At 42.0% G+C, this 144,179-nt stretch overlaps 2 protein-coding genes across 2 annotated transcripts in view; one reads left to right on the forward strand and one right to left on the reverse strand.

Moving 5' to 3' along the window:
* The window catches only part of LOC145394002 (protein amalgam-like), a 240,833-nt gene extending 229,174 nt beyond the window's left edge, over positions 1–11,659 (reverse strand). Inside the window, exon 1 of the mRNA XM_080267973.1 lies at positions 11,572–11,659. Coding sequence (XP_080124099.1) covers positions 11,572–11,659 — 88 coding nt within the window. The remainder of the gene's footprint in view (positions 1–11,571) is intronic.
* A 26,983-nt stretch (positions 11,660–38,642) lies between these two features.
* Positions 38,643–102,784, forward strand: LOC145394003 (uncharacterized). The gene is made up of 11 exons (XM_080267974.1): positions 38,643–38,903; positions 42,218–42,319; positions 46,043–46,157; positions 52,874–53,041; positions 53,775–53,849; positions 60,061–60,283; positions 67,344–67,549; positions 76,940–77,112; positions 80,543–80,679; positions 99,575–99,694; positions 102,736–102,784. The coding sequence occupies exons 2-11, from the start codon at positions 42,254–42,256 to the stop codon at positions 102,782–102,784; spliced, it is 1,332 nt and encodes a 443-aa protein (XP_080124100.1). The 5' UTR covers positions 38,643–38,903; positions 42,218–42,253.
* Positions 102,785–144,179: the final 41,395 nt, after the last annotated feature.

Raw genomic sequence — 144,179 nt, forward strand, 5'->3', positions numbered from 1 at the left:
AATGTATGCATAAATCTGTGTGAAAAGGTCATGTTGATGATGATGATGATGATAATGTATGTGCGTGTATATATATAGATAGATATTCATAGCTATATCAATGCTTTATGAGATCATAGCTCTTCAGTTTTTGTCATTCATATCCATGTCGACCTCGAAATGTATGCAAAAGTTGTGATACAGAGAAGTGAAAAACAACATTAACCGGGGTCCAGGCGCTGTCTGATATTAATTCATTACCATCATCCCAACTCTTAATCATATTTTAAAAACTTATTATTATTGTTATTATTATGATGATGATGGTGATGATGATGATGACAGGAACACACGAGCTTAGCTAAAATCATGCATACTTTAACATGGCGAAAATAATTTGGGAGAAAAAAAAAAAACATGGGCAAAGCTACGCTGTTGCAACTCTCCAGCTGACCAAGCACATAACCCTCCCCCGCATCCCTGCACACCTAACCAAGCGCATAACGATCCTCCCCCCCCCCACCAGTCTTTCCTTTTAAAGGTGGGCGTAAGGAGAACCCTTGAGGACACATAATCTGGGCCCTTCACATTCTTGTGCGGGTCGCATTGAAATCTCCGGATTTTTTTTTTCTACTTTTTCATTGTTTTGAGAAAAGTTCCTTAAGACATTGCATTGTACCTATCAAAGGGCACCAGTTCACTGTAAATCACATAACTACGTGAAATTTCATAATGCTGTCGTAAATACTTTCTGAGTTTTGGGCCGGAAACGAAATTTCTACGCCCAACCCCTCCCTGCCACCCAACTCTATGGACGGACACCTATTGATCCCAGTGATAACAACACCCTTCTCTGACTTTGTCAGGTGGATGGGAAAACATACAGATTATCACGCACAAGACTATCACGCACTCTCTCTCTCTCTGTTTCATCGTCACAGCGCCTCTCAGTTTATGTCTACACTGTTTTATTTTGTATTTTTAAAACTTTTCTCGTGTCCGCGTTTTGTTACAGCCTTCCATTTTTTTTAGGTATTGTGTGTCGTGTTGTATTAAAGTTTGGGTCAGTTTTATGTTTAATTTTGCATAATATTGCCAGAGGGATACGATAATGATGATGATAATGAATGGTGATAATGATGTGATGATTATAATGACTAATGTGAAGGTGATGATGGCTGATGAGAGCAGTGATAATGATGAAAACATGAATGATGATTGTGATAATTTCCGGGTGTTAATTATACCACCTGTGCTTACCACAATAATAATCACGGTCAATGATACTACTGATGCTTTAACTATTACAGGGATAATGTTACCAACAGAAATATTACATACACATTCATTAGTGAGAAATAGAGTTGGGATGATGAATTTTTTTATAATGTTGGTATTATTATTAACTTTACTACTTCTACTACTACTACTACTACTACTACTGCTGCTGCTGCTGCTGCTGCTGCTATACTTCTACTGCTACTACTACTACTACTACTACCGCCACCACCACCACCACTATTATTATTATTATTATTATTATTATTATTATTACTATTATTATTATTGTTATTGTTATTATTATTATTCTTTCTTACGAAGAAGTAATTGCTTGTATTCGCTCAATTTCCAAGCTACCCCATAATACTTGGCCACCGGAGTTCTCCAGCTGGCGGCCTCATATGACCCAGTATCATCCAGTTCCCAGTACTGATTTTCCAGTTTCATCGAAAAAGGTATACAAATTGTCTATTCGCCGATTCTTAGAAACGCTAAAGGTATAAACTTGAAATTATTATAGGACATAGCCAAGATCGGGGCGCAGATTTGAAGTGACAGTGTGCCCATTAGGACCAGTAGTTTCTGAGATAACTCAAGGGTCAATGGAAAGTAGTTTGAGGTCATTAGGTGTACAATTAAAATAAATGATAGAATTGGGCTACAGTCACCAAACTTGGCACATTAATAGAACTTGATATGCTGTGCATGGCAAACAAGTATGAATTACCTTGACCCAAAACTCAAGGTCACAGCCAAGGTCAAAATTCAGATTTTGCTTATTTTTTATGCACTGACGTAACATGCACAAGACGGATGACTTTGTCATGTGGTGAGTTATTGAAATTGCTAATGGCAATTTCCGTTTTCTAGTTATTATAATCATTATTACCATTATGAAAGTAAACAGTAATGATACCATTCTGTTAAAAGCAACGAATATTATTATAAATCCAGACTTAATAGGGAGTGTGATGGTGAATAATCTTACCAGAAGTGTCCAGTATTAGCGATACAAATAGGTGCAGGGGAGAGAGAGAGAGAGAGAGAGAGAGAGAGAGAGAGAGAGAGAGAGAGAGAGAGGACTGGGGAGGGGGAAACAGAGACAGACGGAGAAGAATAAACTGTGTGTGTGTGTGTGTGTGTGTGTGTGTGTGTGTGTGTGTGTGTGTGTGTGTGTGTGTGTGTGTGTGTGTGTGTGTGTGTGTCCTGTGGCCTCGTTGGTATGTTGTAATGATCCCACAAGGATACAATTACCATCTCTCCCAGAACACACACACACACACACACACACACACACACACACACACACACACACACACACACACACACACACACACACACACACACACATACTCTCTCTCTCTCTCTCACCCACCCACCCCAACCTCATTTTTACACTCCTTTCCTTTACGTATTCCAACCCTACCTAAAACTTTCCGCCTGACTCCCCAGAAACTCACACACACAAGGGAAGTGAAGGAGACAAACGAGGTCTTAATTTACACAGACATAAATTCCAGGGGTCAGACGCTGGGGGATCCTTTGCACACGGTGACGCATTTCATTTCTGTGGTGTGGCGTTACTCTCTTGGCCTGCCTGCGTCTGACCATGATAGGTTTGGCGTATGGTTGTAATGCATAAAGAAAAGGAAGATATGAACGAGGTGAGGGTGAGAGTGATGCAACTTTTTTGTTTTTGGTCTTGTTTCCAGACGAGTTTTTTTTTAAGTTTAAGAGAGATTTAGTGACTTGGGTTTAAATATAGCCTTCATTAATCCGTTCATTACATAAGCATTCTCCTACAATGAGTAAAACTTCTGGTTGTAGCAAGAATAAAATATAAAATTACGTTATCGTATCGAAGGACATAATTTACGCTAACGTTAATTCCAGAGACCGGACGGGGGGAAACCTTTGCACACGTTGACACATTTCGTCGGTGTGCTGTGGCGAGATGGCGCGTCAGTGTCAGACAGCTTGAATACATCCCGTCCTGGCCATGACATGGTCGAGGGTCAGGGTCACAATATTGGGTCAGGCATCAGGGACGGGTAACCAGGTTTTACATTTTATGCATTGCTTGTGCTGCATATATGAATCCCCGAAATGCATTATTCATCGGCGTTCATTATCATACTGATCTAGTTTCCCGTAATCTTATATTTTGGACAGATCAGGAACAAGGCTCTGAACTCTCTCGTTGGATATGAATCAGATGAAAAAGGAAGCCCTACCTACGATCCCCTCACCCACCCCCACCTGCTTGCATCACAAGTGCAGGGTGATGAAATCGTCACACCCGGGTATCAGTAAAAAGTTATGGATATGTTATCAGAGAAATTACCAATATGCCGGGAATCGAACCCGGGACTCTCATGTGAGAGCCAGGCAGCATACCACTACACCACGACCAGGTAAAAGTTAACTCACGTTGTCACAATCTTGTAACCAACGTCCCTCCGCCCCCACTGTGGGCATGAAGAGGATGAGTTAACCCCTTGGCACTCGGGCAAGTAGATGCTTTTAATCTTTCCCAAGCACTTACGGCAAGTCAGAATGAAGAGAGAACCTGTATTTTTTTTACACAGGAAAAATCATCAGAGAAATTACCAATATGCCGGGAATCGAACCCAGGACTCTCAGGTGAGAGCCTGGCAGCATACCACTACACCACGACCAGGTTAAAGTTAACTCACATTGTCACAATCTTGTAACCAACGTCCCTCCGCCCCCCACTGTGGGCCTGAAGAGGGTGAGTTAACCCCCTGGCACTGTGTAAAAAATACAGGTTCTCCCTTCATTCTGACTTGCCGTAAGTGCTTGGGATAGATTAAAAGCATCTACTTGCCCGAGTGCCAGGGGGTTAACTCACCTTCTTCAGGCCCACAGTGGGGGACGGTGGGACGTTGGTTACAAGATTGTGACAACGTGAGTTAACTTTTACCTGGTCGTGGTGTAGTGGTATGCTGCCTGGCTCTCACCTGAGAGTCCCGGGTTCGATTCCCGGCATATTGGTAATTTCCCTGATGATTTTTCCTGTGTAAAAAATACAGGTTCTCTCTTCATATGGATATGTTAGTTGTCTCACTCACCAGCCACTTTTAGTCGTCCCATACTACGCGCAGCGAACACGTTGGAGTTACTCTCATCTTCCCGGGGATAATCACGTTGTTAAAGATTTGGGGCCTGAGTCACTGCCATCCTGCAAACTTTTCGGGATATTTTCGTAGACCTGGGGTGAAATTTGGCCTACCATTATTGCTGTAGGATGCCCTGTGACGTGACATGTAGCCCAGGATTCCGTATTACGGGGCATATTTTTCACGTACAGTACTGGTGAGCTGCGTAGTGGTTGGTCTGTCGTCCTTCACAAATCAAAAATACAAGACGCACTTAAAAGTATCGTAAGCATGCTCAGTATGGTTTCTGATCTACTATATTCTTTTTACTTCAAATTGGTCCAGGTTTTTCGTCGTTTTGCTTCTTATTTCACGTACAGTAGCTCAGTGGCAGAAAATTATGCTACTGACACTGCATCCTCTCCGTAGTAGGCTACTTATTCGTGACTAGCATCACACTCTGCTGTTCATCTGTTGTTACAACTGCCCAGTAAAGATGAAGAGATTGCAGTTTTGTGCCAGGTTTGATTTTAAAGATAATAATATTAAGGTGTTTTCGATATAGATTCATTTTAATTAACCGGCAGTTAGTTATTCACAGGAATTTTTTTTCAACCTGACCGTCACTTCTTCAGGAATTTCCCAGTTTTTGATAAATTACCGGGAAATTACTACCCAAACAGTGCCTAACTAAACAATGAGGTCACGTCCTTCTGGCCTTGGGCTGTATTCTACTTGGCATTGAAGTCCGCGCAGTACCCCTTCTTTGGCGATTTATTTTCCATCCTACACCTTACTTATTTTTTATGTTATGTATATTTATTAATTACCGGCACTGACACAGTAGTAATAACATATTAGAGGATCATTAACGGGTGATGTACAAAATAAATCACTAAAGAGAATCCGAGATCCCAAGTAGATATACAGCCTCAGATCTTTACCATCCTTTTGTGCTAACCTTGGCATCTTTCAGACCTACATGTATATCCTGTAAACCTACCTTTACATATTATATTTCCGTTACGTGATATAAAAAACATGACTTTCTTGGAATGCTCAAGGTTAAAGGTAGAGACTCTATAGAAAGAGAGACTGGACAGCCAGCTTTTTGGTGCAGCGAATGGATGTTTGCTGGACATCCCTCAAGTAGGTATAAAGATCAGTGATCACTGCTAGACAACACCAAGTCACTTAACTGCTTTTCATATTTTATGTCGCGTTTTTGAACATCTGTTATGCTATATTTACACAAGTGGTGCGTTCTTAATACTTAAAGCTGTATAAAAATGAGGTTTTCCTGTATGTGTCAGCTAGACAAATTTTGGAGCATATAAAGATCTGGGACGTGTTGCCAGAGGACGCTACATCGATTAACATCAGCAGTGTTTACTTACTTTCCCCGGAGTTTTTAAGTTTGATGGAGTTTTGGTTGATTTTGAAGATTGTTGTTGTTCTTGATATCCATAATTGTGGTAAAGTGGTTTCCATGGAAATATTATCTAGGCTTACCTTTCTATGTGGATGTGAGTCAAAAACATGTAAAATAATTAAAAATTGCATAGCAAAGCCGATGACACTCACTCGCAGACCAGCTAACTCTCTTCACCTTCATATCACATAATTCCTTCTTGGTGGATCACAAGGGAGTCGAAAAAGTCGCATAGAAGGTCCATGAGAGTTACAGCACCCTAATGCAGCACAATCAAACTATTAATAAGGGTAAAAAAGCACCATTAAAAGAACACAGTGCTGCCTACTTTGCGACTACCAACAGTTTGTTTGTCAGCATTATAATTCGGCGATTTTGTCGGTGTTTACGTGTTCTTTGAAGTAAAATCCATGTGTAGAGGTGAAGATTGATCTTCAGTAGCACAAATTAACAAAGTATACTACAGTTATAGCAACATTTTATTCATCAACCAAGCATGTATCACAGCAGATGACGAGATGTATTTTTAGACTAATCTGCAGTCAGACAACACCCTGGCTCTGAGGCGTTTGCACCAAAATTACGCCGTGTCGGCTGACCAGTTAACGAGCACCAGAAAATATTGGCCGTCCAGACTCTTTTTGTAGGGTCTCTGGTTGGTACACATATCAACATTTAAAACATAAATTAAAATTGACCTAAGTCGTCAAAACGAATCGTAGACGATTTTAAATAATGTAGATGGTTATGTATATCTATAAATACTTCCACGCGTACTGTCATCAGAATCAATATCGTTACTGACTGGAACACCATTTTCGTGTATTTGTCTACCTAAATATCACCTATCACCATCCTTATCATTACTGTTGCTACCATCGTTGTCACTATCGTCACCTATCACCACATCCAGCATCATCACCACCATCATTAAAACACACACACACACACACACACACACACACACACACACACACACACACACACACACACACACACACACACACACACACACACATCACCACTACCATCATCATCATCATCATTCATAATGTTAATCGCCATAATCACTCATTACTGGTGTCATTGTCACTACTACTACTACTACTACTACTAGTATTTATCGTTGTTATTGTTATTTTCATCATGTCTGTCATCATTCATCATCACTTCTATCAACTTTATCCCTACCATGTCAGCCATTATTACCACTGTCATCACCACCATTGTCTGATATTATTACTATAGCCACGACCATCCCCATCATCATAACCACCATCATCACCTATCACTGCATCTCATATTACATCTACAGGTACTACCATCACCATCGTTTTCGTTTTCGTTTTTAAAGGCTCCAACATGCTTGCATGTGTCGGCCTATCATCATCATCATCACATCAACATTCACTCCTTACCATTACTCTGAAAGCTACAGTATTTCATCACCACCACCACCACAACAACAACAACAGTAATAACATCTTACCATTTCTCTAGCAACTACAGTATATCATCATCATCATCATCATTCCGGGGCCCATCCACCACTACCCTACCCTTTTACTGCCTCGCCTACAACCATTAATTTTCTTATCACCACCATCAACCACTATTACAGCAGGTCTAGACACGTTTTTGCTTCTGTATCTACCAACTACCAACATTTCTCCACCAACCACTATCTTCTCTACTAACATTCCTCTACCAACCTCAGTCTTCTACAATTACCAGCATTTCTATACCAACCACTATCTTATCTACCAGCATTCTATACCAGGCACTATCTTCTGTTACTACCAACATTCTTCTGCCCACCACTATCTTCTCCAGCTACCAACATTTTTATCCCAACCACTATCCACTCAATAAACAACTAACATTTCCATAACTATTCATTACGACTATATTTTTTACTGTCTTCTTGCTGCCAACAGAAGATTTTATTCACCTTCAGGAAACCCTTAGGTACGGTACTCACGGGCTTAACGAAGGTAATATCTAACCCCTCAAGTTTGAACAAAATGCCTCTTCTAGCCTTACGGTACTAAAATCGTCTAGTATTAGGACGAATAAAATAAACTCGTCCTGGTAGTAAAGATACAGTACCATTCCTTCCTTGTATCCACCAACATCTGAATTCTCTTTATATTTACCACAATATGTATAAAACTACCAACATTTGACGCCACTCGTAAAAACCGCAGTAACCACAACTACCAACATTTCACCTCTTGTCCATATTATCCCCATTCCCTATACAACTACCAGCATTTCTCTCCTTTCATAATAACCACAACTGCTTCATATAACTACCAGTATTTCCATTCCCTCCCATAGCAACTGCGTTTTCTTTATGGAACCATCAACATTTAACCTCTCATTCATATGAACCACTATCTCTTCACAGCCCCAACAATTGACCTCTCTCTCTCTCTCTCTCTCTCTCTCTCTCTCTCTCTCTCTCTCTCTCTCTCTCGATAAATAGATAGATAGATATTAGGGTGACCTCTATTTCTCGCTGTTACCAATCATGGTGGCTAGGGGGAGGCGGTGGCTCAATCGGTAGAGAGGTGGCCTGCAGTCCTAACGGACCCAGGTTCGAATCCCGGCTGGGGCAGGGAACAGTTTAAGGATTTGAATTTCATTAAATCAGGCTTTACTGATCTACCAGAAGACCCGCCGACATGTCGTAAAAATACCCCCGCTAATACCAATACACCAGTCCTGTATGAGACAGCCCTAGCATGTATTCAATATGGACGGTGGGTGTTAGCGCCGAAGTGGTGACATGTGGAGGTGTATGGTATGTAGGAGGACTGCTGGGTCTTGATAGCAGGCTGTGAAGCCTATGCCCAGAGTCGGACACATAAAAAAAAAAAAAAATCACGTCTCTCAGTTACTTAGTTACCGGAATTCTGCTAATATTAACATATTCATAACCACTAAACTACCACTGTCCATTCCTACCACAGCCTGCCATCACTCCAACCACATCCTATTATCATTCCTACCACAGCCAACCATCGCTTCTACAATAATCTATCACTATTCCTACCACAGGTTATTACTGTTCGGACCACATTCCTTTTTAAAATCTACCATTCCAACCACAATCCACCACATTTCCAACTGAACCTCCATTCCTACCACATTATAATATTACTCTTATTAGAAGCAACTGCCATTCCTACCACAATCATTCATACCACAACATATGTCCATTCCTACCGCATCCTAGCACCATTCCTACCAGCATTCCTACCACAGATTACCTACCAGAATCAGCAAAATCACTTACAACGACTATCGCCACCTACCACCATCACTGTTACCATATGTATTCCTCGCTTCATCACCTACCACCATCCCAACCACAAATATTACAAGCTACCACCAGCCATACCGTAATTATCAACACCACTACCTGCATCCCGATCACCACCATTTGTACCACAGTTCTCTTTCTTCCTACCATCGCCACTCATCATTCCTACCACAGCTTACCATCATCTCATTATACCACACGCATCCACAACTACCATTCTCACTTCTGTTATCCTGTGTCGCCCTTTACACAATTTTTCATTCTAGTACTATCACATTTCTACCACTGTTAACCACCACCTCACCACAGTACCATCATCATTCTTTTTCTGTTCCACCCACAACAACCTTCTACCACAATTAGTACTACCATTCATCTGTCACCACCAGCTACCACTACATCTTTCCTCCTACCACAGTCTAGTACCACGATCAACTACCACCATTACCACTTCATTTTTAACCAAGACAGACTATTACAAATATGATCCCTACCACTATTTCTACCACAACCACTACAGTCTGCAACACGTACTGCCCCATAACTACCACAAGCACCACATTAATACCACAACAACCATCACTTTTTGTCTATACCACCACTACCACAGACACCATAAACATAACAGTTAACCTCATCGTTCGACCTACCAAAACATACCACACCTGATACCACTACCACTTACCACAATCCTCTACTACAGCCATCGCCTACCACTTGCTAACACTATCCACCACCACCGTCTACCACAATCTCCTATCTCATCAACCAACATCCAATTACCGTCACCTACCATAATCCAAAACTATCACGTACCGTCATCTCCACCAATATCTAACCCTGCCCAACACCAATATACTTTCTCCTGCTATCAACTGCCATTATGTAACAACCATTCCTACTACCATGATCTACAGCTGTTCACTACCATCTATTATTATCTATCCATAACTACCATATTTTTTTCATCTACCACCTTTACCCACCCAATAACCACCCCTGCTAGTATCTACCACTCAGCTACCTCGTTCTGTATCTACTACTGCCACTTCCAGCAGTCAGTGGACACTATCAAGTCTATTTCGAGAGCCGGATACACACACACACACACACACACACACACACAACCACCATTTATTCAAGTGCCGTTATTCATTCACTAACCGATAATATTTATCATCATCATCATCATCATCAGTATCTGTCACCACCATTATCTCCTACTAGCATTTTTCCCATCACTGCCATTTACAAATCATTGACCATTACATCTACCACCATGATTTACCATTACCATCTCCTACCACTATCTACCACCTACAACCGCAAACAGCCATGACTTATCACTAGCATGTATCACACACTACCATCACTTTCTACCATCAGCCACTATCTTTAATCATATTCTACCATTTACCACTTACAGCCATCCATAACCATCACCTGCCACCATTTGCCATTTTTCTTGAGTGTTATATGCCACTAACTACCACCATCACATAACAGTCCCTTTCAGTTATTTTTTATTTCTTAGCACTGTTTGCCAGGATGCATAAATATTTCCTTACCTTATTTACCACTAATTAAGGTCACTCCAAATACTCCCTTCCTTTACTACACTCTGAGGTCACTCCAAATTTTCCCTTCCTTTATTCACTATTACCTATTGCCGTACCTACCAACATGACCCACAGTTGCGGACAGAAATACGGGTAGCGTTACAGTGAACACTAACTTTTGAAACTCAGAACATTGATATTCGAAGTCCAACAGTCTTTTCAGAATATTATGTTTGAGTTTTATATTTGTTCGACGAAAAAGTGGAGAGATATTTGTATTCCCAGCTGAACCATTATCTACTGCTGTTACGATAATCTCCCTACCATTACTACCATCCATCGCCTACCATAATTCCCCTGTACCATAAATCATCTACAGACTGCTGTGTGTACCATCGTCTGCCACATATCCCTTACTGTTACCCCTCACCATAAAGTTTATAGTCACAATTTCCTTTCTAATATAGGTTCATTACTGATACATTTCCCATACCAGTGTCCATGACCTACCACAGTTTTCTTACTAGTATTTACAACCACCATTCTACTACCACAACGGGTCCTTACCACCTACCATAATTTCCATACCATAACCCATCATCACTATTTCCTTACTACCATTACTAAAACATATACCTTAGCACTATCAATGACCTACCATAATTTTCACCTACTATAATTTCCTTACTTTAGCCCACCACTACCATTTCCTTGCTACCATCACTAAAAACAATTTTCTCAGTACCATTTATCACGAACCATAATTTCTTACCACAGCCCATGACTGCCATATCTTCACTACCATAATTTCCCTGCCATCACTACCCATCATCCACCATAATTCCCCGATTCCTGTCATTCACCCACACTCACCTGAATTTTTGCCATAGGCCGGGGTAGGCGGGGTGACAGCAGCCGCCCAACAAAGGTACACAAACACCACGTGACAGGCGGGCAGCATGGTAAACAAACAGACGACACCGACAACACGCGCAGGCAGGTACAGTCGTAAATCCGGGATGGTTCACATACTTCTAAGGGGAGAAGGATTTTCCGGGAGAGGGAGAAAAGAGGGGGGGATTACAAGGAGTTTATTCTGTGGCAGGGGGGATTAGGGTTTTTATTTCGTGTGTTTGAGGATTTAGTGGTTCTTATTTTTCTGTTTTCCGTCAGTTCTGTTTCCTGGTCATTTGGTTTTCTAACTTTATTTTATTAGCGTACTATTCGTTTAATCCTCCTGCTTCTCTACAGTAATGGGAAGAATTGATAAAAAAGGGGGGACAAAGAACGTGTAAAAGAAACAGAAAGGAAGAGAAGGGAGCGTGCAAATCGGTCGCAGTTGGAGAAAAGTTTCCGTCTCCGATCTCGAAAAGGAAGGGTTGAACGTAAACTGCGGGTGAGATAGACTGGAGAGGGAGGAGGGGGACGCGTGACTGGAGCAGCGGAACGTAACAAACCTTCTCGGACTCCCAGGGGCAACTGAAGCAACAGGCTGAGGGGGGACGCTTTATATAGGGTCGTGGCGGGGTTGGTGCGCATGCGATGTCGGCCGTGTTTATGTTTGCCCAGATGTTTTACAAATTCCGTCCCGGATTAATTTCGGGATGTGTGTAGAAGGTGCCGCCGCTGAGCGCAAAATAGAGTCACAGGGGTTAGTTGGAAATTTAGGGAAAACAGAAATTAATTTACAGAGAGGTTATGAAGTTTCACAGAATTCCGAAAAATCTTTAACCCTTTGACTGCTGGGAAGAGAAAAATGGTGAAATGGAGTCCAGTGCGCCCTTATCCCTTTGGCTGCTAGTGACAGAAAATTGATTAAATTAAAAGTTCAGAATACCAGTAAAACTTTAACCATAAAATTGCCAAGGGAAATGAAAGGCTTTATTTATTATTTTTACAATAATTTCTGAACCACATGCCAAAGGTAAAACGTGTCAGACGTCTCATACATCGTTGGTAATTACTGTCTACTGTGTGAGGTGCAGACTGATTAATATAACCAAAGGCGTCCTATAAATAACCATCAATAATTAGGGGCTTGTTTTCCATTACGCCATTTACTCATCATCAACATCATCATCATCATAATCATCCAGGCATCTTTTCCTACCTAAGTATGGGGTGAGGTAGGGTGCAAGAGCAAAGAGAAACCTGACAACTTAACCAGATTCTGAACAACTAAATGGGCCACATTCTCGTCCTCTCACCTTTCAGCCCTCCGGAATCCTGCCTCCATCTAACAGGCTTACCTTCCACGTATGTACTTTTCTTAACTACCTGGTGCGGCAAGTCCTAGTGCAACATTCCGTTCTGAATGTTTCCAGATAGCTCGATCCACAGTCAGTTCTCCACCCTTCAACCTCCGCTAAATACTAAGGCGTCTCTCGGCTGATCAGATTCGCCGACAACACGCGCGAATAATAAAAAGGAGCATTAGAGACTGTTTTGAAACCTCGATTGCTTAAACATCTCATATTAAGCAAATCTGCCTTGTTTTGACCTGGATAAATAAGTTCTCTCATTTGCCACCTTCAGCTTGCACATATAGGGTAGGGATTAAAAACATGTTCTGCTTTTTCACTACGATGATGTCGATTTATATTTCATTTTTGCTGTCACCATAGGCTTTGCTACTCAGCACAGAAGAGACCGCTGACAATAAAGAGCTTTGATATTATCCCTTTAAACCCCTCAATACTTAGACATCATGAAACCGACAATAGGCCTACTGCTTTTACTGTAACATGGCCCAGATTTTTTTTTCCTTTTGCAGCTTATATCACAGAGCTTTGTGGCAGAAAAATACAATACTACAGCTCTCCAGCCTTTCCACAGCACTGCATCTTGACTAGCATCATATTCTAATGTTACTTTACTGTTGCACCTGAGCATTCAAGGTGGTGGGATGACAAATTTAGGCAAAGTTAGAGGAAAAGGGGCATTGTGGGCAGTAATTTCCCTAACAAAACAGAATCGCTTGGCTGTTAGGAGAAAACCATATCTACGTGGTTCCCTGCACCATGAAGAGTAAATTAATTTTTCCTACCGCCACACGATTTTCTTCAGCTTCATGGAGACGATTTTATTCAGCATGTTCGAGATCAGTGACAGTAAAAGGATTAAAAACCGTCTTTACACCTCTTTCTGTGCGGTGACATGTTTTACGTATTCTTGTTACAGCTACATTATTTTGTTCGGGAAAAAATCTCGTTTTGAAGGGGTTAATTTCTTCGATACGAGAGTCTCTAAGTCAGAAACAAACCGTCTGGTTGGTAGCAAGTAAAAAACAATAGAATAAACGTCGTCCTCCTGAATGAGTTGGAAGTGATAGATTAGAGAGAGAGAGAGAGAGAGAGAGAGAGACGAGGAATGAAGAAAGAAACAAGAGAGAAATAGACAGACAGAGAGACAGACAAAAGCAGTTCTGAGAGACCGGGAATGGCGTGTATTATATTCTGGGGACCACCGACCCAAGTTAGAGGATGTCCCTCGTAGAAAAGGTCAGAAAACGACGGATTGATATATAGAACTGGAGAGAGAGAGAGAGAGAGAGAGAGAGAGAGAGAGAGAGAGAGAGAGAGAGAGAGAGAGAGAGAGAGAGAGAGAGAGAGAGAGAGAGACCTTATGTACAAAAATTATGAGAGACATATAACTGAGTATGGGAAGGAGGTAGTCACAATATAGACGTGTCAGTAGTCAGAGAGAGAGAGAGAAAAAAAAAAAGAGAGAGAGAGAGAGAGAGGTGGATATCCTGTGAAATAGAATTGTGAGAGTAAAGGGGGGATGGCCAGGATTAAATCTGTGCTAGTGGAACAGAAATATGTGTGTGAGAGAGAGAGAGAGAGAGAGAGAGAGAGAGAGAGAGAGAGAGAGCCAGATTACTAGAAAGGGAGTGAGAGCAAGAGGTGAAAGTCCGAGAGAGAGAGAGAGAGAGAGAGAGAGAAAGAGAGAGAGAAAGGTACTGTGTGAGGGTAGATTGTTCTATTGATAGAATACTTAATTGGTTAAATGATTTGTTGGGTTAATTGAAGGCAAGAGAGGAGGTGTCAGAGGAAAAAAAAAACAGACGGAGAGAGAGAGAGAGAGAGAGAGAGACAGACAGACAGACAGATACACAGATTGACAGAATGATTTGGACTTGTAAGAAAGAAAAAACTTCCGGGAGAGAGAGAGAGAGAGAGAGAGAGAGGGGGGGGAGGGGGGAGGGGAGAGGGGGAGGGAGGCGAGGACGGAGGAAGGGGAAGTGACAGCAGGAGAAAAGTTTGAGAAAGCTTATCCAGGGACACCCAAGTAAAGCTCTCTCTCTCTCTCTCTCTCTCTCTCTCTCTCTCTCTCTACAGTATATATATATATGTGTGTGTGTGTGTGTGTGTGTGTGTCTGTCTTTCCGTGTACCTTTCGTCACTTCCTTCTTGACCAAGTTATTACCCTCGTATGTATCTGTCTCTTTCAATCTCCCAGTCTGTCTGTCTGTAAGTTAATATGTCTTTCTATTTATCTGCCTGTCTAATTTTCTTTTTTATTTGTTCTTTCTTTCCATCTGAATAATTGCCGTAAACATCTTTTTGCCCCTGAAGCATCTTCCTCTGGCTATCTCCCCTCTCCTTCGCTCTTTATCCATCTATCTTCTTACTAATCTGTCTATATCTATTTATCTGACTGTCTTTCTGTCTATCTTTCGGCCTATCTGTCCGCGTTTGTCAGACTATCTTTCTATCTGTCTGTATTTATATCTAGCTATCTATCAGTCTATTTATTTATTTATTTAATTTATTTCTGTTTATCTGTCTTTCTGCATTCAACATTTCAGCGGTGTATACTTCTTTTGTTTATTCGTTTTCTCCTCTCTGTATCTCAACACGTACCATCTTTACTGTACTCGATATAATTTCTTTAAAGATCTCCCCCCCGATGTCTGTTATCACAGTCTTTTTTTCCATGCCTTAATCTGTCTCCGCATTTATGTACATATTTAAGTATCTTGTATACTGTGTGGTTTATATGTCTATCTATCTATCTATCTATCTGTCTGTCTGTCTGCCAGTCTGTCAGTCTCTGTCTGTGTCTGTCTGTCTGTCTGTCTGCCTTTCTATCTGTCTGTCTGTCTAGTTATTTGTCAGTTTTACCTATCTATATTTTTGCGTCATATATACAGTATATATATATATATATATATATATATATATATATATATATATATATATATATATATATATATATATAGATATATATACGGTACTGTAGAGAGACAGAGAGAGAGAGATTATGAACCGATGCAGATTTCCTCATTGTGCCAGGGGTACGTTTTAGGCTTAGAATGGTTTCAAGCTTTCCTCTCATAATTTAATGTACTTTCTGACGGAACACTTTATCAATACCGTCCCTCGATTCTTCTCTTGTCATTATATGCCTTATCTGTATGTCTGTCTGTCTTCCTTCATTGTCCATCCTTTCACGTATGAATCTGTTCATACACATTTAGATATAAGCATATATATATATATATATATATATATATATATATATATATATATATATATATATATATATATATATATATATATATATATATATATATATATATATATATATATATATATATATATATATATATATATATATATATATATATATATATATATATATATATATATATATATATATATATATATATATATATATATATAATATCCCACCTCGGTTTTTGAAGGTGGACCACCCCACATTCGCAATGACCAAAACTCTTGGCAAAATCCGCATCAAGGCAACTTTGGCCCGACAGTGAAAAAGAAAAAAAAAATGATGTGATGGCGAAGGTAGAGAGGACTCAGGCTGCTTAGGTAGTCTCTCTCTCTCTCTCTCTCTCTCTCTCTCTATCTCTATCTATCTATCTATCTATCTGTCTATCTATCTATCTGTCTCTTTACAAAATGTGTGAAAGTTATGTACAGCTACACAAAGGAAATTTCCTGATAAAATTCTGGCATATTCCTAAGGCATGACCTTCTCACATCCCCGCCGTCAACCTCTAATCAGGTAATGTTTTCGTGGCTGTAAACTATTGTATCCCTTACTTATACCAGAGCTTTCGCAGCTGGGAACTGTGAAGTCTGAGTGATAGATCTTGTTATTTGGGGGGCCAATTTACGATTGCTGTGAATATTAGGGCGACATTTAACAACTTCAGAAGCAGTAGTATATCTCCTTTACTAAGTTATACACTGTTGAAGTGTGATAACTGCCCTAGGTATCAGTTATATCAACCTGTATATCTATCCTATCCTATCTTTATCTATCTATCTATCTATATCTATATCTATCTATCTATCTATCTATCTATCTATCTATCTATATATATATATATATATATATATTTTCCAATTTAGTAGTGACTATTTTTGGCTACCACCAGAAAGTTGTAAGCCTTAGGTCTACCACAGATCCAGCAACATACGTACAGTACATGTGGGTTAGAGTAATGGGTCTGTTATTTTCAAGTTTCTTAATGGTCGACTTTTTTTAAACAGTGGCGTGATATTTACCAACACCTAATTTTACAGAACTCCCCAACTGAATGATAGATATGCGTCAGGAAGGTGAATTTCTATTATTCTTGCACCTAGAAAAGTTCTTTTTTTTTTTTTGTTTCAGTTTAAGATAACCTTGAAGGAATGATGGTGTTTGCCAGAGTTCTTCTCGGAGTCCACTCCTACGGCATTTCTCCACTGAATGTTGTAGGATGAGTAGGCTTGGGTAACGTAACAGTTCCGCATTATTCCCTTTTATTCTTGCTACCTCCAGGCGATATTGCTCAGCTTAGGGTAGCCTTCTCCTCCACTGAACTAGTCGAGTATCAGAGAGATGGGATAAATAAACTAGGTACCGTGACAGTGACGTTAATCCCATTTATTCTTGCTGCCTTGAGACGATTTACTCAGTTTCGGGTAACCTTGAAGGACTGAAGATGTATGCCCATTTACAGCCCAAAAGCACACCTTCTCCATTGAATGATGTCTTGTACATGTGGGATCAGTAGGTTAAGTTTGTCTTCTTATCCTCATTATGATGACATTTTTTTTTTCTTGATAACCTCAGACAGTTTTTATTCAGCTTATAAAAGATCACGCTGAGTGAAGGGCCTAAAACGGTTTCCTTTAATATCTATACTGCGGTGTTATGGTGTCTTTATTATTCTTGCCTACGCCAGACATTTTTTTTTTTTTCACCCCCTAGAGAGCAGTCCCTTGTAGTCGCCTTTCTTTAGCTATTTCGAAAACCAAAGAATTGTTTTATTCAACTTTCAAAAGACTTCCCTGAAAGAAGAGCTAAACTCTGCAACGATGACAGCATTTCTATTTTTATTCCTGTCAACACCACCATCAGATGAATTATCTCGCACCCAGTGAGTGGCCAAATCCTGCAGTGGATGTACTTAACTGTGTCGCTTACTGGGTCACTGTGACTTTTTCAAAGAAAATCTGGGAAGTTGCAACCGTAGATTTTTACGAGCGTTACAGTTTCACTTCCATCGATTTTTGCCGCATCCACAGGATCGTATCTAGGATGTGCTTGAGGTGTGGCTAAGATGTGTCTGAGGGGTGTATCCAGAGACAAAGGACACTTTGAATGTGTTGGGGTGGGTGCGGCTCTCAAAGCTTTGTTTGTTTGTTTGTTTGTTTTTTACATCTGAGGACCTCTCGCAGTGAAAGCCTTAGAATCAGCAGCCGTGGCTCAGTGGGTTAGAGCGCTCCGCTCTGATCGAAGGGTCGGAGGATCGAATCCACCCAAGGGTCATTGGTAGACATCAGGAAGGGCATCCGGTCATAAAATGCTACACGCTCCAAACCAAAGTCCTCTACCCAGGGGCAACGCCTTAGCCCTTATCCAAAAAAGGGGTACCTGGCGTAAAACTCACTTTAAAACTCACACTCTGATGGTAATGTTTCTTTTGCAATCCTGTCACCCTCAGACGATTTTCTTAAAGGGTACGAAATGCCGCTAGTATTAATGGAGTAAGCTCCTTCAGGCCAGGGTCGTCTTTTATATTTTATTCTTGTTTCCTCCAGATTATTATGTTCGGATTAGGAGAGACTTTCGACTTATAGCTGGATTGTGGCCTTCATTGACAATTTCACAATTAGGGCTCCATCCTTGACTGAATAAAATTGTCTGGCAGCAGCATAAGTTAAAAATGACGTCGTCGGGCAGGTTAAGGGGGGTGAAATTACAGCACCGTCTGTTCCTACGTCATCGTCATCAAGAAGTAATGGAACAATTTTTTTTTTTTTTTTTTACAGTGCTGTTGAGTGTTGGGGGATTGCTAGTGCTGTTTTGCTGTTTTATGCTGAAGTGGAGAGAGAGAGAGAGAGAGAGAGAATAATGAGCTTAGGTAAGAAAAATACCAAGCGAGAATTCACGTTATTAGCAAAATTGTTTGTAATTTAAACACACACACACACACACACACACACACACACACACACACACACACACACACACACACACACACACCAACTTCCCTCCGTTATATGCTTATTTCATCGAGATCAGGCCATTCTTTTCACCCAGTATCACAATTGTACGTTTTTTTTTTGTATTTTTTGATTGTATATATTAAGATACACGTTACTTCTCATTACAATTTTAGATTAAGATTTCTTTTAACTCATGATCTCAGATTTATGGTATATACTGAGTAATATTTTTTGCGCGACCATAAATTTACATATATTTTACGTATGATCACAGTTATGTATAATTGTTAGATTATATTGTATCTTCGTTCAGAAAATAATGTAGATAATTATTATATATATCAACATTAATATAATTTCATATTTTTTTCAGTCAGTTTTTTTTTTTTTCTTTTTTCACTTAAAACACACTGTACACTACCGCAACTGCCACCACAGCAACCTCAGCAGTAAAACTAACCACCAGAACTCCAAATCTCCCACAACCACAACAACGACCGTTACCACCGTAGCTGCCACATCTAACAAACTTTCCACAACTATTATAAATATCGGACTTACTACCACAGCTGCAACAATTATCACAACTTCCATCACTGCCACAACAACTACCACCACAGCTACCACACCAGATAAACATACCACAAATGACTGGCATACTCTAGCTACTACTACTACTACTACTACTACCACACGTAACCACCATAACTACCAAAACTCCCGATCTGCTACACGAACGACTGCTACCATGACTACCACACCGACCATAGCACCAAAATGCTGGTTAAATTCCCTCAGCACAGGCTTAGAGAGAGAGAGAAAGAGAGAGAGAGAGAGGGCGTTAGACCATAGCAAAAGGAAAAGTAAATTGATAGGAAGAGGGTTAGTGTGGCAGGAGGAAGAGGAAGGAATGAAAGAGAGAGAGAGAGAGGGTAAATTGAAAGAAGGAGGGTTAGTGGAGCAAGCGAAGAGGAAGGCGTTCAGGAAGGGATTGTGTGAAGGATTACGGATGGAGAGGATGGACAGGGAGGTGAGGCTTGGGGGAGAGAGAGAGAGAGAGAGAGACAGACAAACAGACAGACAGACAGAGACAGAGACAGACAGGCAGACAGACAGACAGACAGAGAGGGGGGAAAGAGGTAGAAAACTTGGAAGAGTATAAAGCAGGAAGAGAGGAGAAGGAAAGAAAAGGAAGACAGATTTACAGTAGAGGAGGAAGAGAAAGATATAAAGAAAAGGCAAAAGAGAAGAAGAGACGGAGGAGGAGGGCAGGTTCTAAAGGGAAGAGACACAGTGAGGAAGATTGAACAAAACTTGGAAGAGACGACAGGGAGAAAGAGAAAGATTGGGCCAGGATGTGAAGGAAACCTTCACACAGATATATATATATATATATATATATATATATATATATATATATATATATATATATATATATATATATATATATGTGTGTGTGTGTGTGTGTGTGTGTGTGTAGCAGCCGTGGCTCAGTGGGTTAGAGCGCTCCGTTCTGACCGAAGGGTCGGAGAATCGAATCCACCCAAGGGTCATTGGTAGACATCAGGAAGGGCATCCGGTCATAAAATGTTACACGCTTCAGTCCAAAGTCCTCTTCCCAGGGGCAACGCCTTAGCCCTTCGGGGATACCTGGCGTAAAACCAAATTATATATATATATATACATATATATATATATATATATATATATATATATATATATATATATATATATATATATATATATATATATATATTATAGAGATAGATAGATATAGATATATATATAGAGTGTGAGAGAGAGAGACAGACAGACAGACAGAGTCGTGAATCTAGCAACAGAAAGATGGAGAGAAAGAGTAATGATTGAAACAGGGCGAGAGTGAGAAAGACATGGCCGGATCAGCTTAACCCCATGAGTACGAGAGACCTTTCCGTATCTAAATAAGATTGTCTGGAGATGCAAGACAATAAATAAATTTATATAATTGATTAATTAATAAATAAAATAAAAAGTAAACGTACTGATAGGGTTACTTGAATCTATTTAACCCCTTCAGTTCGAGGAGTCTTTTTTTTTTTCAGGTGAATAAAACAGCGTAATGGTAGCAAGAGTTAAATTATATAGACGTCATTGTAATAAAGGGCAAATATATACACACCATTTTAAGAATAACGCCTTTAATCCACTCCAGGTCAGAAGACTTATTCTCTCTCTCTCTCTCTCTCTCTCTCCCAACATTCCGAGACAATGTGCTTCATGGTACTTCCCTGTCTGGAGGTTGCAAGACTAAATCAACAGAGCAAGTCATCTGATGCAAGGAGTCTTAAAGTTATATGACCAACCTCTTCTTCCGAATGGCATTACGTCATCGAGAAACCTTCCGTGATCTGGTCCATCCCACAAAATTCCTTCCTTCCTTCCTTCCTTACCAACCAACTTACAGCACCTACCTTTCGTCCATCCATTCATCCTTCCTGCTATCTTTCTTACATCCTTCCTTTCTTCATTCTTTCCTTCAGGTCTTCATCTGTCCTTCCTTTTCCTGGCTACCCTCCTTCCTTCCGTCCCTCTCTCCTACTCCTTCCATCTTCGTGCTGAAAGTATAAATTGAATAATGGTTATTTCTTCCTTCCTTCCTTCCTTTTGTCCCTCCTTCGCACGTACCTACTTATCTCCCTACTTACGGTATATACTGAATTCCTTCCTTTCCCGTCCATCCATCCATCCATCCATCTGTCCATCTGCCTATCTCTGTCTGTCTATCTATCCATTTAACCAACCAACCAACCAACGAAAAACCAAACAGTTCATCCATCCATCGACCCTCTCTTCCTTCTTCCTCCTCTCCCTCCTCCCTCCTTCACCTCCATCGTAGCACCGGCAAGAATAAACTGGATAATGGTCGTCCCCGTCTTAAGATTTATCACCGGCCAACACACGATGCATCACTCACACTAATTCTCTGATTTAGGAAAGGGAAATTATAACTCCAACCAGGAAAAGAGCTGGGAAGGAGAAGAGAGGGAGGAGGGAGAGGGGTGAAGGAAGGATATAGAGAAGGGAGAGAGGAGAGGGGATGGGGAGGCAGAGTGAGATGGAGTGAGGGGGGGTGGAAGGAGGGAGGAATGAGGACAAAAGAGAGGGAGGGTGTGAGGGAGGGCGGTGTTGTGTGTGTGTGTGTGTGTGTGTGTGGCGGGGGGTAGGGTGCCAGGTGTGAATAATGGGATGTGGATGAGGACGCTTATATGTGTTTACTTTCTCTTGTTGTGTTGATTACTGAAGGAGTGCACGTGTTGGATATTTTTTTATCGTATGAATGATACGTGTTTCTGATGAGAGAGAGAGAGAGAGAGAGAGAAATTTGATCCACATTCACTTGTTTTATCAGTACAATATTTAATCCCTTCAGCTTTATGACGTCTTTTTTATACCTTACCCCAGACGATTTTGTTTGCTTATCAGAGACCATTATGACAGATGGGGTTAACTGTGATCTGTATATCTATCAGTTTATGTATCTGTCTGTCCTGTCTCTCTGCCAGTCTGTCTGTCTGTTTGTCTGTCTGTCAGTTTATATGTACTTCATTTATGTATGTCTTTCTGTCTGTCCGCATGCTTGTCTATTTTTCCATCTACCCATTGGCCTGTTTGTCCATCTGTCTATCAGTCTCCATTATTTATTTATTTATTCTTTATCTAATAATCTTAACAGCTTCTTACTTTGTTATTAAAAGTTATTAACAGGTACAGAGATAAAGTATGGCACATTTTCCACTATAAGCAATTATAATCCACTGTCGCCAAACATAATCCCAGTTGATTTCGTTCCTACTGTGTACTCTTATGTCTTCCTTTCCCCCCCATTTTCTTTGAGTTACACTTGTTCCTCTTTCCTCTCGTACATCTTCTAGCCCTGTCTTATTTTGTTTTCTTCTTCGTCTTCTGCCCTCTCTCTTCCTCCTCCTGCCCTCTCTTTATCCTCCTCCCTCCCTCACTCTTCCTCCTTTTGTCCTCAGTCTTCTTCCTCCTGACCTTTCATTTCCTGTTCCTGCCCTTTCTCTTTCTCCTGCCCTCTTTCTTACTCCTCCTTCTCCTCTTCCTCCTGCATTCTCCCTTCCTTCTTACAATTCCTCTTCCTGCTGTCTTCTTCCTTTTACCATCTCTCTCCCTCTCTTTCTTATCAAGCTCTTATCTCTCCCTCTGGCTCTCTTCCTCTCGCCTCCCAACCCAACCATCATCCGCAGAACTTCATGTCCCATCTTTGCCGAATCGAACAGCGCTACGAATGACCCGTAAAAATGGCCAGAGCCGAGAAGCGTCCTCTCTCTCCCCCTTCCACCTTCCCCCATCCCTCTTGCATCCCTTCCTCACCTCTCCTCCACCCCATCCTCTTCCCTCCCCTGCCACCTCCCTTTCTTCCTCTTCCCTTTCCCTCCTTCCTTCTCCTCGTCCCTCTGCCTCTTCTTCTTCCTTCCTTCTGAGAGCCGAACTATCCCAACTTTCGTCGTCATCTGTGTATCTTGTATTGATAACCTGTACTCCCGTCCCCATGTTTAGGGCACATTTCTGGCTGTTTCGGCTCTACAAAAGCTCTCGGTTCTGGGACAGTAAATTCACCCGTACGAGAATGTGAGGGGAGCTGCCGGGGGGGGGGTGGAGATAGGTTAGGTTAGGTCAGGATTGGAATGGGATAGACTGGAGGAAGGAGGTTGTATGTGAATCCCCGCGCTGAGGCGAAGTTGTTGAAATGGCTGAAGTGCGGGGTGGGTGGGAGTAAACTGAAGAAAGGTCGGTGGAAGAAGGGAGAAGAAAGATTGATGAATGGAAGAGGAAATGAAGAATGTGGATGGAAGAAAAATGGTGTGGATAATGGAAGGAATGTGAAGAGAAATGAAGAATGTGGATGGAAGAAAAATGGTGTGGATAATGGAAGGAATGTGAAGAAAGATTAATGAATGCAAGAGAAAATGAAGAAAATGTGGATGGAAGACAAATAGTGCGGATGTTGGATGGAAGGTGAAGAAAGATTGATGAAGAGAAAAGAAAAGGCGGGTGGAAGAAAATAGTGTGGATGATGGGAGGAATGTAAAGAAAGGCTGGTGAGTTTGGAAGAGATTTAATGAGATGGTTGTTGGAAGAAAAAAAAAAGTGGAAGGAAGGTGTAGAAGAATTGGTGGAAACGATTTAAAGAAGGGTGAATGTAAGCAGAATAGTGTAGTTGAATAAAAAAGAAAAAAAGAAGTCAGGAAAATTATATAGAAGAAAATATATAACTAGGTAAAAGCGCTGAAGAGATGTGAGTGGAAGAAAAACGAAGATGGGTGAAAAGGAAGTAGGAAAAAATATATGTAAGGGGAAATTAAGTAGGAGTGGATGGAAGAGAAATGAAAAACTGTCGACGAAAGGAGAAGGACGATGTGTGGGTGAAGGAAAGTTGAGGAAAATTTGGTGAAAGGGAGTTGAAAGTGAGTGGATGGACGACAGAAAATGTGGATGAAGGGGTGGAAAAGAACCCACTGTGTGCTAGAGAAAGTTGAAGAAGTGTGAGTGGAAGAGAGTTGAAGAAGAGTTGACTTAAGAAAAGAGTGGATGGCTTGAAGAGAGTTTAATAAGAAAAGTGGATGGTGAGAAAGTGAAAAACATGTTGACGGAGAAGTTAGAGAAACGTGGGCGAAGGAAAATTAAAAAATGGCCTGTGGAAGCGAGATGAAAGAAGATTGGTGATATGAAGTTGAAGAAAAATGAATGGGAGAAAAATGTAAAAGATAAGATGAAGGAGTTTGGATGGATAGGAACGGAAACTGAAGAAACTTGGAAGAAAATAAAGAGGTTGGGGCTGGGATAAAGATAGTTGAAGAAACGTGGGTGGAACGAAGTTAAAGAAAGGTGTGTGAAAGAGAAAGTTAGAGGTCTGTGAGCGATAGAAAGTTGGGGAAGTGTGGATGAAAGTTCAGGAAGAGAATTGGAGAAGTGTGAGTGAGAGAAAGTTTAAAATGATGAGTGAGAGAAAGTGAGCAGAAGAAAGATGGTATGAGAAAGCTAGAGAAGTGTAGGTGGAAGAAAAGTTGATAGAAGAAAAATAAAGTCTGGACAGATGGAACAGGGTTAACAAAAATACAGGCAGAGAGAACTGAAGGAGTGTAGATGGGTGGTGAAGAACGGAGGATGGAAGGAATGAAGAAGATGGGTGGAAGGAAGGTCAAGACAGGGAATGGACGTGTATGCGAGAAATTTAAGGTAGTGTGAATGAAACAGTTGAAGAAAAGCGGACGAAAACAGATGAAGAAGAGAGAGGGGGGGGCGGGGGAGGGGGGATGAAAAAAGTTACAGAAATGTGGGTGAAGTTGTATTAAGAAGTGTTGCCCCCCCAAAAAAAAAAAGTGGGTGAGGGGGTAAAGAAGGATGAAGAAAAATGAAAAAAAAGAAAAGAAATATAGACTAAATCGAGATCAACCAATAGAATAGAATGGAAACAAACTGCAAAGAGAAATACTGTGCTCGATTATCAGAAACGAGCACTCAAAAGTACACATATATACAATTTCGCCTCATGGGATGCCTGCCGAACCGATTCTTATCTTAACTCGGTTGATGATGCTGTTCCGAATTGTTTAAGATTCTGTTATACTGGCGAATCGTGAATATCGATTCCCAGTGTGGCTGTCCCCTGCTGAATGCAATATGAATCTTCTGGATCCAGCATTTAGTCGGGCTTTACTTTTTACTTCTTGATCTGAATCTGAATCTCGAGCATCGCTTACTTGTTGCATCTTTAAGCCCTTTAGCCGGAGGACTTCATATTTACTGTATTTTATTCTTGCAGTTTTTTTAATTAGTTTATTCAGTATAGGATGTCTTATTAGTAAAGAGGGTGGTGAAGGCTTTATCCAGACCCGTCCAGTTTGAAAAATCTCTCATAAACTGAGTAAAATGGCTTTGATAAAAGAAATATGTCATCTGATTGACGAGGTATGCTTTACTGTGCTAGCTATTCATCACCGCTGACAGTCAGTTCCAGTGTAACCCTCCTGGACTGCATTGCCCTGCTTGCTTGACCATGTATTAACTCTTGAACTAAGCTCTCCCAGGCACCTAAGGCTCACCCTCAACTGCATAATGCCGCATGGTGTTGTCCAGAACAAACACGAGAGTTGACGCGACCATGATAAGTTAATGGAAGCAGAAATGGCTCTCTCAGGCACTTATGACTCACCTTCAGCTTAATTAAATCACCTGGGGTTCGATCAGAATCCTTGAGTTGATGCGACCATGAAGGTGTTTATAATTTGACGTATTTTCCTCTTTACCGTAATAACTCACCGTACTGTGCCGGACCGAACTTGTCTGTCTTCACAATAAACACAATTTCAGAAAGTGAGGATATTAAAAATGAGTTTACAAATTAACTTGTCAAGGAAGAGGTGTAACGAAATCATGTGAGCGCCAGCAATACGCCACAATTGGGAAAGCAAAAATTTCTGTGGTGCTTAAACCCTCCTCTTAGGCTATGTGGTTTTAGTGTTTTGAAAGATGGAGTTGGGCATTTTTAAAGCTGACTATGGGGGAACCGTACAGCTTGGGCCTATGGTTTTCGCGATAATATGCAGGCAGGCAGAGGACGTTACGCTAAGTATGCTTTCAGCAAAATTCCACACACATCAACCTTGGACAGTAATGGATTAACTCGGCTTGCTTGGTGGTTGTTTTTCCGTTTTCTTCTGTCACCCGAAATTTTTTGGATATAATAACTTGATTTTCGCTGAGGCTTACCCCTAGCTTATCACAATGATAGAATTTTTTAAAAGTTGTCGAAATAGAAAATAGCTACGAAGTTTGAATAAGTGAAAGACGTATAAGCAGTATTTGTTTTAAAACCAGTGGAAAACGATGTAACAGTACATGTAACGTATATCAGTATGGTATCATTCTCTTATGTACGTACAGTAAGTTAGATATTTTCCCTGTTAACTAGTATATTCTTATTATTAGTATGATATGTTATCATATAATTTTATCATTCACTTATAATATCAATGTTGTTTTACTGTTTAAGTTGCCGTATATTAATCTCACGTACATTAATACCGATGACTCAGAATAAATGAAATAAGTATGAGCAACAACTGTGATAAAAACAAGATAAGGCAAAGTAACAGCAATCGCATTAGCTGGAAAATAAAATGTGATGGAACCAAGAGAAAACGAAGTAAAAATAATACACGAAGAATCAGAATATGCAGAATTATAAACATCCTTTGTGATAACACCGAAAAGAAAACGAAATAGCCGTTTTGAGAGTCGAAATAATTGGGCTAAAGATGAAAAGTAGTAATTGCGCTTAAACCGAGGGAAAAGGAAATCAAAATGATCGCGAGGCAGCCGAGTAAGTGAAGGAAAATTGCCGAACGCTCTTGCCCATCATTAATCCACGAGCGCGGGAGCCGAAAACGTACAGGCGAACCGGAATCTCTCAGCGTCTCACACCTCAGCAAGCAACACTATTAAAACTTTGCCGAGGCCGAGATGGACTTAGGGAGGAATGTTGTGGTTGGAGGAGAATTAAGGAAGGAAAAGGGGAAGGAGCGAGGGAGGAAGTGGCGAAACTGGAATGAAGGAGTATTAGAGAAAGAGAAAGGGTGAAGGCAGGAAGTGGAGAGAGAACAAGGCTGAGATGAAAGACGAAGGAGGGGAAGAGAAAAATGAACGAACATGAAACTGGAGGAAAATCTGACGAGAAGAAATGAAAGCAGGGAGGACGGAAGGAAAATGGAAGAACAAGTTTGAATTGAAAACAAATCTGACGTGAAGGAACAAAAGGAGAAAATGAAGAGGTGGAAACAAGAAATGGAGTTTTAGTTGGAAGAAATATTAACAATGAGACATTAACAATGAAGCATGAACAAAGAAAATGAAAAGGGGGCGTGAAGAGAAATGAACGGAGATTGAAAATAAAGGAGGCGATAGGAAAATACTGGGAAAATAAAAGGGAAGGGAGGAAAAAAGAAGGAAAGAGGGAAGAAAAAGCTTGGATTGGAGGGAAAACTGGGTAGGAAGGAAGGAAGAAGAGGAAGGAAAGAAGATTGAAGTTTAAATTCCCGAGAGAAGGAAAGAGAGAAAGAAAGAAGGGAAAAAACAAAGAAAAGGAGGGAAGGAAGGAAAGAAAGACGATTGTGAAATGGACGAAGGACAAAAGAATGTAAAAAGGAAGAAATGGGGAAGGAAAGGAAGGAAGGAAGGAAGGACAAAGTTGAAGTTGCCAAGAGAATGGAAGAAAGAAGAAATGAAATACAGGAAGTAGAATGTGAAATTACACAAAAATTGACACAAAAGAAGGAAGATAAGGGAAAGAAGGGGAAAACAAAGGAAAGAGGGAATAACAAAGCTAAAAGTTCCATACAGACAAAGAAGGAAGAAGGAAAACTAAACAAGAAGACGATTGTGAAGAGGAAGGAGGTTTGACAGGAAGGGAGGAGGGAAAAGATAAAGAAAGAGATACGTGTGGGGACCGAAAATGGAAGAAGCTTTATTGGAAAATGGAGAGAAAGTGAAAGAGAAGGACGACAGGAAGGTAAGGAAAATAAAAGGAGGACAAGCCTGACCTGGAGTGAGAGCTGCTGGGAAGGAAGGAAAATAAAGAGGAAAGAGGGAAGGACAAAGTTACAATTTCAGAGAGGGGAGGAAGGAAGAAGGAAAGGAAAACAAGAGGACGATTGTGAAATGGAAAGAGAATTGACTATATGGAAGGAGGAAAAGGAGAAGAAAATGGAAGAGATTGAAGACAAATTTGAAATTGTCAAATAGGAAAGATTAAACACACACACACACACACACACACACACACACACACACACACACACACACACACACACACACACACACACACACACACACACACACACACACAAGCAAAACGGACGGATGGAAACTTGTGAAATGAAAGGAGAAGTGAAAAGCAGGAAATAATGGGAAGGAAAGTCGAGAGGAAAGGACGGAACAGAATAGGAAGGAAACTTGTAGGAGGAGGGAAGAAGCGGAAAAAATGAACAGAGGAGGACGGGTTTAAAACAGAGGAAGAACTGACGAGAATGAAACAAAAAAAGAAAGTAAAGAGAGAGAATGAAGTAAAGAAAAGGAAGTAAAGAGAACAGGACTTAGGCTAAAACGAATAAAAATTGAAATGAGAGAAGACCGTAAATAAAACAGGAGAAAAGTTTTAATACGTAAGAAGAGAGAGGGACGAAAGAGAAACAAAAGAAAGGAAGGATGGAGGAAGAGGAAGACGGAAGAAAAAAATGGAAGGCTGAGAAAGGAAAAGGGGGGAAGAAGAAAGGCTGGAGGAAGCAAATGATAGAGGGGGGAAAGCAGTGAAAAAATTACGAAACGGAGGGAGGAAAGGAAAGATGTAACGAGGAAAGAATAGAGTAAGTAATGGAGAGAGGAAATGATGGGGGAAGAAGAGAAAAGAATGGATGGAGGTACTTAATGAAATGAGGGAAAAAGAAGGGTTGATGGACGAAGGAAAGAAGAGAAGAAAGAAAAAGTTTGAACCGTACTGAGCATTGACGAGGAAGAGAAGGAAGGGCGAGTTTTAAATGAATGGGTTAAAGTGGAGGAAGATTTGACAAGAAGGAATGAGAGAGAGAGAGGGGGGGGGGGACTTGAAATGAAGGAATAACTGATGGAAGAAAAGACATAGAGATGGAAGAGAGAGATGGAATTGAAACAGAAGGCTGGAAAGAAATGATGAAGGGAAAAATAGAAAGCCAGAAGAACGGGCTTTACACCAAGGAATAATTCATAGGAGATAAAACAAGAAGAAAGACAGAGAGAATGATTGGAAAGAAATAGAAAGAATGATAGGAAAAAAAAAGAGAACTAGGACGAGAAAACAAAGACGATAGAGAGGAACTTAAGGATACATAGAGAAATAAGAACGAAAGATAGGGGAATTGAAAAAAAAAAAAGGGGGGGGGAAACAGGGGAAAAAATAACAAAACAAAGGAAAAAGAGATGAGGGAAAGGGAAAGTGGCAGAAAATGATTGAGTAAAAGAAAGACAAGATGGAAGGAAATGAAAGATGGACGACAAAGAAATATGGAATGAAAGGAAAGCAGGTTGAAGATGAAGAAAACTTTATATGAAAAAAGGAAACCAAAGCAAAGAAGAAGGAAGAGGCGGTATGGAACTGGAAGGAGAGAGAGAGAGAGAGGTGGAGGAGGGGGGGGGTCATGCAACACAAATGAACAAGAGAAATACTGACATTTTTTGTTTTTCCCAGGTAGAACGACAAAGCCTCTCGGAAAAATAAACAAAAACAACAAAAAATCTATCACTTCGGCAATGTTGACAGTTTCGGTTCAGCGTGGCAGTTTCGGCTCAACATTCCTTTTCACGTCTAGAACGTAATATAAAAATCATCTGACGGTAACAACATGACAAAATATATTATCACACAATAGGGTTTAATGCACAGTGTTTTTTTTTTTACCTCCTCTTTACGAAATTTCTCCCATAAACAGAATATAATGGGCTGAACCAAGAGGGATGTTTATATGTCATCGTATTAAAAGAACTGAATGATATTGTTACTAACCTATTGTAGTACAGGAAATTTCCCTCTTTGTAGCTGAATTAAATGGTGTACAGACAGCAATAAATAAATAAATAGATAAATAAATCGTCAGGGTATAGAAATGGTAAAGAAGAATTATTTTCAGACTTTTTCTTAATAACAATTTGGTGAGTATTAAGGGCGCGTAATTGGATGTATTGATTAGACGTTCTTGTGTTCCTTAACCAGCCGATAATTGATGGAAAGAGAGAGAGAGAGAGAGAGAGAGAGAGGGAGGGGAAGTTTGTGTGTGTGTGTGTGTGTGTGTGTGTGTGTGTGTGTGTGTGTGTGTGAGAGAGAGAGAGAGAGAGAGAGAGAGAGAGAGAGAAAGTGAGAGAGTGAAAGTCAGAGAAGGAACAAGAAAAATGAATGTACTCCTCGGATGGGGAATTAATGGCGTGCATGGAATTGTTGGAGGGAGTTAGCGAGAGTGATGAGGTGGCTGCCGTGGAGAGAGAGAGAGAGAGAGAGAGAGAGAGAAGCGGACAGAAGAGTAAGAGGGGCTAGGTTTGGAAAGGAAAGTGACCAACAGAGTGAGAGACATGAATATTTGAGGTACAGTTGTGGACACGAAATATTACGTCGATTATTATACTCTTTTTACCCGAACTTGACCTAAAATGGCCGTCTCTCCGTCTTGGTTGCTGCGTTGTAGCAATAGAAAAACACTCGAATATGATGCTAATCATGAAGAAGTGCTATGGAAAGGATGAAGAGCCTTACTATTGACTTATTCTGCCACTGAAATTCGTGAAATGAACTGCAGAAGGACGAAAATCTGAGCCAAGTCAAAGTGGAAAAACAGTAGTAGATTAATTATGCAACTCTTCTAAATGACGGAAAATCGTCCCTTGAAGTTCAGTACATGATATTGGGCGTTGCTCGCAAATAACCTTTCTTGAAGAGCCTCCTCGAATTGGGCTGATTTGACTTGAATCGTCTACAGTAGAATCTTTTGCCATCTACACTCAAAATTTCAGAATGATAGGTCAACTCTGGGTAAGTTTCAGAAAAAGTTGGTGCCAACATTTTTTATTTTACCCGCCTTGTGATATGGAAACTTTGACCTGACTAATCTCAATAATGTTTTGAAAAGTGTGTTGGGTTCTGATGTTGACGTCATTGATTTTCGAAAGTAAATGTTCATTGTCTCCTTATTTATCGTGAAGAAGTGGATAGTTATTTATGTCTGCAGCCTTATATGACTCTAAATTAAAACGTCATAAACTGGATATGAGTCATAAAACAATTCAGCAAGTGTACATGTCACTCCAAAAATTAAATGTCTGCAACTGTTCATGCGAGTCCAAAGTAAAATGTCTAGAACTGTAAATACGAATAAATTGCCCACAACTGTATACATGAGTCCTTATTCTCGTAAGGGGTGGCCACAAACAAATCCCCTCCATGTCGCTCTGTCCCCCGCCATTTCACATTGCTTGATCCCAACTCGCATACCTCTCTCTCATAAATACCTCTCCACTCCATCCCTCCATCGCATCCTTGGCCTCCCCCTCCCTCTACCCCCTTCCAGTTCACTCACATACACACTCTTGTTTAGTCTCTCGCTCTCCATTCTCTCCACATGTATAAATGAATCCCAAAAAAAAAAAAAAAAATGCCTAGAACTCAAAATATGAGTCCAAAATAAAATGTCCGCAACTTCATATGAGTCCAAAATAAACTGCGGAAGTGACTCAATGCCAGTGTATGGTGTGTACAGTTGATCCATTTATTCATGGCTTCGGTCAGTGTACACTCCGACAATGGACTTTCTGTACACAAAAGCAAGTTCTCTCTCTCTCTCTCTCTCTCTCTCTCTCTCTCTCTCTCTCTCTCTCTCTCTCGCTAACACACACACACACACACACACACACACACACACACACACACACACACACACACACACACACTGGCTGACTGACTGACTGACTGACTGACTGACTGACTGACCTCTGAAAACCACACGGGAGCTCTTGTTGGAAAATCAGCTCTCAGAAACACCAAATTGCACGAGACAGACAGACAGGGAGACAGATATACGGAAGCGCTTGTTACTCCTTCCAGTTCAATGACACATTTTCTTTGACCCCTTCTAACCCCAGATTATAGTTTATTCACCTTGGAGCAAACTTCGAAAACCCAAGAGGTTAACAATGGCAGTTTCTAGCTCTGCTGGTTCGATGAGAGTTTCCAAAGGTTGATATAATCGTCTGGTAAAAGGGAGAATAAAAAATAAACATGATACTAAGTGCCTGCTTCCGCTTCCTGACTAGAGCACTGGGTTGTATGTTCCTTTTACATTCAGTGCAGAGTACGATTTTCTGTGTGCTTTGTCTGTATTGCCATGCGTCAGAGCTGAACTTGTATAATATAATGTACACCATTCACGCTTCACAGCTATACATCTAAGTTCAGGTACTACATTTTCCTAACACTGCGGGTGATCCACATTTCCCTGCTATCCGTATGACTTGTACTATCATATTTTTTCTTCATTGTACAGTATCCATGCTTCACTACCGTCCATCAGATCTGAATTAGTGTAATTTTCTTGATCTGCAAATCAACTACGCTTGCACTATCGTACGCCGAGGTGACTCCATCTTTTATTATTCACTGCACATCATCCACGTTTCACTGTTGTTCGTCAGAGTTAAGATGGTGTATTTTTCTTATACTTCATATTATCCACGGCTCGCTACTCTACCTCAAGGCTGAATAGTGCCGCATATTTTCACAGTACACCAAGTAAATCGCACTTAATTGCTGTACGTCAGAGTTAAGGTAACGGTAGTAGATATTTCTTCACACACACACACACACACACACACACACACATTTTTTACTCCTGTCGTTGCCCCTGCCACTCTTCTTCTATTGCCGCTTCCTTTCACACACACACACACACACACACACAGAATTTTCTTTCCGCACATCCCTGCCTAAACCCATCCAGCCTGAGGACGCTTTTTGTTTTATTTTTGTTCCCACCAGACCATTTTGTTCAACCGAGGATGGACTGTTGGCGAAGGAGTTAATGTAGGCTATAATGAACCCCCACGGTACAAAAAGTCTTCCCGAAAATGAATATAATAGTCTGGTGATGGCAAGACTAATACAAAAACTGTTTTCACTGGGTGAATGGGTTGATATTGGTATACTATCGTTTTCATCATTTCTCACAGCACAGTTCGTTTCTCTGCCTGTTTCAAATCCTATCTTTTCTCCATCCTACATTCACTCTTCAGGTAAAATGCAAGTTAAAAAAAAAAGTTACATTGCTTCGACACAGAAGTGTTGATATGGTATTGAGAGCTTATAAACAATTCAAAAAGGCCCTCTCACTTGTATATGGAATAGCAATTTTCATATTTTATCCTAAGGCTGTTTAAAACTAAGAGTTACTGATCTGCAGATTTGGAATTTTAATTTCATAAAGTAAAATTACAGAGGATGTCCAGTAGTTTCAGTTGCATCGCTAGAAAAACAACACTAAGATAATGTATTCACCAAAGCCAATACTAGACAACTCAGATCACCACCAAAATTTTATCAACTCTTTCTTGGCCCATGACCCACATATTCACAAAATGTCATTGAAATCCATCAGTAACTTTGTGGAGAGTCAAAAAATAAACAAGTCCTGAACCATGACTTGAACTAATATTATCATCAAAATATAATAATCTCTTATTCGTGTCATGACCCACATATCCACAAAATTTCATCGAAATCCATCAAGAACTTTTTTATCTATCTTGTGGACAAACAAGCAAACAAACTGAGGTGCATACATAACCTCCTCCAGCATCCGTTGCCGGAGGTAATAAAACATATGCATCGTACAGTAAAGGTAAAAGTAAAGGTGGGGGGCAGACGCCATGACGCTCATATCCACAGTGTTCAGCTCCGTAACTTAGACCTTTGATCTTGTGACTGGATTTTCACTCAGTTTCCTGGGACACAAGGTCATTGTATCATATATATATATATATATATATATATATATATATATATATATATATATATATATATATATATATATATATATATACTGTATGTAAAATGTATATTTATTTATCTATTTACATTTTTATTTATATATACATATATACAGTACATAGATAAGTAGATAGAGAGATTGATAGATAGATTCAGAATATGACCTTAAATAGAATACAGTGGGAGTAACCCAGAATTCGTCGTTCCGGTACTTGAGAAGGTGACTTTTGACGCTTTGCAGCACTGCAATAAAAAAAGAATAGGGGAGTAGGCTTTGGCGCCTGGGAGCTCGCTAACAGGGCCGGCACTTCACCTTAACAGAGTGCTGGGGGACGATAGGCCATTGAACCCGACATACATATCACCTCACCTCACCTCACGTCACATTTACCTCCCTCCTCTTCATCGGTACATCACCTTGCCTCACCTTACTTCGCTCCTATCTTGCTATAGTTCACCTGGCCTCATTCTTACTTCACCTCACCTTACCTTAATGTTACCTCATTCTTACCTCACCTCAGTTTACCTCAGTACTACCTCACCCAACCTCACCATCTCATTCTCCTACCTCTTATTTACCTTACATCACCTCTCCTCACTTACTGTTACTAATCTTTACCTCATTCCTCATTGTTACTAGTGTTCTTCTTTCTTCGCCTCATATCGCTTCTCCGTTCACCACACTTTGGCCTCTTTTTGCTTTATAACGCCTAACATCACCTCACTTCACATTTGCTGCGTCTTATATCACATCACCCTCACCCCACCTTCGTTTTTAATGATTTTGCTCGACTCTCACCTCACCTTCATTTTAAATAATTTTGCTCGAAACATGCCTCTTCTTACCTACCTCATACGCCCTACCTCACCCTATTACTTTACCTTCCATATCTCACCCCTCACCTTCCCGACCTTACCTTACCTGTCTCACTGTACCTACCTTACTTTCCCTAATCTACACCTCACCTACCTACCTACCTACCTACCTAGCCTAATCTCAATCTGCCCTTCAGTTCTTGATCTTCCAGCACTTCATTTCTCACCTCATCTACTCTTCTCACTTCTTAAGAACCTCATCTCTACCCACCGTATCCCACTCTTACCTCTCATGTTATAAAGCCTCATCTCCTCTCACTTTCGTATTTCAGTTCACCCTCACATCACCTGATCCATCCACACCTTATCCAACCCACCCAGTCTCATTCTAATTTATCATTTCATATCATTCTCGTTTTTCACTTCATCCCGCATACCCTCACACTACCTCACATCACCCTGCCTCTCCTCACCCCCCTCCCCTCCAGTCCTATGTCCTCTCTCTTATAATACTTTTTTTTCCTTCCCTTCAACTTCATCTACGTCACTACCTCCCTTTACCTCACCTCGCCTCATTGCAACACACCTCACGTCACTTCACATCACCCTACTTCGCTCTCGTTTTACTTCTCGTCACGTCATCCCGTTTCACCTCATCTTGCCCATTCCTCACTTCACATCACACTTTGCTTCACCTCACCTCACTTGTGCTCTTCCTTTACCTCTCCTCATGTTACCTCACCTCACCACACCACAGCTCATTTCTACCCAACTAAGTAAGGTCATGGCTCCTTTCTGCTCTGACATTCCTCGACTTAACCAAACCAAACCAAACCAACTAAAAAAAAACTAAATCACGTTCGTTTTTTGTTCACCCCACCTACCTCATCTCATCGCAGTCCACCTTACCTTACCCCAACTCATCTCACCTCACCTCACTTCACTCCTACCCATGTATGAGGTCGCCAGGTCATCATCCCTCCCTGACCTGCCCTAACCTAACCTGACCTAACAATGGGGGTGTCAAGTGGCTCCCGACTGTGGCTCTCTTACGGAGCAACGTGAGACCGGGAGAGGGAATGTGAGGATGGTTATTGGAGAGAGAGAGAGAGAGAGAGAGAGAGAGAGAGAGAGAGGGGGGGGGCATGCATGTGGTCGTTCTCACACTTTTGTACATTGTCTTTCCGTGTTTCTGGATCCTGTTTCATTTCGTCTTTAAGTGGAATAAAGTTAATGAGGATGAGAGGGATGGAGATGATGATGGCGATTATGATAATGATGATGAAATAAGGTAGAACTTCATGGTGGTGGTGGTGATAACATGAGGCAGTTGGTAATCCGCTAGACAGCAGACAGTAAGGTATAGAAGGTTATGATGATGGTAAAACAGTATTCATTCTTTACCAGTCTCTCCTCAGTCAGATAAAGGCCGGTTAAGGAATTTCCCTAACACCTCTTCCTAAGCGATTTGTTTTGCTTATTACACTTTACCATCCTCTTCTGTGTTACTTAATTCCAATATCGCCATACTCTGCATAAATAACGTACAAAACGATATTAGCCAGTGGTATGCCAAAATAAATCGGTAAGGAAGAAGTGTTAGGGAGCTTCCTTAACTACCGAGAATACGTACCAAAGTCGTGTGGCGTTAGAATAATTCCAAAGCATATCCTCAGGCTGAAGAGGCCAGTGGAGACTTTCTGGTACCTTCAGCCTAACGGGTCTCTCCTGAGCAGAATAAAATTGTCTGGCAATAACCCTGAAATAAATACAAAGGAGCAAATACTTCCTAAGGTACAGACAGACAAAAATGTCTGCCCAGGGTCTCACAGATACATAAATGAAAAATCGAAACTGTCTGAAACACGCACTAATAATAGGGTTTTGGTTGTATTTTGCCATTTGTAAATTTTCTTCGCACTGAACTGGAAGACACTATCTATTTCTCGGACTGTACAACAGTGCCTTGAACACAGTTTCAGTAACGATATTGAATGGGCTTAGTCCTTGATAGTTCCCCACGAAAATTAATGATTACGGTATTTCTTGATTAATAATAGGTATGTTAATTAAACGACAGAGAATCCTCCAAGATGCGAATTGTTGTGACAGGGAATCGTCCATGTTTGGACGGGGAATTGATTGGATGGGGAATTGTCCATGTTTTGACGGCGAAATGTTTTGAGGGGGAAGTGTCCGTATTCTGAAGGCGATTTGTTTTGAAGGGGAGGGGGATTTGTCCTGGAATCATGGGGACCCTTGGTTGCGGCATCGCGTTGTGCGGTAAAAGTCTGACTTCATTCGTAAATTAAGGCAGGTCTCCCGTATTTAACAGAAGGCCCTAATCAATTTGCATTGGAAGGGCATAGAGAGCCGAAGTGATCATGTCACGTTACCATGGCAACTGTCTGCTGGTTTTAAATACCCAATATTGCGGCGTTTACATTATATATTTTTTTCCTCTGGGAGGAAGGAAATCTGTATGTAGGTGCAAAACCGTATTTATGTATCAACCTTCACCAACCCTAATGGTGTGATACTAAGTAAAAGTAAAGCCAGTCTCAAAGAAAGTCTACAAAACTAAGGTGTCTGGATTGTTTCAGGTTTGGCTGCAAACTTTTTCTCAATATATGCCATTTCATTATGGTAATATTTAAATTATCTTTGCAGACAAAAGTAAAGTTTCTTTATGCAGAGGTTTCATTTTATCAAATATTTTGTTTTTTCTTAATTTGAAATCATACTTGAAAGGGTCTGTAAAATTGTTTGTGCGTTCCACAGTAAAGAACAGCATAGTGTCAATGGAATGAAAATGACAAAAAGAATTCGAGGGTGCAGAAAGCATACTCCCATAGAGCCTTAAATTTTCTTTTTCATGTGATTTTGTGTGATTTATTTTAATTCTGATATCTGTTTTTGTTGGACATCACTCATTTTTTTAGTTATCCCCCTTCCTCTCCATTGATAATGGGAGGCTGGTGAGAAACTGGGGTTTGTGAGGGGGAAACACAAACACAAGTGATTATGATAGAAATGGGTATAGAAATCCAATTAATCACACTTAAAATGAGCAGGAAAACCTGAGGTTCAATAACTGGGGGGTTTGCCACCCTGGACCATACATTATATTAACCATCCAGACTTCCACTACACCTAAGCATGAGAACTGCCTATCCAGTCTAGACCTAAGTGTTTATTTACCATTTACTTTGAATAAAGTTCAGTGTCTTCATTAGAAGAGTTGTTGCTAGCTGTGGTGGGAAACAGTTGCGGCCATTGCATATGGTTACCTTGAGGTGGGTATAGCTGTCGTGCTTGAATGAAGAAGTAGCCTAGTGTAGCAACTCCATGCATTGGTGAGCCTGGATGAAGAGGTGGGTCTTTTGACCCACTCCTTCAGATCACACCACAAATGTTGGATATTCTAATTTTCATGAGCAGCAGACTTTTTTGTATGGTTTATCTTGAAGTGTTTATAACCAAGTGTCTCTAATCACCAGTCAGCACCCCAGGAATCACTGATAATTATTTTGCTTGTACTAGCATACCGTATGAGTGGAAACTAAGTTCTTTTGTCTTTAGTGCCCCTCCCTGTAAAACAAGTAACTCGAAGTCAAATGGCCACCCCTTACGGGGTTATGGCATCTGGCAATAGATAGATAGATAAATAGATATTTCTTCTCCCCCACCAGTCTGTAAAGTGGGAAAAAAAGACATTTTTGGGACGGGTGTTCAGTACCACCAAAAACCCAATTCTGTGATGTCTTCCGGTGCCATAATTCCTGTGCACAATGATAGCCTTACCATTGCCATAACTAAAATCTCAACATTTCTTCATGCAAATACCTGTAATTGAAAACTATCCATATTTTCATTAGTAGCTTACATTCTCCTCCAGTTTATCTTGTTCATGTACTTCTCAGGTGATAATCCATACTGGATTACTTTTCCCACATCTCCTCTCTCATAGCCTACTGTAATTCCAATTGGTTGTTCATTATCATCTGTGTTACAGTACATAACATTTATTTACATTGCCCCATCTTCTGTTGTTGACTTCAGTGAGCCTGTTTAAGTTCTTCTGTAATCCTCTACAGCTGGAATCATTCAGTGTAATACAGAGAATGAAAGTAAAACTAGTTTAAGTGGCTGGGGAGTGGCTGAGAGAAGGAGGTAGATGAGAAGGGAGGAAGAAATAGTATAATGGAAATAGTGGAAGCAATGAAGAAAGACAAAATGGGGTAAACCCCAGGAGTTGACGGAGTGTGTGGTGAAATGCTGAAGCATGGGGGACATAGTAGTAGAATGGATTTGGAAGATGTGCATGGGTGAGGACAGCAGAATGTGCTGGGGCAGGGAACAGTTTAAGGATTTGAATCTCATTAAAGCAGACTTTACTTATCTACCAGATGACCTGCCGACATGTCGTAAAAATACCACCACTAATACCAATACACCAGTCCTGTATGGGACAGCCCTAGCATGTATTCAATATGGACGGTGGATGTTAGCGCCGAAGTGGTGACATGTAGAGGTGTATGGAATGTAGGAGGACTACTTGGCCTTGGGAGCAGGCTGTGAAGCCTATGCCCAAAGTTGGATTAAAAAAAAAAAAAAAAAAGGCCTGGGAGGAAGGTAAGAGTCCAGGAGGATTGGCAGTCAGGTGTAATTATTCCCCTGAACAAGGAAAAGGGGAAAAGGAAGTGTGTGGTAATCATAGGGGCATATGTCTTCTTAGTGTAATAGGCAAGGAATGTGAAAAATATTAAAAATATAACTATGGACTAAATGTTGTTGAATGTTATGAAGAGTATATATAAGGATGCTAGGGTTACAGTTCATGTGGATGGTGAACTAAGTGAATTTTTCTTTCTGAATGTTGGATTGAAACAGGGATGTGTCATGTCTCCATGAGTTATAAATGAGATAGAGATACAAGGTAGGCCAGTGGATGTTGAGTGGCCCAGTGAGAAAGGGCACCATTTTGAAACATCCTGTTCTCCTGTTTACAGATGATACTTCATTGTTAAGTGAAGACAGAGGGGAACTGCAAGGCTTGGAGGATGAGTTTGAGAGAGAATGTAAGAACAGAATTTAAAAGTGAATGTAGGGAAGAGTAAAGTTGTGATATTCGAGAGAAATGAAATCACTGAATGCACAGAGAGGCTGGATAATGAGGAAATGGAAAATGTGAGTGCATTTAAGTTCTGTACTTGGGTAATATGATGAGTAAGAATGGAAGTTTGGAGGATGAAATGCTTGAAAGGGTACAGCAGAGAAGAAATTTTGCTGCTTCATTGAAAGCAGTGATATAAAATAGGGAAGTGAACATGGAAGTAAAAAAATTGCAGCATCACAGTATTATAATTCCCACCCTAACATAGGGAAGTGAAGCATGAACCTTGTTGGAAGGACTCAAGTCAAGAGTGAGGGCAGTGAAACTGAGTTATTTGAGAGGAGCATATGGAGTTACGTCAGAGACAGACCAACAAATGAGGGAAGCGTTGTGGTGTGAATGTGGATGTGGTGGAAAGCATTAGGAGAAAAACGTTGAGGTGGCTTGGCCATGTGGAGAGGATGAAGAATGAGAGACTGACTAGGAGAGTGTGAGTGAGGTGGAAGGGGGGGGGGAGAGGGTGAGACTGAGGATGAGATGAAGTGATGGAGTGGAGAGGTATTTGAGGGAGGGGGGATGTAAGTTAGGGGGAGGACAGCAAAATGGCTTGGGACTGGGCAACATGGAAACAGTTTGTTTGTGGCTGCCTCTTACAGGAGTAAGGCATCTGGTTATAGATAAATAGATTTTGGAATCACCTGCAAACAAATTCATGTAGGCATTTACCCCCTCAGGCATGTCATGTGTGTATGTGTTTATATCAAGGCTGTATTGGGGGGTAAGAGTGCTTGGTTTAACCAGGATGGGTAGAGTTTGGGATAGTTACTGTGGTAGAAGCTTCTGATATTGGTAGGTGGTTCACTGTGTTTTACTGTATATTATGTGCATAAACAAATGTCAATGGAAATCATGTCCAGTTGTGAGTTGCGCTTTGCAAATAACATATTTTCTTTGCATAATTTTGAAGTTGTGTTTACATGTATTCTCAGTTGCTATCTTACTGCAAATATTTAAAGGACACTTTTTTTGCAAAACTCTGAAGTTGTTTTTACATTCATTCATTACAGTAGTCCTACTGCAATTATTTATAGGACACATCCTGGTTCCCCACTTGCCATATTTTTATATCTATATTAGCGACCTTCTCAATCACTACCATATTCTTCCATACAGTACACCTTACTAATAGCTCATTAAAATTTGTTTCAGAACTGTTCCTTAACTGGTCATTTGAACTTATCATTGTACTACAGAATACTCATTACTTTCTTCCATGCCATTATAATGGTACACCTCCACTCATCCAGGCATTGTGACATAATTTACTTATACAGTTCAGTATACTCTATTAACTGTGGTACACTTCATCTTTCTGCCTCTCACTAATCTTATCAGATACAGTAAGCCATTGTCATCACACGAAGGTACCCTTTATCAGTGACAGTGTATATCATTTTACCTGCAGCATCTTCATCAGTTCCTGTCACTTTACAGTTGAGAAAGTAACTGTATGCTGAGTGGAGAGGCAGCATGGAAATTAACCCACGAGGCCTCCAGGACTTTGGAAAAGAGCATGCAAATTACACCTTCAGAGATGTAAGTATTTTTTGTCCTGGATGGCCACAGTGTGCTGCTTTATGTTGCAGTCTCTTTTTAGCTCTATTTTACTACAGCGCAGTACTGAACACAGTGTAGTACATTAGAGTACAATATACTGTATGGATAACAAACTGTTTTTAAGCTGTTTCATATGATTAACCTCTTGCAATAAGACATTTTGGGTAATACCTGATGATACCATTGAATTCTGAACCATGCTTTCGCTGAAAAGGATGACAGTTGGGTGTGGAAGGTGGGAAGTGTGAACTTCAGGGGTAGAGTTGTGAGAGGCAGACCAAAAAAGACCTGGGACGAGGTCATAGAGTGTGACCTCAGGGATATGGGACTGAGTAAGGAGGCTGCCAGAGATTGAACAGCATGGAGAGTCATTGTTAGGTGTCCAAGGTCGACACATGCAAGCAGGTTGGAGCCTTTATAAATGAAACAAGATGTAATGAATGTCAGTAACCCCTTCATCCTAGCTAACACAAGATGATTTTATGCTGTTCAGTAGAGACCCTTAGACTGAAAGGAATAAGCATCAGTAAGAAGAAAAGATATGAAACTTGAATGGTTAAAGATTAGTGCAGTATTGACATTATTATTATTATTTTTTTTTTTATACAGAAGATGAACTAAGGAAGGGGAAAAAAAATAATCCATACACCAGATTACAGTTTCATCCATTCATAAAAAGAAGGGGAGATGAAAACAGAAGGTGTGATATCTGATGTTCATGAAGTGTGGTGCAGACAGTTGGAGGCAGAGGCTTATGAGAGTATGCTGGCCTACTGGCTGTGTTTATTAAAACACTGAAAAGGTTCAGCAAAGGGAGATGATCAGGAAGAGGTCATGAGGGCTGGTGAAACAGGATCTCGAGCTCTCCCTGTCACCAGCTTGCCATCCACCTTGGGGGTACTGTCCTGTTCAGCTGATGCTACTGAGTTTGTGTTACCAGTGCTGTAAATATTCAGTATAGTAGTACTAGCAAAAAATTCGCCATGTTGTGATTTAGTTCTTGATTTACATGGTATCTTATTGAGTGTCTCAACTTTTTTTATCTCAGCATTCCCTATGCATTCTCTCACATTATTAATTCTTTTGTCTTGCCCTCTTTTCCCTGCTCCATTCGTATTCACCTTCAGCTTTTATAATCTCTCTTGTTCTTTCTTGTCTGCCTCATATGATACTTGTCCTTCATGCTACTCTTTTTTAGTACAGAGCCTGTGTTTTCAAAAATATTGCAGCACATGATTGATATGTAATAAGTAATGCTCAGTGGTAGTGGAAGATGGATAGTAATGGAAGATGTCATCATATTAAAAAATATTGAAATGAAGTTGTGAGATGGACATGTAATGCTGCAGTGAGAGATTGAACACAGTGTGCAGTTGAGAAAGGCTTGTGCACTGAGTGTGATAGAGACAGCTTTACCTTGCACTTATGGATTCAGGTCTCCATGAGTTGATTGGAGGTTATTCATTCACATAATGGGTCTGCATGAGATACTTTATTTTAGACAGTAATGCAGTGGAGAGAAATTTCACTTTTTTGCCTCCCACTTATACCAGTAATTAATTTTGTATTGTAACTGTTGTCTTTTTTTTTTTTTTTTAATTGAGTTTGTTTTGTTTTTTATTTAACCATTTATTCAAGTTCATTTTCTGCTGGCTTTTGGTAGGAGAGGTTTGCTACCCTAATATTGTTTATATCAACAGTTGCATTAGGATCTCTCCTCTCCTTTATCATTCAGGATACCGTAAAAATATGTAAAGCATTATGACTTGCCTTACCATTGAAATATTCTGTCTCAGACATATACTGTACTTGGTCTTCTGGCTTCTTAAGCACTTTTACATCCCCATAAAAATATATATTCATCCTCATTGGATGTAGGTAGAGTACAGTATATACATTCATTATTTTTTATTTATCTCGTCCAGGTAAGAAATTAAAACTGCTACCTGCTCAATTATGCTGACAATTTTTGTGGTATGATCCGGTAGGATGATTGTGATTTAAGAAGTGAAACAATTTTACTTTGTTAGTGTAGCACAGTGTGCAGCTATCATTACCAATATGAGTGCCTCACTCAGGTGTTCTTAGTACCTGTGATACCCCACTTCTCATCTTTCAGTTGTAAAACTTCCATTTTATTGGAACAGCTGTATTACTGTTCTTGATTGGTTTTTCAAACAAATGTTTGATAGTTTTATGCAGCTGTGAATGAGTCATAATAACCATTGAGTGTTAATACAGTACTTTCACCACTGATGTTTCTATGAGTGGGACAGTTGTAGCACAGTACTGTATAGCATTATGTTCCAGCAGATGCCAAATTATTTTCTTGTTCTGAAAGTGAGTATAGATGGTTTAGCATTAAAATAAACATGATAGCATTATGGCTGGTCAGTACATTGTGCATTCCATGGTTCATTTTTCAAAGACAGGGTGATTTTACCTAATGATTCCTAACATTCCTTGCTGTGGATCAGTTCAGACCACCATTCAGATCACTTACTTGATCATTGCATAGAACTGGGTCATTTGCTCACTGGAAAAGATTTCATGATCCCTCTTTAGCAGTTTATTTCCCATAGTAGTTTGTCTTCCTTCTTGCACCCTATGTACTTTTTTATTTGGATGATGGATGGATGGATGGGTATTATGTATCCATCCATCCATCCATCATCCGGTCCTGTTACCCCAAGAGAAGCATATGAGCCCAGGGTTAAGCAAGTTGGTCCTAACATTTAAGATGAGAATGACCAGCCTGACCCATCTCTTTTCTCATTACATGAGCAATAAACCCCAACCACCCCATAGATATAAACCTACACAGGTTCAATCCGATTGGAGCACCTTAATTACCCACTAAACTACCAGGGGCCATAATTTGGTTATATGGTTGCTGCCCAGCATAGTAAATGGTTTCCTGGTGTACAGGCTAAATCATTTTAAAATGGTGGATGAAGAAGTGATGTGTGTGTGTGTGTGTGTGTGTGTGTGTGTGTGTGTAATCATAAGGCAGTCCTTATATCTTCTGTATGTTTTCACTTTGCTGTTCAGTATCTTTGGCCATGATTATCAGTACACCTCATAATAACCTGATGTGCACACCTACATATCAGTCTTGGTAGTCCAATTATAAAATACCAGTACAGTACTGTACTTGAGTTGGAGGCAACTGTGCCTCATCTAGTGATTTGAATCCTGTTGGTAACTGGGTGTTTTTATCATGAAAAGTGCCACTAGGGGCATACGTCATCAGTCTCCTACCCCCAAATATTCTGGGCTATGTTAGTCTTACTGTAGGACTTGATGCCTAAAGAGGATAGTATGAGGTTGGCTGACTTTATTACTATTGTTGTTGTTGTTGTTGTTGTTGTTGTTGTTATTATTATTATTATTATTATTATTATTATTATTATTATTATTATACAGTATTATTATTATTATTAATACAGTACTGTGATGGAAAAAATTTAAGACTGCCAATCTACCTTTAACCTTTTGGACACAAAAGGGTCTGGAGATTGGAAGAGCCTCCGGCTAATCAACTTAAGCACAGACAGTTTAAACTGAACAAGATCACCCCACATTCCTGACAGTATTTTCTATGACGGTACATTGAAACCTCCAGCAGTCTCTTTTCTTTGAATTTTGGCACATTGTCACATGGCCTCAAACTCCAGACTACCACTGCAAGTTTTATTTCAGAACTGGGACTGGCTGTTCCATGTCAATGACCCATGGGAAGTGTTCAAGGCCCAACCCACTTACTTCCTCTCAGAATGCAGCTTCGTCTTCATTGGCCTTATCACCCTCATTCATGGTTAGTATCTTTCATATTGTCCTTTTTACACTTTGCACAACAGTATGTTGCATCTTTCTGTCATACTTTGTCTTTTGAATGGATTGCTTTATTTTTTTTTTCTTCCCCCCCTTCCCCCCCCACATCCATTTCAGCAGGGTTAGCATCATGGTGTTGGATAAGACAGAAGACATTCCTGTTCACTCTGCTCTACTCTTCACTTGCCAGACTTAGACTTTCACATGTTTGCCTGATTGGATACATTGGACTGTGACAGTTTCATTGCACACTTGTAGTGATTTAGTTCATTGGCATTAAACTCCCAAAAGCAGTACTAAAATACATCAATTTCTTTGGTTATGTTCTTTACATTCCTTCCTTCTCCAAGGATATTCATGCCTTTTATTTAGAAAGCACCGTACCTAGAATGTCATGTCCACGTAGGCATGTGGTGCCATTTGTTGGATGTAGAACTGATGGGCCTCGTGGTATAGACTCTAGTCTGTGCTTAGAGTTGGGTAAAGATAAATAAAAGAAAAAGAAAAAAAATAATAAAGTGAAAGACTTGCCCAGACACCTGATTTTATATAACACCAAGCAATCAAAGTGTTGCAGTACAATACAGGTAACTCGCACGGAACACAATCTCACGGAACGCGCTCGCAATTATACACGGTAAGGGCTGGGATACATATAAGACAACGTAAGATTAAAGAACCATTATGAAAACTACAAATTAACGCAGGAGAGGCCTTTGAAAGATCAAATCCTCGAACGTCACCGCAGCGCACGGTTTGTTTTGATTATGTGACGATCTAGGCGGGAAATTATTCAGTGAGTGAGACATTCCCGAGTACAGTAGCACAGTATTTGTAAGTTAAATATTTACAGTACTGTACTGTTCTGGTAAGTTTATGTGCAACGTAAAGTACTATTAAATAACGTTAAAGCAAGAAATAAAGTCTTATAACCAGTTTACTTGATAGGCGTCAGAATATTGCCTTTCTTATTTGTTCGTTTTTTCCACAGTACTGTACAGTATTTGTAAGTTAAATATTTACTGTTCTCGTATGTACTGTACTTGTAAGCACTTAAATCAAATTAAATAATTAAATAAAGCCTTGCAACCAGTTAACCTGAATTATATGATTACCCATGATCGGCGTCGGAATATTGCCTTTTTTGTTTGTTCGTTAAACTCTTACTGTACTGCTTTTCTGCAGTACTGTATTTGTAAGTTAAATATTTACTGTTCTGGTATGTACTTGTAAGCAATTAAAGCATTAAATAAAGCCTTGTAACCAGTTAACCTGATTTACATGATTACCCATGATCGGCGTCGGAATATTGCCTTTTTTGTTTGTTTGTTAAAGACTTATAATAAGAGAAAAATACATTTTTGTCTTGCTATCTTTACCTATTTGCTCAGGTTTGCTGTAATGGTTTGGATCATTTGATGCAATGCAACGTGTAGAAAACTGTGAAAACTTTCGGGAAGTGAACGAAAATCTGGGACATGAGACTGACCTTGACATCACCCTCTCATGTATCATCTGTCAGTTCGCCATCTGCTATCGTGATGAGTGGATGTACGATTTTTTCGCTCGTGGCCAAGCCTAACCACACATAGTTACACCCATTATCTCGACCCAGACAGAATATACAATCTTTTTCCTCCCTTGCAAAACACAAACAACCACCCTGTTTACGAGACAGCAATATATATTGCGAAAATAACAAGGTAAAATGATAAAGATGAACATAAAATGATAGAGAAAGATGAACATGTTATGACGGAAGAAGTACGTTTTCCCCGTCTGTAAACGTATTTATTTCTGCTTTGTATCTGTATTCGTAATAATTAGACTTAATGTTAGTTCTGAAACTGCATTACAATTCTATTTTTAGCCATTCTCGTGGTGTGGGAGCTGGAAGTTGTGACACAACTTCCTTATTGCTAATCGGACTGACCCTCCACTTTATTCTCCCGTGGCAGAGTCTAGCCTTGGAGGACGTGCAGTTTTCTCATTTAGGACTGAAAATTCAACTCTTTCGCTCCCTTTTCCAAGCATGGGCACAACGATAACGTAAAAAATAACTCGAATCTACCATAAACGTATATAAAAAAGGTGAAAATGTATTCATAACATTTTTTTTTTCCAGCCATTCCTAACAGATTATGTACTGAAATCATTCGATATCACAGTACTGCATTTGTAAGTTAAATATGTACTGTTCTGGTAAGTTAAAGCAATGGTACCAGTTAACCTGATTTATATGATTAACTATGATCGGCGTCGGAATGTTTCCTTATGTTTACATACAGTATTTGTGTGTTGAAGTTTTGCTGTGGAGTACTGTATTTCTGAGTTATAACATTACATAAACCTTCTAACCACTTAAAGTGCTTTCTAGTGATTACCAGTGACAGATAACAGCAAAACAACACATTTGGGGGGTCTAGGGAGCAAAATACGGAGTAGTTTAAATATACGCGATTTCGCACCTAACACGGCACGGTAGGAACGAAACCCACGTGTTCCGTACGAGTTACCTGTACTAGTGATGTAGTCTTACCTTACAGTAAAAGAAGCTGAGCAGAGCATGTTTAACCACCTGCCTGTATCTAGTTATCAGTATCTGTCTATCTGTCTCTATATCTATCTGCATCTACTGTATTTATCTTTCTGTGTTATCAAATGCTTCATTCTGTGGGAAGGTTTTCTACAGGAAGTCTCCAGATGGTGTATGTTTCTCCAGTCTCATACACTGACAGATCACCTTCCTTCGTGTACTCACCAATTACATCCCTCATTATTCTTGTTGTGCCTCTCCTTTCTCTTCTAGCTTAACTCCCCAGCTTACACTGTCTCACTCTTTATTTACCTCATAACTGAATGCTGAGATTTCTCTTGTTTCTTCTTCTATCAAAATTTTATGCCATCTTGTCCACAAGTCCATTCCATTGTCCTATTCAGGAAATTATAGTGTATGGTTATTAGCTTAACTACTCAACTCATAGTATCTCACTCTCCATTTACCCAGCGTAGTTGAACCACTTCATTGTATTTTATGTCTCCATGCCACATCGGTTTCAAAGCCATGTTTTCCACAAAGCCATCTGCATGTTCTTTCCAACAAATTTAGTAGTGTGTGTTTAACATGTCAATCATAGACACTTTTCAGCATAACTAGGAGGGTGAATATCCTTCCTCAAGAAGTAGGTTAGATTATTTGGTGATAGTGTTATCTTGTTGTGTCTACCTTACAACTTTAATGTGTGGGGTGGATGGGACATCTGATAAGCCTTCACGTTATCTGAATCATCAGGGACAAGTGTTGACCTTGACTCTGTACTTTCATCTTGTTACTCTGTCCTTATATGATAGAGTAGGTCTGTGTCTTAGATATTCATTTCTGTTATATATCTTATATAAGTACATAGGTTTTAGATTTTTTTTTTTTTTAGCAGGTGCTAATGTGACATGGAAAGTTCAGTACTTTAAAATATGTCAGTTAGCAGTGGTAAACCTTTATGATGTGAAATTTCAACAGTTGTAAATATGTAAGTGGTTTTGCCTTGCAAAAATGAGATAGATGAAGGAAATATACATCCATTATGTAGTTAGCATGGCAGGCTGTCTCCATATTAAGGAATATTTGTATACAGCATGTGTTAGAAAAGTAATGCTGTATGGTAGTGAGACCTGGGCAGTAAAGGAAGAGGATTTTTGTAGGCTCAAACATATAGAAATGACATTGATTAGATGGATGTGTAGTGCCTCCTTGAATGTGAGGCCTGGGGGGACTAGGATTATGATTAAAGAGTTGGGAGGAAGGATGGGACTAGAGTATTGGTGTTGTGATGAGAAGTGATAGATTGAGATGGTTTGGGCATTTTGAGAGAATGGAGAATGACAGCTGGGTGTGGAAGGTGAGAAGTGTGAATGTCAGGGGTGGGGTTGTGAGAGACAGAAAGAAAAAGATCTGAGACTAGGTCACACAGTGCGACGTCAGAGATAAGGGACTAAATAGGGAGGCTGCCAGAGATAGAACAGCATGGAGAGTTGCTATTAGATGGCCAAGGCCGACACATGCAAGCATGTTGGAGCCTTTATAAATTATCCAATATGATACAATATATAGTGTTTGATAGAATCATGGGGGCATTGTTTTATTGCATTAATTAAATGGTGACTATTTGTGTTCTGACTTCAGGACATAATGCCATGGTTGTGTAATGCATTATGATGTCACATTCCCTTCTCGTTTGTTTTGCATGCTCCCCTCCAATGACCAGTCTTATTTACCTGAATCCATTTATCCAAACCCTTTCAGAAATTCAGTGTGTGTGTGTATGTGTGCTTCACCTCACTTACACCTGTTAATTTTGTACTTAGTTCTGTACACAGTCATACTATTTCCCATTTCAGTATACTCAAATGTGTGAACATCTTCCATAACTTTCCATGTACAGTAAACTCTCAGTTATGCATTGTTGCAATATCCAGCCCAGTGCAGTATCAGGTGCTTGTGGCCTGGCAGTAGCAATATCCAGCTCCAAAATGGGACATAATCAGCGGTTCTGTGCAATATCTGGTGTCAAGGTGTATTACCCAGCTTGTCAATGATAGCCAGCCAGTGCTATATTACTGTATTGCTTTATTTTATTATTACTTTATTGCATTTTATGCTTAAGTTTAATCTTTTACTCATGGGAAAAGTTTTTAAGATAGAGGGTTGAGACAGATAATAATGCAGTACCTAGCTGAGCTCCGAATATTTTTTTTTTTTTTTTTTTTTTTTTTTTTTTGTTACTCAACTCTGGGCATAGGCTTCTCAGCTTGCTCCCAAGGTCCAGCAGTCCTCCTACATATCGTACACCATGCAATATCCGGCATAGAGCTCGGCTGAATTACGCCGGATTATTGAGAGTTTAGTGTATGTCTCACCACCATAAACATTACATTTCTTATACAAGAAGTTTGTAACTTCCTTTGTCTGCAGAGAACAAAATCTTCCATTGTAGGTGTTTTTTTTTTTTTTTTTTTTTTTTTTAATGTGGCAGTTAGCTTCCGCACCATCCCTTCCACTTACTGTCACCCAAGTAGCAACATTCACCAACACACTTGAGCCACAACCCTTTTGGCAATCTCCTGTTGCCTTATTATTGGCTGGCACATGGTCACACTTTAACGTATGGCATAGTTGTTGGTTAATCTTTTAGTTTACCTATCTTATGTGCCTGCCATCTTTATCTTTCTTTGGCCAAGCTTCGTGGTCCTCAGATTCTCTTTCTCATTCCCTCATCCACTTTCTCATTCTCTCAGTTTGTATGCAACAAGCACCTTCTTTTCCAGTTTTTATTGTCAGAGGTTTATAAAATTATTGTTGAGATGACATTGTGGCTGTGTAACATAATGAAATCATTTTACTCATTAGAGCCACATCCCTGTCCCTCCTATCTGCAGCCCTCAAATGTTGTCCATCCCAACTGATACATTTCAGTCATTGTAGTCAGATCCCTCTCTCTCATATCAGTACTCCTCACCTTTCTCAAGTCGTATCCCTCTTTGACTAGATTTCATGGATCTCTCTTCTTTCCTCATTCACTCTGCTCGTTCCCTTCACGTCTGTCCACGGAGCACCTTCCTTTCCAGCTTTTACTGTGGGAGATTGATAGGAGCACCAAGGTGATGATGCTCTTCTGCCTTCCCAAAATAGATATATTCCTCTCATAGATGCATCCTTCTCTAAATTCCCCTTGTCATAGCAGCATCTGTCTCTAAATTCCTTTCATCACAGCTACATCCTTCTCTTCTAATTTACCTTATAGCCCCATCAAGTTTTATCCATCATTAGCCATGTTTCATGGTTGTCTATCCTTTCATTATTCCCCTTGTTCTCTCCCCTCATTTCCTCACATCACATCCATATGCTTCTCTTCTTATTTGCACTGCCCACCTTTGTCTTATTTTTATGCTTCATTGCTCACATTTCATAGTAGTTGATACTTCCATTACTTCTCATGTTCTCTCTTGTCTTCTCTGTCATAGCCAGATCTGTCTGTTATTGTTTTGCACACCTCACTTTTGCCAAATTTTATCCCTAATTAACCATATTTAATTTTAAATCCTTTTATTACCCCTTTTGTTAAGGTGGTAGGTGGGGCACTCAGAATCCACTCACTTGATGTAATGCTGTTCTCGGGTATCTACCCTTTCCTCTCCTCCATCCTTCTTTCCTTCCATCCTCTTCTATCTTTCTTTCCTTCATTCTTTCCTCCTCCTTCTGCCTGCGGGTGAGTTTACACTCGCTCTTCTGTCTTTCTTTCCTTCATTCTTTCTTCTTCCTTCTTCCTGTGGGTGACTGTACACTGGGTGACAAGCCAAATGGTTTCCTGTACACCAGAAAAACATTAACAACTCTGGGTGGTAACCATATAACCAAGTTTTGGTGCCTGGTGGTCTAGTGGGCAATTACGTTGCTCAAGTCGGATTGAGCCAGTGAAAGTTTATATCCAAGGGATGGTTGAGGTTTATTGCTCACGTAATGCCACTCAGGGATGAGTGAGGCTGGTCACTATCATCTTCAGTGTCAGGACCAACTTGCCTAGCCTTGAGCTCCTATGCTTCTCGTGGGGCAATGTAGGATTGGATGATGGATGGATGGATGGAGACTCCCATTGTTAACCCTCATTCCTTCCAAATATATCTAACCAGTACCTTCTTTTCCAGCATTTGTTGTGGGAGGTAGATGGAAGTACCATTGGCTGGGCTGCTACCTTCATGGCTGGACCACTGAGATGATGTCCTTCTTCCTTCCTGACATAGACAACTACTGGCACTCACAGACCACAGTCATGATGCTTGGCCGTCGCCTTCCTTTCCACATACCTCTTATTTGTGAGTACAGTAATAACAAGAGTACATTTGTTTTACTTATATGTTAGTCTTATTACAAGGTTCCATTTGTTCTACCCATCATCAGTGAATCTTATTACAAGGGTGCATTTGTTCTACTCTTATCTTCAAGCACTTTTATAAGGGTGTCCTGTTCTCCTGTTTATATGGTGTGCAAGGGAATTACATGATGAATGCACTTGTTTAACCCCATATTTTTGAGTTTTGTTAATAAGGTGAATGTATTCTATCCTTTATCTGTGAAAATTATAACAAGGGCACATTTGTTGTGTGGCAGCAAAGATTAAATAAGATTCCTTATCTACTGGCATCTTTCATCGTACTGTTGCTCCTGCTGTTGTGGCCTTAGGGTCATCAGGAGATGAAACTGGTGTATTGCAGACTGAAGTACACTTTTCCAGCAGTCAGCCATCCTTTTTTCATAGACTAGGGAGGGAGTTGAGGGACACTTGCTAAAACTTAAGCTCATTAATAACATATGGTCACACACCTGTTCTCTCCTGCAGCCTGTGATGTCATATTTACCTCATGAGTGCTGTGACCACTCAGCCACACCAGCTCTATCATAACTTTGTTTTTACCTGCTTCATTCAGATGGTACCCTAAAGACCTGCTTCATTCAGATGGTACCCTAAAGCAGAAGCAGCCTTTTTCACATACACTCTCTCAGCTGTTAACTATATTTTCATCAGCACTTTTTGCTTTTCCCAACCAGACCCAACCTTCATGTACATGGCAGGTTATGCTGTTGCACATGCTCGCCTTCCATGCCGCATTGAGCCACTTGCAGGTAAGATCACAGCACAAGTCATCCTTTTTCTGCTTTTAACTGCTTCAGTTGGACAGCGTATTTTTCTTTCTGTTTGTCTCCCACCTCACTGCTTTATTTAGCTTTGAGAGTAGGTGGAGGTTTTCCTGTACCCTTAATTACAAGAGGATTCCCAGGATTAAAATAAGATAAGATAGTGTGATTGTAACAAGAGTAAAATATTAGTGACATTCAGCCTGAAGATGGCATTACAAACACACTGAACTCTCTCACTATATCAGACCTCATTAAACCAAATGCCAACTATATCGACCACCTTTACCTTACCGAACAACTTCATTATATTAACCAAGGATTGATATACTGTACTGAAGGAACATGGCGGAAACACTGAATGAAAGGTAACTGCAGAGTAAATTTTGTTGCTTTTTCAGTTGATGTTTTTACTTATTGAAAATACACAGTCCAGCATTGTTATACGATTGCTTTGTGATCATTCACCTATATGATCCTTGAGAAGCTGTACCCCTTCCACATTTAACAGTCATGAATCATTGCTTATATGATCTGAGTAATTCCCCCCCTCCCCAGCAGACTTCCATGCATTCTTGAGGTGACATGCAAGCCACCAGTCATTCATTTAAACCAAGGAAGCTGCCAATTGTTTATGTGCGCAGTACCCAGTTTTGAGTCAGCTACGCATGGTCGCTTCTTCCTGCCACCCCCTTGAAGTCCCCGTGCCACTTGCCCACCCTTTCACGTGTCACTGCAATGTATAGACAGGTATACCCCGGTTTAACGATATAATTGGTTAGGTAAAACCCCATCGTTAGGCGGTGTAATGTATATCGGGGGTACTTTAACACGTAAAGTAATGGGAAGCGTTTATCAGCCTTGGGTTTCCCCCCAAACCAAGTCCGAAACCTACCCAATTGATCCCAAAAACAAGTTTAAAGCCAATCTAAATGGCCTAATTGCTGTAAAGGAAGCTAACCTAAGCCTAACACCTGTAAATAACACACTGAAACCAAAAGTAAAATATGAAAATCATCAAATATACAGTGCTCGTCAGAAGTATCGAACGCCCTGCATCCCTCCTACGAAACAAACCTTTCAACATTGAAAAAACATATAAATAATGCATTTTATTTACCTTTAGTGCTTCGTAGGGTATCCTTTACGCTTCTTCACGGATCTGAGACGCCTTGGAAGTGAAAGAGCGAGGTTCCTGAGGTGCTGGAGGGGTATTTTGTCCCAGGAGTCACGAATGGCAGCTTTCAGCTTAGGCAGAGAGCTCACGTCCTTCCCTTGGAGATTCTTCTTGACGAGGTACCAGAGGTTTTCTATTGGGTTGAGGTCTGGGCTATTGCCTGGCCAGTCTTTCACGAATGATACCTTGCAGTCACGAACCCAATTGGTGACCGATTTGGCCTTATGAGCAGGTGCACCATCCAGCTGAAACACTCGTGAACCTGTGAGCTTGAAGGACTCTGGTAAATGATCACAAAGAAGCTCCAGATAAACGTCCTGATTCACTTTGCAGTTCTTGGGAAGCACAACAAGCTTCCCCAAACCTTTACCAGGAAAACAACCCCATACCATGAGTGAATCAGGGTGTTTAACTATGCTTTCCGCGTAACGTGGGTCAAGCGGGTCACTACCTTTGCACCGGTACACCCATGCTCCTCGATTACAGGTAACACTAAACGTTGCCTCATCAGACCACAACACTGACAACCATTGCTCCTCACCCCAGTTAAGGTATTTGTTAGCAAAGGCAAAGCCTACGAAGTCACTGGTAACATGTAAGAAGAGGCTTTCTCACAGGCTTGTGACTTGTGTAACCAAGTTCATGGACTCTTTGAGACACTGTGCGCACAGAAACCTCACCAGACACTTCCAGGTTGCTCTCCTTTATTTTCCTTGCACTCACACGAGGATTAGACTCTACTGCACGTTTTAAAACATTAACAGACCTCGGGGAAGTTTTCCTGGGCCTACCAGACCGCGGTTTCTTTGTGGGAACGTCACCACTGTTTTCCACTCGAAAACGGGCACACCACCTACGCACTCTCGATTGAGCCACACCAACCAATTCACTAATTTCCTTCGTGGGGTGGCCTGCCTCCTTTAGAGCAATGATCTGGGATATGATTTCACTCAATAGTTCACGGGTAGGTGCCATAACAAAGTGGCGAAAGCCAAAACACTGCAGGACACTCAGTAAAAAAATGGCGCAATAAGAGAAGGAGACGTGGCGGAGTTCCTCTCTCTCACGCTGCCCTTAAGCAACTGAGGCGGGAACCAACCAGAGCGCAGTAAGGCCTCAAGCTCTCGTGACATCATGTTCGCGCCCCAAACATCTGGCACAAGTTTTTGTACCAAAAACGGGTGATTCTTTTTTGGCCATAAGTATTGCGTGCCCTGCCATAGGCGCTTGATACTTCTGACGAGCACTGTAAGTCTGGAAGAAATCAGGCTTACTAAACCATACCCCAAAATGACATTATTCTCCCCACCGATGACTGAAACACATTAATCCAAGTCAAAAAACAGTTTATAAATCATCCTGACACACAATTTTAGTCTAAAATATCATCAGAATCAGTAAAAAATATCAAAACCCATAGTTAAACTGGGGTTTGGCCATCGTTAGGTGGGGTATGGTGGTATTTCTCTTCCATCGCTAGGCCGGGGTATCATATCTAGGGTTATCACATTTAGGGGTATTGTATATCAGGGTATTACTGTGTGTGTGTGTGTGTGTGTGTGTATATATATATATATATATATATATATATATATATATGCATAGATCATCATCATCATCATCCGAACCTCCTTTCCCACCCTAAGGCAGGGTGAGGAATAACAATGTCCAGACAGCCCAAATTTGCCCAATCCAGTGAGCCACACACCCATTCAATCACCATTTAAGCCCCCAAAATTCTGGCTCTATCTGATGCACCAAAAAACATTCACCACATTCTGTAGCTTCACATGAAACTATCCGATAGAGTCAGTCCGGACACTGTCACATTAAGAGGAGTGCCAAATCCCTGATCATGTGCTTCTTCATGCAGTATTCATCCAGCCAGCTTGATCACTTGTCAGTCCCCTAGCCTCACTGACTTCCAAACCTCTCCTCCTCACACACTCATCCACCATATCCCTCCACCTTCTCCTTGGCCTATGTCACCTCCTCCATCCTGCAAATTCGCTAAGATATACCTTTTTTTACCATCCATTCTCTCTACATGACCATACCATCTCAATACACTCTCTTCGATTCTGGCGTCCACTGACGTCCTTGCTCCACATCTTTCACGAATCACATTATTTCATATCCTATCCACCTCTGTACTTCACATACATTCCTCAGTAGTCCCGTCTCTACTGCTCTCACTCGTGACTTCATTTTAATGCCGCACCATAGTCTCACATCCATGTTAAAGTTGGCACTAGCACTCCTCCATGTAAGCTTCATGCAGCTGCAACACTCAAGCCTCTGCTTCTTATCAAGGCCTTCATTGCACCAGCTACTTTCCTTCCTTGTATCACTCTACTTTCCACTTCTTTTGCACATTTTCCTCTCCTTTCTATTACTGTACCCAGGTATTTGAACTCTCTCACTAATTCCAGTCTCTCTCCATTCACTGTAACATCACACTGGGAGTCACCTTCTCTCTCAGTAACCATCACTTTACTCTTTTCTACATTTACTCTCAAGACGCTATGCTCACAGACATCAGCAAAACTCTGCACTCATCTACCAAGTTCTTGCCTGGTATTCACAAGTAGTGCTGCATCACCATTCATTACCAACGCCATCGCCCTCTCCATTTCTCATGTTTTTACTTCTTGCATCACCCTGTCCATATCTGTATTGAACATCCATGGGGACATCACACAACCTTGTCACACGCCCACACTGATTGTGAACCATTCACTTAGATGCCCATTTACCCTTACACATGCTTCACTACCATCATAAAAACCCTTGACGGCATCTAGCAGCATACCATCTACACCGTACATATGCAAAACCTTCCACAATCTTTCTCTGTCTACTTTGTCGTATGGGTTTTCCTGATCCACGGATGCCGTAAACACCTTATAGTCCTTCTCGCAAGCCATCTCCATACTCTGTATTCCTGCAAATATTTGATTCACATATCCTCTGCCACTCTTAAAGCTACCCTGTTCATCACTCACTGGGACTTCTGATATCTCTCTTACTTTATAATTCTTCCATATACCTTCCCTACCACACTCAATAATCTTATACCACGATAATTTTTGCACTCGCTTCGCTTACCATTATTTTTGTACAGGGGTACAGTCACAGCCTTTTTTCCACTCTACTGGCATAGTTTCACTCATCCAGGCCTTCTTACCTATCAGCAAGCACTCCTGCTCTCTCCACTACCCTTAATCATCTCTGCCTACACCTCATCAAACGTAGCTGCATTCCCATTTTTCAGCCATTTCACAGCGTTTTTCACCTGTGCAAGTGTCATGTTTCCTGTCATTGCATTCCTTCTTTGCACCCCCCCAAAACCAATCATGTTAACAACAGCTCTGCTCTCTCTATTCCCATTTATCAGGCTTTCAAAATATTCTTTCCGTTTGGTCCTTACTTCATCCTCGTGGGTTAGTAATCTACCACTTAATCCTTCACACTTTCACATTTCTTTCCGCTGTCACCTCTACATTTCTGCACCTCTTTCCAGAATAACTTCCTATATTCAGAGTAATTTGCATTCATTTTTCTTCCTAGATCATTATTTACCTCCTTCCATGTCCTCTTCACTAGTCTCTTAATGTGCTTCTTGCTCTCAATATCTTCAGTTCTTATTTCAGATGAACCCATTCTCAGCATCGACCTCTCCATGAGCACATAATCAATCAGGCTTCTTTCAACAAGATCCCCGTTCCCTCTATACCAAGTATATTTATGTGCATCTTTGTGTTTGAAATACTAGTTACATGTGCACAACTTCCTCTCCTGACACACGCACGCATGCACGCACGCACGCACTTGCATTTTCGTACATGGGAGAACGAGGGTTCGTGTCTCGCCAGGGTAATAAACTTTGGGAGCGTTCTTCCAGCCACATACTGCTTTGGCGGCCATAAAGGGTGCTGTGATTGAACCAGTGTTGCATACTACAGTATAAAGTATGCTTGCACCCAGTCAACTTAAGCAGGCCGATTACACTTGGTTCATAGACTACACACGCATCCAAAGCCACTCCAACACTACAGTCACACTTACAAGCCCTTCTAACCCTACATGCAATCCCAACCAGACAACCTAAACCACTTGGTAGAGATACATAGGCTGTATCGTCCCCATATATATGAGGATTAACTGTATGTTGTGACAAGGTATAACTCTGTCACCCACAACTCACCTGATTTTTTTATGAGAGTTAATTGGTTCTTAGTGTGAACTTTGATGGTCTGTAGCTAAGCGACGTTATGCTAGGGATATTGAATGTTGTGGTACATGGTGTTCATATGACTCTGCATGATGTTTGACAATATTCACTGTCCAAGTACAGTTTTACATGGTCTGCCAGGGCTGTTTCTGTCCTAATGCATGGTTTCCCCTTATTTTCCATCCATCCATCTTCGACTCCTTTATTGCCCCATCAGGACCCTGGAGGCTTTAGGGCTAGGCTACTTGTTCTAGTCATTTAAACAAGTTACCAGTCACTACTTGACTGGCATTATGTGAGCAATAAACCTTACCCCTCTCTTGGATGGAAACCCTAATAGGACACATCCAGTGGGAGCACCTTAACAGCTAGGTGATTTGGTTATATGGGTACCCCCTAGTGTAGTATTATATGGTTACCCCTTAGTGTAGTAAATGATTTCTTTGGTTATAGGAAACCATTGGCTTGCAAGTTAGTGTAAATTCACCTGATGAAAGCACTATATTAATGGAGTGAATGGTGGATGCCACCGCTATTGTATACTCTTAAGATCAAATAGGAGAACTGTATTGTGTCTTTTTGTGACTAAGATAATACTGAAAAATAGCATGTCCTCGTGATGGTAATACGGTAATAGGAAAAGTTGAAAAGGCCACATTGTAGTAAGTATTTGCAACTCTTTTGATTTGAGTTTCATGTGTCCTCTTGTTTTTCTGTCATCTCTCTTTAATATTGTCTGTGCACTGTTGTCCATTTGTGCCTATGATACTTGTCTTGTCTACTCACAGCGGGGCTTGTGGAAGTGCTGATGGACCTTCCATATGATATAGCAGCAGTGAAGTTTGTCCATTGGACTTGGCATGACACGGACCCAAACATATATGACCGCCATTATTGGGTGCCCTGGAACTCCTACTATTTCCACCTCACATTTGGGGCTGCGTTCTCTGCTGCCTTTCACTTCTGGCGACGTGTCTTAACTGGTACAGATGACAAGGGCAAAGTATCCAGGTAAAGAATTGTAGGCTTTTGTAGGTTTTTATGTGTCATGCTGTGATGTTATGTTGAAACTATCATTACACTTAAGTTACACCTTGTATTAAGTAGCTTCATTCATGATTATAAGCTGTTGACACTAGTATCTATTAACCAATTGGTTTTAGAGGCATATGCTAATGAGTTTATTTTTAGCACAGTATCACAAGTCAGGTATCCTATTTATCTTGACCAGTAAATGACATTTGAGACACTTAGGGATTTTATTCAGCTGAGGGAGGTACTCCTCCCGTAGAGGATTAAAAATCTACCATAATTGCATCAGCCCTTGGATGACAATTTTTTTCGTGCTATTACCAGGCATTGTACACTACTTGGATCTGTTGTAATGGAAGAGCTGCTGAAGGCTGTGTTTAATCTCTCCAGTTTTAAAATTCTCCAAAGCCGAATATAAATGTGTGGAGATAGCAAAAACAGATATCACTTGATTGAAAGACTTAAACTTGTGAGGACGATAGGAAAATTAATTTTAGATTGCATGTATTACCACATTATGTTTTTCCTTTTTAATTTTCCTGCCCAGTTTCAGTGGGTAATCATTGTATTCTCCTACATATGTAGTTTCCTCTTCCTGCATTTGGATCCTACTCACTCTATTTAGTAGTGGGAGATAGGATTAGGTGAACTAATTTTCTTACATACCTGCAGCCATTCTTTTACTGTACCATCATGAGCAATAGTTTGGTGACTGTTTGTTACCAGAAATACAGTAGGTTGTCAATTTAATGCAAGATAGGTTGTAAAGTAACTCACTTTGAATTGATGTCCCCTAAATAGAAGTATAGTTTCACTTCGTTTTCGTTTTCGTTTCCGTTTTTAAAGGCTCCAACATGCTTGCATGTGTCGGCCTTGGTCACCTAATGGCGGCTCTCCACGCTGCACGATCCATTGCAGCCTCCCTGTTCAGTCCCTTAACCCTAAGGTCACACTTAATGACCTCGTCCCATGTCTTTCTCGGTCTACCCCTCATAACCCCACCCCCAATATTAACACTTCTCACCTTCCTCACCCAATTATCATCCCCCATCCTCTCCACATGTCCAAACCACCTCAATCTACCTCTCCTCATCACAACACCAATACACTCCAGTCCCATCCTACCTCTCAACTCTTCCATTGTAAACCCAGCCCCTCCAGGCCTTGGACACAGGGACGCACTGCACATCCACCTAATCATTGTTATTTCTGTACGTCTGAGCCGGCGAATGTCTTCCTCTTTCACTGCCCAGGTATCACTGCCATACAGCATTACACTCCTAACACACGCTGCATACAAAGACCCCTTAGCACGTAGGGAGAGCCCCTCAATGTCAGGAGAGGCAAGAGCTCCCTGAACTTCTTCCAACCACTTCTCACCCTAGCCACAGAGCTAGCTCCAGCCCCACCTCCAGCACACAACATGTCTCCTAAATAACAAAACTCTTCCACACACTCAAGAGATTCACCAGCAAGTTCAATCCTTTCACGTCTGACGATCTCCACCTGCTCACCCCGGCACGCCGTACACATAAAATCAGCATTATCTCGCAGTCTACCTCTGATACCACTACATCTCTTATGCACCCATTTATCACACACACCGCACAAGATGGAATTACTTCCCACGCCCTTGTGGCAAACTGCACATGGCCACTCTCCCTCGTCTTTGACAGTACCGCCACCAACCCTAGATATCATCACTTTTGTTTTATCTGCATTTACCCTTAAACCCTTTTGCCCCATACCATCTCTCCACCTCCTAAACCTTTCCTCCGCCTCCCTTTCATTCTCTGCAATCAACACCAAATCATCAGCATACAACAACTCCCACGGGAGTCCGTTTCTAAAGTCACGTGAAAGGGCTTCAAGTACCATGATAAACAACATGGGACTCAAGACTGACCCCTGATGCACACCAACATTCACGGAAAACTCATCGCTCAAATCTCCATTCACTCTCACCTGGGTGTGAGCACCCACATACATGGCCATAACCACCCTAACCAGCCACTCCTCCAAGCCAAGCTTTCTCATTGCCCACTTCACCACCTCTCTAGGGACTCTGTCAAAGGCCTTTTCCAAATCAACAAAAACAAAATAAAGATCCCTTCTCCTACCAATATATTTTTCCTGAAGCTGTTGAACAATGAATATGGCATCAGTGGTCCCCCTACCTGGCATAAACCCAAACTGCATCTCATCAATATTCACTCTTTCTCTAATCATACCTTCTAAAACTCTCTCCATTACCTTCATTATCTGATCTAAAAGCTTTATACCTCTATAATTCCCTCTTTCCAGGGCATCACCCTTCCCTTTATACACATTTACAATTACACTCTTCAGCCAATCATCTGGGACAACACACTCATAAATAATCCTATTTATCAGGTCAGTGACTAAACTCACCCCTATATCGCCTGAGGCCTTCAACATTTCGGCAGTCAACCCAGACACACCTACTGCCTTCCCCACCCTCATCCTGCCTATTGCCTCACTCACAGTAGCAGTATCAATCAAAGGCCAAGGGCCAGACACTGGATCTGCTGGCTCCAAACCTTCCCTGTCCCGGTCAAACTCCTCATTCAACAACCGGTTATAATGCTCTCTCCATGCATCTTTAATATCCTCACTGTTCACCACTACCCTTCCTTCATCATTCTTCACCCACTGCTCACCTATGATATCCCGATTATCCCTCTTCACCTGACCTGCCACCCTAAATATATTTTTCCTTTCCCCATGATTTAGGTTATCAAGTAATTGTCTCTGTGACTCAGACTTTGCCCTGTATACCTCTCTCCTAGCCCTGCGCTTGGCAGCCAAATATTCCTCTTTGCTACCACCCTTCTTCCATTCCCAGAAAAGCCTTCTTTTCTCCTTAATTGCAGCTTCTACACCCTCATCCCACCACCAAGTTACTTTATGTCTTGGTGGTCCTCTTGTCCAGCCGCATGTTACATCAGTAACTCTCAAGAAATTGTTCTTGAGGGCTCTGTACTGTTCATTAACGCCTCTGTCTACAGCTCCCTGTTCAGCCACCACTCTCCTCAACTCGCTATAGAAGGCATCCCTTACTACTTGGTTTTTCAGCTTCCATATTTTCCTCCTAGGTACATAAGTCCTCTTTTTCATCACTTGTTCTTTAAGCACCATATCACAAATCAATAGTTTGTGCTGCTGCACACACTCCTCACTTCCTATAACTTTAACATCCCTCACTAACCTCCTATCGGCCCTCCTAACCAGAAAATAATCTATCTGACTGCTATTTCCCCCAGACTCGTACGTAATTAACCTACTGTCTCTTTTCCTAAAATATGTGTTGCACACAATCATGTCCGTTGCCTCCCCAAACTCGAGTATCCTTTCCCCTTCTGCATTCCTTAGACCATATGCACATCCCCCATGCACTCCTTCATAACCTTGTGCTGCTTCACCTACATGACCATTTAAGTCCCCTCCCAAAATCACTATCTCATCATCCCGCATACCACCCACTACACGTATTAAATCATCCCAAAATCTATCTTTCTCTGATTCATCCAATCCTGCCTGTGGAGCATATGCCGATATAATCACAGCTATCTTTCTTCCCAACAGAATTTTCACAACCAATATCCTATCGCTTACTCTCAAAACATTCATAACACATTCCACCCATTTCTCCGCAACCATCACACCAACACCTCCATATCCGTCTGTCCTCCCCTGCCAAAACAACTTATAGCAACAGTCCTTCCCAACAATCTTTCTGGCTGATCCACCCCTGTACCGGACTTCCTGCAAACATGCCACGTCCACCCACCTCCTACTGAATGCCTCAACGACTTCCCCTGCTCTTCCCCTCAAACTTCCCACATTCCATGAACCCACCCTCATCCCCATGAGTGATTTACTGTCCTCAGGCTTGCTTTGAAACCTTTTTTGTTTTGTCATCTTCAGTATTAATAAATGGGGACAGACACAGCACAGGTCCCACTCACCGCACAATCCCAGGTCCAGGCAATGGATCTGGGACCCCTAGCCCACCAGCTTACCAGTGGCTGTGGTAGTGGCCTCGGGGCACCCTGCCAGGACAGCTGCAGGGACACCCTCCAAGCGCGTCTTGGCACTGCAACTATCCCGCCATTATACACCCACTGATAGGGCAGCCTCCTGGGACGCTACTCCCAGGTTCGGGCCCCTCTCTATTGGGCGGAAGCGGCAGCCTGGGAACCGCAATGCCCTGTACCCTCTAGCACAGGCCTGAGCCCCATCTCGCCCTGGACCCATGATCTATGCCGGCAGAACCCCTGCCACGCCTCCCCCCAGAAGTCCGCCACTAGGTAGCAGGGGCAAAGTTTTCTGGCCGCATGCCCTTGCTGGCGCCAACCCCTGTAACGTAGTGGGATACGTTGTGTGAAATGTAAAGTGCATGTGGTGTAGTGCATAGATAGTTAGAGGAAATGTTTGGGAGAGTATGCTGGTCTACTCTCCATGTTACTGTCACACTGAAAAGGTCAGCAAAGGGGGATGGTTAGATAGCTAGTGAAACAGGAGCTCCAGCTCTCCCTATCACCAGCATTCCTATTCCCCTCGGGAGTACTACCCTGTTCGGCCCGTGCTGCGGCAATTAATACTTGCATGTCACATTGTATGCTCAGAATATAATGTCATTCTATATAAGAAACACTTTCATAAACACTCAAACCCACCTGAAGATGATGATGATGATGGATGAGAGAAGGGTGTGATTTTCTTTTGCTGCTGAGATAAGTGTGTGGCACGAAACACTGTAGCATCTAGGAGGAAAATTACATGCCAGATTGGACTTATGCTAAATAGAAAAGATTTGCTTAAAACTGATATTGTGTCTTTAAGGTTTTGTGTTAAATCGCTAATCTTAACAGCAAATTTTTCCCATTCCTCCTAGAACATCAGAGTGTCCTTCCCACTCATACTTTTCTCTTGTGTGCTTCATATCGTTTACTTTACTTCACATATAGGTTTAGAGAAGTGACTTGCTGGAATGTGTAGTTTTCAGTTTCTGACGTCAGCTCTCCATGTGTCATTTTTGCACAGCATTTTCCTGCTCAATTCGCTTGCCCTGAGGCCTGTGTGCAAGACCTCACCCCATGCTCTGCATCTGGGCATTCTTCCTTCCACATTCATATCTGTGACTGTCTTCAGCTAGTCCCTATCCCCCTTCCTCGTAAGCATATCCAAGCCAACTCAACCTGTCGGTTCACATCATTCCTCTGATATTTCTTATGCTAAGTCTCTTTTACAGCACACTACTTTCAGTTCTGTCATTCCGTGTGACTACTCATCCATCTTATCATTCTCATTTTTTATGTTCCACAGTGTCTGTATTCTCTTTTTTCACAGGCCTAGTCTCACTGGCATATAGGATTCTTCATAGCAAGTCCCATTCATGGTTGTAGAGTGTACCTTTAGCATGAAATGAGAGCTTCACTATCCCATGTAGAGTGTACCTTTAGCATGAAATGAGAGCTCCTTCACTATCCCACATACAGATTTTTTTCATATAATACTTTAACCCTTGCTGAGCTGCAGACATCATTTGAGACACAATGAATGTCAGCACAGGCCATGTTGCAAACGTTATATGAAGTATGATTTACGTTGGTTATAAAACAGTGAGCCAGTAATGGAGAGAAGGATGGCGTTGGTAATGAATGGTAATGGATAGAATATTTTAAATTTGTTGTATGCTGATGATGCAGTGCTACTTGCAAATACAGTACTGAACAAGAACTTGGCGCACTAATGCAGAGTTTTGCTGATGTCTGTGAGCATCGTGCCTTGAGAATAAATGTAGAAAAGGGCAAAGTGATGGTTATCGAGAGAGAAGGTGGCTCCCAGTGTGACGTTACAGTGAATGGAGAGAGACTTGAATTGGTGAGAGAGTTCAAATGCCTGGGTACAGTAATAGAAAAGAGAGGAAAATGTGCAAAAGAAGTTGAAAGTAGAGTGACACAAGGAAGGAAAGTAGCTGGTGCTATGAAGGCCTTGATAAGAAAAAGAGGCTTGAGTGTTGCAGCTCCACAAAGCTTACATGAAGGAGTGTTAGTGCCAACTTTAACATATGGGTGTGAGACTATGGTGTGGCATGAAAATGAAAAGTCAAGAGTGAGAGCAGTGGAGATGGGACTGCTGAGGAATGTATGCAGAGTACAGAGAGTGGATAGGATACAAAATAATGTGATTCATGAAAGATGTGGAGTGAGGAAGTCTGTGGACACCAGAATTGAAGAGAGCGTGCTGAGATGGTAAGGTCCTGTGGAGAGAATGAATGACAATAGAGTTGTACAAAAGGTATATCTGAGCGAATTTGCAGGATGGAGGAGGCGAGGTAGGCCAAGGAGAAGGTAGAGGGATATGGTAGATGAGTGTGTGAGGAAGAGAAGTATGGAAGTCAGTGAGGCTAGGGGATTGACGAGATTGAGCAGGCTGGATGAATGTCGTGAGAAGAAGTGCATGATCGGGGATTTGGCACCCCTTTTAATGTGACAGTGTTCAGATTGACTCTATTGGATACATTTATGTGAAGCTACAAAATGTAGTGAAGTTTTTTTTTGGCATATCAGATAGAGTCAGGATTCCGGGGGCTTGAATGATGAGTAAATGGAAGAGTGGCCTATTGGATTGGGCAAACTTGGGCTGTCTGGACGTTGCTACTCTTCACCCTGCCCTAGGGTGGGAAAGGAGGTCCGGATGATGATGATGATGACCCATGGGAAGTAAACTACCTTACAAAGAATCAGCCTGGCAGGGGTTAAATTGCCATAGATGGCAGGGAATTGTCATTAAACTTTTGAGTATACTAGTACATACCACACAGATGGTAATAACAGAAGCAATAGATATTTCTTCCCCTTGTCTTGTGAGTCATGAGATGGACAGTTATAACAGTGTTAATAACTTCTCCCATTGTCCAGTTTGGGTCTAGAGATGGTACAGTTATCCCTTACAGGATTAAGGCATCTGGCAATAGGTGGATAGATGAATAATAATTTCTCCGCTTGTCTAGTGTGGGTCGAGAGGTGGCTTGTGCTGTCCTTGCTGGGATGTGTGGGATGCCTGGAGGAGTGCTACAGTTTCTGGTCCTTTATCATCCCCTGCATGATTATTTTGGCATCCACACTGAGAATTGTGTTATCACTATTGTTACGGTTTACCTCCTCATTGTTTGGACTGCTGACCGTGCCCCTGGCCTCACTACCCGCAGACAGAAAGGTGAGTTAAAAGAAATTACTGTACATTCAAGGGAGGCCGAGAGGTGTAGTACACAAGATTGAATCTAAGCTTGTGTTGTCATGTCTCAGTACCTGCAATTATCCAGTCTGATTTTCTGTGTGTGCATGTGTGTGTGGATGCATGGATGTTTATTTGTCATGAGGCTCTTGTTCAAAGCAACCATCATTCTGTTATAATCATCATCATCTTGACCGTTTTTTTCTTTCATGTAAACATGGGGTGAGAACCATCTTGTTTTTGTCTTTATTTTAGTGATATTCATTTCATGTGTGGCATTACACTGACAGACTTTTATTTTTATGTGGCTTCTTTGACTCTAGCTGCGTAATGGTTATTTTATCGGAGCCAGATTGGCAGATCATCTGTTGTTAGGAAGAATAAAACACTTAAGCTCAATACACTGTACTTGGAAATGTTTTTGTTGTTGTTGCTTAACCCCAGTCTGTCTAGCTGAGCAGACCAATCAACTGCAGGCAAGCAGCTGCCCCTGCAGGGTTGTCCTGTGCAAGGAACTGAAGTTCCCTTTCAGCACCATTCATCTAGGTACCAAACCTCTCCACAGTGAGGTTTGGTTCCTGGATGAATGCTGCATTTGCATTTCTCCAACCAATTAACAGGGGCACCATAGCAGGCTCTATGTCACTCTGTAATCTGGTCATACATTGATTATCACCCAGCATTGTAAATGGTTTCCTGGGTTACAGGAAACCATAAGGCTTGTTATTCACTGTAGAGCCACCTGAAGTGGAAAAAAGTAACTTGAAGGAAAGGGAGAAGTAGAAAATAAGAAACACATACCCAAAGACAGAACGAGAAAGGGGAAGAAAGAAGTAGACAGCACGACATTTTTTTTTCTTTTTTTAATAACAGAATAGGGGAAGGAAAAACAAATGATGGTTGTCACCATCTACTATAATTGGAGGGAAAGGGTTATAGAGATAGCTTTTAACTCAGTCAGGTGACTAGTAGGAACTCCCTACCAGAATTGTCTAGTTTTAGCCCAAATAAAATTCAGAGGTTTACTGGTGTGAGGGAAATGATAGCTCAGGATGCTGTTGAAATCTCTGACTGCTGTTGATGTTGTTGTGCAGCTTCAGTCTGTTTGGGCAGACCTGTCGACTGCACATAAACAACTGCCCCTGTGGGGTTGTCCCACAGGTTCCCTACACTCTTGGTATTGCATCTGCATCTTAAAGTGGTTCATATGTGCTGTGCATTGCTCCATTGTGCGGTATGTTGTGTGGGCCAGTTCTACAAGCAAGGCATGTGTCATCAAGTGGCACATCAAACATCACATACAGGAGGGTAGGGCAGTGTTTAACACTGCTTCAGGGCAACTGTCTGACATTAACAACCAGGCAGGCAATTGGCAACCTGCAAAGCAGAGGTGGGGGAGGGCGGGAGGTTGGGGAGGGAGACAAGCAGGGGTGGGGGAGGGAGAGTGGGTGGGGAGACAGGGAAGGAGACAAGAAAGCCAAACTGCTGTACTACCCCTCCCCCCATAGTCTTACTGTCTCAGTCACTCCCTCACTATTATAACACACACACACACACACACACACACACACACACACACACACACACACACACACACACACACACACACACACACACACACACACACACACACACACACACACACACACACACACGAGACAAGCAGGGGTGAGGGAGGGTGGGGGGATGGAGGAGGAGACAATCAGGGGTGGGGGAGGGCAGGGAGTGTGGTGGGCAGTGATGGAGGGACAGAGAAGAGAGTGGATGAAGGGAGGATGGGAGGACTGGGAGAGCTTCATTTCAGACCTAGGGAGAGGCAAGGTGTCAGACTGGAGATGTGGGGTGTTGGACTAACGTGCCAACAGACATTCAAATTGTTCAGATTGTGGGAACGTTCCCATATTTCCTGTGTTTGGTCTAGTGAAGCATCGGTTATCAATGCGCTAGATAACGGAGAATGGATGTATAGTGGTAATTGTTCCATATTTCCAGTTACAGGTATTGAGAATGCTGCAGTGTGTGTATGAATAGTTGCTGATGTTTGTGAGGGCTTGCATACCTTGTGGTCCTAAATGTTTCAAGCATAGGTTATTATATTTATACCATCCAGCCCTGTGTGTGTAGAACTCTTTGTTTCCTTGATAATGGTATGCATTCTGGAGTGAAGGGGATTGCATTGTAGCCGAGTAGAAAGGATTGCGTATGTTGAGAGGATTGTTTTTCAGATTTAGTGTGTGTTGATTTTAAGTGACATATATTTGCATGGTAGTTCATGTGTATGTTTGCTTGTTGTCTGTAGGAAGGGATGTGTTGGGTGTTGGAGGTGACTGCTGTGATTTCACTTAACAGAATAAAATCACTTTGGTGCTGGCCTGAATATAGCATTTAGGTGCACCACCTGCAGCACCATACATGTGGATGGCTAGAGGTCCAGTGAGTTAAGGAACTCTGATGGGTTGTAACCCATAAATGTTTAAATCTGAAGTGTGGTTTAGGCTAGAGGTCCAGTGAGTTAAGGCACTCAGATGGGTTGTAACTCATAAATGTTTAAATCTGAGGTGTGGTTTAGGTTTACTGCATGTGTTGGGCTGTTTTCACAGTTGTCCTCAGTGCAATTCCCAGCATCCAACAGGCCCAAGCACACATTTTCATTTTCACAGTTACTTCCAGCCAGCCCTCCAAGGTCTTAAGTCGGAGGTTGGATTAGGGCTGCCCCCAAATATTGTTGGACCATATTTGGAAAGTAAGGAGGCTCCCCAACAGGTGGACCCAAAGGAAATAAAAGAGCCGTTGTCAAACGTATATATTTTTCAGTATAAAATGACATACCCAGTGAGAAATTGCTCATGCTTATTTGCAATTATGAGATAATTTACCCAAATACAAGTCAGCCCATAGCTGTTTACTTCAGAGCCTATTGGAGGCTCCACAACAGATGGACCCAAAAGAAACGAATCATTTTCTAATGCAAATTTTTATCATTATTTTTATATCGTGGTCAGTGGGAGTGCTCACCATCCACTCACTCAATGTAGTGCTGCGTTTGGGTGACTACTGTTTCCTCTCTTCCTTCCTTCTTTCCTTCTGTCCTGATCTGTCTTTCTTTCCTTCATTCATTCCCCTTCCTTATGCTTCTGGGTGACTCTACACTCCCTCTTCTGCCTTTTTTCCTTCATTATTTCCTCATCCTTCTGCTTATGAGTGACTCTACACTGAGTGACAAGCCAAATGGTTTCCTGTACACCAGGAAGCCATTTACTATGCTGGATGGTAACCATACAACCAGATTATGGCACCTGGTGGTTTAGTGGGTAATTAAGGTGCTCCAGTCAGATTGAGACAGTGCAGGTTTATATCCAGGGGGTGGTTGGGGTTTATTGCTCACGTAATGCCATTCAGGGATGAGTGAGGCTGGTCACTGTCATCGTAAATGTCAGGACCAACTTACCTAGCCCTGGACTCCTATGCTTCACATGGGGCAACACAGGATTAGGTGGTGATGATGATGGTGATGATTTTCATATCAGATGCCCTATATAATATTGCTCACATGACTAACACACCCCATTTAGAAAATAGCTACATCATGTTCATGTACCTTAGCCATGCGAGGTGCTACCCAAAAGTTTCTAAAATTTGAAAGCAGGGCATAAACTGCTTGTTGTACAGTGTGTGGATGCTAGGTGGCAATGCATGCACTCTATGTTTGTTAGTTTGTCAAGTGGCATTGTACAGGGTGGATGCATTCACTGCATGTGTGTGTTTTTTTATCGTTCTGTTTGGGTTAGTTTGCTAACTTTGTGATCTCAAAAGTTAAGGATGTGAAAGAGCAACGTGTGCCCATCAAATTTTGTGTGAAACTGTGGAAGAACGTGGAAGAAACTCATAAAATGTTAAAACAAGCATTTGGTGACAGTGCTGTGGGGGATACAGAAACCTGTGACTGGTTTAAGTGTTTTAACAATGGATGGACATAAACAGATGACAGTGCATTTTCTGCTCACCGTTCCACCAGTTCAACTCCTGACAATTCGGCCATAGTTTGTGCAACCTTCCTCGGAGGTCGCAGGAGGACAGTCCATGATCTTTGTGACATTGTTAGCCTATTATATGGAAGTTGCCAGTGCATTTTGTCTGACGACCTTGACATGAGACAAATCACTACTGAGTTTGTCCCGAGGCTCATGACTGATGAGCAAAAGCAGCATTGTGTGGAGGTCTGCACGGAGCTCAAGGAAATGACCAGAAATGGCCCCAACTTCCTCTCGGGTGTCATTACTGGTGATGAAAACTGGGTTTACGGGTACGACTTGGAAACCAAACAACAATTATCGTAGTGGAAGTGCCCAGCTTCACCCCTGCCAAAGAAGGCACATCAGATCAAGAGCAATGTGAAGTCAATGCTCATCACTTTCTTTGACATGGAGGGCATTGTTCATAAGGAATCCATTCCTCAAGGACAGACCTTCATTGCAGAGTTCTGGTGTGACATTTTGAGACAGCTCTTCGAGGACACGAGGTGAAAACGTCCAGACTAGTGGCGAACAAATGGCTGCTTCACAACGACAATGCATCCATGTACACAGCCCTTGTTCAGCAGTTTTGGGCATCAAAAAACATGCCAATTGTCCCCCACTCACTGTATTCACCAGAGTTGGTCCTCTTTGATTTTTTGCTTGTTTCAAAAATAAAAATCCAGCAGAAAGGACTAAGAATTGACACCATTGATGAGATCCAGGAGGAATCGCAGAAGATCCTGAACAAGCTGATGCACAAGGACTCCCAGAACACGTTTCTTTTAGTCAAATTTTGGGAACTTTGGGGTAGCATCTCGTACCTGTTAGTAAACCAAACCACTTCACCACCCACTAGATGTTATTACAGATGCTTCAAAAGAAGCTGGTTGCTCCGTCTCAAAATACAATGTCCAGAAGCAGCCTATTTCATTTGCAATGCATGCCATGCTACCTGCTCTGTTTCTGTCTGATGACATATGGTATCTCTTGAGGCTTACTTCAGGCAAATGTTGTGCCTAAACCTAACTTAGTCACCTGCCAGCTAAGGGATGGGGTAGTAATGCAGATTTCACTCCTACTCGGAATCCTTGGATATTACCTCCTACTGTATATGATGTTTTTGTGTTTTCCCTGGTGCATAGTTGTGGATGTTACCAATCAAACTAATAAGTAAAAGGCTCATTTTCCCTCCCAGAAACAGGAGAACATCCCTACTAAAGAAATAGCATAACAAACTGGGCAGTCAGAATGTTGACAAGAATGGCTGCTGATGCCCATGGCCTCCCACTAAATGGTGTCCCACCAAGAAAACCTTGTCCTGGATGACAATGCAAGACAGCAAAGGCTACAGACAAACTCCTAAGGTGTGAGGTGCTTAAAACTCCAGACATTATGGCTGCACAACTCAAAGTTAATCATCCCAAGCTCCTACAAGGTGTCTCAGTCTGCACCATCCAACACCAGCTGCAAAAGGACCAGAACTTGTCATCATGCTTTCCTGTCAAGAAACCACTTTTGATCAAACATATGTGTCAGAAACAGCTTGACTTTGCAAGAGAACACAAACATTGGACCTCAGTAGACTGGAGGAAGATGATGTTTTCTAATGAGGGTACCTGTGTGTTTTTGTCCCCATATTTGGTGGGTAAGGAGGCCTTGCAACGTCAGTCACTGCGACTCTCCATTACACACCGAAGACAGTTGAGCACAATGATAGTGTAATGATGTGGGGTTGTTTTAGCTGGGAAGTGGGCAGGAGAGGCCTCTACTTCCATCCTGAAAGTACAACAAAGAATAGCCATTATATGCAGGTGCGGAACGACCATCTCCTGCAATTTTGTGACATTCATGGATGAACACATTTTATGCAAGACTCTGCCCCATGTCAGAAGGCAAAAAGGGTCATGAAAATCATCTCAGATTGAAGTGCTGGATTGGCCTGGTAACTCTCGAGACTTCTGTCTATCTATCTATTGCCAGACGCCTCAATCCCGTTTGGGGTGGCCACAAACAAATTGCCTCCAAGTCACCCTGTCCCCCGCCATTGCACTGCCCTGCTCCCAACTCACACCCCCCTCTCTCATATACCTCTCTACCCCATCCCTCCATCTCATCCTCGGCCTCCCCCTCCCTCTTCCCCCCTCCACCTCACTCGCATACACTCTCTTCGTCAGTCTTTCACCCTCCATCCTCTCCACATGGCCAAACCACCTCAGTGTGTTCTTCATAACACGTCCTATCACATCCACATCAACACCACAATGCTCCTTTATATCCTCATTCATCAGCCTGTCTCTCCATGTGACTCCACAGGCTCCTCTTAAATAACTCATTTCCACTACTCTCACTCTTGACTTGTGTCCTTCCAACAACGTCCAAGCTTCACTTCCGTACGTTAGAGTTGGTATCACAATACTGTCATGTAGTAACTTTTTCACTTCCATGCTCACTTCCCTGTTTCTTATCACTGCTTTCAAAGAACCAGCAACCTTTCTTCCCTGCTGTACCCTTTCAAGCACTTCACCCTCCAAACCTCCATCCTTACTCATCACACTACCCAAGTACTTAAACGTACTCACATTTTCCAATTCCTCACCATCCAACCTCGCTGTACATTCACTGACTTCACCTCTCTCAAAGACCATCACTTTACTCTTCCCTACATTCACCTTTAGATTCTGTTTCTTACACACTCTCCCAAACTCATCCACCAAACCTTGCAGCTCCCCTTCGTCTTCACTCTCGAGACTTGAATCCTATTAAAAACGCATTGAATGATATGAAGGACAAGGTTATATCATACAATACTTCGTCAGTGTCCCGCTTTATGAATGAGATCCACAACATGTGGGTCAAGGAGGTTGATGCAGGATACTGTACTTTCAAAACTTAGCATATAGCATGCCCAAACACCTCCAGTTTGTAATTGAGGCCAAGTATTAGGATGCAGTTATTCTGCATAGTTTTGTTTTTATCATTAATATATTCCCTGGAGTGTGATTTTGGTTTATGTCATGCCCTGTACAGTCTGTTTCTTTTGTGGAGTGTGTATATATTTGTTACTTTTTAGCTATTCTTACTTATGCCATTCATCACATTTCAGCTTTAAGCCCAATGTTTGAGGTAGGTGCATAGTGAGGTTGATGTTAATAAGTCCCTTCCTTCTGATGTTATTTATTCTTTATTTTTGCTGCCTTCAGGAAAAGTTCTTCACTAATAAATATATTAGTAGGAGATCTGTGAAGTGAATTTTCCAACCAAGCTATTTATTACATTCATCACACTTGAATTTCCAAATATTCTCATTGTGCAGAAGGTGCTGCATGAGGTGTCTGTACTAACAGTTTTATGTACCCATGTTTTGGCAGCCCAGAACTACCAACTGTACTGCATCAACACAGACAGACGTCTCCATTTTAGTAAGAGCATCTGTAAAATCTGAAGGTGCCCAAAAGGTTAGGGATGACTGTAAAACTGGCCCTTATTATCAGTCTGGATATCTTGTCACTCGCCATAAATGTCTAGACTTAGTAGCCTAAACCTTGGCCCTTACACCCCTGAGGGGACAGTATTTGGCTGATCAATGGATAGATGGATAGAAGAAAAACTGATGAATGTAATGAATTTCTGTTGTGGTGGTTGCATTGTGCAGTATGTATGGGAATGTACAGTCTGTGTATAAACAGTTAGAAATTTGTGCGTATCATTTCTGTAGTGGAGTGGTGGTTACCTCTACAGCCTTGGGAGGTCTTGTAAGCTGTAGACAGTAGTTTGACATTAACCAGAATATATAAAAAAAACTTCTGCCTGGTTCAGTTCTGTGATTTTTTTTTTTTTTTTTTTTTTTTTTTTTTTTCCCTGTCAGTGCCAGAAGATGTTATTCAGGTATCAAAATAATTTTTTATAGAGAAGGGATTAAAAACTGCCTTAGGTAACCTTTTTTTTTTTTTTAATTTATTTATGCTGTACAGGTAGGCATTGCTATATATTTGCTTACTATGAGATGAATTGGTAGAATGATGGACTAATAGTTATACCCAGTTTTGTTATAATAATGGTGGAATGATCACAAATTCTCCAGAATTCTGCATCCCAGTCAGCTGTTTGGCCAAGATGGCCACTCAGTCTTTGCATTTGCTGTGATCATCTCCCTTTTGGTCCATTTTGTGTGTGAAAGACCATTGATACACCATTGCTATTGCCAGATAACAGTGCAAGTGCATAACAAATAGTGCAGTGTGCGATATTAAGTAAGGCGATAACGTTTTGTGTGTGAAATATTGAAATCTGTGACTTGGAAATAGTGTCTCCCATGCCTACACAGTGCCTCCCAGTCAGCTGTTTGAGCCAAGATGACCACCCAGTGTTTACACTCACTGATTGTCTCCCTTTTAATTCATTTTGTTAGTGAGAGGCCATTAAAACATCATTGTTAAAAAAAAAAAACAGTGCAAGTGCATAACAAATAGTGCAGTGTGCAATACTGTATCAGTTGAAAAGATAGCTTTTTGTGTGTGAAATACTGAAACTTGTGACCTGTAAATCATGTCTGGCAAGGATGCTGCCCGTAGTGGAAAGTGTGGTGCTACTGAGGGCAAGTCTAAAAGTGTAAGATGTTTTCAGATTTTAAATTACTTGGTCCTAGGCCCCTTCCCCACTCCCACGGAACTGATGTTATATCAACCTTGCCATACAATAAATCACTATGAGATGGGTTTTCACTTGATGTAACCTCATCATATAATGAGGCGCGACTATACTGTATTATTGGTGATACTGCCAGACTGTTTTATTCAGCAAAGGAGTGACCATCACACTGAATGTTTTAATATAAGGTTCACTGTTCAGTCAGTGCTTATTACATTTTCTTCCACAGAAGTGGTACTGTAGGTAGAGTGAAACTGGCAGCTGAGCTTCATAGGTAGCTATAGAACTTTGATAGGCAAATATTATGTATTTTACTGCAAATATAATAGCAAAAGCAAACATGAAAATAGATGACATGTAATGATGACTTACTGTACGGGCTCTTAATATGATCCCAGACGAATGTTCCCTGCTGGTGGTGAGTGGTAGTGCACTGTCTCTGAAGATACAAATGGCAACAAAAGTCCTGTCACCTCTCCTGCTTCTCTCACCATGGACTTGGAAAGTCAGGCTCTTAAATTTGCAGCAGCTGGTACTTCACTTCTTTTGGCCTCAAGTCATATCACTAATGTCATTACTTTAGATTCACCTGACTAATTTTCAGGTTCATGGAGAGAAAAGCAGGAGAGGTGACGGACTTATACTGCTTATAGTACTTGGGGAATGTGTTAATGTAAGTTTTACTATATGAATATTAATGTAATTCCAGGTGAAAGGTCCCACTGGTCAGTATTCCTGCTGGTGGTGAGTCTGGTCGTGCACTATGGCCTCTACTTGGGGATGGTGGTGATGGGACACCCTGAGAAAGAGGTCTCCATCGGCCTCCATCAGCGTGTTGGTCCATGTGATGAAACTCAAGTAGTTTACACAGCTACTGGTGGGGTTAGTGATATGCATTCTAATGTTTGTGATGCTATACTCTGTCCACTTTAGCTTAACCAGAAATAGCCATCCGTCTATGTAATGAAATTTTATTGGTTTGCACAACTACTGGTGAGGGTAGTCATACATACAGTATTAACCTTTGATGCCTATACTCTTTCCACTTGAACTAGGCCTAAATTTACCCTTGCTTCATATTGAATACTGAATTTTAACAAGGGATTAACACTGGAGGATGATGCTAGTCACAGAACTGCTCTGGAAAGGATGTTGAGCAATACTATTTTATTGTCTTCTGCCACTTAGCCATGGGAATTGTATAGTGATGAAAATCTCTGTCAGGTTAAATGTGGGTGAGCTATTATAGTATTGTTAGGAGATAAGTATGGATACCATCATTCCTTCAGTTTGATGACATATTTTTCATTTTTATTCATGATGTCAGCAGAGAGTTCTGTTCAGCTATGCTGGGATTTGTCAAAAGGGAGAAGGTATATATAGCTTTCATTTACCATTTCATTACTCTAGGTATCCATATAGCTGAATAAAATCATTAGGAGATGATAAGAATAAATCCATAAAACATAATAAAATTGAAAAAGTTAGTAATGCTTCTTAAGTGATAGTGGAATATGCTGCTTTAAGTAACAATCATCCTGTAAGTAGTACAGTGTTATGTTTAATTTCCAGGAACATCATGGTTGCTGACATATGAAATTAGTTAATTTTATGTTCCTTTTGCTGAATTAGAGTTCAGAGCCATACTATGAAACACTTGCTGCCTCCAGATAATTTCAGTCAACTTTGGAGTGATATCTAGTAATGATTGGGTTAATTAAAAGTATATGTAACAGGTAACCTCTCCAATTTGAAAGGTCACCTGAGTGTAATTTCCTGGTTGTAGCAAAAATTATAGTACGGTACACTATACATCAGTCAGGATTGTTCCAAAATATCAAAAAAATTCCCATACTATTCCTTCTGCAAACTGATGGAAACTGCCAAACAAGTTCAATGGTAGTAGAACTCAATAGCCAATTGGTCAGTTTGGCAAAGTAAACATCAGAAAAGGCAATTTATAGTGAGGCTTTATTATCCAAGGTGTTACTCAAAAGTTCCCGAAATTTTAAAGCAGGGCGGAATCTGCTTGTCGTACGGTGCGTGGATGGAAGATGGCAGTGCATGCACCCTATGATTGTTACTGTGTCAAGCTGTGTTGTACAAGGTGGATGTGTTTGTCGCATGTGTGTGTTTTTTTATCAGTATGTTTGGGATAGTTCGCGAATTTTGTTATCTCAATAACGGAGGATGTGAAACAACAACATGCATGCATCAAGTTTTGTGTGAAACTCGGTAAGAATGTGGCTGAAACTCATAGAATGTTAAAACAGGTGTTTGGTGACAGTGGGTTACACAGACCTACGACCAGTTTAAGCATTTTAAAAATGGACAAATATCAACAAATGGATTATTCACATTCTGGTCACCCTTCCACCAGTTCAATGCCTAACAGTGTGGCCAAAGTTTGTGCAACCATCCTCGAAGATCACAGAGGGACAGTCCATGAGGCTTGTGACATTATTAGCCTATCGTATGGAACTTGCCAACGGATTTTGTCTGGCGACATGAGACAGAAGCGTCATGACAAGTGGCACACAAACAAATCGGTGCTTCATTATGACAGTGCACCCATTCACACAGCCCTTGTTGTTCAGCAGTTTTTGGCATAAAAAAAACATGCTGGTTGTCCCCTACCCCCTTTATTCACCAGATTTGCCCCCTTGTGATTTTTTTCCTCTATCCGAAAATGAAATCCAGCTGAAAGGACTAAAATTTGACACCATTGAGGAGATCCAGGAGATAACCACAAAAGGTCCCAAACAAGCTGATGCTTAAGGACTTCCAGACTGCAGTGTGATCATGGGAGAAATGCTGGGATCAATGACTGCATGCCCAAGGAAACTGCTTTGAAGGGGACAGTGGCATTTAGGTCTTGACATTAGTTTTTTTCCTTCTTTAGTCAGATTTCGGGAATTTTTGGGTAGCACCTCATAAGTCATCTGGTTGAAGAATTTAAATTCACCTCATATGCCTCAAGTCTGGATGCTTGGAAGTCTAATGGACAGAAAATCACAGGCAGAGTGACAACCTTCCATAGGTTCATTCCCCAAGAGGTGACTGCAGGCTTTCTGACAATGTAATGCCACCAAGGGAAGTAGGCAGGTCATTTACCCATAAACATACTGCAGTATACTGTGGTACCCTAGCCTCAGGCCCTACACTCACTACATCATTATGCCTTAGTGGCATGGTGGTGTGATTTTAAGTTGAAGTAAACTTTGCGTTAATTCATCACTGTTCATGTCCATGAGTAGCTAAAGATTTTTCTATCATACAAACTCCTCCAGTGATATTATGTAGTCTCCTAAGGCTTAAATGATGTAGACTGTGATATCCTAGCCTTGGGCCCTCCTGTATTATGAAAAGATTAGCAGTTATTTAATTTATATACAGGTAGTCCCCGTGTTTCGATCGGTCTGCTTACAATTTTTCAACTTTACAAAGGTACAATAGCGGTACACATTCAGTAGAAACCGTACTTTGAGTTTTGGTGTTTTCCTTGGGTAGCAATATGCGGTACGATACTCTCTCATTTTACTGGGCAGCACCAGCGAACTGCTTCTCCTAGTCTGCCCCGCAGCCTCTAGTGTAAACAATCGATACCCTACAATGTTCTGTGTTGTCAGAGTTTTCTTTTTTGGATACCCACCCTGTATCTATGTTGTTTTTGTGCATCCATTATTTCTACAAAATGCCCATTTGTGTCTACTGCTACTGGTGAGAAGAAGGAGAGGGAGGCAATTGCTTTTGAGATGAAACTCAAGATAATTGCCCAGCATGAAGGCAGTAAGCCCAAAATGGCCATCGTACATGAGCATGGACTTTCGCGGTTGACAACCTTAGTACTGTATTCAATAAATTACATGAGATATTCAACATTTTATTATAAGATAAGCTTTGTGTCAATGATTTTGCCTAACTGTAGGCTAATGTAAGTGTTCTAAGCATGTTTAAGGTAGGTTTGGCTAGGCTATGGTTTTTGGTTGGTTAGGTGTTTTAAATGCATTTTCAACTTACTACATATTCCACTTATGATTGGTTTGTCAGAACGTATCCCCATCCTAAGTTGGGGAAGGGGAGGCCAAGGATGAGATGGAGGGATGGAGTAGAGAGGTATATGAGAGAGGGGGGGAGTGAGCTGGCAGCAGGGCAGTGAAATGATAGGGGACAGGGCGACATGGAGGCAGTTTGTTTGTGGCCACCCCTTACAGGATTAAGACATCTGGCAATAGAGAGAGAGAGAGAGAGAGTATTTATATACCAAGTACATAATTATTCCTGATTTCCTTCTCCACTTGTCTGTTATCAGGAGCTGCAGCGCAACACCTACCTCTGTCCTGAGAATTATGATGAAGGCTACTTTGGCTTCCATTGCCTGAAGTACCCACCTCTCGATGGTTCCGAGTGGTACACAATCTGTGGTACACCCTTCCCCAACCGTGCTGAGTACGTGTCAATTCTCTCTCTGTATAGCATTGTGGCAGCAATGGTTTTCTATCAGTTACTGTTCTGCAGTTCACGCACACTGGTGTATTACAATGAAAGGAAGGGCAAAGCTAAAGCAAAGAAGAGCTGATTCTGAGATTTTGTTCATTGATGAGGTTGGTGATGGTTTTTGGTGTACAATTAATCCTTATTATTAAATCTGAAAGTTTAAAAGGGTGAGCAAGCCCCTTTTTTAAAAAAATAATTGATAGAGCTTGTAATGATGATGGAACATATCTAACCTTTCTGTATCATTGCTGACTGCATTATGTAATGTGGGATGGAGGCTGAATCATGTCTACCTACCACTGGTCTTCCGTAAATGGTCTTGAAAATTGAAGAGCTTCCCTGCATCTTCTCACACACACACACACATATATATATATATATATATATATATATATATATATAATAGGGCTGTGAAAAGAAGAAGAGGTTCGATGAATGTGCTAATGTTAAACATTTTAGTGTGTTTTGCAAGCAGAGCATAATATATTTAATGGTGGTTTTATGCATGACATAGAAGTACACTCTGGAAGAATAGAATAAAAGTTGAGGAAAAATGTTTAGGTAGTTTTTTACTTTTTTTTTTTTTTTTTTTTTACTGTATTGTAGTATAGCCACACTAAGCTTGTTTGGTATTTTCTTAATACAGTACTACTGGGTATGTGAATTATTGAAGTTTTATGTATCCTAAAGCATGCTGCACAATTTTAATCTTGGTGTATATTGTAGTGCATGATATTCTTCAAAGATGTATATTGTAGTGCATGATATTCTTCAGCATTAGTAGGCCTATACCTGTAATATATTTAGGGCTAGTGATGTCTCAAGCTTCATAAATGTAACTGTAGTCATGGAGTAACTGTTCAAATTCATGCAGCCATGACTTCAGTGAACCCATGTTTTTGTTGGAGATGTTGAAAAATTGCTAACAAGATGAAAGTATAATTTTATTAATAGAACACTGCAATTTCTTGCTTTCTGTGGCTTGGCATGGTTGAATGAGTAAAACAATAGTTTTTTTTTTGGGGGGGGGGGAATGTGGGCTGCTGTTTTTTTTTTTTTTTTTTTTTTTTTTTTTTTTTTTCTCCAGTATTTGGTGAATTAAAAACAGGAATTTATTTTCTGAGTTTAGTGGCCAGAGTTCTCCTACCTTATTTTTCCCCACCAATTTCCCTACTGGGTAGCATTTCAGCAGGGTAGGTATACCTGTTGAGAAACAATACAGACTTTAGGAGAGATAAAGCAGATTCCCTTGTATTCCTGCAGGGTATTAACTTAGTATTATTTCCTGGTCAGGAGGGCTGATAGGAGGTTGGTGAAGGATGTTAAAGTTATAGGGAGCAAAAAGTGTGTGCAGCAACACAAATTTCTGATATATGACATGTTGGTGAAGGAGCATGTGATGAAAAAGAGGACCAATGCACCCAGGAGGAAAATATGGAAGTTGAAAAACCAAGCAGTAAGGGATGCAGTCTGTAGAGAGATTAGAGTGGTGGCTGAACAGGGAGCTGTAGACAGAAGTGTTAATGAGCAGTACAGAACGCTCATGAACAATCTCTTGAGAGTTACTGATTCAGTGTGTGGATGGAAAAGAGACCCTCCAAGACATAAGGTAACATGGTCAAGGGATGAGGGTGTAGAAGCTGCAGTTAAGGAGGAAATAACACTTCCAGGAATGGAAAAGGGGTGGTAACAGAGAGGAATTCTTGGTTGCTAAGTGTAGGGTCAGAAAGGAAGTATACAGGGCAAAATCTGTCTCGGAGATTTTTACTGGATAACGGGCGCACCCGGGGGGGGGGGCCGGGCCCCCCTTAGCTTTCTGGGTCCTTAAAAAAGTTTATATAATATTATTTCGATAACAGCAAAACATGAAAAATTGGCAAGTACAAACAAAGAGTAACACATGAGCCAGCAGCTCTCTGATTCTAAACCTGCAAATGACCTCCCAGTAATTATTGAATTACCTGACCTCACCTCACTAAGGGCCCCCCCCTTAGAAAATTCCTGGGTGTGCCCCTGCTGGATAACCTAAATAGTGTCAAAAGGATAATGTGGTATTTACCATGGCAAATCCAATGAAGAGGAAAAAGATATTTTTGGTGAGCAGTGTGTGAAGAATGATGAAGGAAGGGTAGTAGTGGACAGTGAGGATATTAAATACACCTGGAGAGAGCATTATAATCGGCTGCTGAATGATGAGTTTCTCTGGAACAGGGAAGGTTTGGAGTCAGCAGATCTAGTGATTTGCCCTTGGCCATGGATGCTGCTGCTGTGAGCAGAGCAATTGGCAAGATGCAATTAGGGAAGGTGGTGGGTGTGTCTGGGTTGATTTCTGAAATGTTGAAGGCCACAGGAGATATAGGAGTGGGTTTAGTTACTGATTTGATAAATATGATTACAGTACAGTATATGAGTGTGTTGTCCCAGATGACTGGCATAAGAGTGTGACTGTAAATGTGTATAAGGGAAAAGGTGATCCTCTGGAAAGAGGAAATTATAGAGGTACAAAACTTTTGGACAATATAGGGAAGGTAAGGAGAGAGTCCTAGAAGATATGGTAAAGGAAAGAGTGAATACTGATGAGATTCACTCTGGGCTTATGCCAGGCAAAGGGACCCCTGATGCCATATTCATTGTTTATAGCAACTGCAGAAAAAATATAGAGGAAGGAAAAGGGAGCTGCACTTCATTTTTGTTGATTTGGAGAATGCCTTTGACAGAGTCCCTAGGTAGGTAGTGAAGTGAACAGTGAGAAGGCTTGGGATCGAGTTGTGGCTGGTTAGAGTAGTTATTTTGATGTATGTCAGTGCTTGCACCCAGGTAAGAGTGAGACTGAGTGATACGTTTTCCGTGAATGTTGGCATGCATCAGGGGGTCAGTACTGAGCCCCCTACTTCTCATCATAATGCTTGAAGCTGTCTCGTATGACATCAGAAATGGACTCCCATGGGAGATGTTGTATGCTGATAACTTGGTGTTGATAGCAGAAAATGAAAGTTAGGCAGAGGAAAGATTTAATAGGTCAAGAAATGGAATGGGGCACAAGGGTGTGAGAGTAAATGTGGATAAAACTAAAGTGAAGATATCTAGGGCTGCTGGCAGTACTGTTAAAGCAGAGGGAATGTGACCATGTACAGTTTGCTGCAAGGGTGTGGGAAGTAACTCCATCTTGTGCAGTGTTTTTGATAGTAGGGTGGATAAAAGATGTAGTGGTATTAGAAATAGGCTGTGAAACAATGCAGATTTCGTGTGTGCAGTGTGTTGGGGAGAGTATGCAGATTGACAGGCATGAAAGAACTGATCTTGCTAGAGAGGCTCTTGACTGTGTGGAGGGGTATTATTTGAGGAACATGTTATGTGTTGGAGGTGGAGGTGGAGCTAGTAGCTAGGGTAAGGAATGGTCGGAGGAAGTTCAGAGAGGTCTTGCCTCTCCTAACATTAAGAGAGCTCTCCCTCTGTGCTAGGGGAACTTTGTATGCAGCATGTGTCAGGAGTGTAATGCTGTATGGTAGTGAGACCTAGTCCTTAAAGGAAGAGGATATTTGTAAGCTCAAATATATGGAAATGACTGTGATTAGATGGATATGTAATGCATCCTTGATTGCAAGGCTGGGGGGGGGGGCTAGTTTTTTTTTGGACACGTTGTTTTTTAAATCTGATACAGATGCCGATGCTTAGGGTAGAAAAGATTACGCACTGCTGTTTCCTTATACTGTAGTCAGTGGAGATGGAGAAAGCTGTTGAATGACAGAAATATAAAGAAGTCTGGAGATACATATGTCAAGTGATACAGACGTCTAGAAATGCAGATGTCAAGATATACATTGAGCGATACAGATGTTGAGACAGATGTTGAGTGTTGCAGACTTCGAGGGATACCGATGTTGAGTGATATGTGATAGACATCTAGAAACATGCATTGAGTGACACATACTTCTAGATATACACATCAAGTGATACACACTGAGAGATACATATGTCAAGCGATACAGGAGCTTCGATACAGAGACCATGACTTTGGATTCGACATAGATACAAAAGCCATTAGATATAAAACCCTTGTATTAAGGCTGACTGAGATATAGATGAAGCTAAAGTAAAACAAGGCAAAAAATGAATAAATAAATAAAATCATGAATAAAACACATGAAATAAAACTAAAAGCAAATAAAAATAAAAATTAACAAAAAACAAAAACTAAAGTAAAAAATTAAAATAAAGCCTAAAAAATCAACCAAAAAAAATTATAATGAACTAATTTAGAATAAATAAATAAATAAAATCATGAATAAAACACATGAAATTAAACTAAAAACTATTAGAAATGAAATTTAACAAAAAACAAAAACTAAAGTAAAAAATTATAATAAAGCCTAAAAAAATCAACCAAAAAAATTATAATGAACCACAGTGAAATGGCGGGGGACAGGGCGATGTGGAGGCGATTTGTTTGTGGCCACCCCGAACGGGATTGAGGCGTCCGGCAATAGTTAGATAGAACAGTAAATATAAAACTAAACTAAAATATAAAGAAAGTGATAAAACTAATAAAATAAAACAAATGTGAGGCTAATATAAAGTAAAGCAAAATAAAGTGAAGTAAAGTGGAAAGAAAAGTGAAAAAGAAAGCATAATGGTAGGTGTTGATGACCATCATCCACTCACCTGATGTAGTGCTGTATACTTTTTCCTTTACCTTTATCATTCTTTTACTGTGTCTGCTCTCCTCTCCAATTTCTCCCATCCTGTAACTTTTCATTACTCTTCTTTCCTTTTCAGGCAGCTTTACAGTGAGTGACAAGCCTAATGGTTTCCTGTAAGCCAGGAAGCCATTTACAATGCTGGGTGGTAACCATATAACCAACCCATATGTGTTCCCCATGTGTCAACAAGTGGCTTGGTGGAGGGTTAATGTTCCTCCCTGTAAAACAAATAACTCAGACACAAACATCCACCCCTTACAGGATTATAGCACCTGGGTATAGATTGATAGATAGATAGAAAATTAAGTAAAGCAAAAATAAAATGAAGTGAAAATAAAGATAAAAGAAAAATAGTCTGATAAAATCAAACGTAAAATCAAGCCAAAATAAAGTCAAACTATAAAATTTAAGTAAAACTAAGATTAAAAACAACTAAAATAAGCAAATTAAATGAAATTAAACATGCAAAACGTAAAAGATTAAACCAACTAAATTAAATTAAAAAATAAACATTAAAATTTAAACTAAAGCTAAAAAAGTAAAATAACTAAAAATAAACGCTGGGTGGTAGCCATATAACCAAATTACGGTGCCTGGTGGGTTAGTGGGTAATTAAGATGCTCCAATCGGATCGAGCCTGTGTAGGTTTATATCCAAGGGGTGGTTGGGATTTATTGCTCAGGTAATGCCACCCAGGGATGATTGAGGCTGGTCACTCTCTTCTTAAATGTCAGGACCAACTTGCCTAGCACCTGGTTCCTATGCTGCTCATAGGGCGACATAGGATTGGATGATGGGTGGATGGATGGACAATTAAAAATTTGAGATAGTAAAATGAAAAATATTATGATCGTCATCATCATCATCAACCAATCCTGTGTTTCCCCATGAGGAGCTTAGGAGTCTAGGGCTAGGCAAGTTGGTCTTGACATTTATGATGAGAGTGACCAGCCTCACTCATTCCTAAGTGGCATTACATGAGCAATAAACCCCAACCATCCCTTGGATATAAACCAGCCCCTGCTCAGTCCAATTGGAGTGCCTTAATTACCTACTAAACCACAAGGTGCCATAATTTGGTTATATGGTTACCGCCCAATGTAGTACAGGTAAATGGTTTCCTGGTGGACAGGAAACCATTTAGCTTGTCACTCAGTGTAGAGGCACCAGGGAAACCATTTAGCGTGTCACTCAGTGTAGAGGCACCTATGGACAGAAAGAAGAGGAAAGAATGAAGGAAAGGAAGAATTAGCGGAAGTAAGGAAAGAAACAAGGAAGAGAGGAAAGGGCAGTAACCCGAGAGCAGTGCTACATCGAGTGAGTGGATGAAGAACACCCCCACCTACCACTATAAAAATATTAAAATGATAAGTGATAAGTAATTAATATAAAACAAAACACAGTAAGCATTTATAGATTAACAATCTATCCATCTAATTTAAAACAATAACAAATAAGAAATTATAAATAAAAGGGAAAATAAAAATAACTAGTATATTAGTAGTATATAATAGTACAATAGTATTAGTATAGTAGTAATAGTTGTAGTAGTAGTTAGAGGAGTGGTAACATACCCGGTAGTGCTAGGGGTGATAGCATGGTAATAGGAGCAGCAGCCTGGTGGTAGTAGGAGCATTAGCACAGTAATAGTAGGAGCAGTAGCATAGTAGTGAAAGCAGCAGTAGCACAGCAGTAATAGCAGCAGCAGCATAGTAGTCATAGCAGCAGTGGCACAATAGCAGCAGTAGTAGCAATGGAACAGTAACAGTAACAGCAGCAGTAATAACAGCAGTGGCATAGTAACAGTAATAGCAGCAATGGCACAGTAGCAGTAATAGCAGCAGTGGCACAGTAGCAATGAAAACAGCAGTGGCATAGTGGCAGTAATAGCAGCAGTGGCACAGTAGCAATAATAGCAGCAGTGGCACAGTAGCAATAATAGCAGCAGTGGCATAGTAGAAGTAATAGCAGCAGTGGCACAAGAGCAATAATAGCAGCAGTGGCATAGTGGCAGTAATAGCAGCAGTGGCACAGTAGCAATAATAGCAGCAGTGGCATAGTAGAAGTAATAGCAGCAGTGGTATAGTAGAAGTAATAAAAACAGTGGCATAGTAGCAGTAATAGTAGCTAGCAATAACAGTAGCAATAATATTAGCAACAGCATAGTAACGGTAATAATAGAAGGGGCCTTGCCATAGTAGCAGCAGCATGGAAGCAGTAATGTGTAGCAGGGGGATAGTAGCAGTAACTGTAGCATTGGCATAGTAGCAGTAATAATAGTAGTGGCAGAGTAGCAATAATAATAGCAATGCCATAGTAGCAGTAATAGAAGAAGTAACGTAGTAGCAGCATAGTAGCAGTAGCATTAAAGTAGCAATAGTAATACAGTAGCAGTAGTAGTGTAATAGCAGTAGTAGTATAGTAGCTGTAGCATAACAGTAGCATAGTAGCAGTAGTACAGTAGCAGCAGCAGCAGCAGTAGTAGTTGTTGTAGTAGTAGTAGTAATGATAGTAATGGTAGTAGTAATAGGGGCAGTAGTAGTAGCAGCAGTCATGGTTTAGTAGTGGTAGTAATAGCAGTCGTAGTAGTAATAATAGCAGTAGTAGTAGTAGTAGTGACCGTTAGTAGTAGTAGTAGTAGTAGTATGGGGGAGGCGGTGGCTGAATCGGTAGAGAGGCGGCCTGCAGTCCTGATGGACCCAGGTTCGAATCCCGGCTGGGGCAGGGAACAGTTTAAGGATTTGAATTTCATAAAAGCAGACTTTCCTGATCTACCAAAAGACCCGCCGACATGTCGCAAAAATACCCCCGCTAATACCAATACACCAGTCCTGTATGAGACAGCCCTAGCATGTATTCAATATGGACGGTGGGTGTCAGCGTCGAAGTGGTGACATGTGGAGGTGTAGGAGGACTACTGGACCTTGGAATAGGCTACTGCCCCCAAGATATAGGCTCTGAAGCCTTTGCCCAGAGTCGGAGACATTAAAAATAAAAAAAATAAAAGCATACTAGTAGTAGTAATAGTAATTAGTAGTAGTACTAGTAGTACGTAACAGTAATTAGCAGTAGTAGTATAATAGTGGTAATAGTCGCATTAGTAGTTGTAGTAGCTGCAGCAGCAGCAGCAAGTAGGTAGTAGAAGTAACAGCCCCCTGGCTGTCCTAAACACGAAAACACTTAATGGCAAAACTAAAGTGAATAAACTCTGAAATGACCATTGTGAAAATAAATAATAATAACAACAAAAAATAATATTTTTTCTAAATATTTTTAAGGTACCGAGACTTTAATAAAACAGACTCTTCAGAGGGCAAGAGCCAATCAGCGCCCGCTTTTCATCCCCCGATGGCGGTGTGTAAGTCAAGCCCGACCAATCACATACAGCGTTTCATTCAGTTTTCTCGTGAGTATCGGTGGTATTGTACTTGGCCTACGTATTTCAGTTAATGTCTTTGCTTTAAAGGGATGTTGTGGTCTGACTGAATAATTAGAAGGTGGATAATGTACCTGTGCATCGTTAGAAGAAGCAGTGGTAAGTGGGACAAGAGTGATTATTGATGAAATGCAGTGTGGGTTTATGCCTGGCAAAAGATCACAGATTTATTGGCCGACGGTTTAAGGAAAAGTACATAGGAAAGAAGAGGGATCTGTACTTTGTTTTCGTTGATTTGGAGAGGTCCCAAGGGAGATGGTGAAGTGGGCATTGAGAAAGCTTTGGATATAGGAGTGACTGGTGAGATTGGTTATTTACCGGTATGTGGGTGCTCACACCCAGGTAGGTGATGTGTGTGGGTCTCCCATCCTGCCAAACGGGCGCGGCGATTCCTTGTATATTGTAATAAATTCACGATCTCTAGGTAAGTAATTTTGTTATTTTTTTACAAGTTGCCAATATGCATTGCAGGGAACTATAAGGTAAGCATTCCGTTCCAGCAGGTTAGGTTAGGTTAGGTCAGGTCCAGAAAAATATACTGCACAACCTTAGGGGTGTATTGGCAACTTGTTAAAGTTTATCATAATTTTTGATGGTAAATGATCGAATCTACTGTAGCAATAGTTTTTGTTATATATATATATATATATATATATATATATATATATATATATATATATATATATATATATATTTTTTTGCCCTGCTGGTAGTTTAATTTTGGAGACTTTTTCAAGAGGAAATTCCCAAGACACTGGGTTTTTAGAAAATTTGAAACAAAAGCTACCCAGAGTACGATTAAAAAAACAACAGAGCAATCAAAGTTGACCTAAATATGTACAAATAATCAAATCTAGCCTAGCTTTGAGGGTTTTGCCTCCCCAGACCACCCCAATACATTAACATACTGTAGCTTAACTTAGCCTAGTAAGGAACGAAAATTGTGGTACTTATTACACAACCAGTGGGAAACACGAGGCCACGGCTTTTAGGAAGTTGTGAAGGCACGTCCGTTCGTCTGGATGCACGTCGCAGAAAAAGTATCTAGCAAAGAAGTGTTCATAATGGTACTTGCGGTGTCCTTAACCCTTTAAACGTGGAGTGTCGCGTTTGCAACGATCACCAAAAAGGACATAACGGCGGATCGTCGCGTTTGCGATTTTAGTTAATTTTGAATAAACGCTGGCAAGGATGCTCCAGCTGGTATTGTCTATCAGTACCACCACCCTTTAGCTACAATTAGCATACTTGACCTTTGTACTACTGACCTCTGTTGTTGCCAAGTATCGCATTTTTCCCCCCCTCCCCCACCACGGCCCGGCCAGCCTGGCTGTGATATATGGCAGCGCGCTGACTGCTCAGAACTGCAAATCTGCGCTCTCCTCTCACAAGCAGTTTATGCTAATAGGAAACGCTTGTTTCCCCAGTTGTCACACTAGGTTTTTTTTGCGCGGTTTTCCCCTGTTTAGTGTCAGTTTACCGCAGGCTTTCAAAGTGACATTATGGCGAGTTCTAGCTTTTCTGAGTCAGTGCGAGCAGCCGACAGGAACGAGAATAAAGTGACGGGCGTAAGGCAGAATAAAAGCGTGCCGCGGTGGTCTTTTGGGAAGTACTATGATTGAAAATAATGTAGTATACGTGTTTTTAGCTGTGAAAATGGAAATGTTTGTTGAGTGACGGGAAGACTGCTGCCGCGCTGCATGTCGGCCATACGCTTCGTTGATTTTAGCCCTATTTTCAGTGCTTATTGTACAAATACAGATTCCAAACTACCTGTACGTTGTAGGATAAAGTTTACTGTGACAGAATGAGGCTGTGGTAGAGGGGAAACCGGGTTGCTGGAGGTGTGAAAGTGAAGATTTTGTTACCCAACTTTGCAAGCCTCCACAAGTCCTTGGGTAGTCCACGAAGGCTCAACACCTGTTGCTGGAGAAAGGTGAATGTAAGTACTATCTGCCATACCAAGTATAATGTTCTAGGGTTAATCTCTGATTTTTGGCTATTTTCCTACAGGTATTCAGACCGCGATCCTACCCCGCCACCCGGGGGGGGGTCGGCTGTCCATGGCCGCGTTTTAGGGGTTAATGCATCACCCAGGCCTTGATGTCCTTTCACAATCGCTCGCGTAGTTCGTATGATTGCCATTCACTGTTCACAAAGGCTTCCTTATGGTCAGTTTTATGCCACGTACTCAGAGCTCAACTTCTTGCTCCCTGAGTACGAGCGACTGATCTGGGGTTCTCTTCAAGACTGGGTCTACAGCATGCAACCAGAGGAACAGGGCTCAAAAACACAGGTCAACCAACCTTACATGTATGTTGACACAAAACATACAGTGCTGGACGCAATACAGTGTAACAGATTAATTGCACTAGAATGAACACAGAGGACCCGAGTTGGGCTACAGGTGACTGGGTAGCTGCAGGTGTCGTCCAGGTGTGGGAGGGGTCCCGTCGGGCATGTGCTGTCTCAGGCAGCACGGGACTACTGTCAGGGGCTGGGTTGTCTAGTGTGGGCTGCTGGGCAATGTAGAGGGAGGCCTTTCCCTGGTGGGGCCTGAGTGGGTGCGTTGGCCCTCAGGACTGGGGCCAAACAGGGTGAGCAGATGCACTTCCTTATACCTGCTCTTGGAGGAGGACTGCGTGTTGGCTGGGTTGGGAAGGTCTCAGACAGGAGTTCTGGGGGCACCCATGGATGGCAGGAGGCTGCAACATTGCCTTGGTCAAGAGGCCATCAGAGGCTGCCTGTGGTGTCTCTTCTTCTGGGAGTCCAGCAGCAAGGGGTGATGTAGGGGCACTGGCTGTAGTGAGCGTATCCCCAGGCTCACTATGGGGCTGCTTCGGATCCTGTCCAGCTGGAACTCCACTGGAGAGCTAGCTAGCTCTGTCCATTGGGGTGTGGGGAGAGCGAGAGGGACATTCCACTCAGCCTGTGGAGGGGTGAGGCGAGCAAGGGGCAATACTCTTGAGGGGTGTCGCAGGGGTGGCGGACGAGGGAAGGACAGTGGCCGTTCCTTCCCTGATGGGCACAGTGAGCACCGCTGCGGTTCCGCAGGACCCTGGGATTGCAGGTGAGAGGAGTACAGTGGATGTCCTCTCCCCGCCGAGTACAGTGGATGTTGTTGCGGTCCTGCTCCCAGCGGAGGCTGCAGGTGAGGGAAGGACAGTGGCTGATCCCTCCCCGGTGGGTACAGTGGACGCCGCCGCGGTCCTGCAGGGGGTAGTAGGTGAGAGGAGTACAGTGGCCATCCTCTTCCTGACGAGTACAGTGGCCGTCTTCTTCCTGACGAGTACAGTGGACGTCGTCACGGTCCTACTTGGGACTGTTGTGAAACAAGTCCCGCCTCAATCCTGGCGAGTGCTGATCTGGCCCGAGAGTAGTGCAGTGGGGTGGCGTACTTCCCACGGACTCCGTTGAGGGGAAGAGGGGTGCCTGGTGACGGGGTGTATGGCCATTTGGTTCGGGCCCTTTCCATGCCTCCCTGTGGTCTCCCCTTGGTGCTGGTATTCCTGGCGCTGGTATTTTACCACTGTCGCGGCTGGGAAAGCCACGTCCCCATGGCTGGAGATGGTAGGTGTCAGAGGTAGCAGTTCGGTGGGTTGGCGTGAGGTGGTGAAGGAGGGAGGTCCAGTGGTGTGTGAATAGGTTTGGCTCCTGGTGAGGGTTGTATATTACTTCAAGGGTGGAAATCTGTGGGGTCCTTCACAGGAGTCGTGGTGTCTCCCGGAGGCTGTGTTTGTTACCTTGGGCACGGGGTCCAGAGTACCCGTTGGATCTTCTTTTATGGAGGCCCGGAGTGTGGTGACTGGACGTTGAATGCTGCAGATGGGTGAGGCGACCTGGGTTTTATGAGGTCGCGGGGGACACGCGTTACTCGTCCTGGTGGGCTTGGCCACTAGAAATTTCTACTTTGCCTGATGTATTTTTAGGATTATGGGGGATGTGTTGGGTGTGGGAGGGATGGAGGTGGGAGGTCTGGGTAGTGTTGGGGGTGTGGGTGCATACTTAGCTTGTGGGCGAGAGAGACAGCTGGATCTGGTACCAGGGCTCTTGTTTGGCGAGCCACAGCTCGCAAATGCGAGTATTTTCTCCCTTCGGCGAACAAATTTTACATCCAAGTAGCCTCTTGGTGAGGAGAAAATACATCCGGTTCAAAACCCAGTAAACTATTAAATAAGTAAATCTCACTTAAATGAACAAAAAAGCATGTTGTGATCAATTATTAAGTCTCCTTGTTTTTAAAAATAGACAATGTGTAAATAAATGAATAAATGTATTTATTGCTTTTAAAATATTTCCGCTCGTAGTCAGTTTGGCTACTAAAAATTTATTTGGCTTGTAAATCTGAAGCCTTAGGAGCCAAATGGCTTGCAACCATCAGCAGATAGCAAGAGCCCTGGGTAATGGTGATGGTGAGGACAGGTGTGGGTGGCGAGGAGCTTGGGCCATGTGGTGAGGGGGCCGGGTGGAGGTGGGGGGTTCTTGGTGTGGGTGGCGGAGTTTTTGCACTATAGTCTGTCTCAGGAAAGACGAGGGTAGAATATCATCTACTTTACCGTACTCCAAAGTCACTGTCAAAGGCCAAAGGCATCTGATTTAACGACCTGTGGGAATACAGGCTGGCCAGGGACAAGGCCTGAGGGCAAGAGGCACACACACACACACACACACAATGAATGAATGAATGGATATAAGTGACACGCTATGCTCGCAGGTCAATATGAACTGTGGTTCCTGTTTTTGGATGCAACTTTTGTGTGTGTGTGTGTGTATGTTGTGGTCGGGCTTGGGGCCGAGTACATGGACTTGTACTCGTACTCAAGTACACAATATAATGTACAGTACTTGTATTCGGGTTTAAAATTTCCGTAGTACCTGTACTTATATTTGTACTCAGACTCAAAGTACTCGACAATTTTACGAGTACTTTCGAGTACAACCATGATATATAAAAGTGGTGAGGGTAACAATGGTGTGTCCTTGGAGAGGCCAGGTGGCCTGGGTTGGTGAGTCAATGAGGTCAAGTGGTATTACAGCCATGCCCATTAACTCCTGATAAGCTGCTTTTAATATGTTAGCACCTTGGTACTAATTGCAAGGAGTGAAAAACAGCTGCCTGGACATTATATACCTACATACACACAATAAACTGCTGAAAGCAATTGAGGTTAAATCAGTAAAATGTACTCGTACTTGGATTTGAGTACAGTACAAATGTACTCGTACTTGGACTCGTGTTCAGCTATAAAACGGAGTACTTGTACTTGGATTCGTGATACCGTAATGTAATCGTACTTGAACTCGAGTACAGAAAAATGTACTCGAACCCAAGCCTGGTTGTGGTGTGGTGTCACACGTTGTGTTGTGTTGTATTATGATGTCGCATGTTGTGTTGTGTTGTGCTGTGGTGTCGCACGTTATGTTGTGTTGTGTTGTTGTGTCGAACGTTGTGTTGTGTTATGTTGTGGTGTGGTGTCGCACTTTGTGTTGTGTTGCATTGTGATGTCGCATGTTGTGTTGTGTCGTGGTGTCGCATGTTGTGTTGTGTTGTGTTGTTGTGTCGCACGTTCTGTTGTGTTGTGTTATGTTGTGGTGTGGTGTCGCACGTTGCATTGTGTTGTATTGTGATGTCGCACGTTGTGTTGTGTTGTGTCGTGGTGTCGCACGTTGTGTTGTGTTCAGTTGTGGTGTTGCATGTTGTGTTGTGGTGACGCACGTTGTGTTGTTGTGTCGCACATTGTGTTGCCCACATACACAACATTTGCACACACACACACACACACACACACACACACACACACACACACACACACACACACCTGAGCTGGGATCGGCAATCCCTTTCCCATTGTGACCTCTATTTCCTTACCCAACATTCCTTCCTTCTCCCTAAGGACTTCCCACTTCACCTGTCCCTTGTTTCTTTCCGTCTTTGTGCCATGATTAGAAATCTGGACAGAATAGGGTTGAGACTGAATGGCTTGTTCTTTGTTTCTTTGTTAAAACGATAAATATAAACAAACACGTTTGTTTAAATAACTGACGACCTACCAAAAAATCTATCATTCTATCAGAATATATATATATATATATATATATATATATATATATATACAGCTTAGAACTATAAAACTTATATGTAAACTTCAGGAAACTGGCAAATGGGGCCCCCTCCTAAGAAAATTCCTTGGTGCACCCCTGCTGGGCACTGATAGATAAATAGAGGCTTCACATTGTTTTATTACTTAAGCGTCGTGTGTGTGTGTGTGTGTGTGTGTGTGTGTGTGTATGTTTTTTCATAGTGATAGCTGAGTAGCCTAGGGAAGAGGAGGGATCGAATTAACGGGATGGGGGGAGGGGGATTCCACCAGTGAAGAAGAAGGTTTAGATGAGGGAGACATGAATATCAAGTGATAGATAGAGAGAGAGAGAGAGAGATTGTATTTTCAATGTAAATTTTAGAATATAATGAATATTTATAAAGGAAATGCTACTGTTGATCCTTCAATCAGTAATACTATTGTAAATCAGTTTATGTTTTTTCATAAAGAATAGTAATAAAACAATAAAATAAAATAAAATAATTTGTCTTCATCTTTCATGGCTATTTCATTGGCTTCCTTACCCTCACCTTCCCCACATTCCGACCCGGGCCACTCCCATCCTCCATCCCTCCTCATATGGACCGATATCTGGACTCTGACGGATAAATAGAGGCTACACATTGTTTTATTATTTAAGCGTCGTGTGTGTGTGTGTGTGTGTGTGTGTAGAGGAAAGAAAACGGAAGAGGGAAGGAGGAAGGTCCAGAATCCCGAGGGGATCTCTTAATCCTTCACACGGTCACTCGTGTTCCGATTTTGGCAAAGGCTTTGTAAAATTCTCTCCCTCATGTTTCCTGAGAAAGGGTATAGGAGGTAGGGGTGTGGCAGTGGTCGAGGATGGGGAGCTGGTGTGGGGTCTGGCATAGGACGTGGGTGTGGAATGAGAGGTGGGTGGGGAAGAGGAGTGTGTGGGTGTAGGGGTGGCAGTTGTTAGGGCAGCATCAATCATGTGGCGAGGTGGGCATGGGTGGGTGGGGGGTTCCCCGGTTGGGTGGCGGGGCCTTTGTGTCCTGTGGTGGCGGTATGGTGGTGGGTGGGAGGTGGGGTTGCTGGGGGTGCGTAGGGGGTCTGTGGGGAAGGTGTGGAACTGGTGGAGGGTAAGTTGGGGTACGTGATTGTGGAGGGGGAAGTGCTTAAAGATGATGAGTGAGATAGCGTGAAGTAGCAGGTGTATGAGTCAGGTGTGTGGTTGGGGGAAGCAGGTGGTGGTGCAGTGTGCTGGGTGGGGGAGTGAGTGTTGCTTGGTTGAGAGGTGGTGGGTGGGGGAGTGAGTGTTGCTTGGTTGAGAGGTGGTGGGTGGGGGGGAAAAAGACACACATGGCAGTTGCGGTAGGTACACAGGTTGTTGTGGTACTGGATGGTTACATGGTAGGGGTTGGGGACATTGATAACTGAATGTGGTCCTGTGGACCGTGGTGATGTTTGTTTGGGACTGGTAGTTGGGCTACCATAACCGAGTCACCGGGCTTGTAGGGATTGGTGAGGGCGATGTCAGGTTGGAGGTCTTTGTGTCTTTGCCGGTGATGCAGTCAGCTCTTGAGGTGGTGAAGGGGGTCAGATGTGGGAGACGTGGAGGGGGGCTGTAGTTGGTGTCAGAGGAGTAAGAGAATGGGGATTTTTCCAAACTCTCGTTCATGAGGGGTAACGCCATCTTCCTGGGGACAGGTGTTTGCCTTCCACTGTACACAATTTTTACGTGGGCTAGCCAGTCCCCGTTTCTTGTTTCTTCTATCCTGGCCTGCACCTGGTTGAGGAGGGTGCGGTGGCTTCTCTCGCATATCCCGTTCCCTTGTGGCCAGTAGGGGGAGGAGTGGGAGAGCTTGTATCCAAAGATGGTGGTGGGCTCCATCCATATTTTGCTGGTAAACTCTGGGGCATTGTCTGAGTGAAGAGCTTGGGAATTGCCAGTGTAAGTGAAGACATGGTGGACGAGGGCGTTGGCCACGGCCACGGCGTGGTGTTCATTGGCTGGGCAGGCAGTCAGGAATTTTGAATACGTGTCCGCAAAGGTTATGTTATATTTGTAGCTGGCTTTAGGTGGTAGGTGGCTGATTATGTCTACAGACAAGAGTTGCCATGGTTTATGGGCAGTGGTGTTCCCTGAAGGGCCAGGCGTTCGTGTGACATCCTTGTCCAGTGCACAAACCCAGCAAACCTGAATGACTTGTTTGGGCAAGTTGTAGGGGCAGGGTGTCCAATACATGTCATTATATACCTGCAGTAGTTTCTTGATGCCGAGATGTAGCACTGGCTGTAGTGCGGCGGAGTGGCATACTTCCTGCGGGCTCCGTTGAGGGAAAGAGGGGTGCTTCGCGACGGGGAAACTATGCCCGTTTGGTTCGGGCCCTCTCCGCACCTCCCTGTGGTCTCCCTTTGGTGCTGGTTTTTTAGTCAGTTGTCTTGTGGATATAGCCTGACTCAGACAAGGATGAATAGGCCCTCCAACAGTCTTTGTGAATGACTACCCAGATGAATATATTTCTGGCAGAGCAGAATTAATGTAGCTGTGTCACTGCCTTTCATGGGCACCGCAGATGTTTTTTTAGAATCACACTCAGTTCCTTCACATATGACCTCTGTTGTATTTTCTTTTCCCAGACTTAGAGTCATCAGTTTCAAAATATTTACCCGGGCCATCGATAGGCTCTTGATTCTGTAGCCAGTGAAGACAAATGTCCCCACAGAAAGTCTTCCAACCTGCTGGTTTCAGAATGGACATAGATGTTGCCCTCACAAAATCTTTGGTTCCAAATCTTTTCAAGATATGTACTCATTAACATAATTACAGGCATACCTTGGTTTAACGATGCAGTTGGTTAAGTAAAAACCCATTACTAAGTGTGGTATTGTATCTTAGGATAGAACATATACCTTAAATTATAGGGATGTGTTTTTGAGTCATGGGTCCCCCCCCCCCCAACCAAGTCCTAAATCCACCCAAATGAGTCCAAAAACAAGTTTATAGATACCGGTAACTTAAACCCCCAGGTAGCTTTAAAACAAGTTAAACTAAGCTGAAAAGCATTTTATAACTCATCTAAACCCAAAAGTAAAATCTGAAAATCATCTGTCTATCTATTGCCAGACGCCATAATCCCGTAAGGGGTGGCCATTTGACTTTGAGTTATTTGTTTTACGGGGAGGGGCACTAACCCTCCACCAACCCACATAGGGAGCACGTATGGTTTGGTTATATGGTTACCACCCAGCGTTGTAAATTGTTTCTCAGCTTACAGGAAACCGTTTGGCTTGTCACTCAATGTAAAGCCACCTGTAAAGGGAAGAAAAGCAATAAGACAGGAAAGATGGGAGAAATAGGAAGAGATGAGGGCAGGCACAGAAAAAGAATGATAAAGGCTAAGGAAGAAGTAGACAGCACTACATCAAGTGAGTGGATAATGGTTGCCACCACCTACCAATCCTATATTATCCTCTTTGGGGTGTAGGGACCCGAGAGTGGAGTGCCAGTGTATTGGTGGGTTGCAGTGAGTCTGTTCATTAGTCCTACAGTAGTTCTGGAGATGTACCAGTGCTGTATTAAGGGAATTTGTTGCATCGGTCATTATTGTGCCCTGTCCTAGGAATCCTCCAGTGAGATGGCTGGGACAGAATAGCTGCTAGGTTGCTCTGTAAAGTTTAATATGTTGAGGGTATTATTATTATTATTACTATTATTATTATTATTATTATTTTTTTTTTTACTGTATTATTATTTATTCATTTATCCATCCATCCATCATCCAATCCTATGTTGCCCCATGAGGAGCTTAGGAGCCCGGGGCTAGGCAAGTTTGTCCTGATGTTTAAGATGAGAGTGACCAACCTCACTCATCCCTGAGTGGCATTACGTGAGCAGTAAACTCCAACCACTCCTTGGATATAAACCTGCATCTGCTCCTATTGGAGCACGTTAATTACTCACCAAACCACCAGGTGCCATAATTTGGTTATATGGTTACCACGCAGCATAGTAAATGGTTTCCTGGTGTACAGGAAACCATTTGTCATATCACTTAGTGTAGAGTCACCCATAGGCAGAAGGAAGAGGAAAGAATGAAGGAAAGGCAGACAAAAGAGGAAGTGTACAGTCACCCATAGTCAGAAGGAAGAGGATTGAATGAAGGAAAGAAAAACAGAAGAGAAAAGAAGGAAGAGAGGAAAGGGCAGACACCCAAAGCAGCGCTACATCGAGTGAGTGGATGGTGAGTGCTTCCACTCACTACATATTATTATTATTTTTAGTATTAGTATTATTATGAAGGAAAGAAAAACAGAAGAGGAAGGAAGGAAGAGAGGAAAGGGCAGACACCCAAAGCAGCACTGCATCGAGTGAGTGGATGGTGACCACCTCCACCCACTACATTTACTGTTATTATTATTATTATTATTACTATTATTATTATTATATTATTGTAGCTGTGGTATTTAAAGTTTACAGCTCTATCAGATTTGCAAGTAGTTCATTGAAAGTGATTGTACAGTACTGTACATGGGGATAGTTTACTGAGTGATGTGATTTATTTTTATCCTGTGACATTAAACTGCCATTCTAACAGTACTTATGATATATTTGGTTGTGTTGGTTCTCACTGCAGTGTCACTTTCAGAGTGGTGGATGTTTGGACAGTGGAGATGCTGGGAGTGGTTAGAGAAGCCTTGTGGAGTCCTGGAATGTGGTGGTGCAAGATTAATGACAAGACAGGCAACCAGATATGGAAGATGGATTGGTGATAGGGTGCAGTGATGTGTGAGATTGATAAAGGTTGAGCGGGAAGCATCACGGAAACTAGTTGACTTGCACAGCAACACTGCATGAACTGTCTTCCCCACATATATCACCATCAACAGTACACCATGGGTAAGAACTTCACTTCTTCATTATAATTTTTTAGCACTTGCTACCAGTTGTGAGATGGGAAAACAGGTCTTGGTGATTGACTTTACTCATTGATATTATGTGACAAGGATATATCACCTAGCACTTTGTTGCAAACAGCCTTATATCTTCAACAGCACAGGCTGGGAAGAGAATGTACCTGGGGTTTGCTTTCTCCTCTGATTCATGTTCTTATAGATCCAAGAGTTTTGTTAAAGATCTTCCCCCACCCCTTGTGACTATGGGAAGCTGGGTTAGGATGTTAAGTTGAGATGTACATAAAGTTTGTTTCCAAAGGCTTAGTAGTTTTCTGTCATAGAATACGGTAACATTGCTACTTCATACTTCACTGTCTGGTCTGCTCACTAATAAACATAGGCTACACTATATTGTGGTTTAGCCAGTAGGAATATAGACTATTCTGCTAGTGTATGATGTTATCAACTTGATATGGTGCAAAATTGTATTGCGGTAATATCTTAACTCCTTGAGGGTGAGTGGCTTCCCCCCCCCCCCCCCAGCTTAAGGCAGACTTTTCAGATTGGAATTGTTGTGCTACCCATCTCTGATCAAGCAGACATATTAACCACAGGCAGTTCACCGCTCCAGCAGGATAATCCCAAGTATTGAACTGATGTTCCATGTGGCTGAAGGCACCCCACCACAGTGAGGCACTGGATGGTTGTTTCCTGGGTGGATGCTGTTTTTGCATCTCCACCCAGTTAACAGGGGCACCATAGCAGGCTCCACATCACCCCTTTATTTGGTTTGGGTTATTATCCAGTTATAATGGTTTCCCAGGTTACAGGAAACCATTAGGCTTGTCACTCACTGTAAAACCATCTGAAATGAAAAGAAGATTAATAAATAGTGTCAGAAAGGGTAGAAATGGAAAAAGAGGAGGACAGACATAGTAAAATAATGATAGACATGAACTGAGTCAGTGATGGGCACACCCACCTGCCACCATCAAATTGGAGTGGTTAGATATAAGCATAATAATCCTCACAGTACAAAGTATAGACTTTATATTGGAGTGGTCAGATACAACTTTAATATTCCTCATGAATACAGGTCTCATTTTACCTTGGTGCCAGCATATTTCTCATCTACTGCTGATCTCTTCCTCCTCTTCCTCTCAGTGCCAACCCCTCTCATTTCCTCTTTAACTCTGAGTCCTAGACTCTCCTCCCTCACTGCCAGTTTCCTCCTCCTCCCTCCCTCAGTGGAGACTTGCTTCTCTATGCCAAATGCCAGCTGCCCCCTCTCCCTTCCAGTGCCAGCAATCTCGTTCCTCCCTCCCTTCCCTGTTGAGTCTCCTCCTCCTCCTTCTCCTCCTCCTCTGTAGTGTTATTCTCTTCTTCCTCCTCCTCCTCTTTTCTCAGTGCCATCCTCCTATTCATCTTCTCTCGGTGCCATCCTGTTTCTCCTCCTCCTCCCCAGTGCTATTCTCTTCCTCCTCCTCCTCGTCTTCTCTTAGTGCCATCCACTTCTTCCTCTTCTAGTGCCATTCTTTTCCTCCTCCTCTCTTTTCAGTGCCATTCTCTCCCTCCTCCTCTTCTCAGTGCCATTCTCTCCCTCCTCTTCTTCTCAGTGCCATCCTCTGCTCCTTTCCTCATCTCCCAGTGCCACTTTCTTCCTCCTCTTCTCAGTACCATCCTCTTCCTCCCCCTCCACTTCTCTCAGTGCCATTCTCCTTCTCCTTTTCCTCCTCCTCCTCCTTTTCCTCCTCCTCCTCCTTTTCCTCCTCCTCCTCCTTCTCCACTTCTTTCAGTGCCATTGTCTTCCTCCTCCTCCTCTCCTCACAGTGCCATCCTCTTCCTCTTTGTCCCCCTCTCCTCATAGTACCATCCCCCTCCTCCTCCTCTCTGTGCCATTCTCTTCCTCCTTCTCTTCTATTAGTGCCATCTTCTTTCTCCTCTTCCTCTTCTCTGGGTGCCATTCTCTTCCTCCTCCTCTTCCTTTTCTCAATGTCTTTCTCTTCCGTCTCTTCTCTCAGTGCCATCATCTTCCTCCTCTTCTTCCTTGTCTCTCAGCACCATCCTCCTCCTTCTCCTCTTCTCAGTGCAATCCTCTACCTCTTCCTTCATTTCTCAGTGTCAACATCTTCCTTCTCCTCCTCCTTTCAGTGCCAGCCTCTTCCTTCTCCTCCTCATCTCAGTGCCATCCTCTTCCTCCTTCTCCTCTTTTTCTCTCAGTGCCATTCTCCTCCTCTTCTTCTCTCAGTGCCATCACCCTCCTCCTCTTCTCTCAGTGCCATTCTCCTCCTCCTCCTCTTCTCTCAGTGCCATCATCCTCCTCCTCCTCCAACTCTTCACTCAGTGCCATCCTCCTCCTCGTCTCTTAATGCCTTCATTATCCTCCTCCTCCTCTTCTCTCAGTGCCATGATCTTCCTTCTTCTCAGTGCCAGCTTCTTCCTTCTCTTCTCAGTGTCCTCCTCCTCCTCCTCTCCCCCCCCTTCCCCCCACCATCTTCTTCCTCCAGCTGCTCCTCCTCCTCGTCTTCCCTTGGTGTGAGACTCTTCCACTTCCTCCCTTCTCAGTGCCAGCTTTTTTTGTCGTCCTCCGTATCAGTGCAGCGTTGCGTGCATGCCTGTGGTTGATGAGTTGGAAAAAAACATGGGGCAGTGGCTTATTATTATTATTATTGTTGTTATTATTGTTATTATTATTATTATTACTACCACTACTACTACTACTACTATCATCATTAACATCATCATCTTATTGTGTGTTAGATTGATAGACATTTATTAAAGGTCATTATCTCCCTCTACAGTTGATTTTCCACCGTTTCAACTTTCCCCAAGCTGTAGTAGTTGTTGTAGCCCCAGGCTGTAGTAGTTGTTGTGGCCCCAGGCTCATCTGAAATGTAAACTTGGTGGACTGCAGGTGTGAAGTTGCCTTCTGCTGTAGTCTGCCATCTGACTTCTGGGATTAAGGAAGTACTTGAGTCATGTTTGTATGACCTGGGAATTGAGCCAGACAAATGACATGAAATGAATCTGTTTATTTTAGGCATCCTGAACCAGTATTTGTATTGTAGGTTTCCTGCATTAGTAGTTGCAACCCCAGGCTCACCAGAACATAACCCAGTGGACTGCAGGCCAAAGCTTATGTGGGTCTCCATTCTCCTGTTAGGGGAAAGGGATGGTAATGAGAAACATTTATATAATCAGGCAGCTCCTTTGTCTGGTTGTATCAGTGTCACCACTAGAAGACCTTCCTCTCCAGCATGAGTATTATAAGGGTTAATTAAGTTCTGTGTTGAACTCTTCCACACAATGGAGGGTTAATTTATCAACAGACCTGAGAATATCTCCCAAAAGCTTGTAATTTTTCAGAGGCCACCAGTACTAATGGTGCTGCTCTTCCTGTTACTGCTAGGGTGGGTGTTGCTGCTGCCGCTGCTACATCAGCGATTAGTGCTGTTGCAGCATCTGGTGTACATGCTGCTGCTTCTGTCTTCATGGCATGGCCTGGAGGGCACTGACCACTTTAAATCCCATGGGGAACGCCCTCCAACTGGCCTGAAGATTTTCACAGAACTGCTCCATCTTTGGCCACTCCAGTCTTCGATTCCTAGCTATGCTCGTGTAGCTACAATTACAGCAGCTCCTACTTCTACTCTACTGCTGCTACCACACATTGCACATTGTGTGGTTTGTCCACCTTGACTTGGCTGAGATTTTTGTTCTCCGGCAGCCTAATTCCCATAACTTAGTTGCAGAATAAGGCAAGAATAACATACTGTGACCCTGCATCCATTGCATATCACTTTGAAGCCAAGTTGATGTGGACAGAGTATGTTAACAGTTGCTCCCCTACTTAGGAAATTTTTATTGAGAATTCCTCACCCCATCCTTGGGTGGGAAAAGGAGGTTGGACTGATGATGATAATTGTGACCATGTGACATTATTTCACCACTATGGTACTTAAGGCCAATTATTTCACCTAGATACTCATTTTACATGTTAATCAGTGGCAAAGATAATGATGATGCAGTGCCAGGAATCAGTCCCTGGCACTGTCAGGCTGGGAGCTTCATAGCACCAGTACCAGTGACAAAGCTGGTCGATAATCAAATGTTTTGAAGTGGGAGAGCAACTGTCTCTATCCCATCTAACACTAGATAGCTTTATTCAGCTGAGAGTGCTTCTTTCGGGTCTAACGATAATGATGATCTTTACTTTTAACTATTTAGTCCGTGCTCAGTTGTCATAGTTCTTCACCTTAATGGTCCAGGTTTTTGTCTGTACAAGCTATTTTCATGTAGCTCAATGGTAGAATAACACAGTACTCCAGATCTACATCCTTTATTGTACTGCTTCATAATTGGCATTATTTTATTTTCTAAACTATTACTGAAATGGTAATTGTAGGTCAGGTTAAAGTAACAAGAGCATAATAATCAAATTCCCTGGATATTCCAGTACCAGTAGAACCTAGATAAAGTTCTACAACCATTCCAGTTCACTTTATGATTAGCATCAGCCTACTTGCCAATATTGCAACAACTCAGCATTGTTTTAAGTTGGTAAACAGGTAGGCACATGTAAATAGATAGATACATAGATAAAACATATTACATTGATACACGTAGATACATTGCTAGTTAAAAAGTTGGTAGATAAATTGCTAGAATTTTTGAGAAAGAAAGAGTTAGAATTATGAGGTAGACAGAAAGATTCCCCAGGTTATTTTTTATGCTTGTCTTAGTACAGTATTTCTCTCAGTTGAATGTCTGGTACTAGTGTGGTTAAAGTGGCCTCTTTGTGGCTGTGGTGATTTCCTAACATGTTTCTCAGCAAGCCTCCTATGCCATAGAGAAGACATCCCAGTGAATTATGCGGGTGATAATTGTCATTATTAGCTGTATTATTATTTTTATTACATAATGTACAGTCAACACAAAACATTGTATAGCCTGTGGTTTGCCTAGTTATTTCATTTCAGGCACTTTTCATTAGCTTACTGGATTAGCATACTTACTGGTATATATTGCAACCTCCCAAATCTGATGATCAGTTTTCTAAAATCCTCCACTTATGGTACCAATATGCTTTTTCATTCAAATTTCCCTTCAGCATTATCTGTGTTTGAAATTATTCACTGAACTTTCCGAGATCACTGCTGCGTTTTCTATTCCAATTTTCTGTTCCAATCAAATATACATCATCTAATCCTGTGTTGCCCCATGAGGTTCTTAAGAGCCTGGGGCAAGGCGAGTTAGTCGTGACATTTAAGATGAGAGTTACCAGCCTCACTCATCCCTGAGTGGCATTAGGCTTCGTGAGCAATAAACCCCAACCACCCCTTGGATATAAACCGACACTGGCTCAGTCTGGCTGGAGTGCCTTAATTACCCACTAAAGCACCAGGCACCATAGTTTGGTTATAAGGTTACCACCCAGCATAGTAAATGGTTTCCTGGTGTACAGGAAACCATTTGGCTTGTCACTCGGTGTACAGTCACCTGTAGACAGAAGAAAGAGGAAAGAAAGAAGGAAGGATGAGAGGAAAGGGCAGCCACCTGAATGCAGCACTACATTGAGTAAGTGGATGGTGAGTGCAATCACCCACACCAATTGACCCTGAAATGTAGGCATTACTCCTTCGAGAAGTATTGAGATTGGTTTTGATGTATTTTTTAGTCTTCTTGCAGTGATTGTCATATGTACATATTTATTATTGTCATGTAATAGTGACGCACTGCACAGTCGGCCACAGGAGACTCATAGTCCTCGTTATGGAAGATTTTAATATACAGCTGGTCAATTTTGGTACGGTCTTCACTCTCTACTTCATTTCCCCTAAGCCTGTGACCTTCAGTCAGTTAAATGAAATGTGTGCAGGAATCTCAAAATGAATGGATCTTGAATTTAGCTCTCATTTGTTAGTTTTATTCTTGGAGCGTACAACTTTCAGTCGTCCGGCTGTTGGGTCCATCTTGGGGGGGGTTGCCTGACTAGCACTTAGAAATGCAAAAAAAAAAATACATCTTTAAGTTGATGTCCTTTCATTTATGTTGGTAGTCATGAGCCTCTTGAGTTGTTGCCCTTCATTTATAGAAAATATTAATGAGCATCCTGAACTGTTTTCCCGTGGCTGACTGTACGTTTTCTTATATAGCCTCATAGAGGGGCTGGGGGGGTAGCACTGCAGTAACTGAGAAAATTCACCATCCAACATGGCTTGGACTGATTTATGATGGATAAACGGGGGGATAGTGACAAGCCAAATGGTTTCCTGTACACCAGGAAACCATATATTATGCTGGGTGGTAACCATATAACCTAAATATGGCGCCTGGTGGTTTAGTGGGTAATTAAGGCGCTCCAGTCGGATTGAGCTGGTGCAGGTTTATATCCAAGGGGTGGTTGCGGTTACTGCTCACGTCATGCCACTCAGGGATGAGTGAGGCTGGTCACTCGTCTTAAATATCAGGAGTACGGGCTACTCTACTTCTCATGGGGCAACACAGGATAAGATGATTTTTTTTTTCTTTGCACATCTGTTCTTATTCTTTTCAAATGGTGTGGGAAAATGTGCCTTTATCCTACCATATACAGCATTGTTAATAACTGTATGGAAGTATTTTAATGTGCTCCATTGGATTGAAATATTTTCTTAGACTGTGTAAGTTTCATATAACAATGAACTAAGAACTCCGTTTTCAGGGTTTTTTAATTTTTTTTTTTTTATGCTTTTCTGAAAGAACTATTATCCCTGTCTTTTCATAATGTCTGTTGACTCAAAATAGCTCAGAAACCTGCACTTAACCCGCCATGTGCCAGTGCCGTTTGAAAACGGTCTAACAAAAATCTGTGGTCAGTGCCAGTGCCATTTTAAAACTGTTTAAAATTAAACCATTCACTATGACTTCATTTTTCAAGATTTGCAGGTAAAAATTGGCAGGCATGTATGTTAACTGCTCTTCTATCATGCCTCAGGCAGTCAAGGCCATACACCCACTCACTTCCCCCCTCACACTCACTCTGCCTGTGTGCCTCACCCAGTGCTGTATATAGTGAAGGCATGTAAATATTTTCACCTAAATATATAGTGAAATCAAGTTGTAAATATTTTCTTGCAAGTGTAAGAACTGTACATAGTGATGTCAAGCTGTAAATACGGTCTTGTAAGTGCCAGGACTGTTCATAGTGAAGTCAGGTAGTACCTATCTTCAAGTAACTGTAAGACAATGCATTCACAGCAAGAAAGACATGCAAATTGTGACAGACGTTGAAGTAATAAGTAATCAGAAAAGTGTACTGAACATTGCGATACCCTCCCAACATAAATACCTGAGTCTACTTTACATAGAAAACGGCTTTCTCTCACCTACGTGGCGAGCGTGAGAGAATGGGAACACTTGTATACAAGTATGTAGGACTTGATAAAACCCATTTCTGAGCTTCGGTGAGTATTTTTATGGTGATATTCGTTGTTTTTCACATTGAAATCTATCATTTTAGCCAATAAAAAAAGGTAAAAAAATGGCCGACACGGAGGTGACCAGTAGGGCTAAAAATAGCTGTCATGCAGTGGGTTTAATGTCATACCGATTATTTTTCCTAGTAGGTAATACTATGATCACTGTATTCCCCGCCTTGTGTTGAGCACCGGGGTATAATGCTCACCCATGATATGGCAAGGGGTATATATATATATATATATATATATATATATATATATATATATATAGATAGATAGATGCATACATACATACATACATACATATTTAAACCTGTGAAAGTAGTTTCCATTTGGTCTAAATGCAAGTTTTGTGTGTGTGTGTGGGAGCTGGGGGTCAAGTGAGAGATCATGTACTGCTTTCTGTAATTCATCCACTCTGACTTGACTGGGATTTTCATCCTTTTGCAGCTTACATCCCATAGTTCAATGGCAGAATGATGCATGTCTGTGGCTCTTTTCCATCCATAAATAAGACATGTGTGAGTGAGTGACATTATGGGGCAGTGGTCTAGTGAGAGGTCATGTACTACTGGTACTTTCTATATTTTATCCTCTTTGACTGGTGTGGGATTTTCATCATTTTGCAGCTTATTTCCAATAGCTCATTGGCAGAATAATGCAGTTCTGTGGATCTTTTCTTCCTTTGATAAGACTTTTCATAAATAGCACTGTGTTTTAGTTTTAATATCTGGTTTCAGCTCAGTATTCAGTATGGAGAGAGAACAGTTTCACATTAGTTAAAGTGAACAGAGTGTAGGTGGTCTGAATAGCTGGTAAAGAGGTACGTAGAGTGAGGGTGAGAAAGAGACAGCCTCATTAATTCTGTGGAGGTCTTGTTGAGGTGTGGTCATGGTTTAGGATATTTACATGTTCAGGTGGTGGTGTGATGGAGCCCAGTTTGGCTCTGCATAATTGTCATTTAATTAAACTTGTTTCAGAGATTCCATCTGCTGTCCGTAAATGTACTCTTTTCATTTTAACTTGGCCCAGATTTTTGTCATTGTGTAATTTTTTCATGTTGTGCATTATCAGAAAAGGGTATTGCTACAACTGTACATCCTTTCCCTAGCACTTCCTAGAGCCTAGCACCAGATTCTGCTGTTATTTTGCTGTTACAACTCGGCATTCAAGATGGAGATATGATTATTTTACACCAAGCTAGGGTAAAAGAGTATAATTACTTAATATTTTGAAAGCATCAAGTTTATGAGATGCCTTTGTATGCGGTTCATGGTTTGAGAAAAGGTCACGTACATGTCCAGCGTTAATGAAAGGATATAGGGGGTCTCTATTGGGAGTGACAGATAATAAAGGGAGTTCATGGTGTGTTTGATTTATGTGTCTGGCATGAAAAGAGTGATAGTTGAACGGGATAAGGCTTTCATTCTGCTTTGTGTATGCGGTGTTCTAGCATTGGTGGGTATTGTTAGAGGTTGGCTGCTGTTTGTTGACCTTAAGTGTTTTGAATACATGTGTAGTTCACTGACATAGGGATTAGGATTTATTCATCCCCATGCTAGGCAACTATGGCCTAGCCCTTGTAGGTTACAGGAGCGCGCTACCACTCCTGGCAATGGTGACCCGTCAGAGTCTCGAACTCCCAACCTCGTGATTACGAGTCGGGCACTCTACCTCTGAGCCATTGTGCCCCCAGTTCACTGACAGGACAGTACTGTTAATAAAGAAGGGGGGGAGCATGTAGCTCATGGAAGAAAAGGTTTCATTCTGAATTTCAGTGTTATTGAGGCACCTTGGTATATACCCTAGTATGAATAAGATGAAAATGTATTTAACAAATTTGTTTGAGACCTAAAGGCACCTTTTGTGCATTATTATTTTTTTTTTTTTCCAGTGTATAAGACCACCAAAAAACGTCTTACTCTTATACAGTAATTTATCATTTAACACTAGATATGTTCCTGGAAAGTACTTGTAGATAAAAATTGCTTTAAATGAGGGCTGGGTTACAGCAAGAAAGATATTCTCCTCAGCTCCTCGGTTATCTTAATAATTGTATTTAGGACTGAAAATAATTGTCAAAATGTAAATTTCATAAACTTAAGAAAAATTGTCATTGTTCCAAAATTAAAAGGATTTTATACACCATGTATTTCTTGTAGTTTATATGTATTGCAGTGTTGGTTACTGTATGTATTGTATTAGGTTTCTTTGTAATGCTTCCTTCCCCTTCTGCCCTACCCTGCCCCCTTACCTTGACCTGCCATCCCTTACCCTACTCTGCCTTGACCTCCCATTTCCTACCGTACCCAACCCTGTTCCCTCCCCTGTACTACCTTGACGTATCACCCTGTATTGCATCCAGCCTTGCCTTCCCTTAACCTGCCTGTCTTGCTATTACTAACCACACCCTACCCTGTTCCAGCCATCCCTTCCTTGCCTTGTCTTCTCCCAGCTCAGCCCTGCCATCTACCTGCCATACCTTTTCCTACCCACCTTCCCTTCCTTATCCTGTCCCTTCTTACACTAATGCTTATCTTCCCAACCCTACACTTCCTCTCTCCACACTACCCCATACTATCTTGCCAACCCTACCCTGTCTTTCCATATTCAACCCTCCATTCCTGACCTTGCCTTTTCGTGCTACCCTGCCCTGTCTCACTACCCAACCTTTCCTTGCCTCTCCCTACAATGCTCTGCCACTTTACCCTGTGTCTTCTTACCTTACACTGCCTTTGCCTGCTACAACCTACCTTGCCCTTCTCTACACTGTTACCCGGTCCACCATCTAGGTTTACGATTAGCTCATGGTGCCTTTAAATCTTTTATTAGCTTCTGTGTCAAGACGATTGTCCTCTTTTTTCCAACCCAGTACCCAACCAAGCTTCATCAATCTCCTTCCCGGAGGCTTACCATTCCTCCACCCACGTTAGCAAAATTTACATCCTGTCCACACTTACGCCCTCCTTTTCCAATTTGTATATAACCTTTGCTCTCTCGTTCTTCCTTTACCAATTCCAATGCCCTTCACCTATGTTCTCATACCTCCCACTACTGTTTGCACCTCTGTTATTCCTTACTCCAAATCTTTACTTCACCCCTTGTCCGTGTTCTTATTTTCTTGAACATCTGTCTTCTCATTCTTGTGCTACCCACGTTGACACTGATGGGTCTAAAACATCAAATGGCGCAGGAATTATACTTTTTCCCCTCAATCCAGTCAGTTAACCTTACCCTTTGTTGCTAGCTTATTCACAACAGTATTCTGTACAGTATGTGGTGCCTTACGTTGTAGGCTTTACTCTTATCTTTGTTCTTTTGACTGACTCCCATAGTGCACTTTCCCTTTTGTCTTCCTCCTGCTCTTTACACCCCTTTGTTCATGAGAGTCATATCTTCATATATTAAAGAAAAACATATTTCTGCTTGGTCTCTAGTCATGTATGTATTCCTGGAAATGAACAGGTTGATTCTTTAACTCATTCTGCAATCTCCTCAGGGAATTTTCACTTTTATGCCATTCAGGCCTCTGATTGCCACCTATTACCACTAATAAGTCAAGATGACGGTCCTTCTGGTCTGATATTCCAGGTAATAAACTCCGTGCAGTATAACAGTATGCTTGCAATGCTGCCTTCCTTTCTAGAACAGCTTCGTCCTTGTTGCTGGCTTAGAAATATTCTCTGGCAGTCCCAGTACTTGTCTATAGACCGTATGTAGTAGTTTCTAAAAACAGTTCATATCCTTCACACAATCTAAAATCCCCCCTTTAGTTTCTAATTATCCTCTGCTGTGTCCTTTGTATTCCTTATTGTATCTTCAGATCATGAGAGTGCCATATGATCTTTGCTTTCTGGCACTTTGATTTCATTCACTCCACTACCCTGTTTCAGCTCACCCTTCTCTATCTTTGCATATCCTATTGACCCTGCCTCTCCTTCTTACTCTGCCTTTCCCTAACCTGACTTTCTTCTCTTTACTCTGACTAGTATTTTCCTACTCTACCTTTCTTCTCCTTACCCTATCCTGTCTCAAGTCCTAACATTGCCCTGCCTCTCCCTAAGCTACCCTGTCTCATCGTACATTGCCTTTGCTTAACCAACCTTGCTGCTCACTGCCCTACTTTACCCATCCATACCTTGTCATGCTCAGCCCTGCATCAACCTACAGTCCCCTTCCTCTTGACACTCTCCTGCCTCTTGGTACCCTACCTGCCCTGTCTTCCTGCCTTGCCTCCTTACCATACCCTGCCTCTCCCCACCATACCATCTCCCACCCCCCCTACATCACCTTGTCATACCATGTCCAGCCTTTCCCCAGTGTACCCTGTACAACCTTTCAGTCCCCTCTACTCTTTATTGTATCTGGCTACTCCCAACCTTTACTTGCCTATCCCTACGCAATCCTCCCACTCCCAAAACTAGCTTACCTGGCATATCTTTACTATATTCTGCCCTGCTAAGCATTTCCTTACTTTCTTGTCATCCATAACCTTACCCTGTCTTGCTGTTCTTGTCCCTATTTTGCTATGGCCTGCACTTTCATGCATCTGCCTACTATACTCGTTCCTTCCTCTCTCTTCCTGCTCTTTTCGATCTTTCTCCTCCATTCCTTGCATCTTCCTGCCCTTCTTTGCCTCTTCCTACCCTTTTTATTTTTCTGCCCTTTCATTGCATTCTTTGCCTTCTCTTTCCCTCTCTGCATCTCCCTGAGCTTCCCCTACTCCCTAATCTCTTTGCTTTCTTCCTTACCATACCCATCCCTCACTCCCTGTCTCTTCCTCCCCCTTCCCTAGCTCTCTTCCATACTCTTCATTCTCCTACTTACCTATCTCCTTTACCCAGCCCCTTCTTAATCATCTCCCCTCCCTCTCACCGCACCTGCCATTCTCTTATTCCCCTCCCCCTCTCCTACCTTGCCTATTCTCCCCACACCCTCACTCCCCTCTCACTTTTTTCTCCTCCTCCAGGTGCATCCATGTTATCTACCTCACTCTGTGCTCCTATTATGCATTCCCTCTTTACTTCTCTGTCATTCCCTGTGTCCTGTCTCCCCTCCACCATTACCACACTAACCTTTACCTGCACCACCACTCTCCTACCACCTCAGTAATTACCTTCCCCTCCACCACCACATTACCCAACCTGCAGCCCCACGACCACCACCACCCTACTTCTCCCGTTCTATGACCACCACCCTAACCACCCTGCCTTTTACCACCACCACCACCACAAACGACCTACCCCTTAGCACCACCAACTTACCTACCTTTCCCACTTAGCGATCACTGACCTATGTACCTTAACCTCCCCATTTGGGGGGGGTTAAGGCACATAGATCAGTGATCGCTAAGTGGAAAAGGCAGGTAAGTTGGTGGTGCTAAGGAGTAGGTCGTTTGTGGTGGTAGTGGTGGTAAAAGGCAGGGTGGTGGTCATAGAAAGGGATAAGTAGGGTGAGGGTGGGGGGCTGAAGGTTGGGTGGTGGTGGTGGAGGGGAAGGTAATTGTGGAAGTGGTAGGAAAGTGGTGGTGCAGGTAAAGGTTAGTGTAGTAATGGAGGAGGGGAGACAAGGAACAGGGAATGAGAGTAGAAAAGTGGGGGGGGGGGGGTAAACATTGTAAATATTTTTTTATAAATTATTTTTTTGCAGGGTTGTATTAATGAACCTTTTATAGGACACCCCTGACATATTTAGGTCAAACTTGCAAGGTGGAATGCACAAGGGTAGGTAATTTTAATTGGGCAAAAAATTCATATTTATAAAGATTTTTGAGTCCATATGTATTAAGATTCTTAAGGAAGTTTAAGAATCTTTATAAACATGACTTAAGTCAAATTTATAAAGCTTCTTAACATCCATCATCATAAATATTCTTAAAGAATATTTATAAATATGACATTCACTATAGGGAGAGCTGTTAAGAAACTTCATAAATGACTTAAGTCATCTGTTGCACACTTCCCTGCTTACCACCCACCCTCATCCTCTAATCCCCCTCACATCTTTCTCCCTCTGTCCCACGACCCTTTCATCCCCTATCTCTCCCTCACCCCTCATCTTTACTCTCACACCTTCACCCCCACCCCATATTCCGCGTCTTCACTTTCACCCCTTCACCTCTGCTCCTTATTCCACATTTTCAGCCCTCATTCTCACACTTTCATTTACTATTCCATAACCACATCCTCTCCCACTCCCAGAATCACACCACACCTTTATCCAGTATCCAACACCCTCATCCTCACCCCCCTATCCCTTGCCCACACCACCTCCTGCCCCACTCCCTGACCCTCTCTCCTACACCCACATCCTAACCTCTTATTCCACACCTTGGACCCCACCCCTTATCTGCCAATGACACCCACACTCATCCCTCTCACCTAATCTTTACCCATCCTTTCCCACATACTCTTACAGTCCCCCCCCTCTCTCTCGTACCTTGCTTACATCTCCTCTTTTCTTATCACCACTCCCTCCACCCTTGTATCTCTAATTACCTTCACCCCACCTATCATCTGTCCTTGTAGGCATTATCCCTACCATCTATCCCTGTAGGCATTATAGGCACTAGTATACATATATGTATATATATATATATATATATATATATATATATACACACACACACACTAGTGCCTATAATGCCTACAGGGATGGGTGATAGGGATAATACCTACAAGGGCAGATGATAGGTGGGGTGAAGGTAATTAGAGATACAAGGGTGGAGGGAGTGGTGATAAGGAAAGAGGAGGTGTAAGCAAGGTACGAGAGAGAGAGGGGGGGGGGACTGTAAGAGTATGTGGGAAAGGATGGGTAAAGGTTAGGTGAGAGGGATGAGTGTGGGTGTCATTGGCAGATAAGGGGTGGGGTCCAAGGTGTGGAATAAGAGGTTAGGATGTGGGTGTGGGAGAGAGGGTCAGGGAGTGGGACAGGAGGTGGTGTGGGCAAGGGATAGGGGGGTGAGGATGAGGGTGTTGGATACTGGATAAAGGTGTGGTGTGATTCTGGGAGTGGGAGTGGATGTGGTTATGGAATAGTAAATGAAAGTGTGAGAATGAGGGCTGAAAATGTGGAATAAGGGGCAGAGGTGAAGGGGTGAGAGTGAAGACGTGGAATAAGGGGTGGAGGTGAAGGTGTGAGACAAGGGGTGAGAGTAAAGATGTGGGATATGGGTCAGGGGTGAGGGTGAGATAGGGGATGAAAGGGCCGTGGGACAGAGGGAGAGAGATGTGAGGGAGATTAGAGGATGAGGGTGGGTGGTAAGCAGGGAAGTGTGGGGCAGATGGTGAGAGTGAGATAGGGGGTGAGAGTGGGGGATAGGGTGGAGGATAGGGAATGAGGGTGTGGGTGTAGAATAGGGGGGTGAGATGTGGGTGTGGGACTGGGGGGGGGGGTTAAGGGCGTGGGTCCAGGACAGGGGATGAGGGCATTGGTCCAGGATAAGGGATGAGGGTGTGGGTGTAGGATAAGGGATTGACTGAGGATAAGGGTGTGGGATACAGGGTTGAGAGCATGGGATTTGGGGTGAGGGGATGGATGCAGGACATAAGGTGATAGTGTGGGTGTGGGATAGTTGGTAAGGGCGTGGGACAGTGGGTGAGGGTGTGGGATAGAGGATAAGGGTGTGCATTTAAAGTTTAGGAGTGTAGGACAGGGGATAGAAATGAGACAGCAGGGTGAGGGTACAATAAAGGCAGGTGAAGGACTGAGTATTGGGTGAGGGTGTGGGATAAGGGATGAGAAGTGTGGGATATGGGATAAGGAGTGTGGCATATGGGGTGGGAGTGAGGAAGAGGGTGTGGAATAGGGGGTGATGGCGTGGGATAGGAGAAGAGGGTGTGGGTATGAAATAGTGGCTGAGGCTCTGGAATACTGTTGGTGGGTGTGGGGTAGAGAAATAGATGTGGGATAGGGATAGTGGATGTGGGGTTGTTCGTCAAGTGTGGGATAAAAGAATGAAGCTTAGACTGTGGGACAGTGGTGGGGATAAGTATAAGAATGAGGGTGTGGGATGAAGGAGAGGGTGAGGAGTGCAGGATATATATATATATATATATATATATATATATATATATATATATATATATATATATATATATATTTAGTGTGTGTGTGTGTGTGTGTGTGTGTGTGTGTGTGTGTGTGTGTGTGTGTGTGTGTGTGTGTGTGTGTGTGTGTGTGTGTGCGTGTGCGCGCGCGCTGAAGGTGGTGTGGGATAACTGGTGAGAGGGACAGGGGTTGTGGGACAGGAGAGGTGTGGATGTGGGTGTAGGACAGGGGGTATGGGTGTGGGTGTAGGACAGGGAGTATGGATGTGGGTGGAGGACAAGGGGTATGGGTGTGGGATGGTGGTTGAGGGTGAGGGATGGGGGTTGACGGTATGGGACGGGTTAGAGACATGGGACACGGGCAGAGGATGAAGGTGTGGGATAGGGGGTGGGCTGAGAGCATGGGTGTGGGACAGGGGGTGGGATGAGGGTATGGGTGTGGGACAGTAAGAGGAAGAGGAGGAGCAAGGGGAGCAGGAGCTGGAGGAAGAAGAGAAGATGCACGAGTTGGAGAAGAGAAGGAGGAGGAAGAGTTGGAAGGAGATGAAGAAAAAACAGGAGAAATAAGAGGAGGTGGAGGAGGAAGAAAATGAAAGAAAAGAGGTGGAACTGGAGAAAGAAGAGGCGGAATTGGAGAAAGAAAAGAGGTGGAATTGGAGGAAGAAAAGCAGGATAGAGGAAGAACAAGAGAAAAATAAAAGGAAAAAAAGAGGGAACTGGAGGAATAAAAGAATAGAGGAGTTGGAGGAAGAAAAGAATAGAGGACAAGAAGGGGGGAGGAGTTGGGGGAAGAAGAGGAGAAGACAAGGAGGGAGAAGGAGAAGAGGCTGGACGAAGCGACAGAGCTACAGATGGTAGACACACAGGGGGTGGTAGGGGTAGGGAGAAATAAGAAAGGTGGGAATGTGGAAGGGGGAGGGAGACAGGAACGTAGAAGGAGAGAGAGTTAAGGAAGTTAGGAGGAAAGTGAAATAGGGAGGGAAGCAACAAGAACGACGAGTAAGTATGGAGGGAGGAGGTAGATGGAGGGAAGAAGAAGAAAAGAGGGAGGAGGAAGAATGTGGAAGGACGAGGAAGATGCAACGAGAATGCAGGACGGAATGGGAGCTGGGAAGTGAGGAGATAGTAAGCAGGAAGGATAAGGAGGTTGGGGGAGGAAATAAATGGACGTGGGATGCAGGTTGAGTGGTGGGGGGTACATAAGTTAATAATATTAAATTTACAGTGTAACGATTCAGAAACAACAAACTAACTCTGTGCAAAGTCGGTCCAAAAACTTACCTCAAACATTTCCATCATTATATTTTAAAAAATATATATATTATCCAGTAACTTTACATAAATGATTATGACTGCTTTATTAGTACATCAAAAATAAATAATTTTTATATAATATACAAATCCATTCAGAAGTATTTGCCTTCATAAAAAAAAAAAAGTGCACTAACAATTCTGTTTGTGAAACCATCAAATCACCTGGCTGACGATACTTTATGGAAAGTGTACAATAATGCAAAATGTCAGGTAGTAGTATTGCTGAATTCACGTCTCTGTGATTCTGAAACTCTTGCCTAATGTTCTGAGAGTTTTGTGTGCCTGTAAAATTGCAATACTGAGCCTTTAAAAGACACAGCTTACTGTGTCATTATTCATCGTAAAGGCTGATACTTTTAACAAATTTTATCAACCTGATGCACCCAGACAGTTAAGTGTATTTAGCTATCATGGAAGATGTGTACCAATAGTTGATTAGACCAATGTGGTACCCATACCCACTCCCACCTAAAAACTCCCATAATTATATCCTTTCCACCACCCTGTTTCCATCCATTTTCCCCGTCTGACCACGCCATCTAAGCACTCTCTCTTCAACCACATTAACACACTTCCTTACTGCACATCTTTAATGAATCAGAGTATTTCTAATCCTATCCTAGGCATTCAATGCACTCTCCACATATTCCTCTAAGGGGTAATGAAGATAGACAGGGTGAGGGTGGGGCACAAAAGCATGAGGGAGGGGGGGGCATGAGTCAGGAAGGTATGAGATGATAGGAGAGGTAGCAGGGAGTAGGTGAGGCAGGTAGCAAGGAATAGGTGAGGCAGGTAGCAGGGACCAGCAGGTGAGGCAGGCAGCAGGGTGTAGGTGAGGCACATAGCAGGGAGGAAGTGAGGGAGGGAATAGGTGAGGCATTAGAGTGAGGTAGAGTGAGGGGTGAGGCACATAAGCAGGTAAACATTCGGCAGGATGGCAGGGAGGGAGTGAAGCAAGAAAGCAGGAAGGCTGGGGGGGGGTGAGGAAAGATGGCAAGGAGGGGGGAGGGGATGAGGCAGGGTGGCAGGAAGAGGTGAGGCAGGATTGTTGGAAGGGGGTGAGGCATGATGGAAAGAAGAAGGTGAGGTAGAATGGCAGGAAGAGGTGAGGCAGGATGGCAAGGGGGGTGAGGAAGGATGGCAAAGGGGATATGGAAGGATGGCAAGGGAGGTGGGGCACCATGGAAGGAAGGAAGATGAGGTGGAATGGCAGGAAGGGGTGGGGCAGGATGGCTGGGAGGGGATGAGGCAGGTGGGCAGGAAGGGGATGAGGCAGGTGGGCAGGAAGGGGATGAGGCAGGTGGGCAGGAAGGGGATGAGGCAGGAGGGCAGGAAGGGGATGAGGCAGGTGGGCAGGAAGGGGATGAGGCAGGTGGGCAGGAAGGGGATGAGGCAGGTGGGCAGGAAGGGGATGAGGCAGGTGGGCAGGAAGGGGATGAGGCAGGTGGGCAGGAAGGGGATGAGGCAGGTGGGCAGGAAGGGGATGAGGCAGGTGGGCAGGAAGGGGATGAGGCAGGTGGGCAGGAAAGGGGTGAGGCAGGTGAGCAGGAAGCGAATGAAGCGGGGGGGGGGGGGGGGTCAGCTAGGAAGGGAGTGAGTGAGGCAGGTATGAAGAAAGGGCAAGACTGGTAGGCAGGAAGGGTGAGTAAGGTAGGGAGGGAGGGGTAAGTAAAGGAATAAGAATTTAAAGGATGACTTGAGAAAGACTTGGAAGGAAAGTGTTAGACAGTAAGGGGGTGAGGCAGGCATGGAAGGAAGGTGTCAGGCAGAACGGGGGTGGGGCAGGCATGTAGGAAAAGAGGAAGGAAAGGAGAGGAAGCAGGCATCTGGGAAGGGAGGGAGAAAAGCAGGTAGACAAGAAGTGGGAGAGGCAGACAGAAAAGGTTGGAAGGAGGAGGTGGGGCAGGTGAAGAAAGAGGGAGGCAGGAAGGTATGCAGGGAGAACGTGAGGCTGGAAGGCATGCAGGGAGGGGATGAGACAGGAGGGCATGAAGGGAGATGGGGGCTTGCAAGGAAGGGGAGGAAGATGGTAGGGGCACAAGGTTGGGATGATAAAAACAACACCAGCAACAACAAAAATAATAATAATACTCATAATCTCTATCTCCCAACAATGGCATGATGCAAAGTCTAGAAAGTAAACACAAAATATGAAATTGCCCATACATCCAATTCGTCATACTTCATGCTCCTGGAATCAATTACCATCAATGTCTCTGGAATCTTGACTACAATACAGGCCTAGTCAACTGCATATTCCTATTTGCACAGCAGTGCTTTATATTACCTTAGATAATAAATCCAATGCCTGTCGTTAAAAAAAAAAAAAAAAAAAAAAAATGGTAAGGGGAGGGGGGGAAACCCTTGTCATGTTCTCTCCCTTACACAATTTATCTAACGATCTCTAACCCATATCACCTCCCTAGAAACACCTTTCGTAACTTGCTCTATTATACCGTACACTGAATGACCACTAAATTCCACATTCTTGACATACCATGCATCCTCCCACCTTTAATTCATGCCACATTTTGTATGGTTCACCGGTCATACAATTTTATACATGTCAGGCATTTATTATTATGGGAGCGCTCACTGTCCACCCACTCGATGTAGTGCTGCTGTCGCATGTCTGCCCTTTCCTTTTCTCCAACCTTCTTCCTTCCATCCTGTTCTGTCTTTCTTTCCTTCATTCTTTCCTCTTCCTTCTGCCTGTGGGTGACTACATTGAGTGACTAGCCAAATGGTTTCCTGTACACCAGGAAACCATTTACTACGCCGGGTGGTAACCATATAACCAAGTTTTGGCACCTAGTGGTTTAATGGGTAATTATGGCGCTCCCATTGGACTGAGCCGGTGAAGGTTCACATCCAAGGGGTGGTTGGGGTTTATTGCTCATGTAATGCCATTCAGGGATGAGTGAGGCCGGTCACTCGCATGTTAAATGTCAGGACCAACTTGCCTAGCCCAGTGCTCCTACGCTCTTCATGGGACAACGTAGGATTAGATGATGAATGAATAAATTATTAATATCATAATAAAAAGTTCCAGCTGCATAGCCAGACATGCATAAAAAAACTTTCATACATTGTCAAGATGACTTCCATGAAGTTGTTATTCATCCTGTAAATCATGAACTACATTCTTCTTAGTTCCAGAGAATAGTTTTAAGAGTACTGCTGCTGAAATACTGACCCTAAATTGAATTGTTACACTGCACATTTACACTATTTATGGCTGATTTCCTCAGCAAAACCCTTACCTTCTCTGCAGGGACACTATCAACAATCTGGTACAACTGACAATGATGGGTAGTCAAGCTGGTACTACGGTCTGATATTATTCTCTAATTAATCACTGACAACATACCAAAGCATTACAGGATATATACGAATCTTGTCAATAAGACTTTACTTCAACTGCTGCAAGCTGCCACTGGATGCTGACACCAATATATTCATTACTACCTCGTACCTCACACTTTTCAATTACTCTCCTTATATTGCATACTGAGAGAAATATAGGCAGACTGTAGATAATGTCCACATTACCTTTAAACAGAAATTAAAGTAATGCAAATACTGTAATGCTCAAAATACATAAGAACCTTCATTTAATATACCTTGATAAACCAGGTATCAGATTTAAGAAACTATGAAGCCATCAAACTTCCGTATGCCATAATAAACAACGTCCATTAAATGGGGCACAATGGGCCACAAAATATGTTTCATACCCTTCTTACCCCTACACAGATGTAAAATAAACTGCAACATGGCAAAATTATGGGCCAAGTTAATATCAAAAGAATATAGTTTTCATTTTTAGGACTAGAATATGTTACTGTACTCATTTATTTTCAAACATGTTTGAAATCCTACCACAGGGGATGACCATCGGGTATAATGATTTTCGGCTCTACTGAATCATGCTTCCCCCCCACTTAGTCTGTTACAGGGAGGGTATTTGTTTAAAAGCATGTGCAATGGGTAATCCGTTAATAAAATTTGCCTTGTGATGCTAAACTAATACTGTCACAGGGTAACATATATCTGCATTTTAACATCAAAACTGAATTATAAATATTCTGAGCTTGCTTTCAATGTACTGTAGTAATATCAATGCATCATTTCGGTTATGATACAACACTGTACAATTCCCGTTTAACAATTATTAAATACGTCCATGGCGGCAGCCCCCAGACATATTGTGGGATGGATTGTTTGACAGGAACATGGCATCACTTCCGCTTTGTCAGAAACTGTATGAAAAGTGAATGACTTCGGTAGCAATTCCAAACCACCTTCGAGGAGTGATTGTTTGACTTCAGACAGTATCGTATGAAATTGTCTGAAACTGTATGATTTTGCATGACCATGATGCGACAGTACAAAATGCGGCATCAGTCACATAAACCCTTTTCACTACCCTGTTTATATACATTCTCTACACATAACCGTACCGTCCAAGCACACACACCCTTCAGTCTTACTGACTACAGTATTCCTTACGTCATACCTTTCATGAATCATATTCTTTCTTATCCTATCCATTCTACAAACTCCACACACACATTCTAACCGTTTCCACATCTCTCACTTCCGGCTTTTTGTTCTCATGCCAAACTATACAACAACAGCAACCACATAAAAAATGATAACAACAATAATAATAATAATAATAATGTATAATCATAATTATCATCTAGACTTTTGTCCCAGTTAATGATGGGTTGAGCTAAGGTTCAGAAACAACAGTGTGAACAATGGCCTCCATGTCTAGTGAAACGGGCCAAGTAATAATAATTATACTAATTGTAATGAATAATAATAATAATTATAATTATAACACTACTAATGGGAGGAGGTAGGTGGCTTGCAAGGGCTGCCAGAGAACATTTGTAAACGGGGTATTTAACCCTCAGAATACTATCTATCTATCTATTGCCTGATGCCATAATCCCGTTAGGGGTGGCCATTTGACTCTGAGTTATTTGTTTTACAGGAAGGGGCACTAACCCTCCACCAACCCACTTGATGACACGTAGGGAGCACGTAATTGTTTGGTTATATGGTTACCACCCAGCGTTGTAAATGGTTTCTTGGCTTACAGGAAACCATTAGGCTTGTCACTCAATGTAAAGCCACCTGTAAAGGAAAGAAAAGCAATAAGAAGTGACAGGAAAGATGGGAGAAACAGGAAGAGAGGAGGGCAGGCACAGAAAAAGAATGATAAAGGCTGAGGAAGAAGTAGGCAGCACTACATCAAGTGAGTGGATGATGGTCGCCACCACCTACCACTAAGCAAAGTAATTTATAAATTATTCTTATCTTTTTCATTGTTGTACTTTCAACCAAAAAAGTATCACACACCTTGGGATCGATGGTTATGAAAATGGGCGAGTTTGGTAGACACAAGAATCTACTCACATACTGCCTTAAGAAATATACCTTCCAATATGTGACAATTTCTGTGACTTCGAGCCATAATAATGACCATGGACATTTTCTGCATTTATAATTACAGAGTGACACATGTATCACAATGCTTCGCCTGTTTCAGAAGGGTATGTGTGATAAGATGGCCGATACTTTTTTGGTTGACTGCACTTACAAATGTACAGTATCAGCATGAGACAGACGAATGCTGGGGTCCTTCCTTTGGCAGATTAGATGATTACTCCATAATTTCTGTTGGCTTTCTTCTTCTCCTCTACTGACTTCGGCCTGCAACTCCAAGGCCGCCATCTACAGTACAGTACATCTGTTGGGTAGGGTCAGAAAGGGTGAAAACAGTTGCTTGAACTTATATGAAAATTATAATACACCAAAAAGATCTTAAAAGCTTCTATTTTCAGCATCTAAATCACAATATTACCAAGTTTTGTTTCACATAATCTAGATGTACTCATGGATTTGATGTCTGGCAAAACATACAACCATATTCACGGTGGCACAGGAAGTTTTGTAGTGCTTTGTCGGCCTTTACAATATCCCAATTCATCATGCACCTTACTATAAAAAAAAGAAAAAAAAAAAAAAGAAAAAAAAAAAAGCCTTCCACACACAAACCCCTTTAGTCTGATAACGTAATTTACAATTCAATCCTGCTATTACCAGATTATTTTGCTCAAATTAGGGCAGACCTCACGTAGTGAAGAGGCTAATGGAGGCCATATCTAACTTCCCCAGCTTTGAAAGTTGCCTATATGCTGAATAAAATTGCCTGGTAGTAGCATGAAGTACAAAATATATCACCAAACTGAAAAGTTTAAGCCTACATAACGGTGGCTGGCGGTCCAGTGTGCTCCCCTCAAGCTGGATGAGTCACCCTACTAACCTTCCAAGAGTTAGCTAAGACTATTATTTTAAGTGGAATGGGAAGCTTCATGGCATCTTTAACTGTGAATTTTTCTGCACATTAAACCTTAACATTATTGCACATATGTTATTTAAACCATTTTAATACTGACATGCTGCAGGTGAGGGATGCCTTCATCTTCATGTGGTGGCACTGATATGATCAGGCGACTCGTGCCTGGTTATATAAACATCCTCAATTCCCTCCTTATTACCCAAAATGAAGTAAGGTGGACTGCAAGAAAAAGGTAATTTTTACCTGCAGTTCACTGTGTTCACATTCAGATAATCCTGGGGTTGCAACTAAGCCGCTACTACTACTGTGTCTGACCACCTCTCTTTCTATTTCTTTCTTTCTTTCCTATCATTTTTTCTATTACTCTTCTGTCCAGTTCAGGTGGTTCTACACTGAGTGGCAAGCCTAATATTTTCCTGCAACCCAGGAAACCATTTCCAAATCCTGGCTGGTGACCATATAACTAGATAGCGAGGTGATGTGGAGCCTGTTGTGATGCCCCTGCTAACTGGGTGGAGACACAAATGTAATATCCATCTGGGAACTAAACCTCCATACTGTTCCCCGTGCCTCACTGTTGTGGGGCACTGTCAACTGCAAGGAACAAAGTTCACTGCATGGGATGACCATGCTGGAGTGGCTGCTTACCACTTCATGGGTCTGCTCAGCCACACAGACCAGAGGTGATCAACTACTACTACTTCCACTATCAACTTCAAATCATAAACATACAAGAGGACATAGATGTAATGGATAAAATAAATCACTATGGAAGAGACACTTAGAATACGACCCTAAGCCTCAACCCCACCAATCCTGCATAGTCAAGCTGTTGAGATGCTAAGCCATTCTGTGTTCCTGGTGTGACTAAGAAGAGATTAGGTGGGGTTTGAAAGGGGGCCATTGCATCCCATTTGCTGAAGTTTCTTGCATTAAGTTGTTGCTGCTGTTTTTGTGGGTGTAACGACCAGCCAGTCATTAATGTACATAAGCAGTTCTATCCCCTACTGGCTGACTCTGTTCAGGATTATTATTGTCAGTTTTGTTATGATTCTATAGATGATGATAAGGTCAAATAGCATTACAGTGGACTGGTATTTGTCACCCCACTGTGAACCCCGTGTACTTCTGGAGCCTGGGTGTGGGCTAAGCAATGCCAAGAAGCATCCTTCAGGTCTACTGTTGTTAGCCAAACCAATGTGTACAATTGCATAAGGATATGTGGGTACAGTAGTCATGTCATATTTTGAGTAGGCTACTTGATAGATTAGCAAGGAGGGGTGAAGCAGGATCAGGTACTTCCTGACAGACACTATTATATCTCTCTGATACAAATTCAACAGTGTGTGGAAAACATCCACGGATCATTCAATGAATGACCTGTGCTGCCAGGTCTTGATGTAGTCCTGGAGGAGTGGTGCTGGAAGCTGTGAATGAAGGCATGATTGACAGCACTGGGTGCTATACTTCCTCCACATCATGGCACATTTTAGCAGTATGAACACCCACTTATATCTAATCTTTTTGGTTGGATATAATGGTCTGCTGGTGGTCAGAATATAACATTCTAGTGCTAGGATTACAAGGATGGCTTTTAACCCTTTAGCATCACAGGGATTCTCTCAAGGGAACAAAATTATCAACTATCACCTAGAATACAACAGCTAAGTCAAATGCCGCAAATAAAAGGTCAAAAAGTAGGTTATTACTGTAAACAACATTGCTTAAGATGCAAACTACACTGAAGCATAGATGGAGTGTTTTTACACAAGGACCTAGGTATGGTGATGAAGATTCTCTCTAATTTTTGCAAATTTTTACCTTATTTATTTTTTACTGCCGTGACCAGCAAATTACCAACTGCCGGCTATTCTTGGTAGGGATGTACATGCTAAACAACTGTAATGGAACCAAGATGGAGTGACTGATTAGCACGGCTAGGCACTGCAATCTAAAATTCAACTCTGCAATCACAATTCTGCAACCTCTGACTCTTACCTTCCACTACCGCAATTCCGCAATAAAGTTGGAATGTGCAGTTCCGCTACCTCAATACTGCAACCACAATACAGTTTCACAATTTTCAATACAAGGTGCACAAACAGGGGGTAAATCAATTAGTTATGTAGTGAATTATTGTATTTACAATCTATTTATGACATTCATTTCCCACAGTGACACTCAGTCACTGTGATCCTCACTACTCACTAGTGACTCTGTTCATAACTTCACTCGGACCACTTCTCAGAGTCCTCACTGATTCAGAAGTTCACACTTGTGACACTTGACACTTCTTCACACCAACGCATCACAACTGTGCATGATTAGCTATGCGTGCCACAAAATTCATTGCCATGCTGGATTATAACAGTATATCATATCGTATCGTATCACTATCAAATAATTTCTCCTGGTATCGCCCATCCCTACTGCTAACTGACGCAGCAACACCTCACCTGCCACCACTGCTGGCCAGGAGTCCTGTTCAAGTTTGATGTTCATGAGTCATGCTGTAGCCTGTACTATAGTAGCCGCAGCGAGAAATGAACGCTGTGGTGGGGCAGCCGGTCATCCGGGGATTCCCCCACTGTAGCCATATCCACATGTCACCGACCATAGAGGTAGGATGTCACCGACCATCGGCCACCGCTGCAGCCCCGCTCCATGATCCTTACCCTGTGTCTCTGGCTTTCTCTTTCTCTCTTGGTTTCTATATAAACTGCTGTATTTCCGAAACTAATTATGAAATTATTATGACTTTTGTTCCACACCACCACTGAGGTAAAAATCAAGGAGAGTTTTCTGTATAAAGGTTTCCCCCCCCTTGTCTGAGGGCAGGTCAGTTCTGGCGAGTGTATAATTATAGGTCAGGCGGAGGTATCGGCAAGCCCGCACTCCCCCGCTCATATGCCACATTTAGGAGGGGGGGGGGAACCCTTTATACAGAAAACTCTCCTTGATTTTTACCTCAAAGGTGGTGTGGAACAAAAGTCATAATAATTTCATAATTAGTTTCGGAAATACACCAGTTTATATAGAAACCGAGAGAGAAAGAGAAAGCCAGAGACACAGGGTAAGGATCATGGAGCGGGGCTGCAGCGGTGGCTGATGGTCGGTGACATGTAGATATGGCTACAGTGGGGGAATCCCCGGTCATCCCGGCGGCCCCACCACAGCGTTCATTTCTCGCTGCGGCTACTATAACCAACACCGACCACCACATGGGAGATTGCGGACCGGATTGCGATTGCAGAAGTACTTCCGCAACACAATACCGCAAGTTTTGGACGAGTTTGCCGCAATTGCAATTCCACAACTGAAATCATGCAATCGTTATTGAGGAAACTGAGGATTGCGAAAGTGATAGCGGTGCCTAGCTTTCCTGATCAGTACAGATAAAATCTAAAATCCCATTATTGTCCCCGCACTATATTGTAGATTATCCTTGTCTATATTAATTTTTTCACAGTAACTTATTACCTGCATGTGTATGGCTTGCCATCATTCTTCTTTTCCCCTCTTTTTCTCTTCAGTTCTCTTCTCTCTGTTATTCACTTCCCCTCTTTTCTTCTTTTCCCCTTCCCTCCCATCTTCTGTCACCTTTTTTCTTTCAAGTTTCTTCTGTTCTCCATCCTTTAAAATGGATAGCTAAACAAGTTAGGCAAACCTGTTGAGATTACGGTACCTGCATTCTGATGGATGGAGGGCTTTTGAGGAATGTGGTGTGCGTTCCAAGGAGGCGTGCGTTGACCTGTACGTCTGTGAGCCCCTGACTAACAATTTTGGTGACACTGATGAGGTTTCTGCACACCATAATGGAACGTGCTTGTTGAAAGTGCAGCAGTCTTAACAGTACAATCTTTTGCTTTTAACCTGAAACCGAAAAAAGGACTGTCAATCTGAAGGTAGTAATGATTTCCCTTATTTCCAAAACCACTACCCTCACATTTTCCCTAATCTGTAAAGCCCTCTACAGTTCCTTATTTTAAATCGTAGCATGTATGCCACAGTGCATTTAACTAATGGGCCCTATCGACATGCCAGCTTGTAATGATCAAAACCAGCTAATACCGTACTACACATACTGGTATGACAAACAGGAATATATCATACAATATCACAGTATCTTTAACTGCACAAGAAATGCTAGCCAATACAATTTAATTCACAATATGATATGGAAATATGTTACCGAGAAATAAAATTCTCTATCTCTATCTATATACCTAGGCTGCTTCCCCCAAGGAAAGGGAGGTAGCCGAGACAGGACGACACACTCCCCATTTACTCATCCATTCAAACACATTCATTCGCATCTTAGCCCCAAAGGGGAGAACGGACAGATCCTCACCGCACCACACCGCACAAGGGTCAACTGCGCAATGCAATCAGTGACATTCGCAGCAGGGCCCGACAGCAGAATTGGTTTACCCCTGCCACATCATAACAGACCCATCCCCTTACCCGCATCTGACCTGACTAGCTGATCAGACCAAATGCGGGGGAATATCCCCTTAGGGCTGCGTCATCACTTATTCACAATTTCTCTCCATTTATTTCTGTCACGCACAGCCACTCTTCCTTGCTCAACAGACATCCCTCTCGCATCCAGCGTTCTCTTCACACTGTCCATCCACCCTATTCGTGGTCTTCCTCACAGCCTTACACCTCTCACATCAGATCTAGTTATCATTTTCACCAATCGCTCATTATCCATTCTCTCCATATGCCCAAACCATCGCAACACCCTCTGCTCAACTCTACCAGCCATCTCCCGAACAACTCCAGTTCTTCTTCGCACTTCATCATTTCGCACCTGATCCATACGCGTCACTCCACATATACTCCTCAGACACCTCATCCCCATTACATTCAAACTTTTCCTCTCTGCTACACCCATATTCCATGTTTCAGACCCATATAACGCAGTCGGTACCACAACACCCTAATACAGCCTTCTCTTTACATCCATTCTAAGCGAACGACATTTAAACACTTTATTCATTCCTCCCAGCACCTTTCCTACTTCATTTATTCTAAACTTCACTTCTGCATCTATTCTTCCATCCACAGCAACAAGTGACCCTAGATATTTAAAACAATCTACCTCCTCAAGCAACTCACCATTCAAAACTATATTCATCCCCCTACCATCTATCAACCTCGTACACTTCATCACTTTACTCTTATTCTCATTTACTTTCAATTTCCTCCTTTCACACACCCTTCCAAACTCCTCTAACAACTGTCTCAATCTCTCCTCTGAATCAGTCACCAGTGCAGTATCATCTGCAAACAGCAGCTGCTTCAGATTCCACTCTTCACCATCAACATTCACCAGACTCAGACCTCCACCTAAAACTCTAGCATTCACCTCCCTTACAACACCAACCAAGGCGACATCACACATCCCTGTCGCAGCCCCACTCTCACGGGAAACCAATCACTCACAGCATTTCCCACTCTTACACACGCTCTACTATTTACATAAAAACTTTTCACCCCTTTTAGTAACCTACCATCAAGTCCATACAATCTTAAAACAGTCCACAAAGGGCATCACTGATGAATGGACTTTGAACAGTTCTGCAGAACAAAACACAAAGCTCACTGATTTAGCAAATCTGAGGTCAGAATTTCAACATACTGTACTTCCAAAGTGCTTACCCCCACCAAATAATACATGATGAACACTATGATCAGAGTACCTTGTCATTTTTTTTTTTTTAAAGTGGAGACCAAAACTAAGAGTATTTTCTTATGCTTGTGCCTGGACAGTTTTCTGGTATGCAGGGGAAAAAAAAAAAAAAGCCAATTCCATTTTGCTCTCTACAGAACATCGAGGTCCAAGGCAAGGCTACCAGCAGACCAAAATATTTAAGAGGAGGAAACCGATTATGTTCCTTGTAGCATTTCATCCAACAGTCAAACCATCTGTTACATGCAAACCTTGTTTTGTGACTGCAATGTGTTGCAGGAGAACAAACTGGTTAATGACTGATCATAAACTGAACACATTAACCCTCCTCAGGTAATGTGGGGTCTGTTGGACCCCACCCTATTTTTCTTAGTGTTTTTCATATATTACTATAAGGTCTTGGGATCTGGTTTTCCCTCTACCTTCCAGACTAGTAGACTAGTTTAGGGAGGTGATGGGGTCAGTTCGGGATCTGGCTCTGTTTTCGCGATAAAGGGTCTTAGGGGTCCAGTGGACCCCACTTTACCTAACCTGTGATTACTTTCCCATATACAGTGTACTGTATATCTTCCATACAATTTTTTTTTTTTTTTATGACGTGCTTCTCTTACTGCTTACAGAAATACTGGCCACTACTGTACAGCATGCAATGATAGAACACTGGTGGAACATATCAGTGTTGGTATGGCAGCCACTAATTTCGATGGTATTTGTATAAAGTTTGTCAATGTTTTTTCATTTAATTTTCCATAAAATATTTCGTCACTTATATTTCCATACATTTTGCACTAAACTGAAGGAAAAGGCCTACAGAAACTGTGTAAAAGCGATTGTTTCAATAAAGTTGTTGTAAGTATTTTTGACGATTTTTTAAAGATTGGGGTCTGACAGACCCCACATTACCTAAGTTAGGATAAAATTATAGGTTTAACTGAGAAGGGTTAAGACACTGGTTCAACGGAGATACGTTTCCAGATATTATATTAGGTTTCCAGATAATATACGAGGTTTCCAAATAATATATGAGGACATACGTTTCCAGCTGGTGTTCACTATCCACTCACACAAAGCAGAATAACCTTCAGGTGACTATACAATGAATGACCAGCCGAATGGTTTCTTGCTGCTCAAGAAACTTACTGATACAGGTACAACATTAGGTGGTAAACACAACCAAATACTGATGATGTCTCGATGTCTAACTGGTTAAGGCACTCCTGGACGTGGCTCTTAAGGGGTTTGATCTGAGAAATGCTTCGTGTACTACTCATAATGCTACTCAGCTGCCAATGACATGTCATTTCCCTTGCATGCTGGGATTAAGTAGCATAGCCATGGGTCCCTATGCTTATTATGGGGTATAGTGGATTACATGATAGAATATTTAATAGGCTACTCACCTGTGAGCAAACTTCATGGGGCATACGAGTTAGTATAATGCGGTATAATGTCAACTACCACCTGTAAAAGGAAATCCTCCTACTCACTGACTGTACTGAGTACCGGTACAAAGCATCCACCACGGGGCAAACCTGGCAATTCCCTGCAAACGTTATCTTCATTTATAAAGCTAAGATGGCTTGTTTAAAGTATAAAATGAAGCTCTTCATGAAAACAACGGGTTCGATTATTACTATCGATGAATCACACACACACACACACACAAAAAAAAGGGTATCATAGTTGTACTTTATACTCAATATGGTGTTTGCCTCACTTAATCCTAAACATGTGGAACATACTGGGGTAGTGTTTGCTCTAGTTCATCTAATTAATGATCATACTCACATTAGGCTGAACACATGCTACGATGAGACACACATCACCACTTACACAACCTTCCGTCCTCAATGTTGGCACTGGACGCTTAGAATTCAAAACCTCTAATGCACATCGCCCTCATATTTCCGTTAAATTAATAAAATACATTACATACTGTAATTAAAAAAAAAACTGTGCTGTTTTATCATATTACAGCCTACTCAAGTTCCAGAAATAAAGTTACCGACATCCAACACACTTATGGTATAGTATTATTCTGATCAGAAATTTTGCTACACCAAACTTTAGTAATTTCTGATGCAACAAGCTATTACTTTTTTTTTTTTTTTTTTTTTTTTTTTTTTTTTTACTAAATATAATATACATTAATGTTAGGTCCCTGTGCTGCAAAAAGGCAAAAGAATGCTATTTTACTGGCTGTTGTCGGCAGTCAAATCTTTAAACGGCTGTCACTCAACTTTATTCAATTTTGCAAATGACCTCAATACATATTACATAAATCTGCACCATGAATGTTATCAAATAAAGAAAACACGCTGGATAAATGAATAATTAGCGAATCGACTTTACTTAGTCAATTCCCATAAGGAACAAATAGTTTCATACTTGCAGCAGAGGGATAAAAAGACCACTGCGACTCCAAAAACATCTCACAAAATAATAACCCTTGGCCCTTGGAGACGTAGATGAATTCGCAATTTCTCTTGCGATGCACTTGTTCGCAACGAAGATTCCATTTTAGTAAACAAAATGTATTTTCTGCAGAAAAGCTATTGGTATTTTAATGTCATTCTCGATGCAAACTATACTGATAATACGTGATAATTACCATGCAAGTGAATGTCGTGTGATATGTAAAATTAATCGCTTAGTAAGAGATGCTATAAATACGAGCCTCTTGCGTCGAAACTCGAGCTTTCCTCGAATAAAACTGTCTGGTGGTATCAGGATTAAAATGGCTCAAAGTTGTGTCCTCAACTGAGCCTTACTGAAGAGCTTTACCCTTTAATATAGCGACGCCATTTTCAGTTTCTCCTTAATAAAGTTTTGTTTTCACCTGACAACTGCCACTCCCATAACATTAATACTCAGTCGTAACTGCATAGAATTCGGTACCGGTAAGTCTTGGTAATGAGCTTGGAATAAGTCTCCTTGGATACTAATCAACCCTTCGGTCTTACCGCACTTGGCCATCAACTGGATTCGGCTCATTCCGTCACCAACCTGCTTCGTCACATTTTTCGTTATCCCGACCTTACCCATTTCCTCACCACGTTCTGCCCGTTTCGTCACTCTCGAAATAAGAATCACTTACAACATAGCTTATAGCCTGAGGAATTCACACACACACACAATAACCCATGATACTGGTCATGATGTCGTAATGATGGAGTTGGACTACTTCCGAACAATGGTTCCTCTAACAATCGGGGAACAACGTCATACTTAACTATGCAACAACAAATTCTAAGAGACTCGTACTTACAATAATGTCAGTAATACATTACAACACAAATAATGAGTTGGTGTTAACATGAACATAATATTTTAAAAACATATCATACTTACCTCGCCTCAGTTGTCTGCAAGCACGTCCTCCCCCTCTCAAGTCCAGCTGGTAACTGCGTGGACCGGTGCGGCCCCGGGATTCAGGGATTCAAACGGTTCGAAGAGGGTGAAGTTGGCTGTGAAGATTTCGTATTGCTCCATATATGGGCCCGTAGTGCAGGTTCTGTAAGCTAACGAAAAAATAGTACAAATAATAATCCCCTGTAGTTTAAGATGCGATACAATACGAAATTCTGTATGCCAGGCCAGAAATTTAATCGTTATAGTCTTCAGAACATTTTTGGCGGTCTAGGCTTCCGCGCATAGCAGAACTGTCTAAACAAGAAAAGTAGGTGTTTTTGGGTTAAAGGTTCGATTACGGAGGGTGAGCTCAGCTGTGGGGCTTTTCGAATGGAGGGGGAAGACATATGGAGAGAGAGAGAGAAAGAGAGAGAGAGAGAATCTTCACTTGTCTCTTGCTCACCAAAAACACATTTTTGTTATGCGTGAAAAATTACCAAGACTTGTATTTAATTTTAGTAGGCTGGACAAGGAATGGGAACTGCAGAAACTTCCCATGTGTCTAGTTCTTTCGCCAAATGAAAGTATGAGTAAAAGAGAGCACACACACACACACACACACACACACAAGGAGACTATCATACCAATTATCGAAGCTTCTCACTTTCTTTTTTTCTGTAACCGAAAATGTGAGTTAATGAGAGATGGAATTAATGTAGCCTAAGTCTGTGAAGTATCATAACAATCTTCTTAGGTGGTTTCGATACAAAAGTACACAACATCCATTGTAAAAAAAAAAAAAAATCAAATGAATAAATGAGAAAACGCTGCCTGATACCTAACTTTTCTTGATCACCTTCTTCCATTAACCCCTTCCATTCGGTGGCGTCCTTAGCTCTATCTCCAGATGATTTTAGTCATCCTAGGCCAGAAATTTTAGCGAAGACGTTGATGACAGCTATATCTGACCTTTCTTGTTGGAAATAATAATAATAATGATAATAATAATAATAATAATAATAATAATAATAATAATAATGCGCTGACAAAAGGTCTGGCGGTAGCAAAAATAAACTGAAATATTATCCGGAACACAGAAAAGCAAGTCAGTCATGCTATCTCAAGGACCGCTGAAGCTGAAATTTTACTACAATATAGTCTTTTGACGGACGCAGAGCGGAAAGGAGTACGGGGGTTCCAACTGGTTTATCATTCGCTGATATCACCTGGGGTAAAAAATTGGTACTTTTCTGGATATTTCGGATGTCACCTAATTTTCCATGAATGACTAAAGCTAGAGCCACCAAATCTGGTGGACTTATACTCTAATAGACTGTGATGAACTAAGGTGGCATGCAAAAGACCAGTGACCTTGACCTCACGGTCCCTTTGTAGGCAACAGCCATGAGAAGTTGCTCTTTGTCAATACTTTCCTTGCACAATTTTACGGTGTTCTAGTTATAATAATAATAATAATAATAATAATAATAATAATAAAAATTATTTATTATTATTATTATTATTACTGGCCCTTGCAGCTTCTTAATGGCAAAAGGACAGTTATACGACTCTATTGTATATCCCTGAAATACCGGTAGTTCCTTTTCATGGGTAGCTTCATAAATTCTGTAGAATTACTGCATCAAATGGCAGAATGGCAATCCTACGACTGTATATAGCAATTCTTCGTTACCAGCATTTTATGTTTAATATTTTTGGTGGCCAGGATTTAAAGACTGAGAGACGAAATATTTAGGCCACATTAAAGTAGACAAACTATTGCATTCATTCCACCACTTGCAAACTTACCGTGTGTGTGTGTGTGTGTGTGTGTGTGTGTGCACTATTTGAACAGCATCATTCTGAAGTCGAATACCCAAACCTCCGCGATGAACTCCCATATTCGAAGCTCCGGAGCCCAGCAGATGATGGCCGTATTAATTCGCTACCCGGTGTCGAAACAAAGCGGGGGTTGCAACAAGGAAAAAAAAAAAAAATCCGGTTGATGTGAACGTACTTAGATGGGTGAGATATGGGAAGGATTTTGGGCTTAAGTTAGGTTACAGTTATGGATACGCTGCGATACATATGCGGTACTTTGCATGCAAGATTTTGGGTAAACTTGAGGGTATAACTGTGAGTGTATTTTGGATAAGAGGGTATAATATCGTGATTTTTTGTAAGTGATTGGATAAGATTTAGGAATTAATTTGCGGCTGGGTTAAAGTAAAAATCAGGATATACTTAGGATATGGTCTGAGATGTTTTAGGTATGACTTTGCAGATTTGGGTTCTCTGGGTTTGTTTAGGAAATCATTCTGATGTGGTTAAGGCAGAATTTTAGCTTTAAGTTAGGGTACAAGTTAGGATACAACTGGGATGTATGAATTTAGATTAAGAAAGGTTAAAATTTAAGGTACGGATGGGTGTGATTTACTTATGAATTTTTAGGTGAACGCTAGGTAAAAATTTGAGCTAATGTGAACATGTTTAGAAGTAACTTATTTATATATTATTTTTTTTGAATTTCGGGTACAGTTCAGGGTGCAGTTCAGTATACAGTTCTGAGTATATTTTAGAAGACTTTAAATATGATTTAGGTAAGGTTTAGGAAGTAGGCTGGGGTACAGTTAAGGAGGATGTGGTTTAGGAATTCCAGGATGAAGGTATGAGTAAACTGAAGTCCAATTTATGATACACTGTTCGCCAGTCCATTGGCGGTAACTGAATTTGCGTCCTAGCCCATGCTGATAAGAACAATACTGAAATTCTCACCACCTACAATAACAAAACAACAACATAGACGACAATGTGCTCAGCAATAAATATTTCTCACTAAAATGTGGACATGATTTTCTGAGTGATTAAGGAAAAAAAATGAATAAGTAAACTGATGGTTTGCGAAGTGAGCTGCTGTTTGAAAGAACGCAATTTCCATCCCAGACTGAGACAGGGAACATGTCTGATGATTTGAGTTTCCTTAAATACGACTTTGGGGAATATGCCTGACGATGTTTCGTGGAAAAAATAATAATAATAATAATAATAATCTTCCACAGGATCCATCGACATTTGATAAAAACATCCCGCGAACAACATTACACCACTACATCAGCCTTGAATTAGACGGTCATAGAATGTAATCAGTATGGATGATGTGTATTACCGCCAAAGTGACGACATGAGAAAGTGTGAGCATGTAGGGGGACTTCTGGATCTCACGGAGCGGAACGTCAAGTATAATGCTCGAGTCGAACACACGGAAAATAAATTCACTAGATTTATGGAAGCATGGGGGTAGGTAGGGATGGTGGATGGACATGTCAGCCCGCGGGTCTATGGTGGAACATCCCTGGTCTACATGGTCCTGGATTCCATTATGTGTGGGATCAGGCCGCGGTACACACACACACACACACACACACACACACACACACGGAATCCAATTAACCTCTAGCCAGACGGTACTCGCCCGCCTTGGAGAGTTTCAAGGTGATCTGGAAACAATCTACCCACTGCCTTTATAAAATAATGGATTCTTACTTTTTGAAGAATATTCGATTACCTTTTCAAGAGGGATTGATTACTTTTTAAAGGCGATTTTATAACACCATGAATAAGGTTCTACTTTTTCTGTCGAAGGTTGAGTTTCTTTCTGAACGCATTTAATAAGTGATGAAAGGGGATCGACGATAACCTGAAATGGCAAATTACCTTCTGAAGCAGGTCCGATTACAAAGTCAAGAGGGTTCAGTTAGGTATAGAAGAGGGTTCGATTGTATATTCAAGAGGAGACTGTTACTTACGAAAGAGGGGGAGGGAGTATTGACGTCACACGCCAATCAATCCCGTAAGTGGCTTGTTGGATGGGGATTAGATGGCTTTAAGGAGGATCAGACTGCTTGGCTTGGGATCACAATAGGGAGCGGGGGATCAGCTCCCTAAGGATGGGATGAGATCGCTTTGACGGGCTATTATGGAGCTGGAGTGGCTTCATAGGGACCCGAGGAGCAATATGGCCGTTTATAACTACGTCTGAAGTGGAGAGAGAGAGAGAGAGAGAGAGAGAGAGAGAGAGAGAGAGAGAAACTTACAAAGAAAACGTGAGAAAGAAAACAGACAAGAAGGGGTGACAATTAATAAAACACTGCCTCAGACCTACTCAATAACCGGGCCAGGAAGTCATTAACGGAGAGCACTGGCATCAAAGACTCTCTCTCTCTCTCTCTCTCTCTCTCTCTCTCTCTCTCTCTCTCTCTCTCTCTCAGTGGACAGAGGAAAAGTGCCTGACCAGCATCATGTTATCACCACCACCATCAACATCATCATTATTATATTTCACAACTATAAATGATGTATCTCCCATTATCATCCTAAATAACTCACTAATGACCATAACGTTGGCAAATGGAGTCTGTGCTTCCTTTACACAATGAAAACGTTCCTCAGCACTAACCTTGCCTTACAATCTTTAAGGAAATGTACGCTTGGGAGAAATACTGATTTTTTTTTATTCAAGGCTGTCACTTTCATAGACAGCGAAAGGTAATTTTCAAGGTTTCTAATACACTTTTTTTTTTTTGTCTCCCTCCCTATCTCCTCTCCCATCCAATCCTCCCCTCTCTTGCACATACGCTATTCTTCCCTCATTTCCCTCACAATGTCACCACCTTTCTTCTCTTCACTCTCATATCTCCTTCCTCCTTTCCTCTATGCCTTGACTGTTCCTTCCTTCCCTCCTGTGTCTATCTCACTCTCCCTCCGCTAATCCTTCCATTCCCCTTTCCTCCTCTTCATTCACACTTCCTCCCTTCCTCACCCCCTTTCCTTCCTACAATCCCTCCACTTCCTCCCTTTCCCTCTCTCTCTCTCTTCATACATCCCTCTCAAACTCCCGCTCCCTCTCCTCCATACTCTCCCTTAACCCTCTCCTTACACAGACGTCTTTTTAACTTCATTCTTGCTACCTCCAAACAATTATATTCAACTAACGCAGCATCTCTTGGACTGAAGGAGTTAATGGAGATATTACTTAGTTTGTTTTCACCTAAGATTAGTAAGCCATTCTCAGCTTAAATGGAGGTGAAGTATAGTCAGACTGGAGGGCAAATTTGACTAGTAACCAAAAAGAATCGTTCCTAACTCATAACTATGCCTCATCGAATTTTACGTATCCTCCAGTAATTAAGAGGGTGAGAGTGGCACAGTTCCGTGAGATGAAAAAAATAAATAAACGGCTATAACTCCAACCCTTCCACGAGACGTCTCCCCTAAGCACAATGGAAGCTAGAAAAAAAAAAAAAAAAGGACTGACGTCATTGTTGTGGAGGTGAATTTCAGTATTTTGTTCTCCAGTTTCTCTTTCCTCTCCTCTCTTTCATCACACTTTCCATTTTCCCTCAATTTTTTCCTTTCTCATTCTCTTTATTCTAATCCTACTTCTTTCTTAATTCTTTTCTTTTACATATACATTCTCTCTCTCTCTCTCTCTCTCTCTCTCTCTCTCTCTGAATGTTATCCTTCTACTTCCTTCAAGCTTTCCCTCAGGCACTGTTTCCTTTTTACCTCCCGTTCTTCTCTGCTCTCTCCCTTCTTCACTCGTTCCATTTTTCCCTCCACAATTTCTTCTCACCTCTTTTGCTTTCTCCCTCCATCCCTACAGTATTTTTCTTTTTTACCCTATTTCTTCCTTGATCTCTCCTTCCTCCTGCTTTCCCTCTTTTACTCTCCAAGACTTTCTTCTTCACCCTTTTATTCTTTTCCTCTTCTTCATCTTCTTTTTCTCATTCGTTTCTGTGGACTATCTCTCTTACTTTCATCTGTTTTTCCCCCCAAGACTGTTCCCTCTTTTGTCCTCCCCCTCTTTCTCTTCCCTACTCATTCTTTTTTTTTTTTTTTACTCAGTTTATATCCTTCTTAGTCTTTCCCTCTCTCATGCAGTCCTTCTTTCACGTTTCCTTCTTCCCTATCTTCATTTCTACATTTCCTCCTTCCTTCTCCACGTTCTTTGTTTATTCCCCTCTTTATTCTTTCTCTCCTTTTTTGCATTCTCATTAGCTTTCTTCTTTCCATCTTCTTCTCTCGCAAGTCTTCCCTCTCTCTCCATGATTTACTTATTCCCTCCATCATTCTCTCTTCTCTTCACGATCTTATTTTTTCACCTCTCTCTCTCTCCCTTTCTCTCTCCACAATTTACTCCTTCCCTCCTTCATTATCTCCTCTTTCCTCCCCCGCCCCCCCCCTGCCTGCTGCTTGCCTTCCTTCCTTCCTTCCTTCCTTTCTCCTCGTCTCCTTCTCTCCATCCCTCCCCTTCCTCCCTCCCTCCTGATCCTCATTGCGGTAATCATCTTTGACCTCCATTAGATATATTGCCAGTTCCTCTCTCTCTCTCTCTCTCTCTCTCTCTCTCTCTCTCTCTCTCTCTCTCTCTCTCTCTCTCTCTCTCCTCCCTTCTATTTTCTTCTTTCTTTTCCCTCTCTTTTTTCCCCACATCTTTTCCTTTTTTCCTTGTTTTTCCATTCGTACACATATTTCTTCCCTGTAAATCTTTTCCTCCCTCCTCGCTTCATATTTTCTTTTCGTTTTTAATGCAACACACACACACACACACACACACACACACACACACACACACAAATGCACTACCTCTTTTGCTTTCTTCCTGTGTGTGTGTGTGTGTGTGTGTGTGTGTGTGTGTGTGTGTGTGTGTGTGTGTGTGTGTGTGTGTGTGTGTACCCAGATGGGCGTTGCAAGTCGTAATTTCACTATATTCCCTTCTTATTTCTTCTCATCCTTCGTTCTTTCTATTCATCTTTTATTTCTTTTCCACCCCTCATCTTCCCTCCATCTTCTCTCTCTCAGCTTATCTTCCTACCTTCTTTTCTCCTTATCTCAGGTAATTCTTCATCTCATCTTCCTCTTATCTCCTCTCTCCCTTCTCCCAATTTTACTTCCTCCTTCTTCCTTCCTGATCCTTCCTTCATCTCTCTTTCCTTTTCCTCTTTCCCATTCATCAATTTTCTCGTCTCTTTCCTCCCTGTGTCTGTCCATTTCAATCCACTTATTCTTTTATCATCGCTCCTTCATTCCTTAAATAGACGGAGAGAGAGAGAGAGAGAGAGAGAGAGAGAGAGAGAGAGAGACAAACAGACAGACAGACAGACAGACAGACAGACAAACAGACAGACAGACAGACAGACGACGACGAGGGGAAATAGGTCACTAGAAAAAATGGAATGAAAGAAGAGAAAAGGGAAACGAGCAAATGGAATGATGCAGGAGAAAAGACAGAGGAAAAATGGAATGAAACAAGATGAAAGCATTACGGATAAATGGAGGAGGAGGAAGAGGGAAGAAAATGCGGGAGGACGAAGAAATAAGAAGCAAAAATGGAAGTATGTAAGAAGAAAATACGAAATATGGATGGATGGATGAATTGAGGGTCGGAGGGAGGGAGGTGGTGAAGAAAAGAGGGAAAGAGGAGGAGGTGATGGAGAGAGGAAGAGAGGACGGATGGCTAAATTAGGAAAAAGTTATTGGAGGTGAGATGGATGGAGGAGAGAGGGAGGGAAGAGAGACGAATGAGTGGAGGAAAGGAGGAAGAAGAAACTATGGAAGGAAAGAAGGGAGAGAGGAGAAACCAGTGGGAGGAGGCAAGAGGATAGGAAAGAGGGACGCACAGTGGACAGAGGATAGATGGAGGGAGAAGAGATGGATGGAGGGAGGGAAACTTTCCAATACCTAACGTAGGTCAGTGACGATTACAGCATTGGTTTGAGGGAGGGAGGGAGAGAGAAAGGGAGGGAGGGAGAGAGGGTGGAGAGACGAGAGAGGAAGGGTGGAAAGACGGGAGCAGGGAGGGTAACAAGACAGAGAGGGAAGGAAGGAGCGAGGAAGGAGACATGAAAGTAGGGGGGGGAGGAGAGAAAGGAAAAGAGCGAAGAGAGAGGAAGGGAAGGAGGGAGGGAGGAGATACGGAGGGAGAGATGTGGGAAGAGGAGAGATGGATGGATGGATGGAGGGAGGCAGGAGATATGGAGGGAGATGTGACAGAGGGATGGAGGAAGAGACAGAGAGACAGATGGAGGGACTGGAGAAGAAATGGAGGGAGGGTGAGAGAAGAGATGGGTGGAAGGAGTGGAAATGGATGGACGTAAGGATGGATGGAGAGAAGGAAGGAGGAAAAATGGAAGGGGGGAGGAAAGACGGATGGGAGGGGGGGAATGGACTAGCCAATACATCTAATGGAGGTCAAGGTTGATTACAGCAAAGGTTAGCAGGAGGAAGGGAGGGAGGGAGGGAGGCAAGGAGGGAGGAGGAAAACATGGGAGGGAGGAAAGGAGGAGGGAGGGCAGAAGGAGGGGATGGAGGGAAGAATGGAGGGAGTCAAAGAAAAAGGTAGGGAGGGAGGCAGGGAGGGAGGGCAGGAAGGAAGTTTGGAGGGAGGAAGGGAGAGAGGGAGGAGGGGTGAGGGGAGGAGAGAAGCTGAGAGGAGGGGAGGGAAGGAGAAAGGGAAACAAGGAGATAAGAAGGGAACACGTGAGGGAAACTGGAAGGAATGAAGGAAAAGTGGGAAGGAGGCGGAAGGGAATCTGGTAATCATGGAAGAAGGGTGGGAAGATGGAGAGAAACATGGGAGGGAGGGAAGGAGGGAGAGCCAGGGAATTGGGAGGAAACTTTCGTGTGTGCATTTATGTATGAGAGAGAGAGAGAGAGAGGGGGGGGGGACCGTACCATTCATATTAGGTGGGCCGGGCTTAGTATTTACACAAACTCTTAATTGCACAAGTTCAAAAATAGGACAGCAAAGCAGAAAGTTCCCGCCTCCCTCCTGACCCTCTGGCCATGAGTCGTACAGGAAAATAGGGAGAAAAAAGATGATTGGAAAGCTACGGGTTGAAAGTAGGGAGGGAGGGCAAGGATGACAAAAGGGAGGATTGGAGGAGAAAGGGAGGAAGGAAGAATGAGTAGGATTGCAACTAAGGAAGAATGAGTGAGGAAAACTGCGAAGAAGGGAACAAAAAAGAAGGGTAATAATGGGTAAGAGGGAAAAGGAAGGGCTTGTAGACGGGGAGAAAGAAAGAAAAGATGAGAGAGTGAGTGAAGGATGGAAGACAAGGCAGAGGAGAAGGAAAATGAAAGAGAAGGGAAGAAAGGACGAAGAAAAGGAAGACTACGGGTGGGAAAGAGCAGTAAAGAAGGGAGGGATTAATGGGAGAGGGACAAGAGGAAGGGAGGGATAAAGGTGCATTGGCTACGTGATTACTGATTGGTTGACTGATTGCATGAAAATGATACTGGCAGCGTAAAAACAAAGCTCACTGCCACCGATCAGTTAGAGTAGTATCAAAGCAAGGGCTATATATATATATATATATATATATATATATATATATATATATATATATATATATAACACAACAAACAAAAAGCAATCATAAGAAAGGGGAAGATGGGAAAAGTACAGAGAGGAAAATAGGCGAGAAGTAAGGGGGTTCAAAGGATAGCAAATAGCAGCACATATAATGGTCCTTTTGAGGCTGTTCATTACAAAGTGGACTACGATTTTGGTATCGGCTCTGTACAAAATACTGGTGATATAAATAAAGTAAATAAATAAATCGAAGTGAAAGGGTTGATCATCACTTGTTTGTGCAGGTGTTAGTGAGCGATTTCGTGTCCACGGTACCAAAATCATTGAAAAAAATCGAGTGAGGCGAGGTTTTCGGAAAGCAGGAGAAAAACGAAGGTAAGAGTGGAAAGAGTAAAGTGGCTGAGTTTACGAGTACCACGTTTTTTCATGATTTTTCTCTTCCTGGACAATCCTTCCCTTCCTTTCTTCCTTCTCACCTTCCCTCTTCTCCGTTCTCCCCTCCCCTCATTTTCTCCTCTCCCTCTTTCCTTTTCTCTCCTGCTTTCCTTTGCTCTCCTACCTTTCCTTTCCCACCCCCACTCCCATTTTTTGATCTTCCATTTCCACCTGTTTCTACTTCCCCTCTTCCAATTCTCATTATTTCCCTCTTTTTTCCAATTCCCTCCCTCTTCATTCTCCTTTCCTCCCCTTTCTACTTCCCCCTCTTCTACTCCCCTCCCCCTCTTCCTTTCCAAGTCTCCCTCTAATATTTTCCTCTTTTCTCCTTCAAATTCTTTTCCCTTCCATCCTTTTTCTCTTTCCTTCCATCCATTTGTTTCTTCCCACTCTTGCCTCTTCTCCCCTTTTCCTCTTATAACTTTCTTCTGCTTCCCCCTCCCCCTTTCTTCCTTCTCCATGTCCCTTACAGTTCTTTTTCATTCTTCCTAATTACGTTTTCCTCTAATTTCTCAAGTAAATTTGTGAATTAGTTTCATCTCGGTTCTTCATCCTATTTTTTTTTTTTTTTCAATATATCTTCCATCCCTTCTTACATATTTTTACGTCTCTCTCTCTCTCTCTCTCTCTCTCTCTCTCTCTCTCTCTCTCTCTCTCTCTCACCACAGTTAATTTACGAGTGCCTTTTCTTTTACATTTCTACCTTTTTTCTCTTCATCCACAGTTTTCCTCATGTTGTTTAGAGCGACTTTTTCAGTTTAATTATCTCTTCTTCTCCACCCCATTTCCACTTATTTCCTCTATTCTCATTACTCTTACCGACTTCTCTTTTTCATCCTCCCCTATGTACAGGTGCGATAAGTAATTCCTTTACACGTCTGGGAACTCGAACTAATGGAGCGAAACTGCAACCCTTTCAACCCCGATTCAATTATAGTCTTTCTTCTTGAGCTTTACCGTATATCTGTCAAGTGGGTTACTTACGGAGCCCAGTGACAGTGTTAATATTCTGGCTCAGTATCCGTGCTATTGCACTTCTTCGTGACTAGAATCAAGTTTTGGTGTTAATCTATCGCTACAATTCGGCATTCAAGAGCAAGGGTAATTTGAGACCAAGTTAGAGCGATAAAGGATATAGTTAGCTCAGCAAGATTATTATTTTGATTTCGACACAGCGTCCAGGTAATGTTAAAGAATTACTATCAGCAGAGCGTCCTTCCCTTTTTCATCCCCTCTTCTTTCACCTGTTTTGTCCCTTGCCTTCTCTTCCGTTTACAAAGTCGCCTTCTCTTCACTGCCTACCTCCTTCACTTCCTTTCTATTTAGTGATCGCTTCTCTCTGACAGCTTCTTATTCGTTTTTTCTTTTCCTTTAACTTGTCACTCTCTATTGTTTTTCCTCTCCTTATCCCTCCTTATATCCAACTCCCCACTAAAATTTATTATCAATTCTCGTTCTTCCTCTCTCCTTCTCAATACTCTCTCTCTCTCTCTCTCTCTCTCTCTCTCTCTGTTCTTGGTCTGCTATCTTTGTCTTTTCCTCAGAGTAGCCAGGTTAGTTATTACCTACTTTACAATAAACTTGAAAGGAACAATGGCTCTGTATTCTCCTTTGTACTCTCTCTCTCTCTCTCTTTCTCTCTCTCTCTCTTATCTATTCCCTCTTTTCTCCTTCTCCCCTTCCTCTCCCCGTGCTTCGTATACTCTTTTTCCTCTTCCCCCTCCTCTCTCTCTGATTTCCATACTCTTTCTTCCTCTTCTTTCCTTTTTCTTCTCTCCGTTTTCTTTATTTCCCCTTTTTCACTTCACTTCTCTCTCCGATTTCCATTCACTTTCTCCGTACCTTCCCTCTCCTCTCTTCATCTTTTCCTTCCTCGTTCTCTCCTCTCTAACCTTGTCGCCACATTCTCTCTCTCTCTCTCTCTCTCTCTCTCTCTCTCTCTCTCTCTCTCTCTCTCTCTCTCTCTCTCACGGCACCCGCACCACAAGAAATCGAGTAAAAACTAATTTCATTTCGGAATGGAGGAAGTTTGTGTTCACCTCCAGCTAACTCAGTCTCCCCCTCCTTACCCCGTTTTCACTCTTCATCACTCTCTCTTTCTTCTCTTTTCCTTCTCTCTTTTTCTTCATTTCCTGTCTCTTTTATTCTTCTCTCTTTACCCTCCTCTTTAATTAATCTTCTGCACTATCCCTCGCCGCCATTCCTTTCCGTTTTCCTGTTTTTCTCTCCTTTCTCCCCTTCATTTTCTTCCCCCCATATTCTCTTTTTCTCCTCCACTCTTTTTCACATCTTCCCCTATCGTC

This window comes from Coenobita brevimanus, chromosome 26, assembly GCF_032717465.1.
Source record: "Coenobita brevimanus isolate Jiangsu-jjx chromosome 26, ASM3271746v2, whole genome shotgun sequence".
Classification (NCBI taxonomy): Eukaryota; Metazoa; Arthropoda; class Malacostraca; order Decapoda; family Coenobitidae; genus Coenobita; species Coenobita brevimanus.

Excerpts from the sequence above, each read along its gene's own strand:
- LOC145394003 (XM_080267974.1), top strand. The coding sequence starts at position 42,254 with ATGGAAATTAACCCACGAGGCCTCCAGGACTTTGGAAAAGAGCATGCA. Across the intron at positions 53,042-53,774 it reads TTTCCACATACCTCTTATTT|ACCCAACCTTCATGTACATG; the intron begins GTGAGTACAGTA and ends TTTCCCAACCAG. Across the intron at positions 67,550-76,939 it reads CACTACCCGCAGACAGAAAG|GTGAAAGGTCCCACTGGTCA; the intron begins GTGAGTTAAAAG and ends ATGTAATTCCAG.